This window comes from Neophocaena asiaeorientalis, unplaced genomic scaffold (assembly GCF_003031525.2).
Source record: "Neophocaena asiaeorientalis asiaeorientalis breed wild unplaced genomic scaffold, Neophocaena_asiaeorientalis_V1.1 scaffold166, whole genome shotgun sequence".
Classification (NCBI taxonomy): Eukaryota; Metazoa; Chordata; class Mammalia; order Artiodactyla; family Phocoenidae; genus Neophocaena; species Neophocaena asiaeorientalis.
This window is the reverse complement of record NW_020174933.1, coordinates 35,071-179,249: the sequence shown is the minus strand read 5'-3', so window position 1 is coordinate 179,249 and position 144,179 is coordinate 35,071. Positions and strand designations below refer to the sequence as shown.

The window sequence follows — 144,179 nt, the reverse complement described above, 5'->3', positions numbered from 1 at the left end:
AGTGCAGAGAAGTCACCCTCCAGGTGGAGTGAGTTAGGAGAGCACAGAGTTGCCACTCATTTACTGTTTTCAAATGATAAACCTACCTTGCTTTAGAGGGGTAAGTTCCACGTGGTCATCCTTTATAATCCTTTTTATACGTTACTGGATAAAATTTGATAGTGTTTTGTTGAGGATTTGTGGGTCTTCAATACTCATAGTATGTTGATCTTAGTATTCTTGGATATTGATCTGTAGTTGTATCTTCTGATGTTTGATTTTGGTACCAGGGTAATATTGGGCTCATAGAATGAGTTAGGAAGTGATCTTTTCCATTTTTTTGAATAATTAATTATTTTCTAAGTGTTTGGTAAAATTCACCAGTGAAACCATCTGAACCTGAGCCCTTTTATGGGAAGTTTTAAAATGACTAATTCAATGTTTTTACTTGTTATAGGTTTTTCCAAATTTTTCTGTTTATTCTTGAGTCACTTTCTGTATTTTTTCCTAATTTCAGGAATGTTTGCCTTTCATTAAAGTTATCTAATTTGTTGGCATATAATTGTTCATAACATTTCTTTACAATTATTTTTGGTTTTGTAATGTATAAAATATTATAATTTTGTAATGTTAGTATATTATATCCCTAGTGTATATACCATCTTTCATCTGTAATTAGTAATTTGAATCTTCTCTGTCAAGCTAACTAGGGATTTGTCAGTTCTGTTAATCCTTTCAAAGAATTATCTATTTTCTTTCTATTCTCTGTTTCATTAATTTTTACTCTAATCTCATTTCCCTCCTTCTGCTTGCCTTGAGTTTGTATTGCTTTTTCCTCCCCCTGTTTTTCTAAGGTAGAGGGTTATGTTATTGATTTGAGATCATTCTCCTTCAATAGTGTTATTTGCAGGTATAAATTGCCCTATAAGTACTGGTTTACGTGTGTCTCATAATCTTGGTATGTTTTGTCTTCATTTTTACTCATCTCAAAGTATTTTTCTAATTTCCCTTGTTTACTGCTTTTTTGACTCTTTTATGTAGGGATGTGTTATTTAATTTGCTCCTATTTGTGAATTTTCAAAATTCCTTTGTATCGTTGATTTGTAATTTCCTTCCATCATGCTGGCAGAATCTTTTTACATCTATTCTGGGGAATGTTTCATGTGTACTTTTGAAGAATGTGTATTCTGCGACTTTGGGGTGGAGTTTTGTATTTATGAACGTTAGATCTGGTTGCTTTATAGTGCTGTTCGTGCCTTCTTTTTTGTTTGTTTGTTTTTTCTTCATATTCTGCCCAGTTATTTTATGCGTTACTGAAAGTGGGATATTAAACTCTCTAATTATTATTGTTGATGTGTGTGTTTCACCTTTCAATTCTGTATTCACTTCATGCATTTTGAAACTGTGTTGTTAGCAGCATACATGCGCTTAGATTTATGTCTCCTTTATCAGCTAACTTTTTATCATTATATAATGCTCCTCCTTATCTCTAGTAACATCTTTTATGGTAAAGTGTATTTTGTCTGATATTAGCATAGCCACTCTAGCCTTATAGATGTTGTATACTTGTTATATGTTTTTCTGTTTTTAAAATTTTTGATCTATTTGTAGCTTTGAATATAAAGAGTATCTCTTGTAGACAGCATGTGTTTGGATTCTCACATTTTATTCAACCTGACAATTGCTGTCTTTTTACTGGATTTTTCAGTGCATTCCAAATTTGTTATTATTCATATAGTTGGATTTACACCTGCCGTTTTACTTTTTGGTGTTTACATGTGCCTTTTTGAGCCTGTGTTCTTTTTATTACTGCCTTCTTTTTCATCAAGTGGGTATATTTTAGTATAGCATGTTGATTCCTTTAATGATAATTTTACTTAAAAAATTATTTTCCTAGTGGTTGCTGTAGGATTTACTTAATAAATTCTTACCTTTTCAGAATGACTTCAGGTTTATACTATCTTACCTCCAGTGAGGTATAGAAACGTTGCTCATATATAGCTCTATATTTTCTTTTCTCTTTTTGTGTTATTACTTTTGTACATAGTACATCTGAATATGCTTAAATCCCAACAATACATTGTTGTACTTATTCCTTTATATAATTTGAAGTTTCTTAAAGGGACTGAGACAAGAATGGATAGCAAGTATGTATTTATGGTCTGTTACATTAACTTGCTTGTTCACCATTTCTGCTTCATTTGTTCCTGTGGATTCACATTACCATCCAGGGTCATTTCCTTACTCCAACATGGCTTTGTCCCTCTGCCTCATTTTGCTTTATTGTCAAATATGTTACATTTTTATATGCTACAGGCCCAGCACTACAATACAATTACATACATGCTGCCTTGGTAAAATTGTTAGGGGAAGAAATTTGCCTTTATACCATCCTTTAAAATCACATAATTATTTTACCTACAATCTTTGTGGATTTGAACCAGTGACTAGGATCACTTGCTTACAGTCTGAAGAATTTATTTCTTGTAAGGCTGGTCTAGTAGCAGTGGATTCTTGTTCGGTTTTTTGTTTTTGCTTTCTTTTAGTTTTTTAATCTGTGGATTTATTTCATCTTCAGTTTTCAATATTTCTGCTATTTTGGTTGGCAGATTTTTTTACCCCAGCACACTGAATATGTCATCCCACTTCCTGGACTCTGTTGTTTCTGATGAGAAGTCAGGTATTAATCTTATTGGAGTTCCTTGTATGTTAATAGTTGAATTTCTCTTGATGCTTATGAAGTTTTGTATTTGTTTTTTAAGTATTTTTACCTCCTGCTTCTTGGCGTGGATCTCCGTGTTTACCCATTTGGAGTTTATCTTGTTGAATTTGCAGATTAATATTTTTCTTTACGTTTGCAAGATTTTTGCCATCATTTCATTGAATATTTTTTCTGCTCCTTGCTCTTTTTCTCTTCTTCTGGTAACTCCCATTATGAATGTTAATGTAGTTAACAGTGTTCTTCATTTACCTGAGGCTTTTGTTCATTCTCTTTTCTCTCTGTTCTTTAGATTGCATTTTGTTGATTGATCTATCATCAGGTTTACTAATTCTTCTTCCTGTAAGCTTCAGTCTACTTTAGAGCCCTTCCAGTGAATTTCTGTTGCAGTTATTATAAATTTCAAATCTAGAATTTTAATTTTGTTCTCTCTCTTTATTCTTACTCTCTATGTGACGAGGTGTCTTCATACCAATATTTACTTCCTTAGGTTTGGTGGTTTTTTGAACATATTTATAATAGCTGTTTTGAGGTCTGCTAAGTCCAGTATCTGCATCCTCTCTCAAGCGGTTTCCATTCTTTCTAGTTCTGCTATTTTTCCACTATATGTGGAATTTTCCTGTTTCTTTGTATGTCTTATAATTAAAAAAATACTTCAGATAATATTTTGTACCTACCCTCATGGTGATTCCTTCTTTCTCTGCAGAGCTTGTTATTTTTGCTTACTTATCAATATTTGTTTAGTGACTTGGCTGGACTATTTGAGTGAAATCTTTTTCTCCCACAGTGTGCTGTCGCTGATGTCACTTGTCACAGAGCTCTGCCTTGGGCATATACACTGTTCTTAGAATGACAATGATGTTAACAGAGTACTCATGGAGTGTCTCAGTGATGGTTAATTTTACATGTCAACTTGAGTGGCTGAAAGGATGCCTAGGTAGCTGCTAAAACATTATTTCTAGATGTATCTTGGAGGGTGTTTCTGGAAGCATTAGCATTTGATTCACTAGAGTAAAGAGATCCACCCTCACCAACGTGGGCATCATCCAGTCTTTTGGGGCCCAAATGGAACAAAAAGACAGTTGAAGGGCACATTGTTTCTTTTTGAGCTGGGATGTCCATCTTCTCCTGCTCTCAGACATCAGAGCTCCTGGTTCTTGGTCTTCAGACTCTGAGAGATATACCAGCAGCCCCTTAGTTCTCAGGCCTTTGACCTCAACTGGGAGTTATACTATGGGCTCCCCTAGTTCTCAGACCTTTGGACTAGGGAATTATCACTGGCTTCCCTGGTTCTCTACCTTGCAGACAGCAGATGTGAGACTTCTTGGCCTTAACTGCATAAACTAATTTCTTTTAATAAACCTCTCTTTCTCTCTCTGTATCTATCTGTAGATAGATATATACATGTATGTATATATCTATATGTATCTCCTGTTGGTTCTCTTTCTCTGCAGAATCCTGATTAATATAATCTCTTTCTCTGATCTCTTTGTTAACTTGTCTGCCTCTGTTGGTATCACACCTTGCATTTAGCCTCCTCTGCTAATTGTTGTGTTTTGGTTTTTTTCCTGTCCCTTTCTTTTTTTCTTGGAGTATAATTGCTTTACAATGTTGTGTTAGTTTCTGCTGTACAGTGACGTGAATCAGCTATATGTATACGTGTATCCCCTCCCTCTTGGAACTCCCTCCCTCCACCCCCAATCCCACCCATCTAGGTTGTCACAGAGCACCAAACTGAGCTCCCTGTGCTATACAGCAGGTTCCCACTAGCTATCTGTTTTACACATAGTAGTGCATTTATGTCAAACCTAATCTCCCAATTCATCCCACCCTCCCCTTCTCCCCACGTCCACACGTCCGTTCTCTACATCTACGTTTCTATTCCTGCCCTGCAACTAGGTTCATCTGTACCATTTTTCTAGATTCCACATATATATGTTAATATACGATATTTGTTTTTCTGACTTACTTCACTCTGTATGACAGATTCTGGGTCCATCCACATATCTACAAATGACCCAATTTCATTTCTTTTTATTAGCCTCTACTAATTAACTGATTGCTCTGCTGTTTCCAACAATGTCCTGCATCATGTATTGCTGTACAGATTGGTCCAATTAAATTTGAGCCCCTTTCAGATGGTAGTCTTTGATGTTGCCCTTCATGTCACCATTTAGGAAATCACCTCCCAGAAAATATAAGAAAATTATTACTGTAGGAAATCTGGGTGTATGAGTGTATTTACATGAGTGATTTTTGGTTGATAGGAACAAATCCAATAGCTTTAGATGCCTCTTCTTACTTGTCTGTCTCCCTTGTTCCTTCTGGTATATTTTTAGTTGGTCTGTGGCTTAGCTTTTTGCTCTCATGGAGCTACTAGCCTCTTAATTACTTATCACTGAAATTTCATTGTTTTCAGTGGTGACCTTAGGCTTGAACTTACCTACACTCTGTTCCACACAAAGTGAATTTTCTTGAGAAGAGCTTCTGAGTTCTCTCTTCTTATGGCCTGCCTCTATCTCTGGGTGAAAGCAGTGCACCATTGCACTGGAGCCAGGAGCTGGGACAGTGTTCTGCTTTTCTCAAAGTGACAGTGTGTTTTACCATCAGTAGGAAATGTGTGTATGTTTCTGATAGCTTGTTTTAAACATACATGGAATACCTTTATATAAAAAATATAAAATGTTACTGAAAAACTTAAAGAAGCTTCATATTTGTGAATATGTGTATCTGGCTGATCACTGGAAGGGCCAACATCATAAAGATGTATTCCTCTCTAAATTCATGTATCTATTCAATTAATTCTAATTGGAGTTCCTGTGAACTTTGTTGTGTTTGTTTTTGTTTTCAAGAAGTCGAGTTACCCCTTAAAAAATTAGAACCCAGAAAATGATTGAGATATATAATAAGCCTGTGGTAATTTGGTTTGGTTCAGGGAGAGCCCAGAAGATGACCTCTCCATGTATGGGAACTTGATCTTTGGATAGATCTGGCACTGCAAATCATTGTCAAAAGATAGGATAGTTTTCTAAATTGCAGTTAATACATGTAGTGTGTTACTTACATGTATCATTACTGTGTCTCTCCACTGGGATGTAACGTTCATGAAAGCAGAGATTTTGCCTGTTTTCTTTTCAGCTATGTCTCCACTTCCTAGAATAATACACATAGCAAATACTCAAAAATGTGATGAATGTTAGCCTCTTATAAGTTAATATAAAAATACAGCTCAATTTTTAAAAAATGGTCATAAGGCAAAGATGCAAAGCTTCATTGGTAATAGAGAAATGCATAATAAGACTAGAATTAAATACCAGTTTATATCTATTTAAATAAAAAGAATTATAGAGTCTAACAATACCAAATATTGTTTATAGTGCAGAGAAATGAATGTTTTTATTCAGTGCTATGGCCAGATCACGTCGGAAAACAATTTGTTATTACCTTTTATAGTTGAATATACACATTCCCTTTGATCTGGTTTTATACTTATATCCTTGAGATACACTTTTATATCTCAAACTGTGATGAGGAACTGGTGTTTCTGTTTTCTTTAAAGATTTAAAATATATTATTGATAAATATTTTCATAAAACATAAAAGATACAGAGCAAAGACATACAAAATATAGGGTTTGCTTTTTTTATTACAGGCATACCTTGGATATATTGTGGGTTTGGTTCCACTAAAGCGATATATCCCAGTAAAGTGAGTCATAGCAATCTTTTGGTTTCCCAGTGCGTATAAAAGTTTTATTTATACTATACTGTAGACTGTTAAGTGTGCAATAGCATTATGTCTAAAAAAAGCCAATATATGTATCTTAATTTAAAAATATTTTATTGCTAAAAAATGCTAACCATTATGTGAGCCTTCAGTGAGTTATAATCTTTTTGCTGGTGGCAGGTTTGAAATATTGTAAGAATTACCAGATGTGACACAGAGACATGAAGTGAGCAAATGCTGTTGGAAAAATGACAGTGATGCAGGGTTGCCACAAACCTTCCTTTTACAATTTGTTGCCACAAATTTGTAAAAAATGCAGTATCTGTGAATCTCAGTAAAGTGAGGCACAGTAAAATGAGGTATTCCTGTATTAGATTCAAATATAAAATTATGCTTTAAAGTTTCTGTTAAAAAAAATAATTTTCCACACCCAGCCAAGATGGAATAATAGAGACTGGATTTACCGTCCGATCTGAAACAACCAAAACGATTGGACAAAGTAAATGAAACAGTGAATTTCAAGACAGTAGTCATCAACCAGCCAACGGCAGAAATTACTTACAGCCAGAAAACATAGGACTTGAGGTCTATGATAACTCTACCAGGTCACTGAACCCTGATAGAGGCTTGCACTCTCGCTAAATTAGGAATTGGAGTTGACAATCCAAAGAGATTAAAGCTGCTTACGGTTCACAGGATAGAGGACAAAATAGGCAGTAACTGCACAGAGAGAAAAGTCTGGATATCTACAGTGGATTGTCCTTGAGTATTCAGCAGAATATTGATCAGCTCATATAGTGAAGAAATTAAAGAGAATTTGAAAATAACTGGAAGACACAGTGCACACCTCTCACAGAGGGCCCGGAAAAGGACTGTTCTCACCAGCCAGAGTGGAAAAAGTCGTAATTCACAGAGTGTTAGGTAGAATACTTAGAAAAGTCTTGCCTCAGAGTGAGCAGCAACGCACCTTGGAATGAATACTTATTTAAAAGGCTGCAGTGCTGTGTCAGTATCAGATGGAATACATTTCAAAGCCAATGTATTTTTAAAATAATGATGAGATTAAATTTATCAAAAGAATTTAACAATCCTAGACTTTAATGCCACTATTAAAGTTTTTCAGTGTGTGAAGGAAAAACTGATACAACTTGAAGGAGACAGATCCATAATTATAGTCAGATGTTTCAGCCTCTCTCTCCCAATAACCAATAGAAGAAGGAAATGGCAAATGAGCATAAAGATATAGTAGACTTGAACAACACTAAATAACCAAATTGACTTAATTGACAGTTATAAAGTATTCCTCCCCTCCCCAAACCAGTGGAATACACATTCTTTTTAAGGACACATAAATATTTACCAAGGTAGATTACTACATTTTTGGACATAAAACAAGTCTGAATAAATTTAAAGGGATACAAATCATTTAAATTATTTTCTCTTACCAAAATAGAGTTAAATCTAGTTCAATTAAAAATCGGTAACAGAAAGATTTGTAAAATCCCTAAATACAGTGGAACCTTGAATAACATGTGTTTGAACTGCACAGGTCCACTTATACTGGATTCTTTTCACTACATACTACAGTACTCCATGGTCCATTGTTGGTTGAATCCATGGATGTGGAACCCTGGCTATGGAGGGCTGATGGTAAAGTTACCTGTGGATTTTCAACTGTGTGAAGGGTCAGTGCCCCTAACCCCTGCATTGTTCAAGAGTCAACTGCAGTTAGAAACTCAGTAACGCACTTCTACATAACCCATGGTTCAAAGAAGAATTCAAAGGGGAAATTAGAAAGTATATTGAACTTTTAATGAAAATACAATTTGTGGGTGGGAATTCCTTGGTAGCCTAGTGGTTAGGATTCCGGGTTTTCACTGCCATGGCCCAGCTTCAGTCTCTGGTCAGGGAACTGACTGAGATCCTGCAAGCTGCATGGCACAGCCAAAAAAAAAAAGGAAAAAGAATTTGTGGGAAATTTACATATAAGATTTTTTTATATAGGTAACATAAAATTGATATAATATTTCATTGATTTCATTATTTTCCATCCAGATCTTTATTACTTCTTTTCTTTTGCTTACTTTCGGATTTAATTTGCTCTTTTCAGGTTTTTTAGAGTGGAAGCCGCTAACGTAATTGATTTGGGACCTTTCTTCTTAGGCAATCAAATTAATTTTGTGTGTGTATATCTCAGAAAAATATATATGGAATTCTGTGTATGTGGCATACATGTAGTGTATTCTATATAATTAATATATAATGTAAATTTCATGCATATGGGAATATATATCCAACATACACATGTGAAATTTGTGTTGGATAAGAAGGAAATTCTCAAATCAGTCACTTCAGCTGCTTGTACCTTAAAAATCCAGAAAAAAAGAACAAATTAAACCCATAGTAAGCAGAAAAAATGAAGTAATAAAAAACAAAGTGGAAAACAATGAATAGAGAACATAGTTGAGAAAATGAGTGAAATCAAAAGCTGGTTCTTTGAGAAGACCAGTAAAATTGATAAACTTCTAGATGAAACATTATTGATATCAAGAATGGGAGTGGTGATATCACTAAAAATTGTACAGATATTATGAGGAAAAATAAGGGAGTATTGGGCCTGTAACTTTATAAATTCAGCAATTTAGATGAAATGGGCAGTTTCCTTCAAATAAATGACTACCAAAGCTTACTCCAAAGGAAATAGAAAACGATTCCACAAAGAAGATCCCAGGTCCAGATGGCTTTATTAGTGAATTCTGTCAGACATGAAATAATACCAGTTCTACCTAAATGGCTTCCAGAAAATTCAGGAGGAGGCTATACTGGAAATTCATTCTTTGAGGCCAGCATTGCCCTAATACCAAAACTAGACAAAGACATTGTCAGAAAAGAAGCTACAGACCAGTGTGTATTTTGAACATAAATGCAAAAACTCTAAATAAGATTTTAGCAATTAGAAACGAAAAATATATTAAAAGACTCAACATCATGACCAAGTGGAATCAATCCTAGGAAGGCTTTTTTGACATTTGGAAAGCAGTCAGTGTAATTCTCTGTATAAGGGCCAATTTCATAGATATGCAGCCTGTTTAGTAACACAGTACTGCACTCTCAGAAGGGGCCCTGTACTTGGTTTAATGCTCTGCAGTTGCCATCTCAAAATTCCTAACAGTTTTGTCTTTGAACTTGTGATTTGTGTGGCAAGTCTCATGGGACAGTGGAGCATTATGTGGGAACAGACAGGATACATTGAATGGCAGTGTGCTCACTAAGCTTTTGGTCTGGCTGCTTGGTGCAGTCTGGTGTCCTGTATTCCTGAGTGGGTGACCAAGACCCACGTCCTCATTGGTGACAGCAGCAGCAGAACCAGAGCAGTAGTGCAATGATTGCAGGCCCAAGAGAGAACCCCCAGCGGGAGTCTAGCTTCTTCTCCCTGGAGCCTATCCCTTTAGCACGTGCATAAAATATTAACTTTCTGGGCTAAGTACTGGGACTGTACTCTGGTACGCAGGCAGTAATCATAGTCAATAAGGTATTACAAAATAAAAGCATACTCATAGATGGTGCATTAGGGTGTACCAGGTAGTCACTAGAATTCTTCAGAGTGTAGACTCTGGTCTTGAAAACAACTGCTACATTGCAAAGCTGGTGTCACAGGTTTAGAAATAGAAATTCGACTTGATGGAAAAGAATATTATTTTCATATGTAATTTTGGATGAACCAACTAGGAACAAGGAAGTCAGTTTTGAAATTACTTTTTTTTTTTTTTTTGCTGTACGCAGGCCTCTCACTGTTGTGGCCTCTCCCACTGCGGAGCACAGGCTCCGGACGCGCAGGCTCAGCGGCCATGACTCACGGGCCCAGCTGCTCCGTGGCATGCGGGATCTTCCCGGACCGGGGCACAAACCCACGTCCCCTGCATCGGCAGGAGGACCCTCAACCACTGCGCCACCAGGGAAGCCCTGAAATTACTTTTAACTTTTTAAAAATTTATTTTTGGCTGTGTTGGGTCTTCGTTTCTGTGCGAGGGCTTTTCTCTAGTTGCGGCAAGTGGGGGCCACTTCATCGCGGTGCACGGGCCTCTCACTATTGTGGCCTCTCGTTGCGGAGCACAGGCTCCAGATGCGAGGCTCAGTGGTTGTGGCTCATGGGCCTAGTTGCTCCGTGGCATGTGAGATCTTCCCAGACCAGGGCTCGAACCTGTGTCCCCTGCATTGGCAGGCAGATTCTTAACCACTGTGCCACCAGGGAAGCCCTTTTAACTTGTTTTTGAAGATACAGCAATAGACTGCATAAACAGGTGTTTTGAATTATATACAAATCTTGAAGCCATTTTTGGTTTCTTGTACAGATTATAGGAAGTGTCAGAGCAAACATTAAAATGCTATTGTATAAATTTACAATTAAAATTAAAGTCTTGGTCAACCTAGAAGAAATGGACAAATTGCTAAAAATGTACAGTCTCCCAAGACTGAACCAAGAAGAAATAGAAAATATGAACAGACCGATTAGCAGTAATGAAATTGAATCAGTAATTTTTTAGAAAAATCATAAAAACCAAAAGTCCAGGACCAGATGCCTTCACAGGTGAATACTACCAAACATTTAGAGAAGAGTTAACACTTACGTTTCTCAAACTATTCCAAAACATTACAGAGAAAGGAATGCTTTCAAATGCATTCTAGGAGATCAGCATCACCCTAATACCAAAACCAGTGATATCGCCCCCCAAAAATTATCACTGATGAATATACATACAAAATTCCTCAACAAAATATTAGCAAACTGAATTCAGCAGTACATTATAAGGATCATACACCATGATCCAGTGGGATTTATCCCAGGAATGCGAGGATTATTCAGTATCTAAAAATCAACCAGTGTGATACAACACAGTAATAAATTGGAGAATAAAAATAATATGATTATCTTACTAGATGCAGAAAAAGCTTTTGACAAAATTATACATCCATTCACAATAAAACTCTCAACAAAGTGTGTGCAGAGGGATGTGGCCATATATGATAAGCCCACAGCTAACATCATATTCAGCAGTGAAAAGCTAAAAGCATTTCCTCTATGATCAGAAACAAGCCAAGGATGCTCATTCTCACTTTTATTCAGCATAGTATTGATAGTCCTTGCCACAGCAGTCAGACAAGAAAGAGAAATAAAAGTATAAATTGGAAAGGAAGAAGTAAAACTATCACTGTTTGCAGGTGACATGGTATTATACATAGAAAGCTCTAAAGACACTGCCAAAAAACTACTAGAGCCCATCAGTGAATTTGGTAAAGTTGCCGGATACAAAATTCGATACAAATTTTGCAATAGAAATCTGTTGCATTTCTATACACTAACAACGGACTATGAAAAAGATAAATTAAGAAAAGTCTCATTACAATTGCATCAGAAAGAGTAAATACCTAGGAATAAATCTAACTAAGGAGGTAAAAGACCTGTACTTGGGAAACTAAAAGTCACTGATGAAAGAAATTAAAGATTACACAGATGGAAAGACATACCATGCCCATGGTAGAAATAGTGGTTAAAATGACCGTACTACCCAAGGCAATCTATAGATTCAATGCAATACTTACCAAAATACCAGTGGCATTTGTTACAGAACTAGAACAAATAATTCTAAAATTTGTATAGAAGCACAAAAGACCCCAAATAGCCAAAAGCATCTTGAGGGGAAAAAAAGCTGGAGGTATTATGCTTCCTGATTTCAAACTATACTGCTGAACTACAGTAATCAAAACTGTATAGTACTGGCACAAAAACAGAAACATACATCCATAGAACAGAATAGAGCCCAGAAATGAACCCACATTTATATGGTCAATTAATCTATGACAAAGTAAGCAAGAATATACAATGGGGAAAAGACAGCCTCTTCAATAAACAGTTTTGAAAAAACTGAACAGCTGTATTTGAAAGAATCAAACTTGTCTGTTTCTTGCACCATGCACAAAAATAAATTCAAAGTGGATTAAATACTTAAATGTAAGAGCTGAAACCATAAAACTTCTAGAAGACAACATAAGCAGTATTCTCTTTGACATCAGTCTTAATAATATTTTTTTGGATTTGTCTCCTGAGGAAAGGGAAACAAACGGGACTAATCAAACTAAAAAGTTTTGCACAGTGAAAAAAACTGTCAACAAAAAGAAAAGGCCACCTACTGAATGGGAGAAGGTATTTGAAAACCACATATCTGACAAGGGGTTAATATCCAAAATATACGAAGAACTCACACAACTCAACATCAAAAAACAAACAGCCTGATTTAAAAATGGGCAGAGGATTTAAATAGACATTTTCCCAAAGAAGACATGCAGATGGCTTCCAGGCACATGAAAAGATGCTCAACATCATGAATCATTCAGGGAAATGCAACTCAAAACTACAATGAGTTATCACCTCACACCTGTCAGAATGGCTTTTATCAAAAAGACAACAAATAGCAAGTGTTGACAAGGATGTGGAGAAAAGGAAATCCTTGTGCACTGTTGGTGGGACTGTAAACTGGTATAGCCACTATGGAAAACAGTATGAAAATTCCTCAGAAATTTAAAAATAGAACTACCACATGATCCAGCAGTTCCACTTCTGGGTATTTATCTGAAGAAATTGAAAACACTAATTTGCAAAGCTATATGTGCCTGTGTTTATTGGATCATTATTTACAATAGCCAAGATATGAAAGCAATCTAAGCATTCATCAATAGATGAGTGGATAAAGATGTAGTACACACACACACACACACACACACACACACACACACACACACACACGAATATTACTCAGCCACTAAGAAATGAAATCTTACCACTTACAACAACATGGATGGACCTAGAGGGTATTATGCCTAGTGAAATAAGTCAGACAAAGATGAAGTCGTATTATTTCACTTATATATGGAATCTAAAAAAACAAAGCAAATGAACAAACAAAACAGAAAGAGAGTTACAGAGAACAGAGAGCAGGTGTTTGCCAGGGGGGAGGGAGGTAGGGAGAGGAAAGAAATAGGTGAGGGAGATTAAGAGGAACAAACTGCCAGTTGCAAAAATAAATGAGTCACAGTTATGAAATGTATAGTGTGGTGAAAATAGTCGATAACTATATATATCTTTGTATGGTGACATAATATAACTAGACTTATCTTTGTGATCAGTTTGAAGTTTAATAAAAATATCAAATCACTACGTTGTATAACAGGAACTAGCACATTATAGGTCAATTATATTTCAAAAACAGACAACGTCATAGAAAAAGAGCTGAGATTTGTGGTTACCATAGGTGGGGGTGGGGTGGGGGGTGGATTGGATGAAGACAATCAAAAGATACAAACTTCCAGTTATAAGATAAATAAGTACTAGGGATGTGATGTACAACATGATACATATAATTAACACTGCTCTGTGTTATATATGAAAGTTGTTAAGAGTAAATCCTAAGTATTCTCATCACAGGAAAAAAATTCAAAAATATATAAAATTAAACTCTTACATATACCTATTTCAGAGAGTTAGTTTTAGAAAACTATTTCTCAAGAATCTTTATCTCTAGATATGTTAAAATTTATGTTTTGAAATAGTGTATCAGAAATTTAGCCCATGTTGTCTGTTTTGCAGTTTGTAAGTTTATATAGTTAGTTCTTTATCACTATATCTATTGAGTCTCATAAGTAATGAAATACTTTGACTAAAGCATAATTTTAACAGCTTTAAGTATAATTTTGTTTATGATATTTTACCAAGTGGCCCCACATTTTCATTTTGCACTGTCCCCCATCAATTATGCAGTTATCATTACCTCGTATTTTAAAACTAAACAAAAGAAAAACCTATATGATCATTTTAGTAGATACAGGAAAAACATTTGACAAAATCCAGCATTCCTGATGAAAGCTCTCAAATGAAGAATAAAATAAAGGGCATCTTATAGAAAACTGACCAATGTTGTGCTTAATATTTGAAAACTGAATAGTTTTCTTTAACAATATCAGGAACGAGACAAATAGTCTATTCACGCTCATTAATATAATGTAACCTGGCTAGTGTAATCAGGGAAGAAAAAGAAAAGGCCAGAGTGGAAAAGAAGTAGAACTGTCTTTATTCACAAAAAAATGATTATGTAGAATGGAATCTACAAGAAAAAAAAAAAAAAGACTAAAACTTTTAAGTGCGTGTAGGTTGCAAGATAAAATTCAATATACAAAAATGAGTTTTATTTCTATATACTACCAGCGATTGATTGGAAAATGAAAATTTTTTAAGTATTATTTGCAATAGCGTGAAAAATATTTTTTTGGCTGCTGTATCTGGCAAAGATGTGAAAGACTTCACTGAATATTATAGACCATTGCAGAGAGAAATTGAATACCTAAATAAATGGAGAGAGATACCTTCATGTTCTGTACATGTACACATTTATATATGATACATGTTCATGTATCCAAGTGCTCAATATAGTTTAACATTTTTCTCATTAAAAAGAACTGTAAAAATAAAGAAAAAAACCCTGTAGATTCAGAACAATCCCAATCTAAGTCCCAGCAGGTTTTCTTACAGTAATTGACTAGCTGATTCTTAACTTCATATAGAAGTGCCAAGGAGCTAGAATAACAAATAACTTCGAAAAATAAAAGCTAAGTTGTAGCAATAACACTGCCTGATTTCAAGACTTACTATAAAGTTATGATAAACAAGACAGTGTGGGGCTTCCCTGGTGGCGCTGTGGTTGAGAGTCCGCCTGCCGATGCAGGGGACACGGGTTCGTGCCCCGGTCCGGGAAGATCCCACATGCCACGGAGCAGCTGGGCCCGTGAGCCATGGCCGCTGAGCCTGCGCGTCCGGAGCCTGTGCTCTGCAACGTGAGAGGCCACAACAGTGAGAGGCCTGCGTACCGCAAAAAAAAAAAAAAAAAAAGTGTGGTGTTAGCATCAAGAAAGACACATAGAGGAATCGATCAGAATATGGAGCCCAGAAATAAATCCATTCATATATATTATGTCAGAACTTATCAAATTATATAGTTTAAACATATTCAGTTGATTCATCAGCTGTGCCTCACTGAAGCTATTTTGAGATTGCTGTGAAAGTTTCTAAATGTTTGCTCTCAGTTTATTTATGTCATCACATCTTGTTATATACATATATTGGCTGGCAGCAATATGCAAACACCACTTTTGAGTAGCACTGCTTTAGGGACACTTTTCCAAATATTCACCAGGGATGTATAGAAGAATGTCTCTATATTGTTCATAATAACAGAAAAACTAGGATCAACAAGACTATCCATCAAATAGGGGTATCAGTATGTAAATTACAGTACATTCTTACAGTGGTCTTGTATATATATCTGTGTACAACAGTGTGGATGAACTTTGGAAACTTAGAGTGAAAAAAATAAGTCAAAGAAATATAGCATAATATTTCAATAAATTTCAGAATGTATGTGGAAATTTTTTAAATAAAACAATTCTGATGAAATCCAGTTTCATGATAGCAATACCTCTGTTTTTGGAGGATTTTTCAGTGAAAGGAAGGTATTTATATAGCTGAAAACCACATAGGTATTTTCAGAGATACTGCTCTTCTTGAATGGACTGTATAATGGATGATACATTATCAGGGTACAATTTCCTTGAGTGTGACCATGCATTTATTCTTAGGAGATAGAATGCTGACGTATTTGGAGTAATGGGTCATGATGTTAGTATTTAACTAAAATAGTTAATGGTTAAAAAGGGTTTATATAGAGAAAGATAAAGCATATGTGGCAAAAGTTTAACAATTTGTGAATCTGGGTGAAAGGTTTAGAGGTGCTTATTCTACTGCTTAGGCAAACTTGCTATTTTCTGCTTCTTATGTGGAAGTTTTTCTGTTTATATTTTCTGTCTCTACCAGGGTAAATTTTGATTAAGTTGTATTTTCCTAGGAAGTTATTTACTTTTTCTCTTTCAAATGGGTTTGTGTCAAGTTGTACAAAAAGAGTCTTTTAAGATTTCTTCATACCCTGTTTCAGTGATTGTTTCTTCCTTATCATTTCTTGTTTTGTATGTTGAGATTTCTCCCCCTTGTTTTGTTGATTAGGTTAGGCAGTGATTTGCCTATGTGAATTTTTTCAAAGAACCAGGCTTTTGACTTAATGTGTTCTTTTTTTCTGTTTGTTTCATTAACTTCTAATCTAAGAAAACTGTGCAGAAATGAAAGACCTGATTCACATATTCAAAGAGACCACCAGAAATCTGGGGAAACATACCTTAAATAGTCCTAAGACATACCTTAATAAAACTGCTAGACCTTAAAGATGAGATTTTTTTTTATTTTTTTAAATTTATTATTTATCTGTTTTTACCATTATTATTTCGTTCATACTTTCTACTTTCTTTTACACTACTGTTGTCTTTTTCTAGTTTTTTTGAGTCAAGAATTGTTTTCATTCTTTCTTTTTTCATTGGTAGAAATATCTAATGCTGTGAAATTCCTTCTGACCAGTACATGTATCCCATACATCCTCATAAGTAATATTTTCATTAATTTTTCGTTTTAGAACTTCTTCAGCTTTGGTTTGTGTTTCCCCTCTCACCAAAGAGCAGTTTACTACAGAGTTGTTTTTCAGGTCCAGATGAAAGGTCATTCTTCCCCATTAATTTCTGTTTTTACTGTATTATTACCCATGCATGTTATCTATATCAGTTTTTGTGAATGTTTCATGTACACTTGAGATGTAAGTATATTTTCTAAGTTTTGATATTATAAAATTAGATATGAATTTGTAATATGTGTATAATTATTATATTTAAGTTTTCTATACCCCTCACTCTTTGCTTTAATCCATCTTTAAATACTTTTCGTATTAGCGTTTTTCTGTTTTTCCTTGCTTCTCTGACTTCTGCTTCATAAAGTTGTTTGGTCTGTGTAGGCACTCATAACTGTTATTTCTGCACTCAAAGTTAGAGATTTTAGCATTGTAAAGTGTTTCTTTGTCCTTCCTGATATCAAGATTGCACCTCTGCTTCCTTCTTGTTTCCCTTTGTTTGGAATGATACTGTCCATCCCCTTGTTGTTAGCCTTTTTGTGTCATTTTCCCTAAGGGCGTTTTCCCTATACAGTATAGATTTCGGTTTTGTCTGTGACTCACTTTGAAAATCGTTTTGGTTTTATTGGTGAGTTAAGCTCATTCGTATTTATTGGTATGACTCGTATGTTTGGTCTCAGTTTTGTCTTGTTACATTTAATGAGTCTATCACATTTACTGAATTTTTCTATCTGGTCTTTTTCCTTTGTTCTTTTTGGAGGGGAGGCAATTAGGAAATCCTGAATTTTCGTTCTACTTTTATACTGATATAATGGCATTAGTTACCCATTTCCTTACTTAACCCTCTATTTGATTTTTCAGGTTTTGTTGACATCCTTTAGACTCTATTTTTCTTGTGGCTATTTCTGAGTTTATTCTTATTTCCTGTTTTTTTCTCTCCTATTTCCTGTAGTTTTTAAATTACATTATTTCTGTTTCACCAGGACATGTAACATTTATGTGTTATTATTCTGTCCTTGTTTTCATCCTTACTTTAGTTGTAGAGCTACAGTTAAATGTATTCATTGTTCAGTTTTTCTGCCAGTGTCTCCTGTCAGATCTCAGTTGCTTGAAGTTTGTTCTCTTCTAGAAGGTTTCATGATTACAGTTATTACCTAACTTTGTGAATATCTAAACTGGTTTGCCTTTTTCCATAGCTTCTTACTTAAAGGATTATAAATAAAGGATAAAACCGCTTGACTCCCACTTCCTTTTCTTGAAAGTGGTGCTCCACTGAGCTTTGTTTTGTTTATTGCCAAACCTACATTTATGTGTTTGTTGAGACTTAGTCTTTTTGTCCAGAGGATTTTTCTTCATTTTAGTAATTTTACTAAGGTATGTCTTAGGACTCTTGCAGCTCAGTTTTTCCAGGTTCATGGTGGTCATTTTGAATATGTGGATTAGGTCTTTTATCTCTGGACAATTTTCTCAGATTATGGTTTTTAATTTTAGATTTATTCCATTTTCTATTTTTTCCTCTTTATTTTTTTAAATTTTATTTTATTTTTGGCTGCACTGGGTCTTTGTTGCCATGCACGGGCTTTCTCTAGTCGTGGCGAGCGGGGGCTACTTTTTTTTTTTTTTTTGCGGTACGTAGGTCTCTCACTGTTGTGCCCTCTCCCGCTGCGGAGCACAGGCTCCAGACGCACAGGCTCAGCGGCCATGGCTCATGGGCCCAGCCACTCCGCGGCATGTGGGATCCTCCCAGACTGGGGCACGAACCCGTGTCCCCTGCATCAGCAGGCAGACCCTCAACCACTGCACCACAGGGAAGCCTCAGGGGGTTACTCTTCATTGCAGTGCATGGGCTTCTCATTGCGGTGGCTTCTTTTGTTGTGGCGTGTGAGCTTCAGTAGTTGTGGCGCATGGGCTCTAGGGCATACGGGCTTCAGTAGTTGTGGCACATGGGCTCAGTAGTTGTGGCTCATGGGCTCTAGAGTGCAGATTCAGTAGTTGTGGCGCACGGGCTTAGTTGCTCCGTGGCATGTGGGGTCTTCCCAGACCAGAGATCAAACCCATGTCCCCTGCATTGGCAGGCAGATTCTTAACTACTGCGCCACCAGGGAAGTCCCTATTTTTTGTCTTTAGAGACTACAGTCACACGTACATACAGTTTTAATTTTTTTTATTATATTTTCACAGACTACCTTTTTTTCTGGATGGTGAAATTATAGGTGTTTATTTTTTCCATTTGCTTTTCTGTATTTTCATTTTTAAGTATAGATGATTTACGATGTGTTAATTTTTGCTGAACAGCAAAGTGATTCAGTTATACATATAAGAACATTTTTAAAAATATTCTTTTCCATTATGGTTTATCACAGGATATTGAATATAGTTTCCTGAGCTATACAGTAGGACCTTGTTGTCATCCACAGTATGTATAATAGATTGCACCTTCTAACAACAAACTCCCACTTCATCCCTCCCCCAACCCCCTCCCCATTGGCAACCACAAGTTTGTTCTCTGAGTCCATTTCTGTTTCATAGATAAGTTCATTTGTGTTATATTTTATATTCCACATATAAGTGATGTCATATGGTATTTGTCTTTCTCTTTTTGACTTACTTCACTTAGTATGATACTCTCTAGTTCCATCCATATTGCTGCAAATGGCATTATTTTATTCTTTTTTATGGCTGAGTAGTATTCCATTGTATATATGTACTACATATTTATACATTTCTGTGTTGATGGACATTTAGGTTGTTTCCATGTCTTGGCTATTGTGAATAGTGCTGCTATGAACATAGGGGTGCATGTATCTTTTTGAATTATAGTTTTGTCTGGATATATGTCCAGGAGTGGGATTGCTGGATCATGTGGTAACTTTATTTTTTGGCTTTTTGAGGAACCTTCATACTGTTCTCCATAGTGGCTGCACCAACTTACAGTCCCACTAACAGTTAGACTACCTTTTTTTATCCAGAATTTACTTGCTTATTCAGTTTTCTTCTTTTTTTAGCTTTTTCTTGTTGTGTTTTTGCTGCTTTTATGCCTTTTTTTTTTCCATTGCTATTTATTAAAATTTCAGTCAAGTCTGTTTTCTTTTTGGGCTGTTAGTCTGCTTGGGCTGCTATAACAAAATACCACAGACTGAGTAGCTTACAAAACATATTTATTTTCTCACATTCTAGAGACTAGATGTTCAAGATGAAGGTGCCAACAGGGTTGGTTTCTGGTGAGGCCTCTCTCCTCAGCTTGCAGACAGCACCTTTTCACTGTGTCCTCACGTGGCCTTTTCTCTGTGTACATATGGAGAGCAAGTGAGCTCTGGTGTCCCTTCCTCTTCTAATAAGTATCCCATTCCCATCGGCTTAGTGCTCCACCCTTATGACCTCATTTAACCTTCATTACCTCCTTAAAGGCTCTGTCTCCAAGCACATCCACATTGGGGATTAGGGCTTCAACATAGGAATTTGGGAGGGGGACACAATTCAGTCTGTATCTGATTCTTTGTAATTTAAGTCCTAAAGTCACTTTGTCTTTTTTACAGTTTTGACCAGCCCTTGCTTGTCTCCTTAGTCCCACATACAAGTCCCTTCATTCGGGTTTCCCAGTAGTCTGAGCTCTATCAGAACTGTGACATCATCTCAGTATTTTCCCACTCACAGTGGAACTTTTTCTTGCTGGGAGTAATTTTTATTTGTGGTTAATCACCTCTAAGTTTTCTGTCTCTTGTTTTACATGTGTTTACCACAGTCTCCAGCTGACTCTTTTCGTAGATATGGGCTGTATCTCAGTTTCTTCTGTATTTGAATATTTCCTTACTTAGTGGTGATATGAAGTTAGTAGTATTCTGTATCTCCTAGTTGTGCCAGAGTCATGGATTGTTGTTGGTAATTTTATTTGTTCTCCTTATATTGATCTTTTTAGTTTTTTGGAGGATTCATGGAGAGATTCAAATTTAAAGAGTTTCTGTTATTCCTCAGATGTTGGAAACCAAATGTATGTGTTCTAATAACAGTTTCCTCTCCCTTTTTCCACTATACTGGCCTTTTTCTTTCTTGCATTTGTATTTTCACCTGAAACCCTAGAAATAGAAAATATACATACTTGCAGTTATTTTCATCCCTGGAGAATAGACAAGAAAGCAAAGTCAGCTACGAACAATGTAGAGCATTTGTATATAGTATATAGGTCTCGTTCCATAAGAAATGTGTTAATGTTCATGTTATGAGATTAATTTTTCTTGTTTATAGAAGTCTGGAAGACTGATCCCATGAAAGAAAAGAGCCAAGAAAACCAGCCTAAACATGTGTGGGAAGTTGTATTCATCAATAACAAAATGCTGACTAAAGAACAAGGTAATGTAATAGGAAAACCACTTAACTTGGACACAGATTCTTTTCCTTCCAGAAAAATACTCTGTGGGTGTGACTCATGTGGAATGAACTTCAACTATGTTTCAGAATTCGTTATCAATAAGAAAAACTATTTAGGAAAAAAGACTGATGAATTTAATGCCTGTGGAAAATTGCTACTCAATATTAAACATGAGAAAACTCACACTAGAGAAAAAAGTGAATTTTTTAAAAATGGGAAAACGGTCAGTCATAATGAGGATCCTGTTCAGCTTGAGAAGATTCAAACTTTAGAGCAAAATTTTGAATATAGCATATATCGAGAAACCTTCCTTGAAAAGGCAGTATTGTATACACACAAAAGAGAGATCACTGAAGGGAATGACTGTGAATATGATGAATATGGGAGAAGGTTCTGTGATAACTCATCCTTCTTGTTCCATCAGATAACTCCCCCAAAGGAAAATGACTATGAACTTAGTAATTGTGGGAAATCCTTATGTGTGAAGTCCACCCTTTTGAAACATCATGGGGCACATTTGAAATACTATGAATGTGATGAAAGTGGGAATAATTTCAGGAGGAAGTTGTACCTCTCACAGCTTCAGAAAACTCATACAGGAGAGAAACACTTTGAATGTAATGAATGTGGGAAAGCTTTTTGGGAGAAGTCACACCTCACTCGACATCAGAGGATACACACGGGAGAGAAACGCTTTCAATGTAATGAATGTGGAAAAACTTTCTGGGAGAAGTCAAACCTCACTAAACATCAGAGATCACACACAGGGGAGAAACCCTATGAATGCAGTGAATGTGGGAAAGCCTTCAGCCACAAGTCAGCCCTCACATTACACCAGAGAACACATACGGGGGAGAAACCATATCAGTGTAATGCATGTGGGAAAACTTTTTACCAGAAGTCAGACCTCACTAAACATCAGAGAACACACACAGGACTGAAACCCTATGAATGTTATGAATGTGGGAAATCCTTCTGTATGAATTCACACCTTACAGTACATCAGAGAACTCATACAGGTGAGAAACCCTTTGAGTGTCCTGAGTGTGGGAAATCTTTCTGTCAGAAGTCACATCTTACACAACATCAGAGAACACACTTAGGAGATAAACCTTATGAATGCAGTGCATGTGGGAAAACTTTCTACCACAAGTCAGTACTCACCAGGCATCAGATAATTCATACAGGGTTGAAACCTTATGAATGTTACGAATGTGGGAAAACCTTCTGCTTGAAGTCTGACCTTACGGTACATCAGAGAACTCACACAGGGGAGAAACCCTTTGCATGCCCTGAATGTGGGAAATTTTTCAGCCATAAGTCAACCCTCTCTCAACACTATAGAACCCATACAGGGGAGAAACCCTATGAATGTCATGAATGTGGAAAAATCTTCTATAATAAATCATACCTAACTAAACATAACAGAACACATACAGGGGAGAAACCCTATGAGTGCGGTGAATGTGGGAAAACCTTCTGCCAGAAATCACAGCTCACTCAGCACCAGAGAATTCACATAGGGGAGAAACCCTATGAATGTAGTGAATGTGGAAAGGCTTTCTGCCATAAGTCAGCTCTAATCGTACATCAGAGAACGCATACAGAAGAAAAACCCTATAAATGTAATGAATGTGGAAAATCTTTTTGTGTGAAATCAGGACTGACTTTGCATCAGAGAAAACACACAGGGGAAAAGCCTTATGAATGTAATGAATGTGGGAAATCCTTCAGTCACAAATCATCCCTCACGGTGCATAACAGGGCTCACACAGGGGAGAAATCTTGTCAATGTAATGAATGTGGGAAAGTTTTTTACCGTAAATCGGACCTTGCTAAACATCAGAGATCACACACAGGGGAGAAGCCCTATGAATGTAACACATGTGGGAAAACGTTCTCTCAGAAGTCAAACCTCATTGTACATCAGAGAACACACACAGGAGAAAAATCTTATGATTGAAGCGAATATTAGAAATGTTGAGCATTTCAGACAATTCACACCATGGAGAAAGCTCTGTTGACATCCTGAATGTTCAGTAACCTTCATCCACAAACTGGCCTTATTTTACTCTAAAGTAATGACATGGGACATATCTCTAGACTGCAACAAGTATAGGATAGTCTTGTTAAGAGGTAACATTCCATTGAACGTCACGTAACTAATACTGGCATAAAACCTCACAGATATTTTGATTTTGTAAAAATTGTAGAAAAAATATAAACTAGGTTATGTCATAATTTATGTTGGGGAGAAGTCTGTCCATTTGAGACATATGGCTTGAAGATTTTCTTTAGAGGTAATCAAACATTAGAATTTAGAAGTTGTGTTTTGGTTTTGATGTCATAGTTATTTTTTAGGAAACATTGTAATTTATAGATGTATATTGTGCAATGTAAAGCTTTAAAGACTAAAAAAAAAAGGAAGAGTAAAATAGACTCACAAGAAGTTGCAGTAATAATACATAAAATTCTCATGTGCTCTTTACAAAGCTTCCTCTAATAGTAATGTTACATAACCATAGCAAGTGCAAGGAATTGATGGTACTCTACTACTAAGTCAGATACGGACCTTATTCATATTTCACCAGGTAGTCTGTGTGTTTATGTGTGTATTTCTATGAAATTTTATGGCTTATATATTTGAGTTAACCTTCACAGGTTGCAAAATCAAAAAGGAATCTGGAATCTGTATTACAATAAGATTATAAAGGAATCAGGATTTCACAATAAGAAGTTTCCTTGTATTAATAATCACAGCTTTTCTGCCACCCTGATTTTGGCAACCATTTGAATATGAAGCTTTTTAAAAGCAGAGATAAATTGAGTAATTAGGGCAACAGCATTAAACACCTGTGAAGTATCCCTTAAGTTCACAGGGCTTAGGTATGTACGTTATATAAACTATATGTTTCCTACACAAAACAGAACTTAATGAAATTGTGAATAGAAAATAGATACTCCTAGTTTAGCAGTTGTTAACAACATTAGGCACATCTCCCATGTGTATAGGGCCTGGAGCAACAGTTCAATAAAAGGAAGCCCACAAAGCTAATGTCTAACATCTTAAAACTTATATATCAAAATAACAGAATGTTCAATAAAATGTATTCTATGCATGGCGATATCTAGGCCCTACTCCCATTGCCCCTTTTCTCTTTTCACCCATGGTTCATCGCAAACCATGATGTGCCTTGAGTATACATATGTAAATACTCTAGCCTTCAGCCTAAATTTATCCAAACCCTGTGTAAGCAACTGCTTTCCAAGACAGGGTCCAGGAAAGAAGCCTCAGACTAGATGACACTCAGGGCTGTAAATTAGACTGTAAATTCAAGGGTCTGATGTACCCAGAGATCTGGGCCCTTAATGACTGCTGATTCTGTGAGAAGGAGGATTGAGCCTGGAGCAGGGCCAGAGTAGAACTAGAGTGGTGCTTTTATTGACGGGGCAAAGGTGATATACTAAATTACATGATCAGATTATGTAAATAATTAGGTTAAGCTAATAATCTAAAATTACATAACCAAGTGATCTTAGATTGCACACAGAGTCTAAACTTCCATTTTAGGAAACTAGACAAAGAAGAGCAAATTAAGTCCAAGGAATAAAAAACAAAAGAATAATGAGAATTAGGGCAGATATCAGAGTAATTGAAAACAGGAAACCAATAGAGAAAATCAGTAAAACCAAAAGCTGGTTCTTTGAGAAGGTCAATAAAATTGATAAATCTCTAGCCAGTTTAACTAAGAAAAACAGAAGACACAAGTTGCTAATACCAGGAATGAAAGAGAGCCATAACTACTCATCCCATGAGCATGAAAAGGATTATAAAGAAATGTTATGGACAACTCTGAGCCCACAAATTTGATAACCTAGATGAAATGGGCCAATTCCTTGAAAGACACAATCTGCCAAAACTCACAGAAGGATAAATTGGAATAGGCATATATCTATTCAAGAAATTGAATCAATTATTAATCTTCCAAATCAGAAAGTATTAGGCCCAGATGTTTTCACTGGTGAATTCTACCAAATTAAGGAAGAGATGGTATCAGTTCTCTACAACATCTAACAGAATGTAAAAGCAGAGAGAATACTTCTTACTCATTGTATGAGGCCAGCATTACCCTAATTATAAAACCAGGCAAAGACATAACAAGAAAGGAAAACTACAGACTAATATCTCATGAACATAGATATAGAAGTTTTCAACAAAATATCTGCAAATTGAATCCAACAATGTATAAAAAGAATTACATGCCGTGATCAAGTGGGATTCATCCAGGTATGCAAGACTGGTTCAACATTTAATAATCAATTAATGTAACCCATCATGTCAACAGACTAAAGAAGAAATATTATATGATCATATCAATAGGTGCAGAAAAACATTTCAGAAAATCCTAACACCCATTCATGATAAATAAGAAACTCTCAGTAAGCTAGGAATACTAACTTACTATAAATAAATACTAAGGAATTTCCTTAACTTGGTAATAAACATCTATAAAAATCCTACAGCTAGCATCATACTTAACGGTGAGAAACTAGTTGCTTTCCCAGTAAGAAAAGGAACAATGCAAGGAGGTCCCCTCTCACTACACCTTTCCAGCATCCTTCAGGAAGTCCTAGCTAATGCAGTAAGACAAGTAAGGGAAATAAAAGGTACAGATTTGGAAGGAAGAGATAAAACTATCTACGTTCACAGATAACATGATTGTCTATGTAGAAAATTCCAGAGAAACAACAACAAAACCTCCTGACACTAGTAAGCAATTACAGCAAGGTTACAGGATATAATGCTCAAGCAGGTGATAAAAAGAAATGAGCTATCAAGTAACAGACACACAGAAGAACCTTAGATGCGTATTGCTAAATGAAAGAAGTCAATCTGAAAAGGTTTTATACTGTATGATTCCAACTGTAATGCATTCTCATAAAGGCAAAACTGTGGAGACAGCAAGAAGATCATGGGTCCGGGGTGAAGGTGGGAGGAATGAATACATGGATTACAGAGAGTTTTTAGGATGGTGAAACTATCCTGTAGGATACTGTAATGGTGGATACATGTCATTGATTTGTCAAAACCTACAAAATGTAAAACACAAAGGGTAAATCCTAATGTAAACTATGGATTTCAGTTGTAAAACTATATCAGTATTGGCTCATCAGTTGTAAAAATGTACCACACTAATGCAAGATATTAATAATACGGAACACTGTGGAGGGAGGTGGAGGTGAAGGGGTATATAGGAATTCTGTGCCTTCTCATTTTTTCTGTAACCCTAAAACTACTCGAAAAAATGGAGTGTATTAAATAAATAAACAACCCTGCCTCATATAACAGTATAGATTAATCTGTGAGGATGCTTTCTTACATATTTACAAAATTGAAAACTCACATCACTCAGTACCAATTTTCCTATGTGGGGTTGGGCTGGGGAGGGGAATGCATTCTCAGAAATCATGTATTGACAACCACTGAAGCATATCTTCAATTACAGCTTTCTGCTTTTCTAAGACTTATTACCTTTTTTTGGAGTTATCTTAAATTCCTTACCTCTCATTATAACACCTTGTTTCTGTACTAAAGCTTTTGCTTGTCAGTCATATGTATTTGCACTGCAGCTATAATTGCCACTAATGAATATTTGGGTTGTTTCTATAGTCTTTGTAATACTTTATTTATTTTAATAGTTATTTATTTATTTGGCTGTGCTTTGGGTTGTTTTTATAGTCTTCATAATACTTTGTTTATTTTAATATTTATTTAATTATTTATTTGGCTGTGCTGGGTCTTGGTTGCAGCCTGCAGGATCTTTGTTGCAGCATGCGGGATCTAGTTTCCTGACCAGGGGTCAAACTCGGACCCCCTGCATTGGGAGTGTGGGGTTTTAACCACTGGACCACCAGGGAAGTCCCCAAAATACTTTAAATTATAGCAACTTAAGGCCCAGTGTAATAGAGTCTCTTAACACCTGAAACTAAAAGGGCCTCTAATGTCCTAACTACACATTTCCCTCCCCATTCTACTCCCACAAATAAGGTCCTGTAATCAGACAGTCCTCCTGTTTTACCAAGGCAACCAGGTGTACCCGTGGTTCTTGCTTTTCCCTGAGTAGCGAGTTTCACTTCCCTACCAGCCCGCAAGATTATTCAGAAAAGCCAGTCCCATCCTCTCACAGGAACTAGGGGTTGCTGCATCCTCTTGATAGTACAGAGCCATTTCCCACAACCCCTAGTTGTTCCCTCTGTTCCCAGGTGCGCTACCTGTGTGACCTTGGATGGCATGTGGTGCCCTCTTGCCTGGCCTGTGAATATGCATAACTAGTAAACTTATGTAGATCTCACCTGTCCGGTGTGAGATGTCATGTGTTCAGCTATTCCATTACCCCAGGGCAGGAATCCCGCCACCAACAGAGTGACTAGAAGGTAGTTAATACAGTTGGCATCATGAGCAGGATTATCCATCCAAGACAGGTCACCTAGTCAGTGTTAGCTCATTGCTCTTGGCTAACTGGTTCTGTGATGTGGCAGAGGCCACTTGGGATAGAACCACCAATCGCTGGTAGGCTTGCACTTTGGCCTGCTCTGCTCTGTGGTCTTTTTCTGGAGTGTCGCTCTCCCTTCCCACTCTGAGAGGCTGTTGTCGCTAAGAGAGAATTATTAATTGGCTATGCCCCTGTGTGGCTTGCCATTGGGTTCAGTCTGTTTGGCAGGTGGTCTCTGAGCTACCTATGAGGCTGGCTGCTGGACTTTGATACTCTCCCTTGTAACCACCCAGAAGGTCCATGCCGTGGGTGATTGGATAGAGACAAAAACTGCAAGCCGAGACTTTACATGGCTAGAAATCCAAAATAACCGAGGAAATTTGCACAGAGAAAACAGATAAAATCTTTTTTTCTGCGTGGCAGAAAAAAAGACCACAGCCATGGCAGACAGAGGATGTTCAATCAATCAACCTCTGGGTTATGGGCCCAGCATCCTTTTGCTGCACCACCTGCTACCTATTTCTATGTTGTAAAAAAAAAGAAAGAAAAGAAAAAAAATTCTGTGCTCGTAGTTAGAGGGGAAAACTCCCATCCTGTGGCACAGCAAAGAGGTTAATTCAAATGCAACTTAAGCCTGGGATCCTTAAGCCATATGCAGAAACCATTGCCACGGAGCAGGCCCCTAACCCTGACGATCCTGATCGGACGCTCTCTGGAGACGGAAATTTGTAAGTTTGATTAGAGTAAAAAGAACCCCTCCTCCTCAGAAGTATATCCAGGAACCACAAAAAGAAAAGAAATGGAAAGAAAGAATGAAGGGAGGGAGGCAGACTTAGACACAGGGAGAGGAAACAACAAAATAACTGATACAAAGGTCCACAGTTTTTTGTTTTTCTTTTTAATTGAGGTATAGTTGCTGTACAATATTATGTAAGTTAGGTCCACAGTTTGACCCAATTGGAAATCCAGAATTTACTAATATAATTTATACAACAAAAGATAAAAGGGTGCTGATTGGCTTTTATACCTTCCAAATTAACTTGAGTGTTAACTCTAGTATCTACTGAAATGTACCATTGGCAGACTTTCATGGCCTTAATACAGGGTTCAAGTTATAGTTATACCTGAGCATCCCACTAAATGTAATCACGTTACCCCTAAAATCTTAAGAGGAGCTATTGAACATAAAATAGTGCTATAGACTCAATTGTGTATTGCTCCAAAATTCGTAATGTTGAAATCTAATCGCCAGTGTGATGGTATTTGGAGGTTGGGCTTTTGAGGGTGATTGGGTTATGAGGACAGAGCCCTTATGAATGGGGTTAGTGCCCTTACAATAGAAACTCCAGAGAATTCCCTTGCTGCTTCTGTCATATGAGGACTTAGGAAAAGACAGCCATCTGTGAACCAGGAAGTGGGTCCTCACCAGACATCTGGCACCTTGATCTTGGACTTCTCAGCCTCTAGAACTGTGAGAAATAAATTTTTGTTGTTTGTAAGGCACCCAGTCCGTTGTATTTTATTATAGCAGCCCAAACAGACTGAGTCATTGAGAAGAAATAGACAGTATTTCTGTTGGTTAAGGTGAAACATCCTAAGATTCATGGTACCCATTGATTTAATTTTAACATAATCCCATAGAAGGCATGGATGCTCTGATCCAGTGAATAATAAAATTATATTTTTGGCACTTACAAATTGACAAAATGGGACCCCGTGTACCGTATACCCCAACTGAAACCATTATAAAGACCTATCTAGAGAAATGGTTATCACCTCTGCTTCTCTGTTTAATGGTCCAGTTTAGCTTATTCTTAGTCTGGAAATATTCTTAGTCTGGAAATAATGATGGTGCTTCACAAGGGATTATCACAACCTTAATGCTATGGCCCATCTGTTAAGGACCCAGTACCCAATTTATTAAAATTATTGCTTCCATCCAAATAGCAAGTAGTAAATATTTTCTTATTCCAGGTTTGGCTAATATGTTCTGTTCAGTGCTCTTTTCAACAGCCTCTCAGCCACAGTTTGCCTTCACCTCTGAAGGGACACCAGACACCTTTACCAGGCTACCCGTGGGATACCTCAGCAACTCTGCCATTGCAGTCTTCGTGGGCAATACCTTAACTGCATCCAGTTTTCTCCAGGAGCACAGGTATGACATTACATTGATGACATCCTCCTCTGAGGAAATTCGTTTCACAAATCCACTTGGGACATATAAATACCCACAAAAGAACTCACAAAAAGAGGCATAAGTTATTTCACCACACATAACACAAAGATCTACCCCCTCAGTTAAGTTCCTGAAAATTATTTGTAAACCAAGGGCCGCTCCATCCCTGACACCATCAAGAAACAGCTATTGACTGGTTTTTTTTGTTTTTTTTTTTAATTGTGTGTTCTTAACACACACAGTGTTAATACAGATATGTCCTTTAGTCCTTTTTGGGTTCTGTAGGCAACATATTTCCCCACTTAAAATTTTTTTTTATTCTCACTGATGCTGTTACTTTCAAGTTGGCCCAACTTGTACAGGGCCTCCTCCAAAAGCAGGCTCAAGAATCAGTCCAAATTGAAATCAACAGGTACTCCCATTCATGCCCCCAGAGACTCTTTCACTGTGGGGGCTTTAGCAGCCTCCTGGAATCCAAACCAAGGCTGCAAGGAATACCGTGCTGGTGGATGAGGCATTCTGTAAATCTCTTGATGTTGGTTTTGACAGATGCATTGCAGGCAGGGAAGGCAAATCCATGTACTCCAAATCTTTTGATGGTAGGTACAAAATACCATCTGTTTTGTGATGGGAATGATCTAATGCAGTCACCCTGATAACAAGTAGCTAAACTGATCCATCCACGAATGGTGCCAAGTTGGTTGGTAATTGGTGGTCTCTACTGCTGGCAGATTAGGCACTTAACAGGGACTTTAGCCAGATCGGCCTCGACGAGAGTAAGTCCGTTTTGCTGAGCCCATGCATAATCTCTTTCACTCCCACTGCGGCCACTTCATTCATGAGCCCACTGGGCAATGCCAGAAGAGGCTGGGAAAAGGGCCTGACTGACAGAAGGAGATGGGCATCCACAGAATGTGTCCTTAATTATTCAGTCCTCCAGTGAGGTTACTCTTTGGTGAGCATTCACATGGTACACAAATACCTTCACTCTGCCCATTTGGAAAGGTCTGGGCATGCACCTCTTCCCGAGAACTTTTCACAGCTTTTCCAGGGTACCCCTTCTTAGTCCTTGACCATTTAGCTAAACCGTTAGCCACTGTACATAAATACGTGTAGACCCATAACTTTGGCCATCTCTGCTTCCAGGCAAAATAAACCAGGTGCACTGCTCAAATTTCTTCCCCTTTGGATGATTTCCTTTTACCACTTTCAGGGCCATCTCAGAGTGGGGCTGCATACTGTGCAGAATCATCTAACCCAAGCCTGAGGTTTTTTCTTTCTCAGTCATCTGGTCATAGGGAACTCCTCATGAGGCCATAGCTGTGGATTTGGGGGTGGGGGGCATGGGGTTAACAGATATACTGAAAGCATTTGTAGGCATTGAGCATCTCGGCTCCATTGAAATCTGTTCTTATTTTCCTGTCCCAGTTTTCAGGATTCTGTTCCCTACCAGTCAATGCCCTAACTTGTAATGAGGCCGTGTAAGGTTAGAAATTCAGTTTACATAGTAATTAAGCTACCCAACAGATTTGTCACTGGGTTTCCTTTCATAAATCTCAGCCCTGCAGCTTTAGGGGATGAGGTGCTTTCAAGATTATCATTGAAGCTTTAAGGTCCCTGTGTGGATCTTGAGCTGGGAATTTAAATCCCCGAGCTTCTCATCTTCTTTCCCCAAAGTTCTCCAGCACATTTAGAAGTAACAACCAGTTCCATTATACTCCTTGTGTTCACTAAAATATCTAGAGGAGAAAATACTTGATTTCCCAGAGCCTTGCTTTCTATAGGCACTTGATTACAGGTATCTAAAGGTAATAATTTGTGTATCTGTATTGCCACTGCATGTCATGGACTATCAGTGCCCCTTTACAACTGAAACAGGATCTTTAATAGCTTTAAATCTGACTCTAGTCAGATAACAGCATCTAATTAAGAAATACCAGACCCAGTTCAGAAAAGCCAGACCTAATTTGGTACAAATTTATGATTCAAGAAGGATTTAATTAGAGACATAGAACCATGAGAAGAGTGTGTATGTCTAAAGGGATTTATTACAGGGCTTTAGCTTTCTACAGCTGTGGGAACTGGTTAAGCAGTCTCTATAAGGTTGTTGTCTTCATGTCTGATGAAGGCGCTTGAAGTCCGCAAGGCAGACAATAAGGAAAGGAAGGTGGATGTAATGTGGAAGAGAGCAAAAACAAACGAGAACTCACAACCATGAGTGGCACCGACGAGGATGGGTTAAAACTGGAGTCAGTTCTCATTGCCTCTGACCTTGATGGTGTGGTGTCCTACAGAAGCTTGGCCCCTCAGTCACTGAGGTGGTGTGTGCATCAGAGGAGCTGAAGGATCCACGTGGAACACAGTCCTAGAGGTGTCTCATGCCAATGAGGTGGTCAGTAGATCAGCAATAGCACGTGTGAGATACAAAATGGCTGTTACATCACTTATGCCCTCCAAGTCTTGCACAAGAATCTCTTTTATGGTCCACCCCATGGGAAACATATAGGAAAAGGAATTTTGGGAAATGTAATTCAGTCTCGCCTAGGTAACACATTACAGAGCAACCACATTGGCCTATGAAGGAACTGTGAAATCAGTTCAATGAATCAGAGCTAACATTTTAAAAGAAATAAAACATAATATCAGAATTCATTATAGATATAGGTAAATACTGTTTTATGAAAAATATTTAAGGTCAGTTATATGTTATTCTGGACTGAAGTGGTTTTCCCCCAGATCCATCCTAATGTGACTGTTTTGGAGGTAGAGCCCTTAAAGAGAGAAAGTTAAATGAGGTCATAAGGGTGGGGCCCTAATCCAACATGACTGGAGTCCTTATAAAAAGAGGAGGAGACCCAAGGACGATCATTGCACAAAGAAAAGGCCATGCAAGGACACAGCGAGAAGGCAGCCATTTGCAAGCCAAGGAGAGAGGCCTCAGGAGAAAACAAATCTACCAACACCTTGACCTTGGACTTCCAGCTTCCAAAACTGAGCCAAATAAATTTCAGTTAAGTCACCTAGTCTGTGGTGATATTTTGTTATGGCAGCTGAATGTTTGTGTCCCACCACCCCAGTTCATATGTTGAAATTTAATCTCCAGTGTGATGGCATTAGAAGGTGGGACAGTTGGGAAGTGATTATGTCTGGAGAGTGGAGCCCTCATGAATGGGAACCCCAGCCTTTCCACCATGTGAGGACACAGTGAGAAATTGCTGTCTGTTAACCAGGAAGACAGTTCTCACCAGAATGCAACCATACTTGTGCATTAATCTTGGACTTCCCAGCCTCCAGAACTGTGCAAAATAAATTTCTGTTGTTTATAAGCTATCCAGTCTGTGGTGTTTTGTTATAGCAGCCTGAATGACTAAGGCAGCAGCCTTAGCAGACTAGTACATGTGTGTACTAAAGATTGAATCAGTCTTCTGGCAGCTTTTTTTAAAAAACTAAGACAGTCTTTCTAGAGCAGTTTCAGGTTCATAGCAAAATTAAGGGGAAGGTACAGAGAGTTCCCATTTCCCACACACGCACAGCCTCCCGTGTTACCAACATCCCGCACCAGAGTGGTGTGTATGTTATAATTGATGAGCCTACATTGACACATTGTAAAAGTCCATCATTTACATTGCAGTTCACTCTTGGTATTGTACATCCTGTGGTTTGGACAAATGTATTGATGACATTTATCCATCATTATGGTATACTGAGTATTTTCACTGCCCTAGAATTCCTCCGCACGCTGCCTTTTCGTCCTTCCATCTCCACCCCAACTCCTGATTTTTTTATTGTCTCCATAGTTCTTTGTTTTCTGTAAACACTTTATCCCACTTTAATATTTTAGTTTTTTGCCAAGGTATCATTTAGTATACAAAATATTTTACTTAGTCTCTTTATTATTTTATAGTCCCTCACTAGAATATAAACTCCATCAGAACTGGGAGTTTTATCTATTTTACGCACTACTATGAATCCAGTGCCTAAAACTGGCACATTGTTAATAGTCAATGAGTGAGGGGCTTCCCTGGTGGTCCAGTGGTAAAGAATCTGCCTTCCAGTGCAGGGGACACGGGTTCAATGCCTGGTCGGGGAACTGAGATCCCACATGCCGCGGGGCAACTAAACCTGCGTGCCGCAACTTCTGAGCTCGCACGCCTCAACTAGAGAGGGCTGTGTGCCACAAACAGCAGAGCCGACGCGCTCTGGAACTCACGCACCACAACTACAGAGCCCATGCACCCTGGAGCCTGCTTGCCACAACTAGAGAAAACCTGCACGTCGCGACGAAGAGCCCACACGCTGAAACCTAAGATCCTGCGTGCCTCAACCAAGATCCCACGTGCCGCAACTAAGGCCGTACGCAGCCAAAAATCTTTTAAAAAAATGTTGAATGAATGTTTGTATTGGATCATGAATTTAAATGTATTTCTTACTGTAAATTGAGGTTGAAGATATTTGCAAACTTTGGCAATGTCTTACAGAAGTAAAAGTAGTCTTATCATACAATTCAGCCATTGCTCTCCTGGGTAATTACTCAACTTATTTGAAAATTTAGATTCACACAGAAGCCTGCATATGAATATTTATAGCAGGTTTATTTCCAAAATTGGAAGTAACCACGATATGCTTCAGTAGGTGAATGGTTAAGCAGACTGTGGTACATCTATACAATGGAATATTATTCATTGATAAGCAAGGTGTTAAGTCACTAAAAATCATGGAGGAATCTTAAATGCATATTGCTTAGTGAAAGAAGTCAGTCTGAAAGGGCTGTACAATGTATGATTCATATTATATGACCTTGGAAGAGGCAAAACTATAGAGATAGTAAAAAGATAAGTATTTGCAAGACCTTTAGGGGGACATTGGGAGGGTTAAATAGATGAAGCACAGAATATTTTTTCCTGATTGGTGAAGCTGTTTATTATTCTGTGTGATACCATAATGATAGATACATGACATTATGCATTTGTCCAAACCCACAGAAGTTTACAGCACAAATAGGGAGCCTTAATGTAGGCAAATTTAAAAATCATTGAGGAGTTCAAGGAATACCAGGAAGTATTGCAGACTATGACAAGAGAATCTATGTAACAACTTCACTGAAGGAGGTGGGCAGAAAAGGTGCTAACTAACTTTGGAAATGAGACTGTTAGCCTCAAGACAAAAGAAACTGCACATAAGCACTCTAGGTGATAAAGTTGTTTTCCATGGGGTACAGGTTAGCAATTCTAATTTATACTGGAATGGAACAGTTAAGTAAGTGGATGGCAGATGAGGGAGCCAGGTTTATCACTATTGCATTGGAAGGTTACATATCAGCGAGAAGAGGAGGCTAGAATGATCCACGTGGTACTCTGGATTAGAGTTGGAAACATCAGTATGAACTTATGTTTAATTTAATATAGATACATATGGTTATATATGAGAATTATATAAATAGGCTTATGTTCACGTTAGTATACACAAAATATTCCCTTGCTCTGTCATCTGAGAGACTATAAAAACACCAAAACCCTAATAGCAGTATGTACATGCAGTGCCCAGATCTTGGTTCCTAAAACCATATTCCCATAAAAGGAACCAGGGCTTCTTGGAGAAGTTGCTGATTGTAGGACTTGGGCAGGAAATAAATAGAAGAAGCCTGGAGCATCTTATAGTACCAGAATGTAAGGAAGTGCTCAAACAAAAAAATACCACCTTGATGAGGATATGTCAGAGGACCACAGGAGCCAATCATACTGATACAAATTATTAAATAAATGGGGGAGAACAGAGCTCCTATGTAAAATTCCAAATAATTTATGTAGATTGCCACCAAGGAGGAAGAGCATAACTCCCCATTCCTGTGGCTGTGCATGGTTACTTCTAAAGTGTACCGTATGGAAAGAAAGACATAAAAATATAACAACCATGGAGAAACTGGACAAACAAGTGATCAAGGTCAGTATCAGCAGTGGTAGGTCATGTTGATGGTGTGTACCTCTGGTCTGATGTGATGAAAGTGGCATTTTATGTGCTTTTCCTCCCCAAATCCCACAACCACAGTTTAATCTTAAAAATTTCAAATTTCAGCCAAGAGGCATACTGAAAAGTATCTGACCAGTACATCTCAAAACTGTGAAGTTCATACAAAACAAGGAAAATCTGAGAAACTGTCATAGCCAAGAAATGCTTAAGTTGATATGACAACCAAATGCAATGTGATATTCTGGGTGGGGTCCTGGAACAGTAGACGACATTAGATGAAAACCAAGGAAATCTGAGTAAAGTGTGGATGTTAGTTAATAGTAATTGATCAATATTGGTTCATTAATTGTAACAAATGTGCCATACTGATATAAACTGTTAATCATATTGGGAGCTAGATAGTGTGGGTTATATGAGAACTCGCTGTACTGTCTTTTCTATAAATCTAAAATTATTCTAACAAAGTCTATATATAAAAATGTAATGATAGAATTAGGACATCATTATTTTGCCTCGTCCAGTGAATTAATGGCATCATCAGTTGTTACAAAGAGAGACTACTAGTTAATTATATGCCTCATGGTAAAAGAACACACACTGCATATGGTCTTGCTAAAGTGATCACCCTCAGCATGATTAGGCCTGTCAATCCACCAGCCAGTTTGCATGGAGTACAGAGGACAAAGGAACACTGCACCATGAATGTGTAAGCAGCAAAATCTGGACTGCACCATGTCAGATGCCCCAGGTTTTTCAAAGCCAAATTGAAAAGAACAGAAAGATATAGAAGAAAATCTGTAGAAAAAATTGAAAGCCATAATCGGTTCTTATATTTTTGCTTTTTTAAATGGGAAAGACTAAACTATAATTCTAGAGATGCACACTTAGAGATAACACATGCTGTAAAGAAACGAAAAAAGAATGACTCTAAAATTCAAGATGGTATTACTATGGGGAGAGGTAAATTGGGCAAGGGAAAAGATTTTTAGGGTGGCTGGTAAAGTTCTATTTCTTGACCTAGTGGTAATTACTAGGATGTTTGCTTAATAACATTTATTTATGCTGTATATTTGTATGGTTCTCTGTATATGTGTTTTATTTAGTAAAAAAAAGTTTTGTTTTGTTTTTTTGCGGTACACGGGCCTCTCACTGTTGTGGCCTCTCCCGTTGTGGAGCACAGGCTCCGGATGTGCAGGCCCAGCGGCCATGGCTCACAGGCCCAGCCACTCTGCGGCATGTGGGATCTTCCCAGACTGAGACACGAACCCGTGTGCCCTGCATCGGCAGGCGGACTCTCAACCACTGCGCCACCAGGGAAGCCCTAAAAAAAGATTTTTAAAAATTGAATATACGGGATGAATTGGAGTTCAGGTGAGGAAGGGAAACCTGGAAGGAGTCTTTTATAGTAGTTTAGATGAGAAGTGATGAATGCCTAGTATGAGGAAATGGTGGTGTGGAAGGGCTCTAAATAAGAGAGAGAGGCAAGAGGCAATGAGTAAGATTGAGTAGACATTTGGGTGTTTGGTATGAGATAGAGACAGATCAGGGAGTAGGTATCTTATATCGAGAAGACTTGAACTTTTATTCTTTTGAAAAGAGCAGGATGTAATAATAGTTTCCATGGGGAACCAAAGGGCAGAGAGTAGGTGCTGAGCTTTGTTTTATTCATCTTCCTTCCACACTTTCTTATCAGTCTGATGCTTGAGAGCAAAAAGAGTTTTTTCATTTTCTTCAATTCTGCCTCCCTCTATTAACTGCAGCCCTTCAGTGTAACTTCACTGTCTCTGCTATCTATAGAACAGAAGCTGAGGAGTCTGAGGTATCTTCATTCCAAGTGAATTTTATAAGATCACATATATGGAATTACATGAGTGCATGCACATTTATTTACTTTCAAATAAAGTGACCCTAACTGATATTGACATGTAATTCAATGATAGAGGTATAATTGCCTATAAACGTAGAAGAAAATTAAATGACCCCATCCTCTTTTAAAATAGGCATAATTAAATTAAATATGCATAAATTCCAGAGAGATTGATTGGTTTTAAGGAATTGGCTCACAAGAAGTGAGCTTACCAAAGGCTCCAAACAGCATCCCTATCTGCCACTAACACTTCAAGCATGTATAGAAGGGATATCTTGACATGCTCTACACCACTGAACCCCTAGAAGTTTCACTAAGGTAAAATTCCCCTGAATTTTTTCAGATTTATTTTTCACCTTTCGACATGCAAATGTATTTCTGCTCTCTTTCTCTTGTCCTTCTGGGACTTCCATAATGTATTGCATATATTGGTTTTCATCCATGGATTGTTGTTAAATTGGTGTTTCTAGGGAGAGAGAGGGCTGGAATCTTATTTTTGCCATCTTGCCGATTCTCCATTTATTTAGATCTTTAAAAATCTTTCAGTGAACTTTTCATCAGGCAAGCCTTGTACAGGTCTTTCAGTTTTCTTTGTAGAAATGTTACACTCCTTTTGTTAAATTCACTCCTAAGAATTGTTTTCTTTTGATGCTATTGCAAATGAGTTTGTTTTCTTAATTTTGTTTTTGGATTGCTCATTGCTAGTGTATACAAGATCAATTGATATATATAGATAGATAGATAGATAGATAGATAGATAGATCTTGTGTCCTGTAACTTTGCTGAATTCATTTATTCTAATATTTTTCAGTGGGTTTCTAAGCATTTTCTGTATACAAGGTCATGCCATCTGCATATAGCAATAGCATTACCTCTTTATTTCCCATCTGTATGCCTTTTGTTGCATCTTCTTTCCTAATTGCCGTAAGACCTTCAGTACAATATTAACTAGAAGTGGTGAGAGTGGTGTAAGGGCAAATAGAAATGAAAAATAAGAGGATTATTATTCTGTTAAAGATAATGGAAGAGACATCCCTGCTTCGTTTTTGTAGAGCATTTTCTTTTGTAAACTTGTAAATTCTTTATCCCTTTGAGATGAATATGAACCTTTTAAAAAGCCTCTTGGCAGTTTTGCACCCCTGCAGAGTATCTTTCTCAAGGAGCCTCAGAGCCATCTCTTTGAAATACTTCTAGGGAGATAGCACTCCTTTTTCCCAGTTTCTGGGGTAGGGTGGGAGCCTAACTTCAACGAGAGCCTAACTTCAATGGGTGCCTTGCTCAAAACTGCCTCTTGTCATAAAGATATGAGAAGCTTGTTTTTCCTTTTATAAAGACAACAGATGGTCATCCCAATTACCAGACAAATTTTGGGTGAACTGTGCAATAAATGGTACTGTCAAGTCCTCTTACTTAAGGACTAGTTATTGTTTATCTTGAGAACATGTATGTAATGAGTTGTACCTGCTTGGCTTTATAAAAGGGTGAGATTTCTCTCTGTCTTTGCAGTCTCTTAGCAGATTGCCTGTAATGCACATCACATTCTGGTTTTATGCTTATTCAATAATAAAATTCTTTGTCTTCTACCTTTGGAAGTAGGTTTTCTGTGTTGGGAGAAATTTTTATTTTTAATTATATTTCTCCAACAATTTTGGTAATAAGAATGGGATGAGTCTGGCAGTTCTTGATTTGAGCCAAATCAACTGAAAGTCTGTGGCCTCACAATAGTCAGTAAAAGACCCTAAGTTATTATAGCTCTATGCTTTTTTGGAATACTGGCTAAACAAACATCCCTGTTCAAATTCAAGATTTTACTATTGAATGAACATGGGTAATAATGGGCTCTAAACTCTCATCAAGATCACCGTATGGTTGGAAAATATGGGAAGCCAGGAATGTTGCCCGCAGGTCTCTTTTTTTAAAGCAGTTAATATCTGTCTGTCACTTTGGGAATGGGCGTACACGTTGAGACTCCAATCCTGCAGTGGCCAGAGGACAATTCTTTTGATTTGCAGAAGTTCTTAGAAGGACTTTATTCCAGTAAGTGAGTTGCTGATATTTATGGGATGAATATCATTCTAACTATCCTAAGAAGAGTTAAAAATTATTTGGATAGCCAGAAGGAAATACCGAAAAAACAGGAGAGAAAAATGTGAGAATTAAATACATTTTCTCTTTTACAGAACCCTGCTCCTCCTCACTCTGCTTGTCCCTCCTCCTGCTTTCCCTGAATGTCTTTACCCCTCCGTGCCTGAAACTGACTCAGGGGAAGAGTGAGGTGATGATCTTTCAGATGGGTGGTTCCCTTCAGGGCACAACTACGCGGGCCTTCCACTGCTGTGGCCTCTCCTGTTGCGGAGCACAGGCTCCGGACACGCAGGCTCAGCGGCCATGGTGGCATGTGGGATCTTCCCGGACCGGGGCACGAACCCGCGTCCCCTGCATCGGCAGGCGGACTCTCAACCACTGCGCCACCAGGGAAACCCAGGGCACAACTTCTTTAGCTGGTAATAAATTACCTGCTTGGTTTGAGGACACAGAGTTATATACTTTGTGGCCTAGACTGGGTCCATTTCATGTCTTAGACCAGATGACCCCTTAAGTAGTCCCTTATTATCCACACATAGCTAGGAAGGTGCAAATGATAAAGGGAGAATCATGGAAAGATTAAGAGCTTGGATAAAAGAGTCTGCGTAGTAAGGCAACGTATGGAGAGTAGCTGTACTAGTCACTTGGAAAAAGGCAAACAAGGTGTTCAACTAATTAATGTAAACACAGGAAGGGAAACCAAAGTGCCCACACGATTCATATTTTTCTTGTCTCAACATGAAGGAAACCAGCCCATCCTATTTGGATCACCAGCACAGCTGATGCCATTGAGAAGCCAGCCAGAACTCCTGGGTAATTCAAGTGCCTTTCTCACCAGCTGATGTTACTCATTTAAAGGCTTCTTTTCCCCAAGGCCCCGGAAGACATACACCTCAGTGTGTTTTCAATTTGCAGCCCACACATGGCAGTGTATACTGATTTATTGCATAGAATTCAGCAACCAGCAGCTGCGTGGAATCCTGTAATTAGCAGATTTTGCTCCTTTGATAAAGCAGTCACGTTAGGGTCTGGAAGATCACTACATAAAGGGGTGTGGTGGCCAGGGGAAGCTGACTCTCTGCCACGCCACCCCTCATAACTGTGGAGTAACTAAGGAAGTTACGAACTCTTTGAGAAGGGTTGCTAACAGCTGTACTCGAAGCCTTTCCACTGAAGTTGAGCTGGGAGATATTGCAACAGTGTACCCAGAAGACATGTGAGTCCCCCACTGATTTCCGTCAGTGGTTTGTTGAGGCTTTCTCAAAATTCCCTGATGTGAACCTGGGGTCAGGTCAAAATATGCTCTGGTTTTAACAACCTTTGTTTTGACTCTCTAGCCAACTGTCCAAATGCAAATTAAGGAAAAGTGGGAGGACGGCAAGGATAGACTGTTAGTCAAATCTGAGCAGCAGCTACTCACTTTGGGGATAATATAGAGAAAGTGAAAAAAAAAGAAAAGGCTTCTGTGTTGGCTGCTCAGTTAGAACTCCTTGCTAAGGGAATGCTCCCTACTCCAGTCAGTCCGTGACGGGATCAGCGAGAGGGGACTGTAGAGAGAGACTCCGGAGGAGGCAGGGCTTGCAGGGACAAGAGAATCAGCAGGACCTAGAACAAAACCTTCAGCCAGGAAATACTTGGCAAATGGCTCAAAATTGGCAGATTGTGAGAATCTCAGAGGTGGGAGCTGGTGAACCACGTGTGTCAGTAACTTTCCCTCAGGCTAATCTCTGCCTGCTCTAATAAAGCCTGGTGCTACTTATTCTGCAATTTCCTCAGAAATTTCTCATTTTCCATCTGGCGGCAGATCGATACAGAGGGTTAGTATTTTGCATCAGTCTCCTACTTGTTCCTTTTCCTCCACAATTCCCATGCAGATAGGTCCTCTAACTTGGGAATGCATGTTCTTTCTCCTGATTCTTCTATAAACCTATTGGGGAGAGACCTGTTGTGCAACTAAAAGGCTATCATATTCTGTACTCTGGATGGAGTAGCTGTGGAGCTCCCTGGGGAAAAGACACCTGATTTGGTCATGATGTGGCCTTTGAAAGAAAAGGGGTATGGCAGGGAGTGGCACATTCACACCATGCTGGGCAAGCGCACCAAGTGAAACAAATAAGTGCGTCATGCTGGGCCTAGGAAATGATTTTTCTTTCCTCCTACCTATGTGGAGAGGGTTTCTGAATTGGAAGATTTTGTTTTTAACATCTTTGCCTTGTTCCTGATCTTAGGAGGAAAGCATTCAGTCTTCCATCATCAAATATGATGCTAACTGTGGGTTTTTCAAAAATGGCCTTTATTAGGTTGAGGCAATTCCATTCTATTCCTAGTTCTGTCTTGTATCATGAAAGCGTGCTGGATTTTGTTGAATGCTTTCCTGCATCTATTGAGATAATCATGTTTTATTAAATGAGATAACAATATGAGTTTTTTCTGTTAGTATGATGTATTAATGCAATAGTCATTTTCGATATTCTGTAATTGATGGTTTAGCATCTTGAATTCATGGGCCAAGTTAATGGCTAAAGATGTTGGCATACATACCATCCCTGTGTTTCCACAGGTGCGTAAAACCCCCACCATCTGTGTTTTGCTTCCTGCCCAATAGGGCACTTCCCCACCTAACATAGTATAGTTAGGTTACTATAGTTTATCACCACCACTGTAGTAAGAAAGGCTTTCGTTCATGATTTCTCTTCATGTCTTCTGTCTCTTGACTGGTGTTTCCCCATGTGGCCCTGCATGGTGTGGTGTCTCCCGTCCTCTTGAACATTGTAAGTAATGAAGTCTTCTTTCAAAGACAGTTGTCTCCATGTCTGTCATTTTATCATGCCTGATTAAAACAAATCCCAGGTACGTCTTAATTGGTGCAGTGAGCAGGGTGGTTCAGTGACAGATGAGGATAACATGTCTCCAGCCGGCTTTTGGCTTACTAACTGGATCCAGCTGACAGCAAATAATGCTTGGGAAGGCTCTGCTGGCTGTTGACATACTTGCTTTAGCAGCCACCGCGTAGTGTTGTATCTGTTGGGTTTTTCTGGTTATCCAGTCCAATTGCGTCAGAGCCCAGAAAGCTGAGCCCACCCTGAGCTTAGGGTGCTGTAGTCTGAGCAAAGAGGTCCCCACTTGGTCCCTATGTGTTGTGATGCACCTAGTCTGGATGCGGTCTCCAGGGGTGCTTAGGGTAATCGGCTATCATACTGAGCAAAGGTTCCCTAAAGGGATGGGAACAGTTACCCTCCCACCCTCACCTGGCGAGCTTGATCTGTAGGTAGGGGCTGCTCCAATATTCTCCCTTATTTTCCTTGTATGCAAAAGACATACTAGCCTGTCTCATTAGGTAGCAGGATGCTACCTTGCTAGGCATCCTTAAATTGGAAGGACCTAGTGACGATCAGTTTGAGGGCACCCACCCTACAGAGACCATGGCTCCCCACAAATGTTATGTTATTGCAAAATCCTCTGCTGTTCTCCACCGTGCTGTTGTCACAATTTGATCCCAGACCCAGTGATATAAGATATGAGGGCCCATCCCTGGAGACCAATGGCCCAGTGTTTAATGAAAAAGGGGAAAGGAATATCTGTTTCGAACTCCCCCCTGCAAACTAAGAATGTGGTCCAATTAATAAAAAATTATAAAATAATCAATTATATCTCCTAAGTGCTGCTGATTATCAGTACACAAAAGGTCTTATACTCTTAAAAAATTTTAAAGCTAAGGCTGATGCCACTCTTGCAAATTCACAATGCTTTCAATGGTTCAGCCTGTTTGTGGTTAGTTGTGAGTTCAGACGTGTGAATGACAGACACATTAATGTGTCATAGGATTATCAAGTTCAGTCATTTCAGTTTTTGCAGTGGTTGCTATTATCTGTTTTTATTTGTGTACATTTGAATCCTAAAACACCAAAATGCAAGTGTAAACTTTACAATGAATTTTCTGAAAAGTGGACATTAATTAAGCAAGGAAAAATTCCCTTTGAAGATTTTTTACAGTATGTAAAAATGGTAGTGGTAATTCCCTGGTGGTCCAGTGGTTAGGACTCCGTGCTTTCACTGCCAAGGGTATGGGTTCAGTCCCTGGTTGGGGAACTAAGATCCCGCAAGCTGTGCAGTGTGGCCACAAGGCAAAAAAAAAAATGTAGTGAGTCAGATACAAAGCGGCATATACTAACAGCTAAGCATAAGAGATGTATAATTTCTTCAGCTAGTACTATAGAAAGAGGTAAAATAAATTTTTTGATTAATAGGAATTCAGATTGAGATATAGTAATTGCAGCGGAAGCTGTAAATACCCTCCACGCCATACATCATCACCTGTCTTTCAGCTCAAATGACTGTACTGCTGCCAGAGTATTTTCTACTTCCAGAGTTGCAATCAAAATTTCAAGTGCCAGGGCTTCCCTGGTGGCACAGTGGTTAAGAATACGCCTGCCAATTCAGGGGACCCGGGTTCGAGCCCTGGTCGGGGAAGATCCTACATGGTGCAGAGCAACTAAGCCCATGTGCCACAACTACGGAGCCTGTGCTCCAGAGTCCGTGCTCCACAAGAGAAGCCACTGCAATGAGAAGGCGGCGCACTGCAACGAAGAGCAGCCCCCGCTCACCGCAACTAGAGAAAGCCCACGCACAGCAACAAAAACCCACTGCAACGAGAAAGCCCACGCACAGCAACGAAGACCCAACGCAGACAAAAGTTCAAAACCTTTAAAAAGGGGCTTCCCTGGTGGCGCAGTGGTTGAGAGTCCGCCTGCCGATGCAGGGTACACGGGTTCGTGCCCCGGTCCGGGAGGATCCCACATGCCGCGGAGCGGCTGCGCCCGTGAGCCATGGCCGCTGAGCCTGCGCATCCGGAGCCTGTGCTCCGCAATGGGAGAGGCCACAACAGTGAGAGGCCCACGTACCGCAAAAAAAAAAAAAAAAACTTAAAAAAAAAATTGCAAGTGCCAGGATAAAGTCCACTGCAACAACAACAAAAATAGCTTCAGTTATGATTACAGAGATTATCAATATTCTAAATGCCTCATCATTTTTCTTTTTTTTTTTAGCATCATCGCTGTGGATGCAGATTACAATGCAGAAAATACATATTTTCCCCTTGCTTCTACATTGCTTTTGGTTGAGGTAATAAAAATACAAATTTTGGTGGATGTTTGCATAAAGGTGCAGACATATTTATTCCAAGGTTAAACAAAGCATGAATGATTCTGTGGAAGATGTTGACTGTGCTGCCCATATTCTGCACAGTGCTTGCTGTTCAAATAGTTTCTGATGTTCTTTCTATTGATGTTGAAGTAATTGTCATGAAGTTGTTCTCTTACTTCAGCACTTATACTATTTGAATTGAGTGATGAAAGGATTTTTGTGATTTTTTTAATTGGCATTCAGTATTTTTCATTTCTCTTGCATTCAGAAACTCATTGACTCTCTTTAACAAACACAGCTGTAAGAGTTCTCAGTTTATTTAAAGCACTGAAATAATATTTTAATTCTCAAGAAAAGGCTCCCAATTCTTGTTTAACCTTTTAAATATTCCATTGAATGAAGCTAATTTGCTTATTTCTTGTACATAGATTTCAATATCTTTTTAGCAATAGGATTGTGGAAATTGAAAGAAGAGCAAAAAGTGTTAGTGAAATATTCCACTGTTTAATGAAACTTAGTGAAATCTTCATGTCAGACTGTTCTTAAAAGGGAAAACATTACTCATGGAATAATAGGAATAAGAAAATAAATTTTGACTTGTGGATAATCCTTATTGTACTTGCCATGACTGTATTTTGAAATGAGTTTCATCTCTTGAAGAATTTGATTCTTTTACATGGATGTTACTAACTGCTCTTATAGCATGAGGACAAGTGGAATCGTCATGTGTAGTGTTAAAAAGGAAAGGAAAAAAATTGACAAAAAGTTTTCTTTTATCGGTGGGCAGCATGTTAAAAACTTGTTAATCAAGAGATCCATCGTAATCCTGAAGAATGGAAAAGGCAAGTTTTGCCATGAATAATGGTATTGTTTCAACAAATCAAATCTGAAGAGCAATTCCTAGAGTTGTTAACTTTATGCCATTATATCTGCTCAGAACGCTAAAGTTGAAATGTGTTTTCTCATTAATTAATGTCCAATGGACAAAGAACGAAGTAAGTGAGATGTGACTACTGTAGAAGATATGTTATAATGAAAATGGAGCAATGTAACAGTCTCTGGAAGGAATTCTATAACTCAATTCTGCAAGGAACTGTTAAGGAGAGCCAATATATCAGGAAAATAGTTAATGAAAGACATGTAATTTAGATACTTAAAATTTATTTCAGATGAACAACGAATAAAAGTATGTCTCATGGCTTGTATTTTTGCTAAATCTGGCAATTTTACCCAATGTGTCCAAAGTCACCGACCCTTTTCTTTTTTTTTAATTGAAGGAAGTATACTTGATTTAGTGTTGTATTAGTTTCAGGTGCACAGCAAAGTGATTCAGTCATATATGTGTGTGTGTATATATATATAGAACTTCAGTTTTATATAATCTATATACATACACATAAAAATACTTTCAGATTCTTTTCCATTATAGGTTACTACAAGAAAATGAATATTATCCCCTATGCTATACAGTAGGTCCTTGTTTATTTTACATATAGTAATCCCAAACTCCTAACTTATCGCTCCCCGCTTCCCCTTTAGTAACCATAAGTTTATTTCCATCGCAGAGACTTTTCTAATTGAAGTGGCTCTAAGGCTTTCAGGAAATGTACCGTGCACAGCTTTCTGGCACAGGACGGGGCTGTTCACTATGGGCCTTCTGCGCATGTGCACTGCCTCCCCCTCCCCCCTGCCCCGGATGCCGGGCGTGTTCCCGTTCCGCGGCCGCTGTCTCGCGAGGAGATGGTTGCGGAGCCTCCGGCGACTGCGAGCCCGGCAGCTGGCGAGCAGGACGCTGCTGTGGAGCACCGGGGGAAGATGAAGCTCCAGGCTAGAGGCGGGTGAAAGAGGAAACGGCTTTGTGTCCAGATTCGGTGTAAATTTGGCCCCGTTTTTATGCACCTGATGAGAACCTGCACTTCCCAGCGCTTAATTTTCTCATCTCCAAGGTGCCCTGTCGTTTGAGGCCTCGGTAAGACCGCGCGGAAACTGGCCCTTGGCTGTCAGTAGATGCGCACTTTTCTTCTCAGCGGAGACCCTTGTTCTTTTCCACTCAGGATCTCGCTGAATCCTCCCAACCACCTGTGGTCAGCGTCGCGTCCCCTTTCTAACAGTGAGGCTCCAAGACGGGATAGGAATTCAAAGTGGCGAAGGGAGCAGGGGAAGGAGCAAGGATAGATCCCATGCCTCGTTCTCTGCCCAGCATGAAATCTGAGCAAGAGTCGGTCGCAGCAGTAAGCAGCTTGAGTACCCTAACCCCTCAAGGAAATAGTTTTGAAGTGAATGCAGCATTGGTTTTGGGGGATTTCTTCTTGTTTCTAAAGAACCTGTGAACATAAGTGGAGGCGTCCAGGCCCCTCTGACCCCCTCCAGCTTTGCCTGTGCCCTCAGTAGCACCAGTTTGCTTTTACAGGAGGTCCTGCTTAAGGTCCAGGAGCTTTCGATCTTGGATGAATATTCTAACTGGCTTAGGTTTCACCTTTCTTGCAACAAAGCGGCTTTTGTGAGGTAGGAAGGGGGATTCCCGGGAGCGGGAATTGTCCCGGTAGGACAATCAGTGCGCCTGAGACCTCAGGAGAGATCCAGAGCCCAGGTGCAAAGACGCTTGTTGCTCAGCTGGAAGCAATTTGGGTCCTCCTGCCGGAACCAGTCATATGCAGACTGTCACAGACGGTGATGGTGGAAACCTTGGGCCAACTTTCCAGAGAGATGTAAGCTGTGGTTGGGATAGGAGGACAAGACAAAAGGAACAGAAGATACTGCTTCTTGGGGAGTTGTGAAGGCATCGTGTGGTGGGAAGCGCTGACCAGCCACAGGGGAGGGAATTACCGTCTTCCTTCACTCTTTACTCCACTCTTTCTGAGCTCTGAGCTGTTCCCACACTCGGCACAACTAGAGATATACTGATGCCCCCTGTATCCCGATCTTACAGAATCAGAGATGGTACTGCAAGACAGGTCGTTAAGACTTGGACTTAAGACAGGTCTATTTCTGCTTTACTTAAAAGATGGAGTTGGATTGGGGTGGGCAAGAAGTGGGTCAAAAATGTTAAGTGGTTACAGTTCTACGTTTTGTTATGGCAGAATCAAGAGGAGACATGGAGTTTCTTGATGGTCTAGGCAGGTCTTTTCTGCATTAACAACAGATAAGTCAAAACCAATTTGGTTTGGTTTGTTTTTTTTTAATTAAAAAATACTTTTGAGACCTGAAACCAATTTAAGAGTAAACCGTTCTTTTTCCTTCCAAAAAAGACCAGCCCTTTTTTCCTTCCAAAAATACCCCATCCTTTTTTTTCAGAATCTTGTTGAGATTCTCTGGTTTGTAATGAACATTACAAATTTTTGTGCTGAATATTTTTGCTCAGCATCAGTTTTAATGAAAGCATTGTGTTCTATTCCTTGGCTTTTCCTAATTGGCTTAATTAGTTAAATGTGTTGTTTATATTTTTTCTGTGTTAGAGCATACATTGTTAACAAATCAGCAGAAACCAAATGTGTTTACATTTGAAAACGAACCTGTCCAAACATTACATAATCATCCCAGAGTCATGCATGGACACCCGAGTGCTTCCCTCCCTCACTGTTATCCTTTCTGCTGCTTCTCAAAGTGTCTCCCATTCTGAGGTGTTTCGCCAGCTGCTATGTGGAGCTTTCTAGGCAGGTGATGTCACTCATGAGCTTTCCTTCTTTTTCAGGTGTAGCCCCTCAGTTCTCTACATTCTTCCAGGAGCAGCAGAAAATGATCACATCCCAGGTGAGTCGTTTAATTTATGCACAGTTTTGCTTAACACTGATTATTTGAGGTTTATAAAATATCTATGCATTCATATGAAATAGTAGAAATAGATATGTTAACATCAGGAAAAATATAGAACAGAAGTCAGCAAATTGCAGTCCATGGGCCAAATGTAGCATGCTGCCTGTGTTTATATGTCCCACAAACTAAGAATTTTTAGATGATTGAGAAACAAATCAAGAGTAGTAGTCTGTGGTGTGAAAACTGTATGAAATTCAAATCTCAGTGTCTGTAAAGTTTTACTGGAACACAGCCATGCTCATTCATTTATGGCCGTGGCTGCCGTCAAATTACAAGGGCAGAGTTGAGTGGTTGTGACAGAGACTGTGTGGCTCACAGGCCTAAAACGTTTACTATGTGGACATTTACTGAAAAGGTTTGCTGACTTCTGATATAGAACAGCAGATCAACAGTAGGACAAAGGTGCCATGTAGGTAAATGCAGATCCTGTGATCTTACTGAGTTGTGAAACTGGGCCATAAAAAAGTTTTTTGATAGACTTCATTAGGTGACATTGTGAACCTTTTTTTTCTTAATTTTTGGCTGTGTTGGGTCATCGTTGCTGCACGCTGGCTTTTTCTAGTTGCAGCAAGTGGGGGCTACTCTTCATTGCGGCACGCAGGCTCAGTAGTTGCGGCACACGGGCTTAGTTGCTCCGCAGCATGTGGGATCTTCCTGGACCAGGGCTCGAACCCGTGTCCCCTGCATTGGCAGGCAGATTCTTAACCACTATGCCACAGGGATGTCCAGTGACATTGTGAACCTTCTAGTGACTGTCTTGCAGTGTTGCATAAAGAGGTGGTAGGAATAAAGTGAATGATTTTTGTCTAATCCAGGGGAAAAGTTGAGATGTCAAAAGAAAATATGTGATAAATAATTCAAATGAATTAGAGCAGCATTAGGACGCATGGTTGTTCAAAGAAGGGACAAGTCTGGGTAGACCAGGGTGACCTAGGTTGGTTAGTAGGATGAGGCAGGCTATGTGACAATACTGAGGACCGGGCAGAATATAAATCTTTGTAGAATATGGCAAGGGATTCCCCTATTTTAATTGTGGCAAAATACATATAACATGAAATTCACATTTCAACCATTTAAAAGTGTAGAAATTAGTGGCATTTTGTACATTCATGATGTTATGCAACCATAAACACCACCTACTTCCAGAATATTTTCATCACACCAAAAGGAAATCCCTTACCCTTAATAAGCAGTACTATATAGCTTAATAAACAGTTACTCCCCATTCCCCTCAGCCCCTAGCAACTGCTAATCTGTTTTCTGTTTATGGATTTGCCTTTTCCGGATAGCTCATATAAATGGAATCATGAAGCCTTTTGTGGGTGGCTTCTTTCACTGATCATGTTTTCAAGACCCATCCGTGTTGTAGCTTGTATTACTACTTCATCCCTTTTATGACTGATTAATATTCCATTGTATGTTTATACTACCTTTTGTTTATCCATCATTTGATGGGCATTTGGGAGTGACTCCATGTTTGGTTATTGGGAGTAGTGCTGCTGTGAGCATTCATGTACAAGTTTTTGTTTGAAGACCTATTTTCAGTTCTTTCCTGGGAGTGAAATTGATGTGAAATTGTGAAATTGTGATAATTCTGTGTTTAACTTATTTTGAAATTGCTAAACTGTGTTCTGCAGCAAGTCCCTTGCAAGGCCTTATGAATTTTATGTTAGCTTTCCTATTTCCACACAAAAAGGCTGTTGAGATTTTATAATTTTTAAACTAATTAATTATTTGTTTTATTTTTTGGCTGAGTTGGGTCTGTGTTGCTGCACGTGGGCTTTCTCTAGTTGCGGCAAGTGGGGGCTACTCTTTGTTGCGATGCGCGGGCTTCTCATTGCAGTGGCTTCTCTTTGTTGCAGAGCATGGGCTCTAGGCACGTGGGCTTCAGTAGTTGTGGTGCACGGGCTCAGTAGTTGTGGTGCACAAGCTTAGTTGCTCCACAGCATGTGGGATCTTCCCAAACCAGGGCTCAAACCCGTGTCCCCTGAATTGACAGGCAGGTCCCTAACCACTGCACCACAAGAGAGGTCCAAGACGAGATTTTGATAAGGATTGCATTGAATCTGTAGACCACTTTGGGGAATCTTGCCACTTTAAGAATATTAAGTATTAGAATCCATGAACATGAGATGTTTTTCCATTAATTTAGGTTTTTAATTACTTTCAGCCATGTTTTGTAGTTTTCAGAGTACACAACTTACATATACTTGCTTAAATTTATTCTTAGGTATTTTGTTCTTTTATTTAAAAAATTTTTTTATTATTTTTAACATCTTTATTTGAGTATAATTGCTTTACAATGGTGTGTTAGTTTCTGCTTTATAACAAAGTGAATCAGTTACACATATTATATATCCATGCCACTCTCTCACTTTATCCCAGCTTACCCTTCCCCCTCCCCATATCCGCAAGTCCATTCTCTAGTATGTCTCTGTCTTTATTCCCGTCTTGCCCCTAGGATCTTCATGACCATTTTTTTTCTTAGATTCCACATATGTGTGTTAGCATACGGTATTTGTCTTTCTCTTTCTGACTTACTTCAGTCTGTATGACAGACTCTAGGTCCATCCACCTCACTCCATACTGTCTTGATTACTGTAGCTTTGTAGTATAGTCTGAAGTCAGGGAGCCTGATTCCTCCAGCTCGGTTTTTCATTCTCAAGATTGCTTTGGCTATTCGGGGTCTTTTGTGTTTCCATACAAATTATGAAATTTTTTGTTCTAGTTCTGTGAAAAATGCCAGTGGTAGTTTGATAGGGATTGCACTGAATCTGTATATTGCTTTGGGTAGTAGAGTCATTTTCACAATGTTGATTCTTCCAATCCAAGAACATGGTATACCTCTCCATCTATTTGTATCGTCTTCAATTTCTTTCATCATTTTTAATTTTCTGCATACAGGTCTTTTGTCTCCTTAGGTAGGTTTATTCCTAGATATTTTATTCTTTTTGTTGCAATGGTAAATGGGAGTGTTTTCTTAATTTCACTTTCAGATTTTTCACCATTAGTGTATAGGAATGCTAGAGACTTCTGTGCATTAATTTTGTATTCTGCTACTTTACCATATTCATTGATTAGCTCTAGTAGTATTCTGGTAGCATCTTTAGGACTCTATGTATAGTACCATGTCATCTGCAGACAGTGACAGCTTTACTTCTTCTTTTCCAATTTGTATTCCTTTTATTTCTTTTTCTTCTCTGATTGCTGTGGCTAAGCTTCCAAAACTATATTGAATAATAGTGGTGAGAATGGGCTGCCTTGTCTTGTTCCTGATCTTAGTGGAAATGGTTTCAGTTTTTTTTTCACCATTGAGGACGATGTTGGCTGTGGGTTTGTCATATATGGCCTTTATAATGTTGAGGGAAGTTCCCTCTATGTCTGCTTTCTGGAGGGTTTTTATAATAAATGGGTGTTGAATTTTGCTGAAAGCTTTCTCTGTATCTATTGAGATGATCATATGGTTTTTCTCCTTCAGTTTGTTAATATGGTGTATCACATTCATTGATGTGCATATATTGAAGAATCCTTGCATTCCTGGGATAAACCCCACTTGATCATGGTGTATGATCCTTTTAATGTGCTGTTGGATTCTGTTTGCTAGTATGTTGTTGAGGATTTGTACATCTGTGTTCATCACTGATATTGGCCTGTAGTTTTCTTTCTTTGTGACATCTTTGGTTTTGTTATCAGGGTGATGGTGCCCTTGTAGAATGAATTTGGGAGTGATCCTCCCTCTGCTATATTTTGGAAGACTTTGAGAAGGATAGGTGTGAGCTCTTCTCTATTTGTTTGATAAAATTTGCCTGTGAAAGCATCTGGTCCTGGGCTTTTGTTTGTTGGAAGATTTTTAATCACAGTTTCAGTTGCAGTGCTTGTAATTGTTCATCTTTTCTGTTTCTTCCTGGTTAAGTCTCAGAAGGTTGTGCATTTCTAAGAATTTGTCCATCTCTTCCAGGTTGTCCATTTTATTGGCATAGCTTTGCTTGTAGTACTCTCTCATGATCCTTTGTATTTCTGTGGTGTCAGTTGTAACTTCTTTTTCATTTCTAATTCTATTGATTTGAGTCTTCTCCCTTTTTTTCTTGATGCGTCTGGCTAATGGTTTATCAATTGTGTTTATCTTCTTAAAGAACCAGCTTTTAGTTCTATTGATCTTTGCTATCGTTTCCTTCATTTCTTTTTCATTTATTTCTGATCTGATCTTTATGATTTCTTTCCTTCTGCTAACTTTCGGGGGTTTTTGTTCTTCTTTCTCTAATTGATTTAGGTGTAAGGTTAGTTTGTTTATTTGAGATGTTTTTTGTTTCTTAAGGTAGGATTGTATTGCTATCAACTTCCCTCTTAGAACTGCTTTTGCTACATCCCATAGGTTTTGGGTCATCGTGTTTTCGTTGTCATTTGTTTCTAGGTATTTTTTGATTTCCTCTTTGATGTCTTTAGTGATCTGTTGGTTATTAAGGTGTGTATTAGTTAGCATCCATGTGTTAGTATTTTTTACAGATTTTTCCTGTAATTGATAGCTAGTCTCATAGCATTTTGGTCGGAAAAGATACTTGATACAATTTCAAATTTCTTAAATTTACCAAGGCTTGATTTTTGACCCAAGATATGATCTATCCTCGAGAACTTAAGCACTTGCAAAAAATGTGTATTCTGTTGTTTTTGGATGGAATGTCCTATAAATATCAATTAAGTCCATCTTGTTTAATGTATCATTTAAATCTTGTGTTTCTTCTTTATTTTCATTTTGGATGATCTGTCCATTGGTGAAAGTGTGGTGTTAAAGTCCCCTACTATGATTGTGTTACTGTCCATTTCCCCTTTTATGGCTGTTAGTATTTGCCTTATGTATTGAGGTGCTCCTATGTTGAGTGCATAAATATGTACAGTTGTTATATGTTCATCTTGTAGCAATCCCTTGATCATTATGTAGTATCCTTCTTTGTCTCCCGTAATAGTCTGTATTTTAAAGTCTGTTTTGTCTGATATGAAAATTGCTACTCCAGCTTTCTTTTCATTTCCATTTTCATGGAATATCTTTCTCCATCCCCTCACTTTCAGTCTGTGTATGTCCCTAGGTCTGAAGTGAGTCTCTTGTAGACGGCATATATACGGGTCTTGTTTTTGTATCCATTCAGCCAGTCTATGTCTTTTGGTTGGAGCATTTAATCCATTTATATTTAAGGTAATTATCAATATGTATATTCCTATTACCATTTTCTTTTCTTTTTTTTGTGGTACACGGGCCTCTCACTGTTGTGGCCTCTCCCATTGCAGAGTGCAGGCTCAGCGGCCATGGCTTACGGGCCCAGCCACTCCACGGCATGTGGGATCTTCCCGGACCGGGGCACGAACCCATGTCCCCTGCATCGGCAGGTGGACTCTTAACCACTGCGCCACCAGGGAAGCCCTGTTACCATTTTCTTAATTGTTTTGGGTTTGTTATTGTACGTCTTTTCCTTCTCTTGTGTTTCCTGCCTCGAGAAGTTCCTTTAGCATTTGTTGTAAAGCTGGTTTGGTGGTGCTGAATTGTCTTAACTTTTGCTCGTCTCTAAAGGTTTTAATTTCTCCGTCAAATCTGAATGAGATCCTTGCTGGGTAGAGTAATCTTGGTTGTAGGTTTTTCTCCTTCATCACTTTAAATATGGCCTGCCACTCCCTTCTGGTTTGCAAAGTTTCTGCTGAAAGATCAGCTGTTAACCTTATGGAGATTCCCTTGTGTGTTACTTGTTTTTCCCTTGCTTCTTTTAACATTTTTTCTTTGTATTTAATTTCTGACAGTTTGATTAATATTGTCTTGGCTTGTTTCTCCTTGGATTTATCCTGTATGGGAGTCTATGTGCTTCCTTGAGTTGATTATTTCCTTTCCCATATTAGGGAATTTTTCAACTATAATCTCTTCAAATATTTTCTCAGTCCCTTTCTTTTCCTCTTGTTCTTCTGGGACCCCTTTAATTCAAATGTTGGTGTGTTTAACGTTGTCCCAGAGGTCTCTGAGACTGTCCTCAATTCTTTTCATTCTTTTTTCTTTATTCTGCTCTGCAGTAGTTATTTCCACTATTTTACCTTCCAGTTCACTTATCCGTTCTTCTGCCTCAGTTATTCTACTATTGATTGCTTCTAGAGAATTTTAAATTTCATTTATTGTGTTGTTCATCAGTGTTTGTTTGCTCTTTAGTTCTTCTAGGTCCTTATTAAACGTTTCTTGTATTTTCTCAATTCTATTTCCAAGATTTTGGATCATCTTTACTATCATTATTCTGAATTCTTTTTCAGGTAGACTGCCTATTTCATCTTCATTTGTTAGGTCTGGTGGGTTTTTATCTTGCTCCTTCATCTGCTGTGTGTTTTTCTGTCTTCTCATTTTGCTTAATTTACTGTGTTCGGGGTCTCCTTTTCGCAGGCTGCAAGTTCGTAGTTCCCGTTGTTTTTGGTGTCTGTCCCCAGTGGCTATGGTTGGTTCAGTGGGTTGTGTAGGTTTCCTAGTGGAGGGGACTAGTGCCTGTGTTCTGGTGGATGAGGCTGGATCTTGTCTTTCTGGTGGGAGGTCCATGTCTGGTGGTGTGTTTTGGGGTGTCTGTGGCCTTGTTATGATTTTAGGCAGCCTCTCTGCTAATGGGTGTGGTTGTGTTCCGTCTTGCTAGTTGTTCGGCATAGGGTGTCCAGCACTGTAGCTTGTTGTTCATTGAGTGAAGCTGGGTCTTGGCATTGAGATGGAGATTGCTGGGAGACTTTTGCCATTTGATATTACGTGGAGCTGGGAGGTTTCTTGTGGACCAGTGTCCTGAAGTTGGCTCTCCCACCTCAGAGGCACAGCCCTGACACGTAGCTGGAGCACCAAGAGCCTTTCATCCACACGGCCTGGGAAAGCTAAGACGTATCATGGCGTATCATGGGCACAGGTGGGTGAGCCCAGCTGGACAGGACCTGTGTTACGACCATACCAGAGCCTGAATGGATCCTCTGACCTCTACATGGCCTCGTGCTGGGATCCAAGAACTCCTGCGGAATGTCCTACCTATGCTTGGGTCACTGCAGACATGTACTCAAGTCTGGGGTCTGTCCTGCAAGGTGACTTGCTAGTGTTGCAGGGTCTTCTGCAGAGGCAGGGGTGGCTGTGGCTCACTGTGAGGACAAGGACAGTGGCAGCAGAAGTTCTGGGAAGTACTCCTTGGCATGAGCCCTTCCAGATTCTGCCATCAGCCCCACCAAAAAGCCGTGTAGGCTTATATTTTGTTCTTTTAGATGCTATTGCACATAGAATTGTTTTCTTAGTTTCTTTTTTGATTGCTTACTGATAGTGTGTTGAAATACTACTGATTTTCGAGTGTTAATCTTATATCCTGCTTAGCTGAATTTGTTCTAGTTCTAATAGTTGCTTTGTAGATTCTTTAGGATTTTCTATATTTGCTATCATGTCATCTGCAAATAGAGATAGTTTTACTTCTTCCTTTCCAGTTTGAAGGCTTTTTATTGATATTTATTTTTTTGCCTAATAGTTCTGGCTAGAATTTCCAGTACAAAGTTGAATATAAGTTACCAAAGCAGGCATCCTTTTTGGTTTTTTTACCATCTTAATGTTCTTAAGTGTGCAGTTCAGTCGTGTTAAGTTTATTCACACTGTTGTATAACCAACCTTGAAAACTTTTTCATCTTGCAAAACTGAAACTCTACATTCATTAAACAAAAACTTCCCGTTCCCCTCTGCCCCCTAGCCAGTGGCATCCTCCATTCTACTTTCTGTTTCTATGAGTTTGACTACTCTTGATACTTCATATAAGTGAAATCATACAGGACTTGTCTTTTTGTGACTGGCTTATTTTACGTAGCGTAATGTCATCACGGTTCATCCATGTTGTAGTATGTGTCAGAATTTCCTTTTTAAAGGTTGAATAATAGTCCACGCGTGTATATATCACATTTTTGTTTATTCATTCATCTGTTGATGGACATTTGGTTTGCTTCTGCCTTTTGGCTGTTGTGCATAATGCTTCTACGAACACGGGTGTACAGGTACCTCTTTGAGACTCTGCTTTTAGTTCTTTTGGATATATACCAAGAAATGGTATTGCTGGATCACATGGTAATTAAATTTTATTTTTTGAAGAACCACCGTACTGTTCTTCACAGCAGCTGCACCATTTTATATTCCACAAACAGTGCACAAGGGTTCCAATTTCTACGTATCTTCACGAACACTTGTTATTTTTTTTTAGATTCCACATATAAGTGATATCATGTGATATTTGTCTTTCTGTGTCTGACTTACTTCACTCAGTATGATAATTTCCAGGTCCATCCATGTTGCTGCTAATGGCATTATTTCATTCTTTCTAATGACTGAGTAATATTCCACTGTATGTATGTACCACATTTTCTTTATCCATTCCTCTGTCAGTGGACATTTACATTGCTTCCATGTCTTGGCTATTGTAAACAGCACTTCAGTGAACACTGGGGTGCATAGATCCTTTCGAACCATGGTTTTCACTGGATATATGCCCAGGAGTGGGATTGCTGGATCATGTGGTAGCTCTGTTTTTAGTTTTTTAAGGAACCTCTATACCGTTCTCCATAGTGGCTGTATCAGTTTACATTCCCACCAACAGTGTAGGAGGGTTCCGTTTTCTCCACACCCTCTCCAGCATTTATTGTTTGTAGACTTTTTGATGATGGCCATACTGTCTGGTGTGAGGTGTTATCTCAGTGTAGTTTGATTTGAATTTCTCTAATAATTAGTGATGTTGAGCAGCTTTTCATGTGCCTCTTGGCCATATGTCTGTCTTCTTTGGAGAAATGTCTATTTAGATCTTGCACCTGCTTTTTGATTGGGTTGTTTGTTTTCTTGATATTGAGCTGCATGAGCTGTTTGTAAATTTTGGAGATTAATCCATTGTTGGTTGCATCATTTGCAAATACTTTCTCTCATTCTGTGGGCTGTCTTTTCGCTTTGTTTATGGTTTCCTTTGTGCAAAAGCTTTTGAGTTTAATTAGCTCCCATTTGTTTAGTTTTGTTTTTATTTCCATTACTTTAGGAGACAGATCGAAAAAGATATTGCTGTGATTTATGTCAGAGTGTTCTGTATTTTCCTCTAAGAGTTTTTTGGTATCCAGTCTTAGATTTAGGTCTTTAATCCATTTTGAGTTTATTTTTGTGTATGGTGTAAGAAAATGTTCTAGTTTTATTGTTTTACATGTAGCTGTCCAGTTTTCCCAGCACCACTTATTGACTAGACAGTCTCTTTTCCATTGTATATTCTTGCCTCCTTTGTTTTACATTAATTGACCATAGATGTATGGGTTTATTTCTGGGCTTTCTATCCTGTTCCATTGATCTATATTTATCTTTTTGTGCCAGTACAATGCTGTTTTGATGACTGTAGCTTTGTAGTATAGTCTGAAGTCAGGGAGCCTGATTCCTCCAGCTCTGTTTTTCTTTCTCAGGATTGCTTTGGCTATTCGGGTTCTTTTGTGTTTCCATACAAATCTTAAGACTTTTTGTTCTAGTTCTGTGAAAAATGCCATTGGTAATTTGATAGGGATTGCATTGACTCTGTAGGTTGCCTTGGGTGAATATTGTCATTTTTACACTATTGATTCTTCCAATATAAGAACATGGTATAACCTTCCATCTGTTTGTATCATCTTCAGTTTCTTTCAGCAGTATCTTATAGTTTTCAGAGTACAGTCTTTTGCCTCCTTAGGTAGGTTTATTCCTAGGTATTTTATTCTTCTTGAGGTGATGGTAAATGGGATCGTTTTAAAATCTCTCATTCTGATCTCCCATTGTTAGCGTATAGAAATGCAACAGATTTCTGTTTATTAGTTTTGTATCCTGCAACTTTGCCAAATTCGTTGATGAGCTCTGGTAGTCTTCTGGTAGCACCTATTAGGATTTTCTATGTATAATATCATATTATCTGCAAACACTGACAGTTTTACTTCTTCCTAATTTTGATTCCTTTTATTTCTTTTTCTTATCTGATTGCAATGGCTAGAACTTCCAAAACTATGTTGAATAAAAGTTGCAAGAGGGACATCCTTGTCTTGTTCCTGATCTTAGAGGAAATGCTTTCAGCTTTTCATTGTTGAGTATGATGTTAGCTGTAGGCTTGTCATATATGGCCTTTATTGTGCTGAGGTATGTTCTCTCTATATTTATTTTCTGAGGAGTTTTATCATAAATGGATATTGAATTTTGTCAAAAGCTTTTTCTGCATCTATTGAGATAAACATATGGGTTTATTCTTTAAGTTATTAATGTGGTCTGTCACATTGGTTGATTTGCAGATATTGAAAAATCCTTGCATCCCTGAGATAAATTCTACTTGACTGTGGTGTGTGATCCTTTTAATATATTGTTGAATTCGGTTTGCCAATATTTTATCGAGGGTTTTTGCATCAGTGTTCATCAGTGATATTATCCTGTAATTTCTTCTTTGTCGTGTCTTTGATTTCGGTATCAGGGTAATGCTGGCCTTGTAGAATGAGTTTGGAAGCATTTCTTCCTCTGCAATTTTTGGGAACAGGTTGAGAAGGATAGGTGTTAACTCTTTTCTAAATGTTTGGTAAAATTCACCTGTGAAGCCATCTGGTCCTGAACTGTTGTTTGTTGGGAGGTCTGTTTGTTTGTTTTGCTTCATTTTTAATTGCAGATTCAATTGCTGGTAAGTGGTCTGTTCATACTTTCTGTTTCATCCTGGTTCAGTCTTGGGAGATTTTCATTTATTGTAATTTGTCCATTTCTTTCAGGTTGTTCATTTTATTAGCATATAGTTGTTCATAGTAATCTCTTATGATGCTTTGTATTTCTGTGGTGTCGGTTGTAACTTCTCCTTTTTCATTTGTGATATTGATTTGGGCCCTTTCTTTTTTCCTTGATGAGTCTGGCTAAAAGTTTATCAATTTTGTTTATCTTTCTGAAGAACCAGCTCTGAGTTTCATTGAAGTTTTTTATTCTCTATTTCATTTTTTATTGCTCTGATTTTTATGATTTCATTCCTTCTACCTTTGGGTTTTGTTCTTTTTCTAGTTCTTTTAGATGTAAGCTTAGGGTGTTCATTTGTTCTTGTTTCCTGAGGTAAGCTTGCATCACTATAAACTTCCTTTTTAGAACTGCTTTTTCTACATCCTATATATTTTGGACCATTGTGTTTTAGTTTTCATTTGTCTACAGGTATTTTTAAATTTCCCTTTGATTTCTTCAGTGATCCATTGATTGTTTAGTACCATATTGTCTAGCCTCCACATGTTTGTGTTTTTTGCAGTGTTTTCTTGTAGTTGATTTCTAATTTCATGGCGTTGTGGTCAGAAAAGATGCGTGATATGATTTCAGTTTTCTTAAATTTACTGAGGCTTATTTTTTTTTGGTGTCCTAGCATGTGATCTATCCTGGAGAATGTTCCATGTGCACTTGAAACGAATGTGTATTCTGCTGCTTTTGGATGGAATGCTATATAAATATCAATTAAGTCCATTTGGTCTATTGTGTCATTTAAGGCCAGTGTTTCCTTGCTAATTTTCTGTCTGTATGGACTGTCCATTGATTCAAGTGAGGTGTTAAAGTCCCCCACTATTACTGTTACTGTCGATTTCTCCCTTTATATTTAGTATCTGTTTTATGTATTTAGGTGCTCCTGTATTGGGTACATATATGTTAATGAATGTCATATCCTCTTTTTGTGTTGATCCCTCGTTATGTAACCTTCTTTGTCTTTTGTTAAAGACTTTGTTCTAAAATGTATTTTGTGTGATAAGGGTATTGTTACCTCTGCTTTCTTGTTGTTTGTTTGCATGAAATATGTTTTTCCATCCCCTCACTTTCAGTCTGTATGTGGCTTTAGCTCTGAAGTAAGTCTCTTCTAAGCAGCATATAGATTGGTCTTGTTTTTTAATCAGTCAGCCACACCATGTATTTTGATTGCAGCATTTAGTCCATTGATGTTTCAAGTAATTATTGATAGGTACATACTTATTGCCATTTTATTAGTTGCTTTATTCTCATTACTAATGCTTCACAGTCTTTAGTAAATTGCTTATTTCTATTTCAGTAGTTGCTTTTTCAGGGATTTTCTCTTGCTCTTCAATTGAGACAAATTCTTCCTGTCTTCTCATTTGGCTTAACTTACTGTGTCTCTATGAAATAGGTGAAGCAGTTATCTACTGCAATCCTGAAGAGGTGACCTTATGTGGGAGCATTCCCATACTGTCTGCGTGTGCCCAGTGGCTTTGGTGGTATAGCTGGATTTGACTTGAACACAAGTCATGTCTTTTCTCAGGTTCTGCTGGCAGTTATCACATTGATAGTAGGTGTTGCTGGAGATGTAGGGACTAGGGCTGGATACAGGTTTGAGCTCAGGCTTCCCCTCTGCTCAGTGGCTGTCTCTGCCCTGTTGGGGTTGGGGGTGGGTTCTGTGTTGCTGGTCTAGAAGCCCTGAGGGCTGGGTCCAAGCTGGCTCCATTCTCTTTAAGTATGTGCTCTCCCATTCCCAGCACTGGCACCCTTACTCCAGAGGGAAGCAGCTCTGGAGCAAGGTAGGGTACTTGGCTTGAGCCCCGCGCACAGACCATGGCAGTCCTGCCAGGGCAGAGATCTGGACTGCTGATGCACTGCCTGTGTGAGTGCCAGCAATGTCTGCCCCCCCTTTCTCCAACGCTGCTTTGGGTCTGAGCCTCCTTTTTCCCTCACAGCTGGGCTCTTCCCTTGCCCTCTGCTTCCCTTGACCTGGTGTGGAGTTGTGCTGTAGAACAAGTAGGGCCCATGTGGGCTCTCAGTGTGGGTCTGGGCATGTGGTGTTCTTACTGCAGATGGAGATCATGGCTGCTTCTGATGTGCTGTGTAAGCACCAGTAATGGCTGTCCCTGCTCTGTTCAGATGCCATATTGGGTTTGAGCCACCTCTGTTACACACATCTTGGACCTCACCCAGTGAGGAGGTGCACTGTGAAGCAAGTGGTGCTTGAGCGTTTGCTGGGCTCAGGCTTGGGTGCCTGCTGGGTCAGTCGCAGGAAATTGGTCAGCCATGAATGCGGTTTTCAGTCTGCCTTGCTTCAGGAGCAAGCAAGCATGTGCATGCTCCTCACTGGCAAAGTCCAGGTTTCCCATAGCCTTCCTATTACTCTTACTGGCACTCCAACCAGCCGAGGGGCTCAGCTTTCCTATGTTGGGTCCCTGAATATGTTGCTCGACCACTCTCTCCCCAGAGAGGATTTCCATCTGTCTAATCTCCCTTTTCTTCCATGTCTTCTCTCAGGGGCACAGGTTCCAGCCTGATCACTTCTCTTAACTTCCTACCTGATTCTGTATGGATCTTTCTTACAACCTTGGTTGTACAGGATTCTTTCTGCCAGTCTCCAGTTAGTTTTTAAGTGAGAATTGTTCCACATCTAGGAGTATGTTTGATGTGTTTGTGGGGAGAGGTGAGTTCCACGTCATACTGTGCTAAGTTGATCTTCCTCTGTCAAGTGAGTAGTTTGCCCACTAAGTTAAATCTGGTCTCACTTATTTACAAAGACCTATAATATAGATGTACTTGGAGACATTCTCAAAGTAACTAGGAGATTTGGGTATGATATTAGGGTTTTACAAAGTTACAAAGCAAAGAATAATAAAAAACAAATCACCAAGAAGTAGTTATTGAATCCAGAGAATCCTCAAGGGCTCAGGGTAAGATGGATCATTTTTCATATGAAAGTTAGAATTATTTTTCATCCTTAAATTCTCCAGTTTTCTCAGAAAGATCTTGTACTCATATTTAAAGTATAAGAAATCAATGAACCCTTCAACTGATTTTATCACAACTTTATTCATCACAAAAATAAATCTTTTAATTAATGTTTATTTAACTCAGGTATTCATTCAGCAACTACTTATGAGAATCTACTAAGTATCCTTTGCTCTGTACTGTAGGTTCTAACAAAAATGAAATATTGGCCCCTGCAAAAGAGCCGCTCTCAGTGGGGCACAAGTGGGAGATGGGCGCACTGATAGAATACTTGAAAAGCCTTGTAACTCAGGTGCACACAAAATTCTGCTTCATATTCTTTTTTAAGAAATTGCAGCTGTTTTATTGATCACCTTATCACACTACCCTGTAGTAAAAAATATGAATACGTTGATGTTTAAGTGTTGTTTGAAAAAGTTTCCTGTCATGATAAAACTCTCAGTCTTATTATTTCAACTAATCAAAGTGAATATATTTCAAATATTTATGAATAAGTATTAAATACAAAAGTAAAATTTTACTGGAAAAGCATCTTACAGAGATGGAGTTGGATAGATTTTTTTACAAACTAGTTTATCATTGGATGAGAATTACTAAAATGAGAAATAGAAGGCATTAATTCTATTGCAAGTTCAATTCCATGGATGTAAGCATTGAGAAAATTTGTTTGTGTAAATAAGTAGATATGAATGAATGGAGTTTTATTATAGTAATGCCTCTAAATTATTTGAATCCTTACAAATCATATGCCACTAAAGATCTAACAAAGAAAAATATACTTTTAATGATCTATCAGCTGGTAACTCTGATTAGGTTCTGTCTCAACTTAACTGAAAGCAAGTATAGTCATCCCTTGGTATTTACAGGGGATTGGTTCCAGGATCCCCTCCAAGGATATCAAAATTGATTGATGGCCTAAGTCCCTTAGTTGGCCCTCTGTATCTGCGGGTTCAGCATCCTTACATATGGAGGGTGACTGTAACTGAAAGCCACTTGACTTGTAAAATGATAAGTTCTCACTCCAGTCAGTTGTTCCTTTCTTTGATGTGCTTGAGGGTTTTGCATCGTGGGGGTATTTCACCTTAGTAAGGTTTTCCATATTCTTTATGAGTATGTTTTTTGGTAAAGAACATGTATCCTGACATTTTAATTCTAATATGAAATACTCTGCCCTTTATATTGAGAATGTAACCTGTTTTCATTTTGTTATGGTTACTTATTTGAATTTATAGTAGCTTGACTTCAATAACTTGCAAAAAACTGCTCCTTTATATCTCTGTCCCCATCCCTTTCAGTTGTTGATGTCACAAAATTACATCTCTTTCTTTCTTTCTTTCTTTCAGTATAATTGCTTTACAATGGTGTGTTAGTTTCTGCTTTATAACAAAGTGAATCAGCTATACATATACATATATCCCTATATCTCTTCCCTCTTGCTTCTCCCCCCCTCCCACCACAAAATTACATCTTTCTATAATGTGTGCTCCAAAACAAAAACGAATAATTCTTTTAAATGTCTTAGTCTCCAAATTATGTAGGAAAAATAAGATTTGGAATTACAAACCAAAGTTACATTAATACTTTTATTCTAAATTTTAAAAAATGTATAACTCTCTTAAATCACATAAAAAAGACCAACTACAGTTAAAAATGATTGCTATAGTAATACTAGTTCTATAATTGCCTATGTATTTGCCTTTATTGGATCTTTATTTGTACAGCTTCAAGTTACTGTCTAGTGTCTTTTCATTTTACCTTGCAGAACTCCCTTGAGCATTTCTTGCAGGGCACATCTAGTGGTCATGAACTCACTCAACTTTTGTTTATCTGGAAATATCTTGGTTTCTTCCTGACTTTTTGAAGGACAGTTTTGGTGGATATAGTATTCTTAGTTGACAGGTGTTTTCATTTAGCCCTTGAATATACAGAAGTGCTGTCTTCTGACCGCCAAAGTTTCTGATGAGAAGTCTGAAGGTAATCTTAACTGAGGATCTGTTGTATGTGATGAGTCTCTTCTCGCTGCTTTCAAGATTCACTCTGTCTTTTGAAAGTATGATCATAAAGCGTCTTGATATGGGCCTCTGATTTCATTTTACTTGGAGTTTGTCGAGCTTCTTGGATGTTTATATTCATGTATCTCATTAAATTTGGGAACTTTTCATTCAAATATTAGTTTGTCAAATATTTTTTGTATATTTCTGTGAATTTCTTCAAAGATTCTCTGTGCCCCTTTCTCTTTCTCTCCTTCTTCTGAGACTCCCATGATGTGTATTTTGCTCCAGCTGATGGTGTTTCACAGGTCCTATTGCTCTGTTCACTTTTCTTCAATCTTTGTTCTTTCTGTTCATCAGCATTGATAATTTCCATTGTCCTATCTTAAAGTTCACTGATTCTTTTTCCTACCATCTCAAATCTGCCTTTGAATATCTGTATGAATTTTTCATGTTATTGTACTTTTCAGCTGCATAACTTCTTTCTGGTTTCCTTTTAGGTTTTCTGTATCACTGACATTTCCATTTTTCTCACACATCATGTTCTTGACTTTGTTCACATCTTCAAGTTCTTTGAGCATTGGTAAGATAGTGGTTTTAAAGTCTTTGTCTGATATATCTGCCATTACGTCTTTTGCAGGGACAGATTCTGTTGATTTATATTTTTCTTTTTCACGGACCATACTTTCCTGCTTTTTTGTATACTTTACTCTGTGTGTGTGTGTGTATATAAATATGGAATTTCTGGCTTATATGGCAATTTTATGTTTAACTTTTTGAGGAACAGCCAAACTGTTTTCCACAGTATCTTGAACCATTTTTCATTTCCACCAGAAATGTATGATGGTTCCAGATTCTCTAATTCTGGCCAAAATGTGTTTTCTGCTTTTTGATTATAGTCATCCTAGTGTGGGTAAAGTGGTACCTCATTGTGGTTTTGATTTGCATTTCCTAAATGATTAATGATGTTGAGCATTTTTTCATGATTTGGACATTAAAAAAAAATCTTCAGAGAAATATCCAGTTAAGTCCTCTAAACGTATTGTATTTGAGCTGTTTTTCCTTTTCGTTGAGTTGTAAGAGTTCTATGTATATTCTGGATAATCAGGTATTAGATACATGATTTGAAAATGTTTTCATCCATTCTGGATATTGTCTTTTTTCTTTCTTGATAAGATACTTTCGTTTTAATTTTGATGAAGTCCAATTTATCTGTTTTTACTTTTATTGTTTATGCGTTACTGTCATATCTCAAAATACATTACCAAATTTTATATTTCATTCTAAGAGTTTTATGGCTTTACCTCTTATATTTAGATCCATGTTGATTTAATTTTTGAATATGGTGTTGACATAGTTGTCTAACATCATTCTTTCCTTGAGATATACTGTTGACCCAGGTCCAGACTATTCTTTCCCCATTGAATGGTCTTGGCCCACTTGTTGAAAATCAGTGGTCCAGAGATATGTGTTTATTTCTGGATTCTCTATACTGTTCTGGTGGTCTTTGTGTTTGTTTTTTAATATTATTTATTTGGTTGCATGGGGTCTTAGTTGCAGCAGGCGGGCTCCTTAGTTGTGGCTTCAGGGCTCATTAGTTGTGGCATGCAGGCTCCTTAGTTGTGGCATGCGAACTCTTAGTTGCGGCATGCGTGTGGGATCTACTTCCCTGACCAGGGATCAAACCTGGGCCTCCTGCATTGGGATCATGGAGTCTTATCCACTGTGCCACGAGGGAAGTCCCCGGTCTTCATGTTTATACTTACACCAGTACCTATAGCTTTGTACTAAGTTTTGAAATCAGGAAAGTGACTCTTCCCAATTTGTTCTTTTTGTTTGTTTAAGATTGTTTGTGCTATTTACGACTGCTTGCAATTCCATAATTTTTAGTATCAGGTTTTCCATTTGTGCAGAAAAGGCTGTTGGAATTTTAATAGGGATTGCATTGAGTTTTCAGATCACTCTTGGTATTACTGCTTTTTTTAAAATATTTTTTTATTTGGCTGGATCTTTAGTTGCAGCATGCACGTGGGATCTAGTTCCCTGACCAAAGATCAAACCTGGCCTCCCGGCATTGGGAGCGCGGAGACTTAGCCACTGGACCACCAGGGAAGTCCCAGTACTGCCATTTTAACAATACAAAGTCTTCTAATCTATGAGCATGGAATATCCTTCCATTTATTTAGGTCTTCTTCAAGTTCTTTTCACAGTTTTTTTGTAGTTTTGCATATCCCTGGTTAAATTTATTACTAGGTATTTTACTCTACTGGATAATATTGTAAATAGAATTTTTTTTTAATTTACTTTTTGGGTTGTTCATTGCTGGTATAGAAAAAAAAAACCCTGATTGTTGTGTGTTGATTTTGCACTGTTATATAAATAAGTTCCTTTGTACCTTTTTAAAAAAATAGATTCCACATATGAGTGACATCATATGATATTTGTCTTTATCTGTCTTACTTTGCTTAGTATGATAATCTCTAGGTCCATCCATGTTGATACAAATGGCATTATTTCATTCTTTTTTATGGTTGAGTAATACTGCATTGTATGTATGTAGCACATCTTATTTATCTATTCCTCTGTCAATAGACATTTAGGTTGCTCCCATGTCTTGGCTATTGTAAACAGTGCTGCAGTGAACATAGGCATGCATGTATCTATTCGGATTATGGTCTTCTCTAGGTCTATGCCCAGGAGTGGGATTGCTGGATCATATGGTAGTTCTATTTTTAGTTTTTTAAGGAACCTCCAATCTCTTCTCCATAGTGGTTTTACCAATTTACATTCCCACCAACAGTATAGATGGGTTTCCTTTTCTCCACACCCTCTCCAGCATTTATTGTTTTTTAGACTTTTTGGTGATAGCCATTCTGACTGGTGTGAGGTGATACCTCATTGTAGTTCTCATTTGCAATTCTCTGATAATTAGTGATGTTGAGCATCTTTTCTTATGCATTTTGGCAATCTTTATTTCTTCTTTGGAGAAATGTCTATTTAGATCTTCTGCCCTTTTTTTTTTTTTTTTTTTAACATACATAGAGCTGCATGAGCTGTTTGAACATTTTGGAGATTAATCCCTTGTTGCTCACGTCGTTTGCAAATATTTTCTCCCATTCTTTGGGTTGTTTTTTCATTTTGTTGATGGTTTCTTTTCCGTGCAAAAGCTTTTAAGTTTCATTAGGTCCCATTTGTTTATTTTTGTTTTTATTTCCGTTATTCTAGGAGATGGATCAAACAAGATATTGCTGCAATTTATGTCAAAGGGTGTTCTTCCTATGTTTTCCTCTAAGAGTATTACAGTTTCTGGTCTTACATTTAGGTCTTTCATCCATGTTGAGTTTATTTTTGTGTGTGGTATTAAAGAATGTTCTAATTTCATTCTTTTGCATGTAGCTGTCCAGTTTTCCCAGCACACCATTTTTTGAAGAGACTGTCTTTTCTCCATTGTATAGTTCTTGCTCCTTTGTCATACATTAATTTTTTTGTGTGTCACTTAGATATGATTTACAATTTCACTTCCAAAGGTCCTTTTCAGAAGACGGCTTTTCAACGAATCTTATTTAACACAAAGTGTAGAAATTTGTTAGTTTACTAACTCTACTTTTGTCATACATTGGCAATCTCTTTACTATCTAGAGACTAGATGTTATAAAACTGGGACCCATTTGTCCAGTATATACATAATATATACAGTAAAGTTAAATGAAATGCATATAACACATAGAGCAATGGGTAAGTTGAAATGTTCTAGTACACACTGGCAAAACATCTTTTGCCATCTTCCCTCCCACCTCCCTCGACCCAATGAACAAGCAGAGAAGTACACTGTTCAGAGGGGAGGTTTAACAATTCCATTTCTGAAGACAGTATTTCCCATCAGTTTTTAAAAGATATTTACAAGAAGCATTATTCTACTGCTTCTACTTTTAAATACATCAAGCACTTCTAAATATCTAGAAAGACTAGATATTTCAAATAAGAACTTACTTGTGCACTATGTACACAGCACTGTTAAATAAAATTGCACACGTGTAACAATGGTTATAATCTGAGGTATCTTCTAAATAGGACCATTTTGGCCTGAACTATTCCCTCCCTTACTTCCTTCTCTCCACCACCAATCCAGTGGACAAGTACAGGCATGTGTAATCTTAGAGGTAGTTGAGCAAATTCATACCCAAAAGTCATTTACACAAGATAAGCTTCCCTATGAATTTCAACACAAATTGTACAAAATGTGCTAACTGTACTACTTTGTCACACACTAGCAACCCCTTTAACATCTAGAGACTAGATGTTGCAAAATTAGCACTCATTTGTCCATTATATACACTATATACACAGCAAAACAAAATACACATAACATACAAAAAATGGTTTTGTCTGAAAATGTCCAGGTACAAACACACTAGCATATTACCTTTTGCAATTCTTTCCCTCCCATCTCCTCCAAACCACTGAACAAGTTAGACAGTAGTATACTGCTCACAGAGGCGATTTAACATTCCCCAAGATAGTACTTCCTATGAATTTTAGCAAAAATATATTTACAAAGAGATATTTTACTACCTCTACATTTACCATACGCTGGGCACTTCTAAACATATAGCTGGACTAGATGTTTCAAATAAGGACTTAATTTGTCCACTATATACAGAGCAGTCTTGAATAAACTACACACATGTGACAGTTATAATCTGAAAGTGTCTTTAACACATGTGCATTCTAGCCTAAGACCAACCTCCTTCCCTTCTCTCCCATCTCCACCAACCCAGAGAGCTATACTGCCCAAGTTTTCAGAAGACAATCTTTCCCAGAAATTTTAACACAAAATGTACTATTTACTAACTCTATTTTTGTCATATTCTGGCAACCTTTATAACATCTAGAAAGACTAGATGTTGTAAATTAGGACTCATTTGTCCATCATATAGACTTCATACACAGCAAAGTGAAACAAAATGCATGAACGTAAAAAAGACAGTAGTTAATCTTGCCTCACTATAAATACACTGGCACAGAGGTCTTTTCACTTCTTTCTCCTCCACCCGACCTTGAACCAGAGCACAAACGCAATGCATACTGTTTAAAGAGGTGGTTTGGCCAACCTTGCCCCCCCTCCAAATAAAGAACAATATTTCATATGAATTTTAATGAAAAGATATTTACAAAATGTCTTTTTATTACTTCTACTTTTAATATATATCAGGCACTTCAAAACATCTAGAATGATTAGATATTTCAAAAAAGTACTTATTGTCAACTGTATATACAGTAGTGAGGAATAAAATACCCACAAAAAAAATGGTTGTAGTATGGAAATGTCTTATAAGTATGACCATTCTGCCACAGAACTTTCTTTTCTTCCTCCTCAAGGTTTTGCATTCCATGTCCTTTAACCCACTGAACAAATGTGGACCTCTGTGGCTCCTTTCTATTGTTTTCTTCATCTCTATTTCATTTATTTCTGCTCTGATCTTTATGATTTCTTTCCTTATACTAACCTAGGGTTTTGTTTGTTCTTCTTTCTCTAGTTTCTTTAGGTGTAAGGTTAGGTTGTTTGAGATTTTTCTTGTTTCCTGAGGTAGTATTGTATTGCTATAAACTTCCCTCTTAGAACTGCTTTTGCTCAGTCCCAAAGGTTTTGAGTCATCATGTTTTTGTTGTCATTTGTCTCTAGGTATTCTTTGAATTCCTCTTCACTTTCTCCAGTGACCCATTGGTTGTTTAGTAACATATTGTTTAGCTTCCAAGTGTTTGTGTTTTCTACAGTTTTTTGCCTGTAAGTGATTTCTAATCTCATAACGTTTTGGTCAGAAAAGATGCTTGCTCTGATTTCAGTTTTCTTAAATTTAATGAGGCTTGATTTGTGGCCCCAGATGTGATGTATCCTGGAGAATGTTTCTTGTACACTTGAGAAGAAAGTGTATTCTGCTGCACTGGGAGGGAATGTTCTCTAAATATCATTTAAGTCCATCTCGTCTAATATGTCATTTAAGGCTGTGTTTCCATATTGATTTTCTGTCTGGATAATCTGTCCATTGATGACAGTGGGGTATTAAAGTCCCCCACTATTACTGTGTTACTGTCAATTTCTTTTTTTTATGGCTGTTAGCATTCACCTTATATATTGAGGTGCTCCTTTATTGGGTGCATATATATTTGCTATTGTTATATCTTCTTCTTGGATTGATCCCTATATCATTATGTAGTGTCCTTCTTTTTCTCTTGTAACAGTCTTTATTTTAAATGTCTTTTTTTGTTTGTTTGTTTTTGTGGTACGCAGGCCTTTCAGTGTTATGGCCTCTCCCGTTGCAGAGCACAGGCTCTGGACGCGCAGGCTCTGGACCCGTGGGCTCAGCGGCCATGGCTCAAAGGCCCAGCTGCTCCGCAGCATGTGGGATCTTCCCGGACCGGGGCACGAACCAGTGTCCCCTGCATCGGCAGGTGGACTCTCAACCACTGCGCCACCAGGGAAGCCCCAGTCTTTATTTTAAAGTGTATTTTGTCTGATATGCTTATTGCTACTCCAACTTTCTTGTGATTTACATTTGCATGGAATATTTTTTTGCATCCCCTCACTTTCAGTTTGTATGTGTCCCTAAATCTGAAGTGGGTCTCTTGTAAACAGCATATATACGGGTCTTGTTTTTGCATCCATTCAGCCAGTCTCTATCTTTTGGTTGGAGCATTTAATCCATTGGCATTTAAGGTAGTTATTGATTTGTTTGTTCCTATTGCCATTTTCTGAATATTTTTGGATTTGTTTTTGTAGATCTTTTTTCTTCTCTTTCTGTTTTGTTCTCTTGAGGTTTGATGACTATCTTTAGTGTTATGTTTGGGTTGCTTTTTCTTTTTGCGTGTATATCTATTGTAGTTTTTTGGTTTGAAGTTCCCATGTGGTTTTGATACAGTAGTCTATATAAGATTGTTTCAAGTTGCTGGTCTCTGAATTTCAAATGCAATCCCCTTTTCCTGCATTTGTACTCTCCTCTTCTAATGGCTGCTGGTTTTGATATCATATTTGTGTGTGGATGATTTTCTACTTTTACTGTATCCTTCCCTTTACTGGTGAGGTTTCCCATTTGTGATTTTCTTATTTCTAGTTGTGGCCTCTTTTTTTTTTCCTTCCCCTGCCTAGAAAAGTTCCTTTAGCATTTGTTGTAAAACTAGTTTGGTGATGCTAAATTCTTGTAGCTTTTGCTTGTCTGTAAAGCTTTTGATTTCTCCATCAAGTCTGAATGAGAGCCTTGGTGGGTCAAGTATTCTTGGCTTTAGGTTCCTCTTTTTCATCACTTCAAATATATTGTGTCACTCCCTTCTGGCCTGCAGAGTTTCTGCTAAGAACTCAGCTGATAACCTAGTGGGGATGCCCTTTTATGTTATTTGATGCTTTTCCCTTTTTGCTTTTAAGGTTTTTTTCTTTGTATTTAATTTTTGTTAGTTTGATTAATATGTGTCTCAGCACATTCCTCCCAGATGGGACTCTGCACTTCCTGGACTTGGGTGACTGTTTCCTTTCCCATGTTAAGGAAGTTTTCAGCTGTTATCTCTTCAAATATTTTCTCAGGCCATTTCTCTTCCTATTCTTCTTCTGGGACCCCATAATGCAATTGTTGGTGCATTTAATATTGCCCCAGAGGTCTCTGAGACTGTCCTCATTTCTTTTCATTCTTTTTTGCTTTATTCTGCTCTGTGGAAGTGATTTCCACCACTCTGTTTTCCAGCTCAGTTATTCATTCTTCCACCTCAGTTATTCTGCTATTGATTCCTTTTAGTATAGTTTTCATTTCAGTTATTGTGTTGTTCATCTCTATTTGTTTGTTCTTTAAGTATTCTAGTTCTTTGTTAAACATTTCTTGTATCTTCTCAGTCTGTGCCTCCATTCTTTTTCCGAGATTTTGGATCATCTTTACTATCATTACTCTGAATTCTTTTTCAGGTAGATTGTCTATCTCCTTTTCATTTAGTTCTTCTTTGGGTTTTTAGGTTGTTCCTTTGTCTGCAATATATTTCTCTGTCCTCTCATTTTGTCTAAATTTCTGTGCTTGTGGTCTCCTTTCTGCAGGCTTCAGGATAGTCGTTCCTCTCGCTTCTGGTGTCTGACCCCTGGTGGGTGAGGTTGGTCCAGGGGCTTGTGCAGGCTTCCTCATTGGAGGGACTGGTGCCTGCTGTCTGGAGGGCGGAGCTGGGTCTGGTTCTTCTGGTGGGCAGGGCCGTGTCAAAGTGTTGGTTTTGAGATGGTTGTGAGCTCAGTACAACTTTAGACAGCCTGTCTACTGATGGGTGGAGCTGTGCTCCTGTCTTGCTGGTTGTTTGACCTGAGGCTTTCTAGCACTGGAGCCTTCAGGCTGTTGGGTGGGGTCGGGTCTTGGTGCCGAAATGGGGACCTCCAGGAGTGCTCACGCTGATCACTATTCCCTGGGGCCTCCACTGCCAGTGTCCTTGCCCCCACAGTGAGCTACAGTCGGTCCCCGCCTCCCCAGGAGACCCTCCAAGACCCCTAGATAGGTCTGCCAGGTTCCTTTGGAGGTACTGCTTTGTGCTGTGTCCCAGTGCACATGAGGCCTAGTGTGCATGGCCTCCAAGAGTGGAGTCTGTTTCCCCCAGCCCTGTGGAGCTCCTGCACTCAAGCCCTGCTGGCCTTCAAAGCTAAATGCTCTAGGGGTTTTTCCTCCCAGTGTCAAACCCTCAGACTGTCTTGGAGGACTATTTTTTTAAATTTAATTATTTTATGTGTTTATTTTTGGCTGCACTGGGTCTTCATTGCTGCACGCAGGCTTCCTCTAGTTGTGGCGAGCAGGGGCTACTCTCCATTGCAGTGTGTGGGCTTCTCATTGCAGTGGCTTTTCTTGTTGCGGAGCACAGGCTCTAGGCACATGGGCTTCAGTAGTTGTTGCACACAGGCTCAATAGTTGTGGCTCACAGGCTCGAGTACAGGCTCAGTAGTTGTGGCACACAGGCTTAGTTGCTCCGCAGCATGTGGGATCTACCTGGACCAGGGCTCGAACCCATGTCCCATGCATTGGCAGGTGGTTTCTTAACCACTATGCCACCTGGGAAGCCCTGCAGGGCTATTTTTATGTGGGAAAGTCTGTGTAGCCTGCATGGGTTTAACATTTTTTGGTCCAAGGGCTGTCTTCAGTATGGGTGTCTGCCATCTTTTTCTTCAGCTTATGCTTATCACCTTGGTAAGAGGTGTGACTGATGTTTTAGTGACCAGATCCTGCACCGGGTATTGAGCAGGGTCTCCTCTTTGCTCTGTGGTTGTCACTGCCCTGTTGGGGGTGGGGTCTGCTCCCTAGTTGTTGAAGAGACCCCCAGTCTGTTTCTTTTTTTTTTTTTTGCGGTACACGGGCCTCTCACTGTTGTGGCCTCTCCCGTTGCGGAGCACAGGCTCCGGACGCGCAGGCTCAGTGGCCATGGCTCACGGGCCCAGCCGCTCCACGGCATGTGGGATCTTCCTGGACCAGAGCACAAACCCGTGTCCCCTGCATCGGCAGGCGGACTCTCAACCACTGCGCCACCAGGGAAGCCTCCCAGCCTGTTTCTTAGCTGTGTTTCTGATCTGTGGTGCAAGGTAGGCTGTATTGGAGCACTCCCACTGGGAGAGAAGCCCCTGAGTACACCTCCTCTGCATGTGTTTACTTCTGAGCGTGCTCTGCTGTATCACCTTTCACCCGTTGTCCGAGCTCACAAACTCCAATCTCGTTGGCACTGCTTTCAGCCCCACCTTAACCATGGGTACGCCAGCAATTGGTCCTTGTTTCTCTCAGGCATTGTTTTCACCAGGCCACCAGCATAGATCCAGGTCAGTTCCCAGGACTGCAGTAACCATGCATCTGGAACCACTGTGGGCGCTGTGGAGGCAATGCATACTCTGGCCTGGCCAGTCTCCCACATGTACTTGCTCAAAGTCCACAGCTGCTAAAGCTAGACCCATCTCAGCTGCAGGAACACTTGTCCCTTCAGATGTTCCTGAGGTGCTGAGTTTATAAAGCCAGTTGTGGGGGTGTAATTCTGTGGTTCACACAGTGGGAGGAGAGATTTCAGCTCTTCTTTCTTAGTTGCATGGGTCCTGGGGCTCTGCTGTGGTTTCAGCCTCACCTCTGCACGTAGGCTACCCACAGGCATCTGCTCCCGGGGCTGCCCTGGAGCACATGAAGCCCTCCCAGGTGGGAGGGGGCTGAGGCAGCAACCAGGGGTGCATGAGCCTGCCCAGGCAGGAGGGGGTAGAGATGGCCACTGACTGTGCCATGTGTGCCTGCCCAGGCCAGAGGGGCTGGGAGCGGCCACCAGGGGCACATAAGCCCGCTCTGGCAGGAGCCCCTCCTAGTGGCATCCCCTGGCCTTTTCCCCTGAGCATTCCCAGTTATGGAGCTCCTCACTCCCACCCCTTCACATTGCCTCCTTGCAGCCAATAGCAGTCCTCTTTTCAGATCTGTTCTCCAAGCACCCTGTTTCAGCACCCAGCCCCCGTTGTACTGGTGGACGCACCTCAGCCTGGGGTGCACAGGGCTGTGGCATGGACCACCTTTATAGGTCTCACTCTGTCTGGCCTGCCACAGACAGATTGTTGCTCTCTCCTCCAAGCCCCTGAAGCTCCCCTTTTGTCCCAACTGATCTCGCCACTGGTGAGGGGGCTCTCAGGTGTGGCAACCTCTCCTCTCCTTTAGCTCCACAACAGAGGTGCAGTCCATCCTGTTTCTGGGCTTTTTTTTTTTTTTTCCTTTGGTCCTATGTGCTTACATGGGGTTCTTTCTTGTCTTTTTAGGTGTCTGAGGACCTCTGCTAGTTTTCAGCAGGTGCTCTGTGAGAACTGTTCCATTGGCAGATGTGGTCTTGATGCGTTTTTGGGGGGAGGTGAACTCCATGTCCTCCTCCTCCATCATCTTGACTCCTAGCATATTTAATACAGTTGACTTAAAGCCTGTGTTTAGGAAGTTCAATGTCTGGTCTTCTTAGGGACATTTCTGTCAATTTATATTTTTCCTTTGATTGGGCCATACTTTTTTGTTTCTTTGCTTTTTTGCTTCTTTGTGATTTTGTTGTTGAAACTGGACATTTGTGTATCATAATGTTGTAATTTTAGAAATTACTTTCTTGCTCTTCTCCAAATTTTGCTGTTCTTGATTGATGAAGATTACAGTTATCCAAATGACTCTTCCAAACTGCTTTTGTTTGTTTGCAAAGTCTGTATTTCTTATCTGTGGTCACTGAATTCTCTATTCCTTTAGCTTGTGTTCAGTTAGTGTTTTGAACATCCATCATCTCATATAGGTACAACACTAAAGAAATAGAAAAAAAAAATTTTCCTTGCGATGAGAATGCTTAGGATTTACTACTCTCTTAACTTTCATTTATAACGTACAGCAGTGTCATCTTTATCATGTTGTACATTACATCCCTAGCACTTACCTTATAACTGAAAGTTTGTATGTTTTGTCTACCTTCATCTAATTCCTCTTCCCCCTCCTCCCCACGTCTAGTAGCCACAAATCTGATCTCTTTTTCTCTGAGTTGGTCTGTTTGCTTTTGAAGTATAATTGACTTACAGCACTATTTTAGTTCCTTGTATACAACATAGTGATTCTACATTTCTGTAAGTTTCAAAATGATCACCAGTAATATGTCATTTGTTACTATATGAAGATATTATATAATTATGTTCTCCACACTCTACATTTTATACCTGTGACTCTATTATTTTGTTAAGTGGAAGTTTGCACCTCTTAGTCTCCCTCACCTATTTCTCTCCTTCCCCTACCAACCTCCCCTCTGGCGACCACCTATTTGTTCTCTTTATCTATGACTCTGTTTCTGTTTGGTTATATTTGTTCATTTGTTTTGTTTCTTGGATTCCAGATATAAGTGAAATATGCAGTATTTGTCTTTCTCTGTCTGACTTATTTCACTTAGCACAGTACCCTGTAGGTACACCCATGTTGTCACAAATGGCAAGACTTCACTCTTTTTATGGCTGAGTAATATTCCATTGTGTACATGTGTATGTGTTTGTGTGTATGTATACACACACATACATACCACATTTTCATTATACATTCATCTGTTGATGAACACTTAAGGAGCTTCCACATCTTGCCTTTTGTAAGTGATGCTGCAGTGAACATGTGTGTGTGGGGGGGGTGAGCGAATATCTTTTCAAATTAGCGTTTTAATTTTCTTCAGATAAATAGCCAGTAATAGCCAGAAATGGAGTTGCTGGGTTGTATGGTAGCTCTGTTTTTAGTTTTTTGAGGACTCTCCATTACTGTTTCCCATAGTGGCTTTACCAGTTTACATTCCCACCAACAGCGTGTAAGGGTTCCCTTTTCTTCATATCCTCACCAACACTTGTTATTTTTCTTTTCAGTAATGGCCATTCTGACAGATGTGAGGTGATATCTCATTGTGGTTTTGATTTGCATTTCCCTGATGATCAGTGATGCTGAGCATCTTTTTATGTGTCTACTGGCCATCTGTATATCTTCTTTAGATAAATGTCTGTTCAGTTCCTTGCCTGGGTTTAATTGGATTGTTTTTCTGATGTCAAATTGTATGAGTTCTTTGTATATTTTGGATGTTAACCCCTTGTTGGAGATAACCATTTGCAAATGTCTTCTCCCATTCATTAGGCGGCCTTTTCATTTTGTTGATAGTTTCCTTCATTGTACAAAGCTTTTTAGTCTGACGTAGTCCCACTGGGTAGTTTTTGCTTTTGTTTCCCTTGCCTGAGCAGAATATCCAAACCATTGCTAAGATTGATGTCAGAGCCTATTTATTTTTGAATTTTATTTATTTTTTTATACAGCAGGTTCTTAACAGTTATCCATTTTATACATATTAATGTATACATGTCAATCCCAATCTCCCAATTAATCACACCACCACCACCCCCTGCCACTTTCCCCCCTTGGTGTCCACACATTTGTTCAGAGAGCCTATTTTTTGTTTGTTTGTTTTTGCCACACAGCACAGCTTACAGGATGTTAGTTCCCTGACCAGGGATTGAACTCATGCCCCCTGCAATGGAAATGCAGAGTCCTAACAACTGTACTGCCAGGGAAATACCCTGTGTATGTTTTCTTTTTTTTTTTTAATTAATTTTACTTATTTATTTTTGGCTGATTGGGTCTTCATTGCTGCGTGCGGACTTTCTCTAGTTGCGTTGAGCAGAGGCTACTCTTTGTTGCGGTGTGTGGGCTTCTTGTTGTGGTGGCTTCTATTGTTGTGGCACATGGGCTCTAGGTGCACAGGCTTTAGTAGTTGTGGCTCGCAGGCTGTAGAGCACAGTCTCAGTAGTTGTGGCACGTGGGCCTAGTTGCTCCAAGGCATGTGGGATCTTCCCGGACCAGGGCTTGAACCAGCAAGTCCCCCCTGCATATGTTTTCTTATAGAAGTTTTATGGTTTCAGGTCTTACATTTAAGTTTTTAATTCATTTTATATTTTATGGTGTGAGAAAGTAGTCCAGTTTTCCCAGCAAGAAGCTGTCTTTTCCCCATTGTATATTCTCACCTCCTTTGTGGTAGATCATCTCATACACTTTAAATTGTCTCTAGATTACTTATAATACCTAATACAAGGTAAATGCCATGTAAATAGTTGTAAATACAATGTTAATTCTATATAAATAATTGCTGTTATGTGGCAAATTCAATTTTGCTTTTTGGAACTTTCTGGAATTTTTCTTCCCCCAAATATTTTAATTCTGTGGTTGGTTGAATCTGTGGATGTGGAACCTGTCCATATGGAGGGCCAACTGTATATAGATTTTTTTTTTTTTAAAAAGTGTCCTGACTTTATAGAACGGCTGCACTTCAGCTTTGGTTTTCATTAACTGCTGGATCTCCACAGAGTGGAGGTCCACCAAGGTGCCCTAGGAGTCAGTTACTTTGTCAGTGAGTTACTTTACCAGTCATTCATCTTAGCACCTCTGCTGACCCCTGGCCCTGGTTGGAGGGCTTAGAGATTGGTAGTCTCTGGCTGTGGCTGGAAGCCGCTGCTTCTGCCCACTTCTGTGCTTGTATAAATTGTAGGTACCATGCTTCTAGTTTCTTTTGTCTGATACTATCCACTTATATCATCCAGAAGTTGCACAAAATTGTCTTTCTGGTGTATGTTATTGGCACATTTGTTTGTTTTACTTTTTATTGTTTCTTCCACTTATATTGTTGGAGGCATCAGAGATAGATGTGTGTTTTAAGTCCACCATCTTTAATTGGAAGTGTCAGTTATTTGTGAAACTGTGTTATTATTTCCCACTATTCTCTTGGCATCTGGTTCTGTTCTTACATTTCAGAAAATTTCTTCTCAGCCTTCAAAGCCTATTTTTCTTTTTTCTGCCAGCCTCTCAAATATTGGTGATCCCTCAAGTTCTGTGCTGGTATTTTTTCTTTCCTCAATTTGTCTCCTCTGTGACCATCTGATTCACTCTGGTGACTCCAGTGACAGAGTTGCAATTATCACCCAAATCCTTCTTTTCATACTACACTTCTAAATTCCAGATTCATCTATCCAAACTTACAGTTGATATTTCTACTTCCATGTTCTGAAGATATCTGGCATACTGTATGTCTAGCATCTGTTTCATTGTCACTGTGCATCTACCCTGCTCTTCCTCCTGTTTCCCCAGACTTGACAAGAGGTTTCCAGAACCTCCAAGGCAGATCATGCAGACCCTCTGGGAGTAACTCTTCCTCTCTCCCTTTGCTCAGCAAGTTCCCTGTTCAGCATCTCCGCTAATAATATAGGCGACTCCCCTCTTAATAGAGGTGATCCAGCACAGATATTTACAGCGTTGGGATTACAGCATGTGAATTGGCCAGTGGGCAGGTACCTTTTCAGGACATGCACAGGACTCAGATGTTGTTACAGAAAGGTCCTCCTTAGAGCCCACTGGATATCAGCATTTTCCCTCAATCAGAATCCAGAATGAAAAGTTCACGATCAGGTGTAGACTCTGGGATTGGAGAAAGTGTACACGTCTCCAGTGGTACTCGCACAGTAAATAGTGACAGATTGCAAACAATGCCCTCAAAAACATTCTCTCCTGCCTTCCTTAGCTTGGTACAGCTCTGTCTGCAACAAGATCCTGAGAAAAGGCCATCAGCAAGCAGTGTATTATCCCATGTTTTCTTCATACAGCCTTATTTTGAGTTTCTTTAGCAGATGAAGGAAGAAAGCCAGAGTTTAGCACTTACACTGTTGCCTCCTGCTTGTCACAGGCCATCCACAGCACCACCTTCAGCCTCACCTTGGACTGAGCTGGAATGGGATTTTCCTGATGACAAAGATTCAAACTGGAAATTCTAGGGCTGCCAAATCCTTTTATGTCCTATATACTTGACACTTCCTCCCTGCTGCTTTTTCTTCTGTATTGCTAGGTACAAATACTAGAATTATACTTGAAAATACAGCTGGGTGCACTTGAGAATCTATCATCTAGAACCACTCTGTTCAAAGGAGCATGAGTTTATAGCCCCTTCAGTTAGCTCAGAGTGCTATAACTCCAGGGAAACTTCAGAATTATTAATCTAACTACATTTAGTGTCATCTGTTCTCCAAACTTTTTTCCCAAGCTGTGACTAGCTCTTCTTTTTGATCTCTCCATATAATTTTTGAGCCAGTTAAATTTTTCAGCATTTTGTTGCCCTCAGGAGAATGAAGCCTCAGAGGACATTGCTTCCAAGTACATTTTTTACTTCCAGATTCTCTAGCCTTTTTAATCAGCTATGTTAAATCAACAGGCTAGTTTATCCTGGCATCAAACCCATTTTTGATAGAAGGGGAAATGTTTATACTTTCCCATTTTCTTCTGTTAATACTTATGGTAATATCAAACTGAGCCTCACACATTAAATGATTCACTTCAAAGAAAACAACAAACCAACTTTGGGATCATTGCTTCCTCGGCAACAATTAGTTTATATAACTAGGACGGAAGTGTGTATTTCCATTTCACTATTGGCTTCATGCTGTTCACAGCAGTGACCCGGGGTGAGTGGAGATGGGGGAAGAGAGAGAGGCTGTGCCCTAAGGGAGTGTACAGTATAATTCTGCATACATCATATACTGTCAGTCCTTTAGAGCATGGGAAGAAAATGTTAGCTTATTTATATTTTTATCTGAAAAGTAAGAACAGAATTAAGCTCTCCTCATATGTGAATTGACAGTATTTATAGATAAATATAAATAAAACTGGTGGTTCCTCAAGAATTTTATGGATTAGATGAGTGATGAAATATTTGGAGATCACCAACAGAATTTAAGCCAAATATAATTCCCTAGTTTCCTCCCCTGAGCCTTTTGCCCCTGCCTCTGCAGCCTCTATCTCATCACAGGTTCAGACCTGCTCTCCTGTCCTGTTGTACAGTCCATTGACTTGCCACGTTTTTTCAGGTCTTAACTTCTTGCAGTTTTGCCGCATATTTGCAAAGAAACTACTATTTATATTTAAGCACTGAAAGTTTTATCTGCTCAGTGAAATCCAGGGTGCTGATACTCTCACATGAACTTGCACAGAACCCCTTTATGATCTGTCTGCATTGTACATATTTGTGATATGGGTCCTTTAAGTCCTATGGTAGGTATATCTTTATATCTTTCCTTATGAGAATAAGCTCTTTGAGGCCAGGAAGAGTATATTTTTCGACTTGGAATTCTCAAAAACTAGGACACTTTTAGGCACATAAAGGCATGCAGATATTTTTCCATTAAGTAATAAATTAATCCACCAATGTTAATCACAAAGTGTAACACAAAGCAAGCTATATAGTAGAGGTCCTATGTAACATGTTCTGGTCAATTTTCAGCAGGAAATATGTTAAGAATTACTCTTTAAAATTCTTTTTCCACATCACCTGACTCTGACCACTGCAGATTGAGCAGAAGTGTGTTTTTCTAGGGATCACTGTCATTCAGGGATGTGACTGTGGGCTTCACCCAGGAGGAGTGGCAGCACCTGGACCCTGCTCAGAGGATGCTGTACAGGGACGTGATGCTGGAGAACTACAGCCACCTCATCTCAGTAGGTAGGTAGCGCTTATTTCCCATGTAGACCCCCAGTATACATGTCCTTTCTTATTTACAGAAACCTGTGGAATTTTTGTAGTATATAATAATATTTAGGTTTGGGATTTACAGGCCAAGGACAATTTATTCCTTTTGGGTACCAGAAAGAATGTGTTGTCCTCTGCCCCATAACAGGATGAGATGAGCTTTTTTTTTAATTGTATACTCTTTGAGAACAGTGTATCAAAGACCCTGACACTCATCCAATTTGTCTCATATCATATAATTATCATTCACAGGGTTTTGCATCCCTAAACCGGAAGTGATCCTCAAGTTGGAGCAAGGAGAGGAGCCATGGATATTGGAGGAAGAGTCCCCAAGCCAGAGTGTCCCAGGTGAGTCTGGGAGTTTGAGCCAGACGGAGTTTAGGGGGAAACCAGATCACAAAGGGGTAGTTCAGAGATTAAGGCCATTGAAATGGTCTTCAGGAATCATGTTTTAGTGGCTCTGGACCTTTGGAAGTAGCATGTTAACATGACTCAAATATCCAGTGTCACTGAATCGTGCAGTGTCTCCCCAGTGTCACTCTTATACACAAATGGTATCCTTTTTTTACAGATGTTTAAGTGTTCAAGTAAATAAAGTTTTGTATATGCATACACCTATATAGCCGTTGTCAAGGTGAGCATATGGAACATTTTTTTAGCACCCCAGAAGGCTCCCTGGTGTCCTCCTCCCAGTAAATAACATCTCCCCCTTCTATTATCATAGATCAAGTTTGCCTGTTTTTCACTTCAGATAACTGTAGTCATACAGTAGGTACTATGTATATATGTGCACTATGTATATACATACACACAATATGTAAATGTGTGTATATACTATGTGTGTGTGTAGTGTCTGCCGCCTTTGGATCAGTACTATGTCTGTGAGATATATATGTCATATACATTAGTAGTTTGTTTATTGCTTTATATTGCTGTGCAGTGTTCCATCGTGACTATCCCAGAATTTATCTGTCCATTCTATTATTGAAATATAATTGGGGTACATATTTGAAACATACTTGTTTTAAAATATATTTATTTTGAATTTGGGGGTATTTGAAAAATGGTGTTATATTTTTTAATTGAAGTATAGTTGATTTACAATATTATATTAGTTTCAGGTATACAACAGTGATTCAATATTTTTACAGATTATACTCCATTATAAGTTATTACAAGATAATGGCTGTAATTCCCTGTGCTGTACAATATATCCTTGTTGCATATCTATTTTACACATAGTAGTTTGTATCTGTTAAACCAAACACCTAATTTGTCCCTCCACCCTTCAGTCTCCCCTTCAGTAACCATGTTTGTTTTCTGTATCTGTGAATCTGTTTCTGTTTTGCATATACATTCATTTGCATTATCTTTTTAAATTCTATATGTAATTGATACTGTACAGTATTTGTCTTTTTCTGGCTTATTTCACTAAGCATGATATCCTCTAGGTCCATCCACATTCCTGCAAATGACAGAATTTATTTTTTTTTATGACTGAGTACTCTTCTGTTGTGTGTGTGTATATATGTGTGTGTGTGTATATAATTTTCTTTATCCAGTTGTCTGTCAGTGGGCACCTATGTTGCTTCCGTGTCTTGGTTATTGTAAATGCTGCTGCGAACACTGGGGTGCATGTATCCTTTAAAATTAGTGTTTTCGTTTTCTCCGGATATACACCCAGGAGCATTATCTGCAAATAGTGACAGTTATACCTCTTCCCTTCCAATTTGGATACCTTTTATTTTTTCTTTGTGTCTGTGGTTGCTGTGGATAGGACTTCTGATACCGTGTTTAAATAGAAGTGGCGATAGTCTGCATCTTTGTCTTGTTCCTGGAAATAACAGGAAGGCTTTCAGCTTTTCACCATTGAGTATGATGTTGGCTATGGGTTTGTCATAAATGGCCTTTATTATGTTGAGATATGCTCCCTCTATACCCACTGTGATGCGAGTTTTTATCGTGAATGAATGTTGAATTTGGTCAAATCCTTTTTCTGTGTCTAGAAGAAGCATTTTTTCTTTCATTAATGTGGTGTATCACATTGATTTGCGGATATTGATCCATCCTTGCATCCCTTGAATAAATCTACCCACTTGATCATGGCATATGATCCTTTTTATATAATGTTGAATTTGGTTTGCTAATGTTTTATTGAGGATTTCTGTATCTATTTTCCTCAGAGATATTGGTCTGTACTTGTGTCTGGTTTTGGTATCAGGGTAATTGTCACCTTGTAGACTGAATTTGGGAGTGTTCCATTCTCTTCAGTTTTTTCAAACAGTTTGAGAAGGGTAGGTATTAGTAGTTTGTTATGTGTTTGGTAGAATTCCCCTGTGAGCCACCCAGTCCTGGACCTTTGTTTGCTGGGAGTTTTATTAGAAAAACAAACTATTGTGGGTTTTTGATTTGTAGTTATCATGTGGTTCATATATGTTGACCTAGAACTGTATTTATTTTAAACTTATAGTCATTTAAATTCAGGCACATTCTAGAAGATCTACATTCCCCCCCGTTTTGGTTTTTAACATATTTTACATCTTCATGTCTATCTCTTAACTGTTTATTGTAGTTACAGTTTATTTTTACAAATGTTGTCTTTTAACTTTCACAGTAGCTTATTTTAGTGGTTGATCTACAGCCTTTACTATATTTTTGCCTTTTCTGGTGGGATTTTCTCCATCCTATAGTTTCTTATTTCTTGTTGTACCTTCCTCCCACCTTTTTTCACTTAAGGAAGATCCTTTAACACTTCTTATAAGGTCAGTTTAGTATTGATGACTGTTATAGTTTTTGCTTGTCTGAGAAGTTCTTTATCTCTTCTTCAATTCTGAATGATAATCTTGCTGGGTGGAGTATCCTATGTTGGAAGGTTTTCCCTTTTAACACTTTAAATATCTCATGCCACTCCCTTCTGGCCTGAAAAATTTCTGCAGACAAATCAGCTGATACCCTTATTGGGGTTTCTTATACGTGACTCTTTCTTGCTGCCTTTAGAATTCTCTTTATCTTTAATGTTTGCCATTTTAATTATGATATGTCTTGGTGTAAGTCTCTTTGGGTTTTTCTTGTTTGGGACCCTCTGTGCTTCCTGGACCTGAATATCTATTCTTTAGGTTCAGGGTTTTGAGCCATAATTTCATCAAATATGTTTTCTACCTGTGTTTTCTTTCTTCTCCTTCTGGTACCCCTATAATGAGAGCATTAGTATGCTTGATGTTGTCCCAGTGGTCCTTTATAAACTATCCTTCTTTTTTTAAGTTTTTCTTTTTGCTAATCTCATTAGATTGCCATTATTTTATCTTCCAGATCACTTCTCCATCCTTCTATATCACCTATTCTGCTGTTAATTCCATCTAGTGTATTTTTCATTTCACTAATTGTGTTTTTCACCTCCAAGTGTTTTTTTTCTGTTTTCTAGTTCCTTGTTAAAATTCTTACTGTGTTCATATATTCTTTTCACTAGTTCATTTATCATGCTTATTACTAATGCTTTACAATCTTTAGTAAATTATATCTGTTTCATTAGTTGATTTTGTTAGGGTTTTCTTCTTGTTCTTTTGTTTGAAACAAATTCCTTTGTCTTCTCATTTTTCTTAACTTTCTCTGTCTTTGTGAAATTAGGGGAAACAGTTACCTATCCTGGTCTTGGAGTGGTGTCCTTGGGTGGGTCCCTATATGGTCTATGTGTGCCCAGTGGCAGGGTATTCTGGCACCTACACCTTGCTGAGGGCTAGGGCTGGAGGTGGAGGGGCTAGAAGCCAGGTGTCAGCCAGGGCTCCTCCTATGCTCAGTGGTCGACACTGCGTCCCAGGGCCAGGGCCGGTGTCAGGTCTTAAGTTAGTGGAGCAGAAGCCTGGAGGGTTGGGTCAGAGCTGGTTCCGTTCCCCAGAAGGTTGGAGCAAGAGGGACTGGCGTGTGTGCCCAGTGCGAGCCAGGGTGCGCTCTGTGCTTGTCCTGGCACACAAGTCAGTGTTCTAGGACACTCCTGATCTGCTGCTCCTCCCTGCACTGGTAGTGGCCCCCCCCCCCATACCATTCAGATGTAGTGTCAGGTCCAACCTAGCTCCATGCCCCAAACTGCGTAGGCTCCTCAGTAGCAACAGCCTTTGCCCTACTGGGGAGCTGCACTGTGGAGCAAGAGGGGCTGGAGCGGGTGCTTTGTGTGGGCTGGGGCACGTGCTGTGTCAGTTGCAGGAACCAGCCCAATTTCTGCAGTCTGCTTCCTCTGCCTGTTCCCTGAGCAAGCAAGCACGTGTGTGCACTTCAAGAGCAGAGTCCAAGTTTCTCACAGCTCCCCACACTGCAGGTCCCACTGGTCTTCATACCAGCCAAGAGGCCTTATCTTCCTGGTGTTGGACCCCAGGGCTAGGCTGCCCAATAAGGGGTTGGACCTGCTTCCCCTCCCCCACCCCCTGCAGGGAGGATCTTTGACCCTCCTTTTCTGTGTTCCCTCCTAGGGCACAGGTCCTGAACTGATTGTTTCTCTTCCCTTCCTTCCCAACTCTGTGAATCTTCTTTATAGCCTTAGTTGTGTAAGAGTCTTTCTGCCAGTCTCCAGATTGTTTTCAGTGAGACCTGCTCCAAAATAGATGGTTCCTGGGGGGAGGTGAGCTAAGCGTCTTCTACCGCTGCCATCTTGATTTCCTCTTCTGTAAGTATTCTTGTGTATGTCTTTTGGAGGACCTAAACTCTTATTTTTGTCAGATGTAGAGCCAGAAATAGCTTTAGTAATATTTAAACTGTTTTCCAATTTAAACTGTTTTCCAAAGTAATATTTAAACTGTTTTCCACCAGCTATGTAAGAGTTCCAGTTACATTACATCCTTCTGAGAACTTGATAGTCAGTCTAATTAATTTTATCCATTCTAGTCACTGTGGTGTGTTACTAAGTTTTAATTTCCATTTCTCTGATGACTAATGATGTTGAGCATCTTTTCATATGTTTGTTGCTTATTTGGATATCTCCTTTAGTGAAGTGATTATTCAGGTCATTTACTTTTTTTATATTACTAGGTTGTTGGTCTCTTAATGATTTAGAAGTGTTTAACAATATATTCTGGGTATGAACCTTTTGTCAAATTTCATGTATTGAAAAGTATCTTCTCAGTTACATCTTATCACTTCCTTAATGATATCTTCTGATAAACAGAAGCTTATTAAAAAGACTGTCCTTCCTTCCACTGAATTGTGGTGATCTGTTTTTTTTTTGCAATTCACCTTTATTCCCCCCCTTTTTTTTTTTTTACAACTATGTAACTAGAACCCAAGTTTGTGGATGAAGAGATAACCATGACAGACGGGACCCTTAGAGAATGAAGGGAGTTCAGTCAGACATCCAGAGTTAACACACTGTGTTCCCCAATGTTGGAGGTTTGCTGTAGAGCTGGGCAGTTTTAAACAGTTGACGTTTCTATGTTTGGGCAGCCTAAGAGTGCTTGTATGATAATCATACAAGATGGTGAGGTGGGCATGGTCCCCAATTACTTATTACCTCTTTTCACATGGTGGAGCTAAGTGAAACTGTTAAAAAATGTTTCTCCAGCTTTTAAAAATACAAAGAATGATTTCCAGAATTCCCCAGGAAGTAAGAACCGTTCCTTTTGAGCTGAAGAACGTATTGCATTTTCTACTTCACTGCAGAGATACTTCCTACTCTAAAATACCATCATCTTTTCATCCACATACAAATTGTGGAACAGAGGGGAACTGGGGCCAGGCATGGAATATGAAGAGGAATAATTTCACATCAGGTGGGCTGGAAGCCAATAGCTGAGTTTTTTAAAAAAATTTTTTATTGGAGTATAGTTGATTAACAATGTGGTGTTAGTTTCAGGTATACAGCAAAGTGAATCAGTTTAAAAAATATATATGTATCCATTCTTTTTCAGATTCTTCTCCCATATAGCTTATTACAGAATATTGAGTAGAGTTCCTTGTGCTGTAAGGTAGGTCCTTATTATCTACATAGTAGTGTGTCTATGTCAATCCCAATTTCCTAATTTATCACTTGCCCCCATATTTCCCCTTTGGTAACCATAGGTTTGATGTCAAGATCTGTGAATCTCTTTCTGTTCTGCAAATAAGTTCATCCATTTCATTTTTAAATTAGATTCCACATATAAGTGATATCATATGATATTTGTCTTTCTCCTTCTGACTTACTTGGCTTAGTATATGATAATCTCTAGGTCCATCCATGTTGCTGCAAATGGCATTATTTCATTCCTTTTTATGGCTAATATTCCATGGTATATATATGTACCACATCTTCTTTATCCATTCCTCTGTTGATGGATGTTTATGTTGCTTTCATCTGTTTGGTATTGTAAATAGTACTGCTGTGAACATGGCCGGGGCAGGGTGTGTGTGTGTATCTTTTCGAAGTATGGTTTTCTCTAAGTATATGCCCAGTAGTGGGATTGCTGGGTCGTAGAGTAGTTCTATTTGTAGTTTTTTAAGGAACCTCCATACTGTTCTCCATAGTGGCTGTATCAATTCACATTCCCACCAACAGTGCAAGAGGTCCCTTTTCTCCACACACTCTCCAGAATTTATTGTTTCTAGATTTTTTTGATAGCCACTCTGACCAGTGTGAGGTGATACCTCATTGTGGTTTTTGATTTGCATTTCTCTAATGATTAGTGATGTTAAGCATCCTTTCATGTGTTTGTTGGCAATCTGTGTATCTTCTGTGGAGAGATGTCTGTTTAGGTGTTCTGCCCATTTTTGGATTGGGTTGTTTTTTTGATATGGAGCTGCATGAGCTGCTTGTAAATTTTGGAGATTAATCCTTTGCCAGTTGCTTCGTTTGCAAATACTTTCTCCCATCGTGAGGGTTGTCTTTTGGTCTTGTTTACAGGTTTCCTTTGCTGTGCAAAAGCTTTTAAGTTTCATTAGGTCCTGTTTATTTCTGTTATTATTTTCATTACTCTAGGAGATGTATCAAAAAAGATCTTGCTGTGCTTTATGTCAGAGCACGTTCTGCCTATGTTTTCCTCTAAGAGTTTTATAGCATCCGGCCTTGCATGTGAATCGCGGTTTTAGCTTTGTCATCTATCAGGTGATCACATATGTATGTTTCTGGGCTTTCTTTACTGTTCCATTGACTGATTTATCCATCTTTATGACAATACCACACTGTCTTTTATTATAATATTATAAGTCTTGACATCTGGCAGAGTTAGCCTTCTAGGTTTGCTGTTTTCTTCAAGATTCTTGGGTATTCTACAGCATGAATGTTGCCAAGAACATCTTTAGTCTACAGAATGTATTAAAATGATATCTATGTTTTTAGACATTCTGGACAATTCTATACTGTTATAGGTCTTTTGTATTTTCATTAACAAGGTGATTCTAAAATTTAATTTCCACAAATATAAACACACCTGTTAGGACGTTATTTGGGATTGTGTCACTCCTTTGGGGGAGAACTGACATCCTGACCATGGTATACCTCTACTTAGGTCTTTAAATTCTCAGTTGAGCAGTTTTGCCGATTTTTCTTTAAATATATTCCTAAATATTTTATATTATTTTTGTCTTTATACTAGCATTAAACAATTATAGAAAAAACAGTACAAATAGTATATAGAAAAAGTTTATGTTTGCACATTTACCTTGTATCCTGCAACCTTGCTGATGAATTCACTTTTTCTGGTAGTTGTTCTGTAGATTTGTAAAAATTTTCTATGTAAACAGTTCTGTCACTTATGAATACAGACTTTTTTGCCTTTTGTACTGGCATTCCTAGCCAGTAGAGTGTTGTACAGAAGTTCTGACCTCAGGCAGACACTGTTCAGTATGTTACCATTAATTTTGACATTAAGGATTTCTGTAAATGCCCTTTATCATTTTAAGGAAGTTCTCTTCTATTCCTTGAGTTTTTCTGTGTGTATTCTGTAGCTGGCCTTTGCTGTAATCTTTCCAGGTTTGCGGTTGAAGACTGTCCTATTTTTGTAAGATGAGTTGAGCATTGTTTCATGATGATTTTTCAAGATTGAAAATTCAAAAAGCCATTTCAGCCTGAAGTTATTTTTATGCAGCTTTAAATTTTTTAACTTGATTAATCTCATAAATACATGTAGTTTAGTTTCTGGAAGAGATGGTGAAATATTATTTACTTAAAACCAAATAACAACTGTGTAGTTCCAACATACCTTAATATCTTACTCTTGGTGCAGTGAGACAGAAGCTAGGTGTCCTACACATACACACAAAGTTGGTATTGCAGGTGAAGAACACTGATAAAATGAATCTGGGCTTGCTCCTGTAGAAGGGAGAGGTAGCTGTCCCACTCTTTTAAAAGGAGAAAGAAAAACCTTTGCTCCTTTGGGGAGGATTCTGAATTCTTTCTTTAACCTTTTGGTATATAACTTTCTTCAGGGGAAAAAAAAGACCACTGTCTCCAGCTTCACACCTAGGATGTCATCAGGGCTCCCAGGTTTCAGCACCTGCACTGAAATGTAAATCTCTCTAGAGTTCTACCCTTAATAATTACTCTCCTAATCTCATTCTTTGACCTTAGGTTCCAAGTTTCATTAACATTTGCTCACAAAGTAACATTATTTTCCAGAGTCCCACAGTGCTACTCATTTTACTTCTCCATAGGTGACTTCTGGCCAGTTTTTCTACATATGTGCTATTCCTCATTTTGTTTTAGCCTTTTAACAATGAAGGTCTGTGGTAGAAAGCCGGATAGTTTCCTCTTCAAATTCTTCTCTTGGCCTTTTGCATGGCCCAGCTGTACCCAGGTGCAGCAGGGTATACTAATATTTTGCCATCCATACAACTCTGGCCAGTCAGTTGAAGCTGATTTAAATGCCTTCCAGGCTGAGGCAGGATCATGTATCATTTCAGCTAAATTTAGGAACAAATTCCACACCTCTTTCTAGTGGAATAACAGCACTATAGGTAAAACTCCTCACAGACTGAGGGTCTGAGGTCTCTTTCTTACACTACCAGGTGTTTGTTTGCACAAATACACTACCAGGTGTTTGTTTGCACAAATACTTGAACATTTCTGATAACTATCCCTAGGTGCAAATCACACACACATTCTGATGTAGTAGCCACAAAATAACACAAAGCTGTTTTTTAAAAATTACCCTTGTGAGTGAGGTCAGCATCATGGCAGTTTGAGATATTCATTTTGTCACTCCCCTTCAACCTACAAATAGTAAAACATCTGTAACTCAAATCCTCTGCCCAACACACCAGGACACCAAAGAGTTCCATACATCAGTACATCTACAGGTAGGTGGATGAACACAGAGGAGACAGAACCAGGGGAACAGCAAGGAGTAGATGACAGTAGATGAAAATGAGCAATTTTATAGGGGATAAACAGCTGGGCTTACCCAAAGAAAACTATATTCATTCTAGATTTGTAAAATGATGGCTAAAAAATGTTTGTCTCAGTGATACTTTAAAAAAATTCAAAAAAAAAAAAAAAAAAAAAAAATATATATATATATATATATATATAGTCAGTTCTCAAGGGCTTAATTTCCCAAGTATACAAACAGCTCATACAACTCAACAACAAGATAACCCAATCAAAAAATGGGCAGAAGACCTAAATAGACGTTGCTCCAAAGAACACAAAGATGATGATGGTCAATAGGCACATGAAAAGATGCTCAACATCACTAATTATTAGAGAAACGCAAATCAAAACTACAATGAGGTACCACCTCACACTGGTCAGAGTGCCCATCATTAAAATGTCTACAAATAACAAATGCTGGAGAGGGTGTGGAGAAAACGGAACCCTCCTACACTGTTGGTGGGAATGTAAATTGATACAGCCACTATGGAGAACTCTATGGAGGTTCCTCAAAAAACTAAAAATAGAATTGCCATATGATCCCACAATCCCACTCCTAGGCATATATCCAGACAAAACTCTAAGATATATGCACCCCAATGTTCATAGCAGCACTATTTACAATAGCCAAGACATGGAAGCAACCTAAATGTCCACTGACAGAGGAATGGATAAAGAAGATGTGGTACATATATACAATGGGATCTTACTCAGCTATAAAAAAAAGAATGAAATAATACCATTTGCAACAACATGGATGGACCTAGAGATTATCATACTAAATGAAATAATTCAGAAAGAGAAAGACATATACCACATTATCACTTATATGTGGAATATAAAATATGACACAAACGAACTTATATATGAAACAGAAATAGACTCACAGATATAGAGTACAGACTGGTGGTTGCCAAGGGGGAGGGATGGAGTGGGTGTTTGGGAGTAGCAGATGTAAACTAGGATATACTAGGATATATATAAGAGTGGATAAACAACAAGGTCCTCCTGTACAGCACAGGGAACTAGATTTAATATCCTGTAATTATAATGGAAATGAATATGAAAATGTGTATATATATATAACTGAGTCACTTTTCTGTATACCAGAAACTAACAACATTGTAAATCAACTATACTTCAATAAAGTAAATTTTTGAATATATACTGTCAGTTCTGGGACATTAAACTCAAGGATATAGAATACTGTAGATAGTAGAGGAGTAAAAACAACCACACATAATCATAAGTTAAAGGTAAAAGAAATTTCTAGGACCAGGTTTAGAATTTTATTCCTTACGGTTTTCGTGGTATACAGAGATGTTGAAACATGGATATGAAAGCAGGATAAAACTGATACTAACTCAGGTGAAATCTGGGGGAAAGCCAGAAGGGATTGAAACAGGGTTTGATGGTCAGGAGAGGTCCACTGCTGACCAACTCTGATGTAATGAAGGGAACATACCATATCTACAATAGAGCTGTAAGTCTGAATCTGTGGCAAGAATGGCTTGTCTACTCATTGATTTGCTCTTTTGTTGCTTATTTTTATTCCTCATGAATCAGAGCTAGAAAAGAACTACTGTTCCTTTATGAGTTAAGGCTCTTAGAATATTGATTTCTTGCTGCTGGGTAGAATGGAAAAGAGAGAGAAGACTGGACATATACACTGTTGTCATATTCTAGGCATGGAAGAGATAAGACCTAAACTGATCAGCTCCCTGAAACCTAATGCTAATTATTTCCTCCAAATATCCTTGTGAACTAATCTTTCTTGTCACTCTATTTCAGAATTAATTGGTAGCAGTAGAAACTATTCAAGAAAGAAGTTTGATGAGTTTAACAAAGGTAGAAAATGGTTCCATGATGACAAGCATGAAGGAATTCACTCTGAAGAGAAACCTTATGAATATAATAAAAATGGGAATGGCCTCTGTCTTAATGAAGACTCTGTTCAGCCTCAAAAAATTCAAATTTTGGAGCAACCTTTTGAATACAGTGAATGTAGGAAAGCTTTCCATGAGAATTCACTCTTTGTTATACATAAGAATCCTTACACAGGACAGAACACCTGTGAATACACTGAATACAGAAAAACCTTCTGTGATATGTCATCTCTCTTTACTCATCAGAGAATACATCCAAAAGAGAATCATTATGAATTTAATGAATGTGGAGAAAATTTCTTTGAGGAATCCATTCTCTTTGAACATAATGTTCACCCTTTGAGCCAGAAGTCAGATCTCATTCCAATTCAGAGAAGCCACTCAATTGACAATATTATTGGATATAATGAATGTGGAAACTTTTTCAATGAAAAATTCGTCTTTGGCATACAACAGAGCATACAAACAGGAGAAAAACCCTATGAATGTCATGAATGTGGAAAAACCTTCAACAAGAAGTCAGCCCACACAAGACATCGGAGAACCCACACTGGGGAAAAATCCTGTGAATGTCATGAATGTGGGAAAACTTTCTGCAAGAATTCAGACCTCATTAAACATCAGAGAATTCATACAGGGGAGAAACCTTATGAATGTCAAGAATGTGGGAAATCTTTCAGTGAAAAGTCAACCCTCACCCAACATCACAGAACACACACAGGGGAGAAACCATATGAATGTCATGAATGTGGAAAATCCTTCTCATTTAAGTCAGTCCTTACTGTACATCAGAAAACACACACAGGGGAGAAGCCCTATGAATGCTATGAATGTGGGAAGGCCTTTCTCAGAAAATCAGACCTCATTAAACATCAAAGAACTCACACAGGAGAAAAACCTTATGAATGTAATGAATGTGGGAAATCCTTCTCTGAGAAGTCAACTCTCACTAAACATTTGAGAACTCACACAGGCGAGAAGCCCTATGAATGTACTGAATGTGGAAAATTTTTCTGCTACTACTCGGGTTTCACAGAACATCAGAGGAGACATACAGGAGAGAAACCTTTTGGATGTAATGAATGTGGGAAAAACTTCCGTCAGAAATCAGCCCTAATTGTTCATCAGAGAACTCACGTAAGACAGAAACCCTATGAATGTAATGAATGTGGAAAGTCATTCTGTGTGAAGTCAAAACTCACTGCACATCATAGAACACACACAGGGGAGAAACCCTATGAATGTAATGTTTGCAGGAAATCGTTCTATGTGAAGTCAAAACTTACTGTACATCAGAGAACACATTTGGGAAGAAACCCTATAAATATAATAAATGAGGGAAATCACTCTGGGTGAAGTCAAGAGTTTATATAACAAAGAACACAAAGCAGGGAGAAAAATCTGTTAAGATTTTGAGAACATCTTTGGTCTAAAGTCAGTTCTCGTAATACAGCAGAGAATTTACAGAGGGAAGAAAATAATATGAAGATATTCTGGACATAGGAAAACTTTCTACTGGAATTTGAACCATACAGTGTATCAGAAAGCTCAGAGTACAGAAAACCTATTGGTGAATGAATACAGGGAACCTTCTGCCCAAAGCCACACCTCACTAAACATCAGAGAAATCACACAGGGTAGAAACCTCTATCAGTATTCATAAAGATGACTTCATCCATAGGCCAGAGAAAATGCACAAACTATAGCAAGTTATAGGAAAGCATTTACTATGAGTTGGTGTTTTATGGGACTTGTGTGAAATGTTTGAAGTAGCATTTCAGTGGATATCAGATAGTAATTTAAGTGGGTAGAAGCTTTAGGTTAAACCTAAGCTTACCATACATCAGCAATTTTGAACTGAAGTGTCTGGCATTTAGGAAATGTGGAGAATGTTTGCATTTAGACATAGCATTTATACAATTTGGCCTATTGCTGGGTGTGCTATTCCTTCCAATTTAAGGTACTGGACATCAACTGGAACCAGGAGTTATAAGCAACTCACGTGTTTATTGCTGAGGCATATGGAAAACAAGGGAAGATTTTTTAGCAAGGGGACCCACCTGCAAGAAGATTTTCTGATGTCCAGGTAGAGAGAGAGAGAGATCCTTGTCTTGGTGATATACATAGGACAGGTGCTTGCCAGCAGGATTTCTGATTAATTGTGAGGCTGACTAATTTTGAGTGGCCTGTCCTGAAATGGTGGATCAAAGGGGCAATGTAGGTTACTTGAATGCAGCTACCTGGTGTAGTGGAAGTGGTATGAAATATAGGTAGTTTCTGCCTTACCAGTGTTTAACAGTTTGGCCAGATGCCATCCTGCTGTGAAGTGACTTACTGCAACCAACTTAACATGTTTCTTTAAAAAGCAGAACATTCATGTATAAACATATACACTGTTAAGTATGGAACTTTAAAAAGCACAAATAGATTTTACTACTGAGTAAGATACAGTAGTTTGCAGCAGACCAGTGCACTTAGTAAGAACAACTAGAAAAGCAGTTCACAAAAAGCATCTATTTACTTGCAAACTATTGCAGAAGCAAAGAGGGCTAGAATGGTAATATTCAAGAGAGGAGTGAATGACAGTATATGGGAAAATATAGCTGTTTTTCCTGGGAGCACTTGCCAATTCTGGCTACAGGGAGGAACCTGAATATTGAGCTTGGCTCAGGCAGAGGGCTATAGCTTGGTGGGGCAAGGGGGGTTAGGGTGCAGGGAGACCAGAAACCAGGGAATAGTGAACTTTGCCAGTCAAGGCTGGAGTGAAAAATTCTGAAACATGAGAGGCTTCAAACACATAGCCAGTTTCTCAGAATTTTGAGAATACTGACACAGGGCAGGAACTTGAAAATCTAATCTCAAAAACACAAGTAGATTTTCTTTTTCAGTACTGAGAAATAAATGAATAGAATTCAGGAACTGCCAGTAGGATGGGCCCCTGGCAAACATAGCATGCTATCAATAAAAGCACAAGGTCATACCAGAGGTAGATTGTACCTTACCCAAACTGCAAACAATCTGAGTCATATTTAAAAATCTACCAGAAAGAAAACTCATAGGAATAGATGGCTTCACTGCAGTTATTCTAAATATTAAAAAAAGACATAATACCAAACTTTTATAAACTTTTCCAGAGATAGGAAGATAGGAATTTTCCTGTTCACTTTATGAGGCCAGTACAACTTTGATACCAAAACCTTTAAGACATTTCAGGAAAGTAAAGTTATAGACCACTATCTTATGAATTTAGATACAAAATCCTAAAATTAAAAAAATTCCAGCCATATCAAAGGACAATATATCTTGACTAAATGATGTTTACTAGAGGAATCAAAGGATAGATTTAGTATTTCAAATTCAATCCATTTGGCCTTCTACTCCTCTCTCTCATTCTCCTTTCTCCCTTTGCACTTTGTAAATTTCTCTTCTGCCTTCCCTTCCTAGAGTTTAAGAGGCAGAATACGCCTGCCGTGAGGGATGAAAAAGGTGTTGTGGTGATGTGCCAACCTGCATCAAGAGTGCTGGGGGCAAATGGAAGAGATGGTTAGCATGGCTGAGATACTGGTAACATTGAGCAGATAAGTAAATGTGTTGAAGATGATGAGAGCCAGGTTCCTCACTGTTAGAAAAGGTATCTATAAAAATGGAAAGGGGGGAAGTTAGAAAACCACCTGGAGTGTTGGACTGGAATGATACTCATTTTAACTACACAGAAATAATTATAGTAATTGTGTGTGTGTTTGTGTGTATTTTATGGATCTGTCTGACAGCTCAGTAGCACTGAGCACACCAATTACCAGGTTATTAATTACTAAATACTATCCTCCCACCAAAAATGGAGCAGGTCTCTGGAGTGATAGCTTATTCCAAGTTAGAGATGGGGAGAAATATCTATCAGACAATAAGAAAATGTTCTAAGAATTATGGAAACATGTCAAAAGAACCACCTTGGACAGGTTCCAGTGGCCAAATTTGAGACAGTTTGAACATCAAAACAAATAACAATAGTATCATAAGTGACTTAAAAATGTGAATCCAATAATTTGTACAGATATAAATAAGTGAATAAATACATAGAGGAGGGAAAGCTTTCTTTATAAGCCAACTAATAAATGTAGGAGGAATAATGGCAATAGAAAAAACACTATTTGGCAACCATCATACTGGTGGTTGATTCAGTAAGTAGGTGCCAACATAGGTTAGAGTTTGTGGGTAGAAGTTTAATGAAGAACAGGTATTGGCATTATCTCCAAATATTTTGCCACAAAATACTAATCAACTACAAAGGTGATAATCGTGATTTTTATGATAAACCTGGCAGACACCAACATAATCAAGTGATCAAAGTTCACTTCACCAATGGTAGGACAGGTCAACATAATGTACTCCCTGGTGAGATGCTCTGAGAAGAGCCAACACATTTGTGCTGTATTCTTACCAAGAAAGCATAGCCAGAGTATGCTAATGCGGAAATATCAGATGAACCCCCTTGAAAGGTTATATTATAGAATGTAAAACCTGTATTTAAATTGTCAAGGACATAAAAGGAAAAGACTGGGAGACTGTTCCAGGTTGGACTAGACTGAAGATGTTTTAAAATAAAAACAAAAAGGAAAAATAGAATAGTTGGGACAATAAAGAGTGTGTAAATTCGATGGTAGTGTTTATTTCCAGACTTGGGTCCATAGGTAAGTAAGTGTTTTGTTTCAGGAAAATACACACTCAAGTACATAGGGGAAACGAAGTCTCGTGTCTGCAGGTTATTTTCAAATGCTTTAGAAAAAGAGTAATGAGTGTGTGTGTGTAGAGACAGAGTTCAAGTATGTGCTCAAGGGACAGATGGAGGAAATGCAGTGCACAGGGGGAAATCGGAATGCGTTTTTTCTACTAGTGACTTTAGTAAGTTTGAAATCATATCCAAGCAATACTTAAAAGTTTAAGTTCATTGATGTAGCCTACCACATTAGAAAAAAATAAGTTAAACCATATTAGTGTCTCAGTAGATATGGAAAACATTTGATAGAATTTTACACACATTCATGATTAAAAAACTACACTAGGAATAGAAGGAAACTTCATTAAAAACAAGTAAAAAGCTAATACACAACAAACATCAAACTAAGTAGACGAATACTGGAATATTTCTTCCTGATATTAATAATGGGACAAGGACCTCCCTGGTGGTGCAGTGGTTAAGAATCAGCCTGCCAGTGCAGGGGACATTGGTTCGAACCCTGGTCCAGGAAGATTGCCACATGCCACTGAGCAACTAAGCCTGCGTGCCACAACTACTGAAGCCCGCGTGCCTAGAGCCCGTGCTCCACAAGAGAAGCCACTGCAATGAGAAGCCCACACATCACAATGAAGAGTAGCCCCCACTTGCCACAACTAGAGAAAGCCCGCGCGCAGCAATGAAGACCCAATGCAGCCAAAAATAAATAAAATTTTAAAAATAATAATGAGACAAGAATGCTTGTTACTGCCACCACTACTATCTAACAGTGGACTGAAGGTTTTTAGCTAGGTCAGGTCAGTAAGGCCAAACAAAAATAAAAATAAGACCTAAAAACTGGGAAGACTGAAGTAAAACTCATTATTTGCAAGTAATACCACTGTTTACATTTTAAAAATCTATGGAAAAATTATTAGAAATATGTGAATTTAGCAAACTGGCTATATAAAAATTATACTTTTATGCATAAACAACCAATAGAAAAATTAAATGATGCCAGGAGAATTGCATCCTTCCTGGATAGGGTGGCAAAGAACAGATTTATTCTCCTGCCTGGCATAATTGGGGAAACGGGAAACAGAAAAATAAAGGAAATAATTATGTTCAAGTCACTGGACATACAACAGCCCTAAAACAGTTCCAGAAATCCAAAAAGTGCATCACAAAATTAAGAGAAGTTCAAAGACAAAAATAAATGAAAGGGTGTTAAGAATGACTGGTGGGGAGAAGACAAGATGGCAGAGTAGAAGGAAGTGAACTCACTCCTTACGGAACCATCAAAATCACAATGAACTGCTGAACAACCACTGCCAATAAATAAATAATGCTTGAACCTACTGAAAAAAAATACCCTACATCCAAAGACAAAGAAGAAGCAACCAAGAGACAGTAGGAGGAGCACAATCACAATAAAACCAAATCTCATATACGCCGGGTGGGCGACTCACAAACTCGAAAACAGTTATACCACAGTTCTCCCACAGGAGTGAAAGTTCTGAGCTCCCAGCCTGGGGGTCTGGCAACAGGAGGAGGAGCCCCCAGAGTCTGGCTTTGAAGGCCAGCGGGGTTTCATCACAGGAATTCCGCAGGACTGGGGTAAACAGAAACTCCACTCTTGGAGGACGCACAAAGGGTCTTGTGTGTACCAGGACCCAGGGGAAAAAGTGGTGACCTCATAAGAGACTGGGCTAGACTTACCTGCTAGTGTTGGAGGGTCTCCTGCAGAGGCAGGGTTTGCTGTGGCTCACTGCGGGGACAAGGACATTGGTGGCAGCAGTTCTGGCAAGTACTCACTGGCCTAAGCCCTCTTGGAGGCTGCCATTCTCACCAAGACCTGGCCCCACCCAACAGCCTACAGGCTCAGTGCTGGGACACCTCAGACCAAACAACCAACAGGGCAGGAACACAGCTCCACCTAACAGTAGACTGGCTGCTTAAAGTCCTCCTGAATAAACTGCTGCCTGATAAACACACCCCAACATGGCCCTGCCTACCAGAACGACAAGACCCAGTTCCACCCACCAGTGTGCAGGTACCAGTCCTTCCCACCAGGAAGCCTGCATAAGTCTCTTAGCCAGCCTCATCCACCAGGGGGCAGGTAGCAGAAGCCAGAAGGAACTACAACCCTGCAGCCTGCAGAATGGAAACTGCAATCACAGAAAATTAGACAAAATGAGACAGCGGAGGAATACGTCCCAGATGAAGGAACAAGTTACAACCCCAGAACACCACCTAAGTGAAGTGGAGATAGGCAATCTACCTGAAAAAGAATTCAGAGTAATGATAGTAAAGATGATCCAAGATCGGGGGGAAAAAATGGAGACACAGATGGAGAGGATACAAGAAATGTTTAACAAAAACCTAGAAGAACTAAAGAACATACAGATGAACAATACAATAACTGAAATGAAAAATACACTAGAAGGAATCAATAGAATAACTGAGGCAGAAGAATGGATAAGTGAGCTGGAAGACAGAATGGAGGAAATCACTACCATGGAACAGAATAAAGAAAAAAGAATGAAAAGAAATGACGACAGTCTAAGAAACCTCTGGGACAACATTAAACACACAAACATTTGCATTATAGGGGTCCCAGAAGGAGTAAGAGAAAGGACCTGAGAAATACATGAAGAGATAATAGCTGAAAACTTCCCTACCATGGGAAAGAAAATAGTCACCCAAGTCCAGGAAGGGCAGAGAGTCCCAGGCAGGATAAACCCAAGGAGAAACACGCCAAGACACATAGTAATCAAATGGACAAAAATCAAAGATAAAGAAAAAATAAAAGCAACAAGGGAAAGGCAACAGATAACGTACAAGGAAACTCTCCCATAAGGTTATCAGCTGATTTCTCAGCAAAAACTCTGCAGGCCAGAAGGGGGTGGCACAATGTATTTAAAGTTATGAAAGGGAAGAACCTACAACCAAGAATGTACAGCAAGCTTCTCATTCAGATTCAACAGAGAAATCAAAAGCTTTTCTGACAAGCAGAAGCTAAGAATTCACCACCAGACCAGCTTTGCAACAAATGTTAAAGGAACTTCTCTAGGTGGGAAAGAAAAGACCACAACTAGAAACAAAATTATGAATGGAAGAGCTCACCAGTAAAGGCAAACAAACAGTAAAGATAGGAAATTATCTGCACACAAATATGATATCAAAACCAGCAATTGTGAGGAGAGCACAAGTGCAGGATATTGGAAATGCATTTGAAATTAAAGATCAGCAACTTAATACAATCTTATTTTTTTGATATAGACTGCTATATCAAAACCGCATAGTAACTGCAACTGAAAATCTACAATAGATACACACACAAAGAAGAAAAAGGAATCCAAACACAACACTAAAGTTAGTTGTCAGATCACAAGAGAACAAAAAAAGGAAGGGAAGAAAAAACACCTACAAAAACAAATCCAAAACAGTTAACAAAAATAAATGGAAGGATTTACTTAGTGTTGATGACTCTGAAGACTGATTTCTCCCTAAATTGAACGATTAATTCAATGCAACCCTAACTGCCATCCAACAGCAGGTTTTGTTGTTGGAAATCATGAATTTAAAATGTATTTGCAAATGCAGTGACCAACAATAACTGACACAGTCTGAAAATAGCAAAGTAAAGCTGCAGGACTCAGACTGCTACATAACTAGACTGTTACAGGCAGACCTCAGAGTTATTGTCTTGGTTCCGGACCACAGCAATAAAGTAAATATTGTAATAAAGCGAGTCACACTGGTTTCTCAGTGCATATAAAAGTTACGTTTAGGGCTTCCCTGGTGGCGCAGTGGTTGAGAGTCTGCCTGCTGATGCAGGGGACACAGGTTTGTGCCCCGGTCCAGGAAGATCCCACATGCCGCAGAGCGGCTAGGCCCGTGAGCCATGGCCGCTGAGCCTGCGCTCCGCAACGGGAGAGGCCACAACGGTGAGAGGCCTGCGAACCGCAAAAAAAAAGAAGCCAGTGGCATACTGGGAGGAGACAACTGCAGTCCATGTTTCTAACCAAGGATTCTTACACAAAATGTGTAAAGAGCTCCTATAAATCAAAAAAGTCAGAAAAATTAGCAGAAAAACGTAAATTGAACATAATTTACAAAGAGTATATTTAACTGGCAAGTAAACATGTGAAAACTTGATCAGCTTCAGTAGGCATCAAGGAAAGGTAAATTATAACAAAAACTTAATACCACTACACACCAGAATGGCTAAAACGATTTTTTTAAAACTGATGAAGATATGAAGCAACTGGGATTCATACAAGTTTGGTGGAAATCTAAATTGTACACTTTGGGAAACAGGCTTTTTCTACTAAAGCTGAGCATGCATGTTAATTTTGGGGTTTTTTTGTTTTTTGTTTTGCTAGTTTTTTGTTGTCGTTTTTGGCCGTCCTGTGCAGCATGCGGGATCTTAAGCATGGAGTCCTAACCACTGGACTGCCAGGGAATCCCTATATTTTGGATGTGTAATTGTACTTCTAGGCATATATCCAACAGATAAATACAAATATTTTTACTGAAAGAGTATTCACAGTAGTACTATTCTCAATAGCCCGGATACAGACAACAGCACAAATGTCCACCAACACTAGAATGGATATATAAATGTGCTCTATTCACTCAGTGATACACTCTACAGGATTGAGAATGAACCAACCACAACTGCACGCATACAAAAGAAACAGCACAAAGGAGTACATACTATATTTCACTCAAAAAGGCAAATTTAATACGTGGTGTTGGAAGTTGGGATGGTAGTTGCCTGGATGGTGACAAGTTGGAAGGATTGACATGAGGGAGCTTCTCTGGTGTTAACAGTGTTCTGGTTTTTTATCTGTATATTGACTGTAGGTGTATTCACTTGGCAAAAGTTATTGTGAATATTTATATATACTCATAGTTTAGTATAACTGTTCCTTAATAAAAAACAGAAAGTCTGAACATGTTGGCTCTCTGAAATCCCTCCAATAGTTTCTCAGTTCTTAAAAAACACAACACAAATAAGATGATTCATTAGGATAACAGCAGTAAGTATGTATGTGAAGAATCTCTGTGTGATGTGCTAAAGGTATGTGAATATATTACATAACGTATTTTGTCCCCTTAGCTATGTGACAAAGATTTTTCACGTTAAATGCTAACCAATTTCTCTTAATATACATTTTAAGGCAAATAATATTTTACAGTTGTCAAGTTTACCTTACCTAGTATATGTTCTCTTATGGTTTCCTGGCATATATAAGTGGATATGGCCAGTGTTTTCTATTAACTCTTTAATAAAGAATTTAAACATTGTGTTTATTAAGTTTTCATGTGCCTCAGCATCTACCAGTGGGTATAATGAAAATACTAATTAAACAAAATAAGCATTATCATGTTAATTAAAGAAAGCAGATTTGAACTACTTCAATTCAACACAGTATTGCTTTCCATTATATGAAGAAAATATCCTGTTAAAATGTTCAGGTGAGACATCTAGGTATGAGTTGTATAATCCAAGCTAAACAGGAAATACTTACATCTGTATTATGATGTTGTGTATATATTTTTTCCTATTCCTTTCTTCCCAATAAACAGGAGGATGTAGAGTTAGATACCAGATTGCTTGAGTTATATGCTCTCTGGCTTTGTCTCTTAAAAGATTTGTGACAAATTAACTATCTGTATTCAGACCCTCATCTATAAAATGGCCACATTAGTAGTGCCTACTTCATAGCGGTGCTCAGAATAATTTATGAACTATGAGTTATGCATGCATTAGCTGTTATTTCTTGAATTACCTTTCAAACAATTGAAAGATTCTTATGAACTCTTTATTCCCTATACTCATTTTTTTCCCTTGGTAGCATAGCCTTATTTGTATTTTCTTACCTTCGTCTTAGAATGCTCAGAGTAAACCTTGGTTAGATTAAGACAGTCATGGAAAAGTTTCTCCTTGGGGATTTGTTTGGGATTGGCACATGTCCTTATTCTGGCCAGAGCTGTTTGCAGAGGTGTTCTGAAAACTTCTGGAAAGGCTTCTTTCTTGTGCAGCTGAAAATTTTCATGTCTGGACATGACCCTTAGTTATATCCTGCATCTCTGAGCAGTAGGTGAAGACTGAGGGTGGTAGAGCAGAGAGTGAACAGATCTGGATTCATGAGGATGTCATTCAGCTCTTTAACTGTTCTGCAGTGAGGATAGTCGGAGGCTGTACTCAGCAGTGGGCAGAACTCAGAGTAGCTTCCCTGCCCAGGCAGGGCCACAGAACAGCCCCCAAGGCTGGCAAGACTCTTGTTTGGGGAGTTTATCAGGGAGAACTGTGCCCCAAGTTCCTTGGCCAGACATGGCCCAGTGTCCTGGTTCTGCAGATGTGCAGTGCTGCTGGCCATGCTCTCTGAAGTGCTGTTGGGTTAAGCAGCTTTCCAGGCGCTCAGGTCAGGCTTCCTGGTAGGGTGGGGGTATGTATTAGCTCTCCTGCCTGGCTGGAGTGGGGGGAACAGCTCCACCAAGCTTTGCATGGCTATTTTTTTTGTGGTCTTACCTCAATCCAGTTCTGTGGTCCTGCTTGGGCAGGGAAGCTACTCCATAGCTCTACCTATTGCTGAATACAACCTCCAACACTACCAATCAGGAAACCTAACCAGAACTCCTGGGAATCTCAGTAGCTCACCCCGCAGCCCTGATTACAGTGGCACTTGAGCAGAGAGTTTGGCTAGCAGCTCTGCATCTGCAGAACAAAGATAGTGGCCCCATTTGTCCAGGGAGCTTAGTGCACAGTTCCGTCTAACTTGATCCCCAAACAAAGAGCCCTGCCAGTCTTGGGGGCTGATCTGCAGCCCCAACTGGGCAAGGATGCTCGTTTATAGCCACACCCAAAGTGAATACAGCTTCCAGCCTGGCTTGACCAAGAAACCTAGCCAGATCTCCTGGGAATCTGTGTAGCCCATCCTGCAACTCTGATTACAGTAGCACTTGAGTAAAGAGCCCATCCAGTGGCCCTACCCATTTGATAGAGCTAGGACAGTGGTCTGTCAGGTCATGGAACTTGGTACATATTTCTGCCTAATTTGATCCTCAAACAAGAGACTTGCCATGCTTAGGGCCTGTACAGGGGCCCACCCTAATAGGGAAACTAATTTGTAGCCCCTTCCATTGCTGAATAGAGCCTTCAGTCCATCCAATTAGGGAGCCTAACCAGAGCACAAGAGGAGCTGCCTAGCCCATCCAACACCCCTGCTTACAATGGCACTTGAACAGAGAGCAAAGCCCTTGGCTTTCCTCATCTGCAGGGTAAATCTGGTGGCCCCATGCAGCCAGGAATTTGACGTACAGTCTTGCCTTATTTGGGTTCCCAAACAATGAGCTGTGCCGGCCCTGGGACCTGTTCTTCACCCCACCAGGGAAGAGAAGCTCATTCATAGCTCCATCTGACTGCTGAGTATAGTACCGATACCCAGTCCTGACTGTCCAGGAAGCCTGACCAGAGAACCCAGGCAATAGCAGAGCCCATCCTATGGCCTCACTTGAGCAGGAAACCAAGTCAGCAATTTCTATTCAAATGTTTTCAGCCAGAGGCAGCCCCTCCTGACCTCAGAGCTTGGGCAGAGGCCTTGCCCCAAAAGAGATGGAAAGCAAGCCGCAATTGCCCAAAGTATGCTACCAGTTGCCATGTCCAGAAACCGAAACTGAGCTGACTGGTGAAGAACTGACTTTACCAAAGTTAACCTGTGAAGTCTGGAAGAGGAAACCGTTTGCTCAAATGTAGAAACCAACATATGGATTCAAGGATCATGAAAAATCAAGTAAACATGACACCATGAAAGGAAACTAATAAAGCTCCAGTAACACCCTAAAGAAATGGAGATCTAGGAACAGTCAGACAAAGAATTCAGAATAATCCTCTTAAATAAGATTAGTAAACTACAAGAACACATAATTAAAGGATATTAGGAAAACAATGCATGAACAAAATGAGAAGTTCAACAAAGAAATCAAAAAAAATTGAGAGCTGAAAAAAAAGAAACTGCACTGAAGAATTCTGTAGTATCTCAACAGCAGGCTCAACCATGCAGAAGAAAGGATCAGAGATCTAGAAGTTATCCAGTCAGCGGAACAAAAAGAATAAAGATTGCAAAAGAGTGAAGAAAGACTACACAATGTGTGGGGCACCATCAAAAGCAACAATATCCTCATTATAGGAATGCCAGAAGGAAAAAAAGGACAGATGGCATATTTAAAGCCGTAATGTCAGACTTCCCAAACTAACAGAAATGGCCACCTAGATCCTTGAGACCCAAAGGACCCCAAATATGTTGAATCTGAATAGGGCTACACTGAGACATATTATCATTAAATTGTCAACAATCAAAGACAAAGAATTTGCAAAGCAGGAAGAGAATGGAGACAAGTTACATGCTAAGGAACCTCCATAGGACATGGTGGATTTCTCAACAGAAACTTTCCAGGCCAGGAGAAAAATGAATGATAAATTTAAAAATGCTAAAGGAAGAAAAACCCCATCAACCAAGGATTCTATATCCAGCCAAGGTGTCCTTCAGAAATGAAGGAGAGATAAAGACCTTCCTGAACAAATAAAAGCTGAGAGAGCTCATCACCATTAGATCTGCCTATAAGAAATGCTAAAGAAGCTCTCTGGAAGAAAAGGACACTAATTATATAATCATAAAAACATAAGAAGGTAGGACAAAACTCACTGGTAATGGTAAATATATAGTCAAAGTTAGATTTTGTAATACAGTAATGGTGGTACATAGTTCCCTAACTCCAGTTTAAAACTTAAAAAAACAGTAAAAATTAGCATAAGTAAAAAATCTATTATATACGCAATATGAAAAATATGTAAACTGTAACATCAATAACCTAAAATATGAGGGGAAGGAGAAGTAAAAGTGTAAAGCTTAGGAATGCTATTGAAGTCTTGTTATCAGTTTAAAACACAGTGTTATAATTTTAACATATTTTACATAAGCCTCATGGTAACCACGAGGAAAAAACCTGTAGGATTCATACACACAAAAAACATGATAATGAAGTCAAAGTATACTAATTCCAAAAGACATCAAACACAAACACAGCAGGATAAGAAGCAAGGAACAATGGGTCTACAAAACACTCAGAAAACAATTAACAAAATGGCAATAGTAAGTTATTACCTATCAATGACTGCTTTAAACATAAGTAGATTAAAGTCTCCAATCAAAAGACAAAGATGGCTAATTGGACAAAACAATAAGACCCAATGACATGCTGCCTGCAAGAGACTCACTTTAGCCTCAAAGACATACATAGACTAAAAGTGAGGGAATGGAAAAAAATATTTCCTGAAAATGGTAACCAAAAATAGCAGTGGTAACTGTACTTATATCAGACAAAACAGACTTTAAACTGACACTGGTAGAAAGGGAAAAGTGTTATACACACACAGACACACACACACATGTAAAGGGATCATTCCATTAAAAAGGTATACAATGTTTGTATATATTCATGCACCAACATTGAAGCAACTAAATATCAACATATAAAGTAAAACTACATGGGCTAAAAGGAGAAATAAACATCAATACAGGAACAGTGGGGGATTTTAATACTGCACTTTCAAAAAGGATAGATCATCCAGAGAATCAATAAGGATCCAGTGGTTTTAAACAGAACTACATACCAAATAGACCTGATAGACATATACAGAACGTTCTATCCGACAACAGCAGAATATGCATTCTCATCAAGTGCACATGGAACATTATCTAGGACAGACCATATCTTAGGCCACAAAACAAATCTTAGCAAATTCAAGAAGACTGAAATCATACCAAGTATCTCCTCGGACCACAATTACAAGGAACTAAAAATCAACAGGAGGATAACTGGAAAATTCATGAATACACAGAAAATAACAACACACCCTGAACAACCAATGTCTTAAAGCAATTAAAAGGGGAATAAAAAAGTACCTTGAGACAAACAAAAATGGAAAGACAACATACCAAAACTTATAGGATACAGCAAAAGCAGTTCTGAGAGGAAAGTTCATAACAATAAATGCCTACATTAACACATTATTGACCAGAGATGTATTAATACATCTTTTGTTACCCAAACGTTACTGACCAGAGACGTATCAATAAGTTTTTAGAGAGTGACATAATTTACATCACCATGCGAAGTTGTCAGAGCTTAGAATCGATCAAGGGTTCATTATACAACTTATGACTGCCGTTATCATTCACATTTTGCTCCATTAGGTTTTTGTTCCAACCTTCTGCATAGTTTATTACCATAAAGTTTTCAAAAATGATGCATTGCAAAATTTTGTGAAGAAGAATTTTTCAGTGAATTTTGTGCAGATACTTCCTCTGACTGTCCAAGAGGCATATATACTATTGTATCAGAAAATTATAGTTCTTATTCAGACGATGTGAATATTAGACCAAAAAAAGACAAAAAATCTTAGTGACTGATTCTGATATAGAAAGTGAAAGTGAAACTTACAGTGCTGGAGAATGCTCCTTTGCTTCTACAGAAGAGTGGATTGAAGACAACATTTCAGGAAAATTAGAAGACTTTACAGGTGTGTCAGGTGTAACTGCAGAATGTAATAACCAGCAAAGTGTTAGTGAAATAACAGAATTATTTTTGGTAACTTGTTCGAGTTGGTCACTTCTCAAACTTGTATCACCAACAAAATGAAAAATCATATAAAAAGTATGATAAGGTTTTAAAATGGACTGCTGTAACCAACAGTAACATGAAGAGGTTTCTTGGATTAATAATTTTGATGGCACAAATAAGAAAGTCACACTGGAAAGGATATTGGTCGACTGATCCCTTACTTGAAACACCTATCTTTCCAAAGATTATGACGAGAAGAAGGTTCAAACAAATAATGACATTTCTTCACTTTAACGATAACTTGGAAACTCCTCTTCCTGCAGACAGAATTTCAAAAGTTAAACCTCTTTTGGATTATTTTCTACCAAAATTTCAATCAGTCTATATACCCAGAGTTATCACTTGATGAGGCAATGATAAAGTGGAGAGGATGACTCAGATTCAAAACCTATAATCTGGGAAAACTCACAGAATATGGAATTTTGGTCAGGATGGTTAGCTAAAGTGAAACTGGATATATATGCAGCCTTGAGATTTACACAGATGAAGGAAAGAAACTGCAAGAAACAATATTATCAGTCCTACAACCTTATCTTGGTTCATGGCACCATATTTAACCAAGACAGTTATTACAATGGTGTGTCCACATCTGAAATACTGTTGAAAAATAAAACCAGAGTTTGTGGGAATATAAGAGAGAATCATTGTCTACCAAACCAATTAAAGGAGAAATCTAAAAATCTATGGCAGGGGAGGAAAATGACATTCTTACGGAAGGGAGAAGTGATTCTTCTTATATGGAAAGACAAGAGGCTGGTCCGCATGGTGACAACTATTCATGACGCCTCCACAGCATCTACAGGAAAGGAAGACAGAAGGATTGGCCATCAGACAACTAAGCCCACTTATGTATTAGAATATAATAAATATATGAAAGGAGTTGCTTGATCCGATCAATAACTGGCAAACTTCAATATCTTCCAGAAAACTCGAAAATGGTATAAGAAAGTGGGTTTCTATTTGAGTAATGCAGGGGGCCTGGGTTCGATCCCTGGTTGGGGAACTAGATCCCGCATGCATGCCACAACTAAGATTCTGCATGTCACAACTAAGAGCCCACATGCTGCAACTAAGAATTCTGCATGCCGCAACTAAGAGTCCTCATGCCACACTAAAACAGATCCCGCAGGCTGCAACTAAGACCCAGCACAGCCTAAATAAACAAATAAAATTTACTGTAGCCTTAATGCACGGAATAAAATGACTCACAGGCAATTTGTGTTAGCAGTAGCTAGAGAATGGATAACTGACCATTCTGGTGAATGTAGTGGTAGTCCCACACCTGGTCCTTCTTGTGGCGTTTCGAAAAGAGCCCCCCACAAGTCGATCCACCTTGTCGACTATCAGGTAAAATAAAAGAACATATTCTAGAGAAAATAATACCCACAGGACTAAAAAAAAAAAAAAATGCTGCCATAAAATGTAGAGTCTGCTCTTCCAGGGGAAACTACAGTGAAACAGAGCATATTTGTAATAGATGTTCTGTTCCCCTGCACAGAGGTGCCTGCTATACTGCCTATCACACTCCAACGACATATTAGAATGCTTTAGTAAGACATGTACAAAGTTTCAAGTAAATACATTAAGTGCAAAAAAAGTTGATATTTACTCAAACACGGGTGTTTCAATATTCACTTACATAACAAATTGCCAGCCACAGGCATTAGTTTCTGCAAAAAAACTCCCCTGGTCAAATAGTGTGTTAAGAAACTGACACCGGACTTCCCTGGTGGCGCAGTGGTTGAGAATCTGCCTGCCAATGCAGGGGACACGGGTTCGAGCCCTGGTCTGGGAAGATCCCACGTGCCACAGAGCAACTAGCCCCGTGAGCCACAATTACTGAGCCTGTGCGTCTGGAGCCTGTGCTCCACAACAAGAGAGGCCGCGATAGTGAGAGGCCCCCACTTGCTGCAACTAGAGAAAGCCCTCACACAGAAACGAAGAGCCATACACAGCCATAAATAAATAAAATTAAAAAAAAAAAAAGAAACTGAAACCATGCCCCACAGGGTTAAAAAAAAAAACAAAACTTAAAACCATGCCCCATAGGGTTAGTAGAAACTGGTGATTTACAGAAATTGAGCTTGTATTACAGCTTGCTAAAAACCCCTCTGCTTGTAGCCTGCCTTCACTGAGCAAACTTGCCTTATTATTTTATTGCAAATTACATGCTCTTCAAGCTTCATGTAGCTTAAACAATAAAATGGTCGCCTGAGTTGTTTTCCAGGAACTTGCAGTCAGCTGAGTCTAGTTCAAGCTGAGCCAATTAAGACTGGTTGGGACCACTAATCCTAAAACTGGGCCTATGCAAGTGTTTGAAGAATGGCTTTTTGATGTCAGAGTGCCCAAAACTAGACCTTCATATCACGCTACACACCTCCATTTGTTTTTTCCTGATTACATATCTTCCTTTTGTTTTTAACATCTTTATTGGAGTAGAATTGCTTTACAGTGGTGTTAGTTTCTGTTGTATAACAAAGTAAGTCAGCTATAATATACACACATCCCCATATCTCCTCCCTCTTGCATCTCCCTCCCACCCTCCCTATCCCACCCCTCTAGGTGGACACAAAGCACCAAGATGATCTCCCTGTGCTATGCGGATGCTTCCCACTAGCTATCTATTTTACACTTGGTAGTGTATATATGTACATGCCACTCTCTCACTTCATCCCAGCTTACCCTTCCCCCTCCCCGTGTCCTCAAGTCCATTCTCTATGTCTGCATCTTTATTCCTGTCCTGCCCCTAGGTTCTTCAGAACCTTTTTTTTTTTCAGATTCCATATATGTGTGTTAGCATATGCTGCTTTCCTCTTTCTGACTTACTTCACTCTGTATGATAGTCTAGGTCCATCCACCTCACTACAAATAACTCAATTTCGTTTCTTTTTATGGCTGAGTAATATTCCATTGTATATGTGTGCCACATCTTCTTTATCCATTCATCTGTTGATGGACACTTAGGTTGCTTCCATGTCCTGGCTATTGTAAATAGAGCTGCAATGAACATTGTGGTACATGACTCTTTTTGAATTATGGTTTTCTCAGGGTACATACCCAGTAGCACGCCTCCATTTTTGAACATATATCCCATGAAGAAAAATGTAATTCAGATACACCTGCACAGAACACAGATTGCCTCACCTCTTCCCTACCTCCAATCATCTTTCCCCACACCTAAGACCACCCTGCTTCTTTATGCCATAAATATTCCAAGCCCCCCAACATTAGGGAGGCAGATTTGAGACTTGTTCTCCCATCTCCCCCCCTTTCTTTGCTGCAAACCTCAGTACCTCAGCCTGTTAGCTTGTTGCACATCAGGCAAACAAACTTGGTCTGGTAACGAAACAAGAAAGATTCCTCACTCTATGCCTCAAAGTAGTAGAAAAAGAACAAACTGAGCCCAAAGTAGAAGGAAGGAAATAATAAAGATTAGAGCACAAATAAATAAAAGAGAGAACAGGAAAACAACCTAAAAATTAATAAAACAGAGTTGGTTCATTGAAAAGATGAAATAAATTGACAAACCTTTAGGTAGACTAACCAATAAAAGAAGAGAGAGGACCCAAATCAACAACATTATAAATGAAAGAGGAGCCATTACAACTGATACTACAGAAAAACAAGGGATCATAAGCTATATGAAAAAGTATACACCAACAAACTGGATGACCTAGAAGAAATGGAAAAATCCTTAGAAATGTACAACCTACAGACTGAATCAGGGAGAAATAGAAAATCTGAGCATATCAATAACAAATAATGAGTGGAAAAAAAAAAAATCTCTCAACATCGAATACCCCAGGACCAGATGGCTTCACAGGTGAATTTCACCAAACATTTAAAGAAGAATTAATCAATCCTCAAATTCTTAAAAAGAAAATCAAAGAGGTGTGAAATTCTGAAACTCATTTTATGAGGCCAGCATTACTCTAATACCAAAGCCAGGAAAGGACACCAGAGGAAAAGAAAACTATGGGTCAATATCCTTAATGATTGCCTTGGGTAGTATAGTCATTTGTAGCAACATGCATGGACCTGGAGATTATCATACTAAGTGAAGTCAGTCACACAGAGAAAGACAAATATCATGATAGTGCTTATATGCGGAATCTAAAGAACAAATGATACTAGTGAACTTACTTACAAAACAGAAACAGACTCAGAATTAACTCATGCTTACCAGGGTGGAAGGATGGGGGTGTGGGGAAGGACAGACAGGGAGTTTGGGATTGACATGTACACACTGCTGTATTTAAAACAGATAACCAACAAGGACCTACTGTATAGCACAGGGAACTCTGCTCAGTATTCTGTAATAACCTGAATGGGAAAAGAATTTGAAAAAGAATAGATATATGTATAAGTGAATCACTTTGCTGTACACCTGAAACTAACACATTGTTAATCAACTATACTCCAATATAAAATAAAAATTAAAATAGGTAATATCCCTGAGAATATAGATGGAAAAATTCTCAGTAAAATATTAGCTAATCAAATTCAGCAGCACATTAAAAGGATCATTCACCATGATTCAAGAGGGATTTATCCCTGGGATGCAAGATTGCTTCAACATACACAAATCAATAAACGTGATACATCATTCTAATAGAATGAAAGAAAAAAAATCATATGATCATTTGATAGATATAGAAAAAGCATTTGACAAAATTCAACATCTGTTCAGGATAATAACTCATAACAAATTAGATCTAGATAGAATATACCTTAACATAATAAAGGCTATGTATGACAAGCCCACATCATCATACTCAGTGGTGAAAGGCTGAAAGCTTTTCCCACTAAGATCTGGACAAGGATGCCCACCCTTATCACTTCTATTCAACACAACAGTGGAAGTCCCAGCCAGAGCATGCATGCAAGAAAAATAGGCATCAGAATTGGAAAAGAGTAAAATTGTCTCTATTTGCAGATGGCATTGATTTTATAGAGAAAATCCTAAAGACTCCACACACACACACACAAAAAAAAACCCCACCCTGTTCTTTCTAAGCAACAAATTCAGGAAAATTACAGGATACAAAAATAACATTAAAATATCAGCATTGCTATACACTAACAATGAATTTTTGAAAAAGAAAACTCTTCCATTCACAATAGCATCAAAAACAGTAAAATACCCAGGAATAAAATTAACCAAGGTGGTTAAAGATCTCTACACTGAAAACTACAAGACACAGATGAAAGAACCTGAAGATAAACACAAATAAATGGAAAGGTATCCCATGCTCATGGGTTGGGAGAATTAGTAATATTAAAATGTCCATACCAACCAAAGTCATCTACAGATTTAGTGCAATCCCTGTCAAGATTCCAATGGTATTTTCTTTTATATAAGAAAAAAAAAAAACCTAAAATTTATGGGAAACAGCCAAAGACCCTGAATAGCCAAAGCACCCTGAGAAAGAACAAAGCAAAGGTTCATTCTTTCTGATTTCAAGCTATATTATAAAGCTAAGGTGTTCAAAACAGTATGGTACTGGCATAAAACAGACACATAAACCAATGGAAAAGAATTGAGAGCCCAGAAACAAACCCATGCATATATGGTCAACTAATATTTGATAAGGGAGCCAAGAATACTCAATGAAGAAAAGACAATTTCTTCAATAAACAGTGCTAGGAAAATTGGATATTCACAGGTAAAAGAATTATAATAGATCCCTATCTTACACAACTCACAAAACTTAACTCAAAATTGATTAAAGACTAAATATAAGACTTGGAAAACATAGGAAAATAACTCCTTGACATGGGGCTTGGCAATGATTTTTTTGCATGTTAACACCTAAAGCACAAGCAACAAAATAAACATGATTACATCAAAGTAAAAAGCTCTGCAGAGCAAACAAAATGAAACAACAAAATGAAATGGCAACCTACTGAATGGAAAAAAAATTTTTTGTAACCCATATATCTGAAAAGGGTTAACATACAAAAGTTAAAAAGAACTCATGTAACTCATGTCAAATCTGAACAGATGTTTTTCCAAAGATGACATTCAAATGGACAACAGGTACACAAAAAGGTTCTCAATAATTAGAGAAATGCAAATCAAAACCATAATATCTCTAGCCTGTATCGACCTAAATAAAAAAGGAAAATGAGACAAGCTCAAATTGTCAAAAGAATGACTTTATTCAGGAATAGCAGAGAAATACAAATCAGGACATGCAAATTGAAGCAAGCTACAAGTGAGTCCACTGAGGGTCTGGGGTAGGCTGTATTTATGGGCAGGGAATGTAAAGAGAGTTCATCTAGAGTCTGTTAAAAAACAACACACACACACACACACACACACACACACACACACACACACACACACACACACACACACACACACATATATATACCCCAGAGGTCAGCTTTGAAAATTTCCTGTACAGACAAAACCAGTCTAGTCATACAAACAAAGCTCAATTCAGCTTATTTTTTTGGGACCAATCCGACCTGGGTCATTTCTTGTTCATGACTCTGGAAACCATAAGCAAAACTTCCCAAGGTTGATTTCCCCTGACCAACTCCCTATTATTTAAGAAAATTCAAATATTAACAGTTTCCTATAAATCAGGCACACACAGGAAACCAGTCCATAACTTTTGTTTTTCTGAGGGCACATGTATAAGATTTTCCATTTTATATCCTTTGGTTCCACTTTATTTCTTTTAATAAATTTATTTATTTTTGGCTGCATTGGGTCTTTTGTTGCTGCACCTGGGCTTTCTCTTGTTGCAGCGAGAGGAGCTACTCTTCATTGTGGTGCCTTCTCTTGTTGCAGAGCATGGGCTCTAGGAACGTGGGCTTCAGTAGTTGTGGCACGCGGGCCCAGGAGCTGTGGTGCACGGGCTTAGTTGCTCCGTGGCATGTGGGATCTTCCCAGACCAGGGCACGAACCCATGTCCCCTGCACTGGCAGATGGATTCTCAACAACTGCACCACGGGGGAAGTCCCTGGTTCCACTTTAGATTGAAATTCTTTCACACCCGTTAGAATACCTATCAAGAAATGAATGCTGGCAAGGATATGGAGAAAAGGGAACTATATTGTGCACTGTTGGTGGGACTGTAACTTGGAACAGCCACTATGGAAGACAGTGTGGAGTTCCCTCAAAAAATTAGAACTACCATTTGACTTGGTAATTCCACTAGTGAGAATATATATGAAGGAAACAAAAACACTATGTCAGAGACATAGCTGCACCCCCATGTTCCCAGCAGCATTATCTACATTAACTAAGACATGGAAACAATGAAAGTGTCCACTGCAAGAGGGAGGAGATATGGGGATATATGTGTATGTATAGCTGATTCACTTTGTTATAAAGCAGAAACTAACGCACCATTATAGAGCAATTATACTCCAATAAAAATGTTTAAAAAAAAGTACCCACTGATAGATGAAGGGAAAAGATTGTATTTATATATAGTGAAAGAGTCAGCCATAAAAGAAGGAAATCCTGCCATTTGTGACAACATGGAAAGACCCTGATGATTTATTCTAAGTGCAATAAGTCAGACAGAGACAGACAAATACTGTAGGATCTCACTTATATGTGTAATCTAACAAGCAAACAAACAGAAAAACCAAACTCATAGAAAAAGAGCTGAGATTTGTGGTTACCAGAGGTGGTAGGTGGGGATGGGCAGTTGGATGAAAGTGGTCAAAATGTATAAACGTTCAGTTCCAAGATAAATAAGTCCTGGGTATATAATGTAAAACATAATGGCTATAATTAACTCTGCTGTATGGTATATTTGAAAGTTGTTCAGAGCAGATCCTAAGAATCCTTATCACAAGGAAAATAGGTTTCTTCTTTTTTCTGTATCCATGAGATAATGGATATTAACTGAATTTACTGTGCGAATCATTTCTCAATATATGTAAGGCAAGTTACTACGTTGTATACCTTAAACTTGTAATTCACACACAGCACTGTGTCATGGAGTGAATATGTTTATAAAAGTGGAACCTGTATTCTACAACACCTATAGAAGAGTGTTATTGGAGAAAAGAATGTGAAAGGGGGGGACAAGATGGCGGCGGCGGCAGAGGACGTGGAGCTCCTCCCCCCACAAACGCCTCAGGAACACATGGAACAGTTGCCACAGAGCGCCTGCTGAACACTAGCAGAGGACGTCAGACACCTAAAAGGGCAAGAAAGATCCCCACGTGACCGGGTAGGACAAAAGAAAGAATAAGGAAAAAAGGAAGAGGAGAGGACGCGGGACGGGACCTGCGCCCCTTGGGGGAGCTGAAGGAGAGGAGAGGTTACTGCATCTGGGGAAGCCCCCTCACTGACAGGAGATCAGCTGGGACAGAAGGGGTCCTTCGGGGGCTCTGAGGCGAGTGCAGCAACCAGACTGTGGCAGGCAGGACAGAGTGAGACCTGAACAGAGGGACCGAGCCACAGCCCTGGGGGCCTCAGCCTGAGAAGTGTGTCCCCAGTGCGGACGGGGACTGGGTGCTGGAATATGGGGTTTGGAGAACAGACCCGGGGAGGGAACTGCTGTTGGCCCTGAGAAGGGGACAGCCTGAGGGCATGGGAGTGAGGAAATCCGCAACCTGGAATGCTCGTGAAGGAAACCTGGACCACCATAGGAGCAAGGTACCAGTTGCTGAGAGACGCACAAATGGCGTGGCCACCACTGCAGCCTCTCTCCCCACCGGCTGACACCTGCCGCCCCAGGCACTAGGAAGGGCTCCCGCCAGGGCTGGCTCTCTCCCGCTCCCACGTGCCCCACCCCTCCAGGCCAGCTCTCTCACGCACGCTGCCGCCAACTCTCCATGCAACGCAACCATCCCTGCTGGGGCCGGCTCTCTTGTACCCGAGGCCTCTGGATACACTGCCTGACCCGTCCCTACCAGAGTGGACTCATGTGTTCCAGGGCAGCCTCAGGAGCAGACACCTGTGGGTGGCCGACATGCAGAGGTGGAGCTGAAACCACAGCTGTGTCCCAGGGGCCATGCAACGAAGGAAGAAGCTGAAATCTCTCCTCACAACTGCACAAACCGTGGAATCACACACACCCCCAATGACCAGCATTGTAAACTCAGCACCAGCAAAACATCTGAATGGTCGACAAGTGCTCCCACAGCTGAGACGAGTCTAGCTTTAGCAGCTGTGGGGTTTGTGGGCAAGTACATGCAGGGGACGGGCTGTCCCCATAGCACCCGCAATGGGTCCAGATCCATGATTACTGCAGTCCTGGGACCTGACTTCAGTGGATCTCCGCTGGTGGCCTGGTGAAAACAACACCTGAGAGACACCAGGGCCAACTGCCAACATACTCATGGTTAAGGTGGGACTGAGAGCAGTGCCAACAACAGAGTAACTTCTGAGCCCGCACAACAGGTGAAAGGTGACACAACAGAGCACGCTCACAGGTGAACATCTCCAGAGGAGGAATACTCAGTGGCTTCTCTCCCAGTGGGAGTGCTCCAATCCCATCTACCTTGCATCGCAGATCAGAAACACGGCTAAGAAACAGATCTGGGGGCCTCTTCAACAACAACTAGGGAACAGACTCTGCCCCTGACAGGGCAGTGACAACCACAGACCAAAGGGGAGGCCCCGCTCAATACCCAGTGCAGGATCTGGTCACCACAACACCAGCCAAACCTCCTATCAAGGGGATAATGGCCAGCATACACTGAGGAAAAGACGTGGCAGACACCCATACTGAAAACAACCCTCGTAACAACAACAAACAAAAAACGCAGGCTACACAGGGACATTCCCACATAAAAATAACCCTCCAAGACAGTCTGAGGGTCTGGCATTGGGAGGAAGAACCCCCAGAGCATTTAGAATTGAAGGCCAGCAGGGCTTGAGGGCAGGAACCCCACAGTGTGGGGAGAAATAGACTCCGCTCTTGGAGGGTACACACAAGATCTCATGTGCACTGGGACCCAGCACGAAGCAGTGCCTCCATAGGAACCTGAGCTAGACCTACCTAGGGGTCTTGGAGGGTCTCCTGGGGAAGCGGGTATGGGCTGTAGATCACTGTGGGGGCAATCACCCTGGTAGCAGAGGCCCAGGGAATATTAATCAGCATGATCTCAGCAGGAGGTCCACATTTTGGCACCAAGACCCAATCCCACATAACAGCCTGCAAGCTCCAGTGCAGGAATGCCTCAGGCCAAACAATGAGCAAGACAGGAACACAGCCCCACCCATCAGGAGCATATTACATATCAATCAAACTAACAAAAATTAAATACAAAGAAAAAACACTAAAAGCAACAAGGGAAAAGCAACAAATAACATACAAGGGAATCCCCATAAGGTTATCACCTGATTTTTCAGCAGAAACTCTGCAGGCCAGAAGGGAGTGGCATGATATACTTAAAGTGGTGAAAGGGAAAAACCTACAACCAACAATACTCTACCCAGCAATGCTCTCATTCAGATTCAATGGAGAAATCAAAAGCTTCACAGACAAGCAAAAGCAAAGAGAATTCATCACCAACAGACCAGCTTTGCAACAAATGCTAAAGGAACTCCTCTAGGTGGGAGAGAGACCAACAACTTAAAACAACCTTGTACATATATAGACTGCTATATCAAAAACTCATAGGAACAGCAAACCCAAAACTACAATAAATACACACAAAAAAGAAAAAGCAACCCAAACACAACACCAAAGATGGTTATCAAACCACAAGAGAACAAAAGAGGAAGGAAGAAAAAAGACCTACAAAAACAAATCCAAAAATATTCAGAAAATGGCAATAGGAACATACATATCGATAACTACCTTAAATGTGATTGATTAAATGCTCCAAACAAAAGACACAGACTGGCTGAATGGATACAAAAATAAGACCCATATATATGTTCTCTACAAGAGACCCACTTCAGACCTAAGGACACATACACAGTGAAAGTGAAGGGATGGAAAAAGATATTCCATTCAAATGGAAATCAAAAGAAAGCTGGAGTAGCAATACTCATATCAGACAAAACAGACTACAATAAAGACTCTTCCAAAAGACAAGGAAGGACACTACATAAGGATCAAGGGGTCAATCCAAGAATAAGATATAACAATTGTAAATATATGTGCACCCAACATAGAGCATCTCAACATATAAGCCAAATGCTAACAGGAATGTAAGGGGAAGTTGACAGTAACACAATAATAGTGGGGGACTTTAACACTCCACTTACACCAATGGATAGATCATCCAGACAGAAAATTAATAAGGAAACACAAGCCTTAAATGACACATTAGACCAGACAGACTTAATTGATACCTATAGGACATTCCATCGGAAAGCAGAAAAATACACTTTCTTCTCAAATGCACATGGAACATTCTCCAGGATAGATCATATCTTGGGTCACAAATCAAACCTCAGTAGGTTTAAGAAAACTGAAATCATATCAAGCATCTTCTCTGACCACAATACTATGAGATTAGAAATCAATTACAGGGAAAAAACTGTACAAAACACAAAACACATGGAGGCTAAACAATGTTACGATACAACCAGTGGAGCACTGAAGAAATCAAAGAGGAAATCAAAAAATACCTAGAGACAAATGACAACAAAAACACGATGATCCAAAACCTATGGAATGCAGCAAAAGCAGTTCTAAGAGGGAAGTTTATAGTCATACAATCCTGCCTCAAGAAGCAAGAAAAATCTCAAATAAACAATCTAACATTACACCTAAAGGAACTAGAGAAAGAAGAACAAACAAAACCCAAAGTTAGCAGAAGGAAAGAAATCATAAAGATCAGAGCAGAAATAAATGAAACAGAAACAAAGAAAACAATTGCAAAGATCTCAAATTGATAAAACTTTAGCCAGACTCATCAAGAAAGAAAGGAAGAGGACTCAAATCAATAAAATTAGAAATGAAAAAGGAGAAGTTACAACTGATACCACAGAAATATAAAGGATCATAAGAGACCACTACAAGCAATTATATGCCAATAAAATGCACAACCTAGAAGAAATGGACAAATTCATAGAAAGGTACAACCTTCCAAGACTGAACCAGGAAGAAAGAGAAAATATGAACAGACCAATAACAAGCACTGAAATTGAAACTGTGATTTAAAAACTTGCAGCAAACAAAAGCAGAGGACCAGATGGCTTCACGGACAAATTCTGTCAAACATTCTGAGAACAGTTAACACCTATCCTTCTGAAACTCTTCAAAAAAATTGGAAAGGAAGGAAAACTCCCAAACTTATTCTACAAGGCCACCATCACCCTGATACCAAAACCAGACAAAGATATCACACACACTAAAAAAGAAAATTACAGGCCAATATCACTGATGAACACTGACACAAAGACACTCAACAAAATACTAGCAAAGTGACTCCAACAACATATTAAAAGGATCATACACGATGATCAAGGGGGATTTATCTCAGGGATCCAAGGATTCTTCAGTATACAGTAATCAATCAATGTGATATACCACACTAACAGATTGAAGAATAAAAACCATATGATCATCTCGATAGGTGCAGAAAAACCTTTTGACAAAATTCAACACCCATTTTGAAAGTGCACATAAAGGGAACCTACCTCAACATAATAAAGGCTATCTACGACAAACCCACAGCAAACATCATTCTCAATGGTGAAAAACTGAAATTGATCCAAAACCTATGGAATGCAGCAAAAGCAGTTCTAAGAGGGAAGTTTATAGTCATACAATCCTGCCTCAAGAAGCAAGAAAAATCTCAAATAAACAATCTAACATTACACCTAAAGGAACTAGAGAAAGAAGAACAAACAAAACCCAAAGTTAGCAGAAGGAAAGAAATCATAAAGATCAGAGCAGAAATAAATGAAACAGAAACAAAGAAAACAATTGCAAAGATCTCAAATTGATAAAACTTTAGCCAGACTCATCAAGAAAGAAAGGAAGAGGACTCAAATCAATAAAATTAGAAATGAAAAAGGAGAAGTTACAACTGATACCACAGAAATATAAAGGATCATAAGAGACCACTACAAGCAATTATATGCCAATAAAATGCACAACCTAGAAGAAATGGACAAATTCATAGAAAGGTACAACCTTCCAAGACTGAACCAGGAAGAAAGAGAAAATATGAACAGACCAATAACAAGCACTGAAATTGAAACTGTGATTTAAAAACTTGCAGCAAACAAAAGCAGAGGACCAGATGGCTTCACGGACAAATTCTGTCAAACATTCTGAGAACAGTTAACACCTATCCTTCTGAAACTCTTCAAAAAAATTGGAAAGGAAGGAAAACTCCCAAACTTATTCTACAAGGCCACCATCACCCTGATACCAAAACCAGACAAAGATATCACACACACTAAAAAAGAAAATTACAGGCCAATATCACTGATGAACACTGACACAAAGACACTCAACAAAATACTAGCAAAGTGACTCCAACAACATATTAAAAGGATCATACACGATGATCAAGGGGGATTTATCTCAGGGATCCAAGGATTCTTCAGTATACAGTAATCAATCAATGTGATATACCACACTAACAGATTGAAGAATAAAAACCATATGATCATCTCGATAGGTGCAGAAAAACCTTTTGACAAAATTCAACACCCATTTTGAAAGTGCACATAAAGGGAACCTACCTCAACATAATAAAGGCTATCTACGACAAACCCACAGCAAACATCATTCTCAATGGTGAAAAACTGAAACCATTTCCTCTAAAATCAGGAACAAGACAAGGGTGTCCACTCTCACCACTATTATTCAACATATTTTTGGAAGTCCTAGCCACGGCAATCAGAGAAAAAAAGAAATAAAAGGAATCCAAATTGGAAAAGAAGAAGTAAAACTGTCACTGTTTGGAGATGACATGATACTATACATAGGAAATCCTGAACATGCCACCAGAAAATTACTAGCACTCCTCAACGAATTTGGTAAAGGTGCAGGATACAAAATTAATACACAGAAATCTGTTTCATTTCTATACGCTAACAACAAAAGATGAGAAAGAGAAATAAAGGAAACAATTCCATGTACCATCACATCAGAAAGAATAAAATACCTAGGAATAAACCTGCCTAAGGAGCCAAATGACCTGAACTTAGAAAACTATAAGATACTGATGAAAGAAATCAAAGATGACACAAACAGATGGAGAGAGATACCACGTTCTTGGATTGGAAGAATCAATATCGTGAAAATGACTATACTACCCAAAGCAATCTACAGATTCAGTGCAATCCCTGTCAAATTACCAATGGCATTTTTCACAGAACTAGAGCAAAAAATTTTACAATATGAATGGAAACACAGAAGACCCCGAATGGCCAAAGCAATCTTGAGAAAGAAAAACGGAGCTAGAGGAATCAGGCTCCCTGGTTTCAGACTACACTACAAAGCCACAGGAATCAAAACAGTATGGTACTGGCCAAAAACAGAAATATAGATCAATGGAACAGGACAGAAAGTGCAGAGATAAACCCAAGCACCTATGGTCACCTAATCTATAACAAAGGAGGCAAAACTATACAATGGAGAAAAGACAGTCTCTTCAATAAACGGTGCTGGGAAAACTGGACAGCTACATGTAAAAGAATGAAATTAGAACACTCCCTAACACCATACACAAAAATAAACTCAAAAGGGATTAAAGACCTCAATGTAAGCCTGGATACAATAAAACTCTTAGAAGAAAACATCGGCAGAACATCCTCTTACATAAATTGCAGCATGATCTTTTTTGATCCACCTCCTAGAGTAATGAAAATAGAAACAACAATAAACAAACGGGACCTAATGAAACTTACTTTTGCACAACAAAGGAAACCATAAACAAAACGAAGACAACCCTCAGAATGGGAGAAAATATTTGCAAACGAAGCAACCAACAAGGGATTAATCTCCAAAATACAAGAAAACCTCATGCAGCTCTATATCAAAAATACAAACTACCCAATCAAAAAATGGGTGGGAGATCTAAATAGACATTTCTCAGAAGAGGACATACAGATGGCCAAAAAGCACGTGAAAAGATGCTCAACATCACTAATTATTAGAGAAATACAAATCAAAACCACAGTGAGGTATCACCTCACATCAGTCAGAATGGCCATCATCAAAAAAATCTACAAATAGTAAATTCTGGAGAGGGTGAGGAGAAAAGGGAACACTTGTATACTGTTGGTAGGAATGTAAATTGGTACAACCATTATGGAGAACAGTATTGAGTTTCCTTAAAAAACTAAAATTAGAACTACCATATGATCCTGCAATCCCACTCCTCGGCATATACCCAGAGAAATCCATAATTTGAAAAGGTACATGCACCCCAATGTCCACTGCAACACTATTTACAATAGCTGGGACATGGAAGCAACCTAAATGTCCATCGACAGAGGAATGGATAAAGAAGATGTGGTATATATACACAATGGAATATTACTCAGCCATAAAAAAGAATGAAATAACCTCATCTGCAGCAACATGGAAGGACCTAGAGACGGTCATACTAAGTCAGTCAGAGAAAAACAAATACCATATGATATTGCTTATATGTGGAATCTAAAAAATATTACAAATCAACCTGTTTATAAAACAGAAATAAAAGTCACAGATGTAGAAAACAAACTTATGGTTACCAGGGGTGAAAGGTGGGGGAGGGATAAATTGGGAGATGGGGATCCACATATACACACTACTATATGTAAAACAGATAACTAATAAGGACCTACTGTATAGCATAGGGAAGTCATCTGAATACTCTCTAATGACCTACATGGGAAAAGAATTTTACAAAGAGTGGATAAAACTAAAAGCTGGTTCTTTGAGAAGATAAAAAAAATAATAAACCATTAGCCAGACTCATCAAGAAAAAAAGGGAGAAGACTCAAATCAACAGAATTAGAAATGAAAAAGGAGAAGTAACAACTGACACTGCACAAATACAAAGGATCATGAAAGACTACTACAAGCAACTGTATGTCAATACAATGGACGACCTAGAAGAAACGGACAAATTCTTAGAAAAGTACAACCTTCCAAGACTGAACCAGAAAGATATAGAAAATAAGAACACACCAATCACAGGCACTGAAATTGAAACTGTGATTTTAAATCTTCCAACAAACAAAAGCCCAGGACCAGATGGCTTCACAGGTGAATTCTATCAAACAATTACAGAAGAACTAACACCTATAGTTCTCAAACTCTTCCAAAATGTAGCAGAGGGAGGAACACTCCCAAACTCATTCTATGAGGCCACCATCACCCTGATACCAAAACGAGACAAAGATGTCACTAAAAAAGAAAACTACAGGCCAATATCACTGATGAACATAGATGCAAAAATCCTCAACAAAATACTAGCAAACAGAATCCAACAGCACATTAAAAGGATCATACACCATCATCAAGTGGGGTTTATCCCAGGAATGCAAGGATTCTTCAATATACGCAAATCAATCAATGTGATACACCATATTAACAAATTGAAGGATAAAAACCATACGAAACTCTCAATAGATGCAGAAAAAGCTTTCAACAAAATTCAACACCCATTTACGATAAAAATTCCCCAGAAAGTTGGTATAGAGGGAGCCCAGCTCAACATAATAAAGGGCATATATGACAAACCCACAGCCAACATCGTTCTCAATGGTGAAAAACTGAAACCATTTCCTCTAAGATCAGGAACAAGACAAGGTTGCCCACTCTCACCACTATTATTCAACATAGTTTTGGAAGTTTTAGCCACAGCGATCAGAGAATAAAAAGAAAAAAAAGGAATCCAAATCAGAAAAGAAGAAGTAAAAGTCTCACTGTTTGCAGATAACATGATACTATACACAGAGAATCCTAAAGATGCTGTCAGAAAACTACTAGAGCTAATCAATAAATTTGTAAAGTAGCAGGATACAATATTAATGCACAGAAATCTCTTGCATTCCTAAACACTAACAATGAAAAATCTGAAAGAGAAATTAAGGAAACACTCCCATTTACCACTGCAACAAAAAGAATAAAATGCCTAGGAATAAACCTACCTAAGGAGACAAATGACCTGAACTCAGAAAACTATAAGACACTGATGAAAGAAATTAAAGACGATACAGATGGAGAGATATACCATGTTCTTAGATTGGAAGAATCAACACTGTGAAAATGACTATACTACCCAAAGCAATCTACATATTCAATGCAATCCCTATCAAACTACCAATGGCATTTTTCACAGAACTAGAACAAAATTTTTTACAATTTGTATGGAAACACAAAAGACTCCAAATAGCCAAAGCAATCTTGAGAAAGAAAAATGGAGCTGGAAGAATCAGGCTCCCTGACTTCAGACTATACTACAAAGCTACAGTCATCAAGACAGTATGGTACTGCCACAAAAACAGAAATATAGATCAATGGAACAGGAGAGAAAGCCCAGAGATAAACCCACACACATATTGCCACCTTATCTTTGATAAAAGAGGCAAGAATGTACAATGGAGAAAAGACCACCTCTTCAATAAGTGGTGCTGGGAAAATTGGACAGCTACATGTAAAAGAATGAAATTAGAAGACTTCCTAATACCATACACAAAAATAAACTCAAAATGGATTAAAGACCTAAATGTAAGGCCAGATACTATAAAACTCTTAGAGGAAAACATATGACATAAATCACAGCAAGACCCTTTTAGACCCACCTCCTAGAGAAATGGAAATAAAAACAAACAAATGGGACCTAATGAAACTTAAAAGCTTTTGCACAGCAAAGGAAACCATAAACAAGATGAAAAGACAACCCTCTGAATGGGAGAAAATATTTGCAAATGAAGCAACTGACAAAGGATTAATCTCTAAAACATACAAGCAGCTCAATATCAATAAAACAAAGAACCCAATCCAAAAATGGGCAGAAGACCTAAATAGACATTTCTCCAAAGAAGATTGCCAACAAACACATGAAAGGATGCTGAACATCGGTAATCATTAGAGAAATGCAAATCAAAACTACAATGAGGTATCACCTCACTCCAGTCAGAATGGCCATCATCAAAAAATCTGCAAACTATAAATGCTGGAGAGGATGTGGAGAAAAGAGAACCCTCTTGCACTGTTGGGGGGAATGTAAATTGATAAAACCACTATGGAGAACAGTATGGAGGTTCCTTAAAAAACTAAAACTAGAACTACCATATGACCCAGCAATCCCACTGCTGGGCATATACCCTGAAGAAACCATAATTCAGTAAGAGTCATGTACCACAATGTTCACTGCCACACTATTTACAATCGCCAGGACATGGGAGCAACCTAAGTGTCCATCGACAGATGACTGGATAAAGAAGATGTAGCCCATATATACAATGGAATATTACTCAGCCATATAAAGAAATGAAATTGAGTTATTTGTAATGAGGAAGATGGACCTAGAGTCTGTCATACAGAGTGAAGTAAGTCAGAAAAACAAATAACATACGCTAACACGTATATATGGCATCTAAAAAAAAATGGTTCTGATGAACCTAGGGGCAGGACAGGAATAAAGACACAGACGTAGAGAATGGACTTGAGGACACGGGGAGGGGGAAACGTAAGCTGGGAGGAAGTGAGAGAGTAGCATGGACATATATACACTACCAAATGTAAAATAGCTAGCTAGTGGGAAGCAGCTGCATAGCACAGGGAGATCAGCTCGGTGCTTTGTGACCACCTAGATGGGTGGGATAGGGAGGGTGGGAGGGAGGCACAAGAGGGGGGCGATATCGGGATATATGTATACACATAGCTGATTCACTGTTATACAGCAGAAACTAACACGACACTGTAAAGCAATTATACTCCAATAAAGTTGTTTAAAAAGAAGAGTGGATATATAACTGATTCATTTTGCTGTACAGCAGAAACTAACACAATATTGTAAATCAACTATACTCCAAAAAAAACTAATTTTAAAAAACAGAAGTGACAGAATTCTGCAATGCATTTAGAAAGTAATTAAAACACGTAATAATAATGGTTATATGAGTGTGCATGCAAGCTACTTGACAAAAGTGTTATTTAAGGCAACAGGTGTGATAGCTGTTCTCTAATGCATTAAGAGAAGTTTTTAGAAACAAATACAATAAAAGTGGTTATAGTACTATGTACATGTTACTTTGAGAAGAGTGTTATCTCAAGGAAGGCATGTGATAGCCTTGTAATAATGCATTTTGAGAAATATTTTAAAACATATGGAGTAATGATAGCTATAAGAGTGCAACCCATTTGCTACATTAAAAAGCTGTGTTATTTAAGGGAATGGTTGTAATATCCACTCTGTAATGAACTTAGAGCAGTGTTTAGAAAGACACGTAATAAAGATGGTTATTAGAGTGCCACATATCAGCTTCACTGAAAAGAGCGTTATTTCAGACAATGCATATGATAGACATTCTATAACGCACTGAGGGAAATGTTTAAAAACACATGGAATAATGGTTAAAACAGTGAAACCTGCTTGCTACACAGAGCAGAGAGTGGTTTAAAGAATTGGATTTGAAAGACATTCTGTAATGCATTTAGAGAATTGTTTAAAAACCTATGTAGGAAAATGTTTAAAAGACTGCTATGTACAAGCTACTTTGACCAGAGTGTTATACCAGGGAATGGACGATATAAACATTCTTTAATGCATTTAGAGAAGTGTTTAATGCCCTTTGATAATCTCCTCTGCTTGCTTCCTTTGCTTGTTATGTATTCAAAATAGTTATATGAGCGTTCTGTGCCAGATACTTTGACAAAAGTGACGTTTCTATCTCTAGCAGTACGACAAGAAGGAGCCAGCCAGTCACAGGTCTGGAGATACTCAGCACAGAAGAATGCACAGCTGTGTAGAGGCACGGAAGCAGAATGTATCTGGCCAGAGATGAATTTAGTAAAGGAGGCCAGTGTGGCTGGAAGGGGGCGTGGGCGGAGAGTAGGGGAGAAGAGTATGGGGCGGGCGTGGCCCGCTGTGTAATGACTGAATTAGTGGTCTGTTGCTGTGGGACAACATTTCCCAATGCTGCTGGCTTGAGCAACAAGCATGTATTATCGCAGGTTTCTGGGACCAGGAATCGAGCGTGCCTCAGCTGGATGCTTCTGCCGGGGTCTCCCAGGAGGTTTGGAGCTGTGAACAAAACTGAGTCAGGATCTGACCTCACTGAAGGAGTAGTATAAAGATGCAGTTTGGACTGAAGTTCTGAGTTCTCCTCTGTCTGTTGCCTTCCTCAGTTCTGGGCCATGTGGGCCTCTCCAGATAGCAAGGGACCAGACAAAGGGCAAGAGGGAGAAACAGAAGGGGAGACAGAGAAAGAGAGAAACAGAGAGAGAGAGACAGGGAAGGAGGGAGGTTAGACACTGACTGCTGACAACCAAATCTTGGAAGTGACCTTGTATCACTTCGCCACCTTCCATGGAATAGAATGAGACACTAAGTCCTGTCCACGCTCAAAAGTAAGAGATGACACAAGGATGTGTTCATCAGGACGTGGGGACCACGGGGGTCCCTCCATGAGTGGAGGAGGGGGAGGCCCTGAGAGCCTTACTGCCTTGCCCAGAACCACAGACTGCCAATAGGCAGAGCCAGGTATGAACCCAACTCTGTGTCCTCAAAGCTGGGGCCTGGCTGCACCCAGGTTCTCTCAGGGGCTCTGGAAAAGGCTGTGCTGGTATAGTTAGAGCAGATACGGAGACGGCACGGGGAAGAGGGACAGCATTTTGCAGCCTAGATGGGTATCTGGCAACTTCTTCTCCTAGGAGGTGCCTGTGTCATGGGAACCCTGAGTGAACCCCTGTCCACACCACAACCAGGGAAGAGGGATCTAGAGACAGCTCTATGCTGAGTTTAGTTCTTATACTTCTGAATCTCCCTCTCACCGGACAGTTGAAAACTGAGGTCCATAAACACACACGGACTACCGCAGGGCCCACGACAGGCAGCGTCCAGGAGTAAGGGTGTGTTATGACCCTCTAGGCCAGCCTCAGACCCCTCCCACAGGGACTGCTTTGGTAATGAGAAACCCTAAGATCTTGGTAAGTTCTTGTCCATTTTCTCCCTATGTGTGTGTGGGGGCGTGGGCATTTTCTACTGGGCATTCAGGGAGTGAACACTGGCAAACACACACACACACACACACACACACAGTGACATTAGACATTTAGACTGTGGTGTCAGAAGGGCAACAGACGCAGGGAGGTGACAAGAGAAAGAACAAAGGGTTTGGAGGCACTTCCAACATGTGATACCACTCCTCCACTTGTACAGATACTATTCCATATATGCCTGAGGACATCCCTAGAAGTACAGGCCACAATAGTCTCCACTGCACAGACAGGGAAACAGAAAGGTCCTGAGAGACACAGTGACTTATCCAGGATGGAGAACAGGTAGAATGGGGAATTGAGTCTGGAACCCAGGTCTGCCTCCTCAAAGCTGCGCACAGACCCTCCCTCCCCGGGAGCGGTGGAGAGGGCTGTGAGGTGTGACTGTGTGAGATATGGGGTTGCGTGGAGAAGGGGTGAGCCGTCGGCAGCCCAGCGGGGTTGTGTGTAGCGGTGTTGTCTGAGGAGGAGATTCAAGTAAGGGGCCCCCAGGAAGTGAAGTCACCTCCTTGGCAGCAGACCCCAACAGAACTCTGAGCCCCGGGAGCCAGGCACACACGTTCTAGCGACAGCCCCACAGCCGGCTCACTTGGCTGGAGACGCTTCACAGAGACGGATGTTCTCCTGCTGTGTCCTGACTTCCCAGGGCTTCTGCTTCAGGAAACCCCTGAGTGGGAGGTTTCTCAGATGCATTAAGCGGTTCAACACTTAACCTGGATGACTCTGGTCCTTTACCAGGAGGTCCCTAAGGGAACACGAGGTGGCCTAGAGCAGGCCAATCCAGGCCCGGCCGCGTCTGGGAGCCCTCCCTGGGCAGCCTCACGTCCCCGCATCTCCATGTCCGGGGAGGGGGACTTGAGGGGAGGGCTGTAATGGGGGAGGGATGAGCTTGGGGCCGTTAGCCATTAGCCGTCCTGCTCCACCACGGGTCAGCATCGCAGTGGTCCCCACAGCTGCAGTCTCCCTGGGTCACAGGCCACAGGACCTGGCCCCCATTTGCACACTCACCCTCTTCACCGGCACAGTCACCATGTTACTGAAGGCCAAGTCCATGTGCCCAATGCACGGTGAGGCCAAACGATACCAAAACATCAGAGTTTGGAGCAGAGAAAGGTTTATTGCAGGGCCGTGCAAGGAGATGGGTGGCTCATGCCTTAAAACCCCCAAACTCCCCAAAAGCTTTCAGCAAAGCCCTTTTATGGGAAAGGTGAGGGAGAGGCGTGGTTAGCTGTCGCAGACCTCTTGGTGTCAGATACTTTGTTCTTGAGGTCAGGTCATGGTCAGGTCACAATGTTCCTTTAAACTTCCACCAAAACAAATGTTACTCTCTGTTCTGACAAGAAAGGGGAAGGTCCCAAGGCTCAGCTTTCGCCCTACAAGGTCCACACCCTGGCTAAGAGGAGGGGGTCCCTGCATGGGCCGCTTAACCCTGCCCCAGAGCATCCGTCCAGCACCCAGTCTGGGTCCTCCCGCCAGTGCCCAGGTCTGGCTGAAGAGGCAGATCTCAGCTGGCGGCGCCCTTAGGGCTGAGTGCCCAGACCTGCCCAGCCGTCATCACTGAGGGAGCCAGGCACCCAGCAATCAGCCTGCCCTTTGGCTTTTCATTTAAACTGGAGAGAATCATCTGTATAGGATCAATAGTAAATACCAATCAGGTTATTAACAATTGTCCTTCCCAGCTCACAGCAATTGTCCTTTTTGAGAATAACCCGAACCACAGAGGTGGACCTTAAGTAATGATGGGCCATGTCCTTGCAACTTAACCCTGACCTCTGGCCACCTCCTAGCCGTAGACAACTGATCTAAGCTGTACCAATTTTTGAAACTTGGAGAGACTGAAGCTGGCTGAAGCTGTTACCTTAAGGCAGTGTCCATGTACTCATGGACTGTGACCCGTGGAGACTACCACCGCCATTAGGTCGTAGAAATGGGAATGGTGGAGAGGTGCACTGCTGCTTCAAGGCCTGGGCCTGGCCAGTGGGCAGCTGTGGCGAGGGCTCTGGAGCTCTGCAGGACACAGCCCTCAGCCTGTCCCCAGGTCCCCAGCTTGCCCACTAGCCCGAGGCCGGAGGCCCCAGAGGGCCCCAGGGAGAAGGCTGGGATCTGTCTCTCACGGCGCCCAGCTGCGAGGACCACTGCGAGGCTGACTGTGGGTAGAGCAGGACCTCTAACCACCAAGCTAACGGTCTTGCGCTAACAGCTGCATGCCCGCTCCGTCCCTGTTACATCCTGAGAGGGCACGGCAGGGGCCTGGACAGCAGCCGAGCTGAAGGGTTCACACTGTCCAACAGCAGATGCTGGGCGTGTGGGTGGGCACAAGCCAGCACCTCAGGCCCCAGGCCCGTGCACCGAACGGCCCCTGTACTGGGGTGGAGGGCCATCTTGGGGGGTCAAATCCTGGGTCCTAGCGGGGCAGCCCCGGCCAGCCCACCTGTCCAGACATGTGCGGCCGTGCCTTGGAGAGGGCTTGGTAGGAGCCAGCAGGCCGGACATGCAGGCAGCTGCAACATCGCCTGTGGGGCCGTTTAGTCCCCTCCCCAACCTCAGGAGGGCGAACGCCCGCGCTTCATGGCCTCCCCTTGCTCCCAGTGGCGACGCCACCGCAGCCACACTGGGCCTCCACACGTCCGAGCGGACAAGCCCGCACCGGGGCCGTGACCACCTCTGTTCCAGCCATGCGGGGCAGCCACCGATGAGGTAGCCACCATGGCTCATGAAAGCTCCCGGACAGCTGCACCGTTGGCCGGCAGCGACGGCCCACCTGCTACCTTGAGGAGTGACGATGGCAGAGGCAACCTCTGGCCCAGGCTCACACCAGCTGCCCGGCAGGCGCCACATGAGCCTGGTCTGACATCGTGGGATGCTCCTTGAGCCCCTTCTCTGGCTGTTACCTTTAAGAGTATTACACTTTCAGATTAAAAAGTTGCAGAACAGAGAACAGTACCTGTTTTGTTGGAGGTTTGCAGGAACATCGTGACCTGACCGTGACTTGACCTACGTAGACAGCTAAAAGAAAAAGATTTCTGCACCAAGTTCTCCACAACCAAACACTGGTCGCCTTTCTGGTATAAAAGAAGTCTGAATTCTGACTGGGGAAATATGGTTCTTTGAGACACTAGTCTGCCATCTTCTCGGTCTGCTGGCTTTCTGAATAAAGCCATTATTCCTTGCCCTAACACTTTGTCTCCCGATTTATTGGCCTGTCATGCAGCGAGCAGGACAAGCTCGGACTTGCTATCAATTCTGGTGAGCCAGCCAGCAGCCTTGCTAATTGTGGCCAGACAGCCCGGGTTGGGAAATTTGGAGGTAAGGCCCTAGCTAGCAGCTGCCAGGACCACTTATACTGAGGATCTTCCCTTCAAAATTCCCTGCAGTGGCACTGGCTGCCCTGGTGCTTGGCAGCTGGAGCAAGTGATTGAATTTGGGAGCCGATGGGCTCCGTAGAGTAGGGTAAGTCACTCCAGTGTGTACAGCCGAGAACATTCTCCCCCGCTCAATTAGGGCTTTTTCTGTAAGGTAAAGGCCAACTTGTTTTGCATTTGATTGGGGTACCCTGTTGGAGAGGAGAATTATTGTGGGAACCTGTTCGTTTGCTTTTGTTTCGTGTTCATTCAGGATGGAATTTGTTTGTGGTTGTGGTATTGGAATTTATGCCTTCTGTGTTTTGTTGCTCTTGAACTTGTAAATATAGGAAACGCTCCATCTGTCCCTAAGGAAAGCTCTTTGGGGCGTATCTCAAATAAATGGGCAAAATACAGCCGTGGGCCTATGACTAAGAAAGAGATAATATTCTATTATAATAGTGTGTGGCCCCAATATATGTTAGGATCAGGAGAGCAATGGCCCTTGAATGGCTCAATTATTATACGATCTCGCATTTAGAACTGTCTTGTGAAAGAGCAGGTAAAAATGATGAGATTCCGTAGGTAGAAGCATTTATGCTATTCATCAGGAGGAAAAAAGTCAGATGGCTGCCACCTTATGGTGCAGCAGTCTAAAAGGAAAACCAAGGGAAAATCTGTTCTACAAGAGGGAGAGGTAGAAAATGAGACTGAGGACATGTTATTTCAAAACGTAAACCCTCTCTGACCAAGCCGGCTCCCCCACTGGCCCAGCCAGCTGCACCAGCGGTTGTTCTGACCACCCCATGCCACCAGTATATGCACTCATTTTACCAATTCCTGTTTCCCCTACTTACGGGGATCAGTTAGAAGCTTCTACGTTAACCCCTGGGGCACAGGGGCCTGCTTTGGTGTCACCATCGAAGACCCGACAGGGCACCCAATTTGGACCGGGAGCCACTTCTGGATTGGGGCAATTTCCCTTGCACCAATACCCCACAGGAGGCCTTAATGCAAACGGCCAGCCAGCTGGGTTTCTATGGATGCACAATCCATTCTCAACTTCAGATTTGTTTAATTGGAAAGACCATAATCCTGCTTACTGAGAGGACCCCCTCCACATGACTGAACTTTTCACTTCTATCTGCCACTCATCATCCCCCCGGGGTGGACATTCACATGGTTATGAATATGATTCTTACCAGGGATGAAAGGAGGATGGTCACTGGCTAGCAAGGAAGCACACCAGCTTCATCCAGCAGATCCCAATGGAACTCCAGAAGCAAATCTGGCGGTTCCTACTGCTGAGCCTGACTGGGATCCTAATAATGGAGATATACCGCATCTAGAGCATTATAGGAAGTGCGTCTTAGTGGGTCTCCAAAAGGGGTACCTAGGCAAAAGAGCTTAAGCAAAATTCAGGAGATACACCAAAAATCCAAAGAGGATCCAAGAGACTTTCTAGAAAGAATTTATCAAGCTTATAGATGCTACACTGATGCAGACCCTGAGGCCCCGAAAATATGAGAATGGGAAATATGACCTTCATTGGGCAAAGTGCCCCAGATGTAAGAAGAAAATTACAAAAATTCGATGGTGCATTTGGAATGAACCCTTCTCAATTGGTAGATGTTGCTTTTAAAGTGTTCAACAACAGGGAACAATGACAGAAGGAAGATGATGCAAAAATGGAATTCCACTTTTCTGGCAGCAGCATTAGACTCCCGGAAGGTGAGTGACCCAAACAGAGGTAAGCCACCGCTGGGGAGGGAACAGTGTGCTTACTATAAGGAGGAAGGGCATTGGAAAAAAGATTGCCCTGGGCTAAAAAATAAGACGGGCAACAATAAAAGAAAGACGGGCAGCTTTTATATGGTAGAAAGAGAGGAACACTCTGATGATGAATGAAGAGAACCAAGGGCTCCCTTGGACTTGAGGTGTCCAATTCCAGTTTCCCCACAGGAGCCCCAAGTAACTTTGACTGTGGGAGACAAGCTGATTGACTTTCTGATAGATGCGGGTGCAACATATGCTGTGGTAAACACCAAGGTGGCACAGAAAACATCTCAGTCCATCCTGGTCATGGGAGTTTCTGGGCAAGTACAAAATCGTTCTCTCTTACAGCCTCTAGAATGCCAATTAGGGGACCTCACCCTGAAACACAGTTTCTTATATATGCCAGCGTGTCGATCCCTCTTTTGGGCCGAGATCTCCTTTGTAAATTAAATGTTCAAGTAACTTTTTCACCAGAACAGCCTGACATCAGGGTCCCATTGAAGCACATTTTAAGCCTACAGAGGGCACTCATGGACACCCCAGAAAAGGAGACAGAGCTCTTTTCCCCCGAAGTCCATGAAAAGATAAGGCCAGAAGTATGGGCTGATGGCACCCCAGGGGAGGCCAAAAATGCATGTCCAATACAAATCCCGTTACAAAGGACCCCTGGGACACCTAGTGTAAAAAATATCCTCTGAGGCAAGAGGCCCAAAAGGGAATTAAGACAATTCTAAAAAAGTTTTCGGGAAAAGGATTCATTAAACCTTGCAGGTCCCCGTAGGAGACCCCTATTCTCCCAGCCAAAAAGCCAAACTCAGCAGAGTATCCCTTTGTCTAAGACTTGAGGGCTATTAATGAAATAGTCCAAGATTTGCTCCCTGTGGTACCTGAGCCATACACTCTGTTCACAACGATTCTGGGGGAACACAGGTGGTGCTCAGTTTTGGACCTGAAAGGTACTTCTTTCCTGCATTCCTATTGCAGAAGAATCACAGCAGCTATTTGCTTTTGAATGGCAGGACCCAGAAACACAGGTAGTCCAACAGTATCCTGCCTCAAGGATTTAAGAATTCCCCTACCTTGTTTGGGGAAATGTTGGCTAGGGACCTTGGAAACTTAATATTGGATGAAAGACTCTTACTCCAAAATGTGGACAATTTGCTCATAGCGAGCCCTACATGTGTAAGTGTCTACAAAATACCATCAGAACCCTGAACTATCTGGCCAACAATGGATATATGGTTTCCCAGAAAAAGGCCCAAATATGTAAGCAACAAGTCATGTATCTGGACTTTGTCCTTCCCCAAGGACAGCAGGATCTTTTGCCTGATAGAAAACAGGAAACTGCAGGCTTGGGAACACCCAAGACTCGCAGACAGCTGAAGGGGTTTCTGGGAATGACAGGGTTCTGTTGGATTTGGATCCTGAACTGTGGGCCCATAGAAAGCCCCTCTATGAGACTTTAAAGGGACATGATCTTGAGTCCCTTACTTGGACTAAAGTAAGTTTCAAACAGCCTTTGAAACAATAAAAACAAAGTCAGTCTCAGCCCTGGCTTTGGGACTACCAGACTTAAAGAAACCTTTCAAATTGTATGTACATGAGAGACAAGGCATAAGTCTCGGGGTGTTAACTCAGACTCTGGGGAATATCCCTCTACCTGTTTCCTACTTCTCAAAACAACCAGAACAGACTTAAGGGATGGCCTCTCTGCCTTCAAGTTGTAGCAGCTACTTGTGACATACTTCAGGAAACTCAGAAGTTTACCCGGAGGCAACCCACCATTGTGTATGTCCCTCACCATGTTCTTTCTTTACTGGAACAAAAAGGGGGCTATTGGTTGACTTCTGGGAGAACGGGAAAGTACCAAGCCATTCTCTTCGACAATTGCAATGTAAGACTTCAGGTCACTTCAGCCCCAAATTGAGCCACAATGCTCCCAATTAATGCTGCACAGCCCCCAGAGCACAAATGCCTACCTGTCATCGAGCTAGTATACTCTAGCAGACTGGACTTAAGCGATTAACCCTCGGCTGGGCCAGATATGGAACCGTTTACCGATGGAAGCAGCTTCATGGACCAAGGTAGGTGACATGCTGGGTATGCGGTGGTAACCCTTAGAAAGAGCCCTGTCCCCAGGTAGCTCAGCCCAGAACGCAGAAATCATTGCTCTGACAAGAGCCCTACTACTCACTGAAGGAGAGTGAGTACATATATACACAGACTCTCACTACACATTCTCCACAGTGCGTGCTCACGGGGCAATCTGGAAAGAAAGGGGGCTCCTCACTTCAAACAGTAAAGACATAAAGCATGCCTCTTAAATCCTGTCACCATTAGAAGCAGCCCACAAGCCCTCACAATTGGCCATAATGCACTGCCCAGGCCACCGAAAGGGTGAAGCTCATATAATAAAAGGCAACTGGTTAGCTGACCAAGCTGCAAAGAAGGCAGCAAAGGAAGGCAATTATCAAGCAGTAACAGGGTCACTTCTCCTGCAGATCGACTTGTCAAAATACCAGGAGGCTCAGATTAGTTAAAGCCCTCCTTAAGGAAAGTATCCCCTGATCTGGACTGCCTAATACCCTTCACAGTGATAATGGGACTGCTTTTGTCTCTAGCATAACCCAACAAGTGTCTAAAGCACTGCAAATTGGAAGCTACATTCATCCTGGAGGCCACAATCAACAGGAAAAACCAAGAAAATGAATTATACATTAAAAAGGAGCATTGCTAAGATATGCCGAGACTAATTTAACTTGGGATAAGGCTTTGCCAGTTGCCATGCTATGGATCAGGGTGGCTCCCAGAAGCAGGCCTAAATTAGGCCTCTTTGAACTACTGTATGGTAGGCCATTCCAGATGTCTCCTCTGTTCCACCCCAAGGGAAAAGTGTGTTCACAGTGGGCAGGAATGAGACCCGCATGGTGTGGAGCGTCCAGGCAGGCAGGCTGGAGAAGCTGGTGGGAAACCTGGTGCCTGCCTTCCTGGGCGGGGACCCCTCCGACCACCCCTCATTCCTGGGCTCCTACAGGGCTTTCCCTACCACCCAGCAGACTGGGTGCCCTGTCCTGGATGGGTGAGAGCCAAGGTTCCTGGGAGTGGGCAGTGGGGCCCCAGGCCACTCAGATGTGTGCGATGGGGCTGGTGGGGCTCATTCATTCTTCATATGGAGGAAGGCCACTAGGTGCAGGCATTTTTCTAGGAACACCCATCATTTAATGCACCAAGCACACAACAGTCCTCCCCTCCAGGGCTTCCATTCTAGTTTGGAGTCAGACAGTCACACTAGACCTCACAACCAGGGCTACCCTGGGAGCACAGTGTGGAAGGAAATACCCGGTCTCTGACTCAGCTGCCCAACTGACTCCCCCCAGGGCCGTGTCCTCCATGCTGGGCACCTGGCTGCACCATTACCCTGAGCATTTCCACCAGCCCCCAGAATTTCCCCGCCGGAAGATGCTTCTGGCTTACACAGAGCTCAGCATGCCTGGCTCAGACCTGGAGCAGCAAACCCACCTTCTCCTGGCACAGCTGGAGCCCTTAGAGCCCCCTGAGGCAGAGGGTGATGGTGAGGGGGACTCAGGGTGGGTGATGGGGGGCGAGTGGGGAGGGGAAGGGGCGGAGCCACACAGAACAGAGCTTCCCGAGGCTGGAACTGGGCCTCGGAGGAGACTCAGATCACTGTTTCCCCAGACTGCAGTCTGGGAAGACTTCCTGGGGGTGGCATCTTGGATTGAGACTTCACTGATAGGCAGTGAGAAGTTTATTGTCTTTGGAGGCACTGGAAAAGCAGTCCTACTGATGATATTTTCTCTTCTTGGAGCTACAGCACCAGCTCCAGAACAAGCTTTGGAAACATATCAAGATCTAGAGCCAGCTACACCTCTACTGCCCACTACAGCTCCAGAGCCAGAGCAAGCTCAAGCCACAGCTATTGTTCAAGCTCAAGAGCCAGAATATGCATTACTGCCGGCTCCTCAGCCAGAACTAGAGAATGGTCATGCCCTAGCTCTCATTTAAGCCACAGGTTATCAACTTATTTCCAAGATCTACTGCAGTGATTTACAACAGAACAAACAACCAAGCAAACTAATGAAAACCCAGTATGGCCCATCTGCCCCCCACGGAAATGTTAATGATTCAAAGCCATAAGCTCTGTATTATATCTACAGATATTATAATATATAGTTACATATATTATAACTATCCAAAGAGTAATACTTTTATCTCTGAATAAGAGCACAGAATTTCAGAAAATACGCAATGTGCATCAAAGAAAATAATCATTCCTCCTTTAGTCACCTTCCTGGTATCCAAGGTCAAGACCCGTGATAGGGGAGACAATGTTTGCTTTCCCACAGTCAGAATGCGTTCGCTAGCACACCCTCTCTCTCGATTACTCTTACCATCAAACCAGCCAGTTTCTATGTCAGTCTTTCTCTGTCTCTATCTCTGATCCCCTCCTTCTACCTGTCTTTGTCTGTCTGTTTTCCTCCCTCTCTATTTCTGTCTCTCTCCTCTTACTCTCACTTGCTCTCTTTTGCTTTTTTGCCTCATGGATACCTGAGTAATGTTTCTCTGTCTCTCTTAAGTCACCTTAGGCAGTACTGTTTCATAACATACAGTACATTGGCAAGTGCCCCTGTCAAAAACTCACTAAACCCAGATGACAATAATTAAAATCCCATGCTGCCTGGGAAGTACTCATTTACAGTTATTTACCTCTTAGTGGATACATGCCACAGTCATTTCTAGGTCAGGACACACTGATGTACCCGATCCCCATCTTTGAAATGTGCGCCATTGACTTCAACAGTGAAATGACGCGCTTACTTCCTCATTACTGAAGACCAAAGAGCAACGTGTGTTCATTTTTCAGTCATTTCTGAATGTTGTGTGTGGATAATTAGATAAACCAAGAAAACATTTCAATAGGGAAAGACAGCCAATCTTTGTTGACGTGTTGTGATGTCCCAGGCCTTGCGCTCAAATGCTAGTAACTCTCTTCCTTTAATTACTCATCTCAAACCTGCCCAGAGAGGAAGGCTTCACAGGTAGTTCTTTGGAGGCAAGCAATAAAGGAACAAACTCCATGGCACAACCGGCCTCATGCTTCATTGTTTCATGGACTTTTCTTTCTCACCATCCATTGAAATGGGCCTATAGCCACTCGTCTCACTCCAGCCACATGTTCCCAAGGGATGCACAATCACTGCCAGGATTTGAGTCACTGTTGTCTCAAGCACCCAGAAGAGAAGCACCGAGAGAAAGAAGTATGTCCCCTCCCCAGCGTGCCCTCAAAACTGAAGTCCCTGTAGCAGACGGCATACTGGGCGTACAAGCCATGAGAAAACCCTCGTCTCGTACCCTTCCTCTAGTACGTCACTTTCACTTGTTGGGTTTTTTCATTTCGTTCTTCACATTACATGACACCATCTGGCTAATGCTTTTAAGCAAATTTCCAGACCTTAAAGACTGACTCCAGATTGCTTAGCCCTGACTGCTTCTGGTCGTGGACCCTGAGAGAATGAATAAAGACATTCAAGTTTACCTGAATTCTGCTTTCTAGAATGCCGAGGTCTCAGGCCAGTTGTTCTCTGGTAGTTGTACCAGGGTAAGGGTTCTTTTGAAGCAGCGGTTGCACAGCATCCTTCTGACATGGCTTCAAAACAAGTCTCCTTCTTCAGTCCTCTTGGGAGTCGCCTGTTGAAGAGCAAAGGGGAAAAGTCTTAGGGGGGAATTCCATATAAATGCAAAATGATGGTGCCAGACCAGCTGTTGTCCTTATGCCACATGTAAAACTTCTGAGTCCAGAGATTATACTCCATTTTTAACTGAATGGGACACTGGGAGTTCAACATACGCCTATCAGAAAAGATGATAGTCAATGTTATTGGGATCCACCAACCACTAACAAATAATCCATAGAATTACATGCAAACGAAACGCCAAGCCATAGAAAAACAGGATTTCATTCAATTGATGGAAGAATTTTTCACATATTGATTCGTGGGAGGGGCATTATGGCTTATGCTGACTAGAAAAACCTGTCTTATGGCCTGTCGTACATACATTGCACATCTGCTTGAACTATTAGAAAAACACAGAATGCCTTTATCAGATTGTTTTCAACACCTACTTTCAAGATAAGGGCAAATGTCCCCCTTCTGATGATGCCCAGGCTGGTTCTCCTTGGAGGATGAGTTTCTCTTTCCAGACAGTGAGGTCATGCTGCCTAGCTGTGTACGTGCTAAACTTTCTCTTTTGAAACCTTGAAGTGACATACTCCATATCTGATGTTTGTTCCTTGTTATGAAAAGATATAAAACTGTGTTTCAGGCATTCCAACTGGAGCCAGATGGCCATGGTGGATGTGGTTTCAGACACGTTCCTGCACCACAGAGATCTTGGATTTCCTAAACTCTATCAAACTCCAGGACACCACCAGCCCTTCTAAAAGAAAGAAAGAAAAAAACAAAACCTGCTAAAAGCCGCCAGCTGCAAACTTATGGCCTCAAGGTCTTCCCCTGTGAGTAGGCAAGGGTTTCAGACCCCAACCAATACTTACTTAACGACACCCTTACTTCTTGCCAGCTCCAATTATAATTCTTTAGAAATAACTCATGGAACTAAGTGCAACATTGCAGATTTTGCCTTTATAAGCCGCCTCCATTTTGTACTCCAGGAGAAGACAATTCAAGTGCTTCTGGAATCTGTGTCTTCCGGGGTCTAGTTTTCAGTTTGGCAAAAATAAACTCTCTTCTATTCTTACTGCAGTTGGTTGATTATTTCCATCGACACAATAGAAATTAACCACTTAAAACTGAAAACAAAACACAATAAAACAAACAACAAAAAAGAACCAAACCGACTCACAATCCCAAACTTGGTCTACTGGAAAATAAACATTTATTTTTATCAACTGAATTGAAAACATTTGAAAATTTATGTAGCATTCCATCCAATTACAGTACCAACTTTAAGACTTTTGGTAGAGAAGCCATTGATGGGCAACAGGGCTACCAACTTCCTTTTCCATTTCAAGAAAATGCCCAAGCCACTCTCAATCTTTTTCCCCAATTTATTCCTGAAACACAGCCCAATAAAATCCGTCACTGCAATCTTAATGGTCACTTATACCTTCGTTAACCCTGGAAGGGCATCAAGGCATCTGGATGATCCAACAACGAAGTCCAGATGCTGATGTATACTTACCGCTTGATGTGCTGAAGAATCCATGTTGGGAGAGCCACCTGGACTGCACAGAAACTGCTGGCCAATTGCTCAGTTCGTGGAAGCACAGGACTTATAAAAGTACAAGGATGCCTCACCCCTATTTATTTCAACAGCTTCCTACGGTAAACCCTCATTCAAAATTTATGACCTTGAAGGAATCCCACGAAGCAAGTGGAAATTAAATGAAAGGCAAGTTCAGAGGCTACCAGGTACTTCTGAAGCTGCCATCATCCTTTCGCCAGTACAGTTTTATTTCAGGGCTCTCTAGCTTTCACATACTCAAACAGTTTGCTTTCGGTTGCAGTCCATCACTCTGGGTTCCTCAGGATTCGGTTTGGGTGTGTTCTTTCCAAAATGAAGAGGTTAGCTTCCTCAGCATCTCCAGAAATCCACTTCATTCCATGCCTAAGTCATTTCCTTCATTTGAGGGTGCGATCATGATACTTCAAATACTAAGGGTGAATGGGTAAGTCCAGGGTCTACCCACACGTCACGGTCTTGAGTCCCAACTTCTTGACAGCTTCGCGGGTGTAATCTGAAACCCACCCCATTACTCACATGCAACAACAGTCTGAAGAAAGGGGTAGACCACGCTAGGGTAGGTAGCATGTTTAACAAGCAAGGGAACTTACTTCTGAAGCTTGTCTTGGGCAGCCACAAAACGATTAGGTTTCCCACCTGTATGCCAGAACCTTAAAAAAGGTTACATAGAGGCATTAAGGGTTCAGTCAGCTATACTGTCCAAAAGTGTCAACAACATCTTGCTATCTCAAAGTTGTGTCCTTGTTAAGCTTACTTCTTGGGGAAGCCAAGCAGAATGCACATTCCAAGGACAAGGCTTGGGGGGTGGTTTGAGGGGGTTCCATTACCTGGGTCCATCTCCCAGGTCAATCCAGGTCATGTTCTCTCCATGAATTCTAACAACACATGCCCAATATCACTGAATGCTTGGCTGAGGGTAGCCAGTCTCATACAAATACAATGTATTCTAAAGCAATGTTCCCTGACAAAATCCCCAAAAGGGAAATGAGACATAACTTTAATGGTTTAAGGGAAGGGAAACTAACCATCTTTAGCTGGTTACTCCTACTCTGATCTGGGAATGTCAGAAAATATAGAAGTGCAGAAAAGGAAGGGCATGACACAAGTTGGAGAAGACAAAGACAATTCAAATAAAGTGGGAAGTACAATGATAGCCCCACAGCATCCAAGATAGACATCGTTATACATAATATGAAAACAAAACACAAAGCCGAAGTACCGATTTACATTTAAAAAATGGTGTGTTTAAAAAATAAGAAAAAAGGCGGCAGCAACTTAGATGATGGATGACACAGCTGTGTTTGAAAGGAATGATTTGGATGAAAAATACTACCATGCCAACATTTCAGTTTAGTCTGGTCTCGTGACAATTCAAAAATTAAAAAAAAATACACAAATTACCAACTTTACTGTATTCTTTTCCCACCCAGGTTTATGAAACTCAGAAATGTGGACTAGATGAAGACAATTAAGCCTATTTAGAATTGGGAATGAGAATAACTATACCAGCAATTCATTAAAATCAATTAGGTTAAAATAATGCTGATGTGAGTGTGTTTACATGTGTGTTTGTGTTTATGTACGTTTGGGAGAATGGCCACTGGCTCTACATAACCAAAACATCATATTTTAACTCCACATACTGTTTGGTGGAAGCACGGGATTCCTCCCAAATAGGAGTTTGCTCTCCACCCTCAGATGCAGCTAGGGCTTGTTGAGAACTGCCTTACAGCACAAGCGGTTGCCTGAGGAGGCCTCCAGCGTGGGCCCAACGACTTTCAGAAGGAGGCCCTCAACTGTAGCATCTGTGAAAGCATAAAACCCTCAACCTGGTCCAGGATCTGTGTCTTAGGTTAGGGCTCCTCCATTCTGGCTACTACATGTTTTTGTTTGTTTCTCTGTCCACTCTAAAGATGGTCATCAGGTGGTACCATGGATGGCTGCCACCGGGACCAGAGCTGTCTTCAAGTCTCAGGAGAATGTCTTGAAGACACCCAGATTCTGGTCCCTTGTTCTCAGGTGCCAGAGATCGGAGGGTGATGGGACCATCTTGATGGATCAGGACAGTCTTTCTCGAGAAGGTGGAAGTTTTTGCGGGTAAAATTCCCTGAAGCTTCTGATTAGATAGCTGCTCTCGCCAAAGCACTGGCCGCCAGACCTCTACCAGCTCCCAACTGGACAACTCAGGTGGTAGGCTGCTTGTGAGAGCGGAGGCCTTTTTTCTGGCAGTGCCACGTGGCTTGCGGGATCTTAGTTCCCCGACCAAAGATCAAACCCACCCAGGCTCCCTGCAGTGGCAGCATGCAGTCCCAACCACTGGACCACCAGGGAAGTCCCAGAGCAGAGGCTTTGATATGCACAGCATCCAGGGTATCCCGAGAGAACG

The 144,179-nt window shown here is 39.9% G+C and overlaps 2 protein-coding genes across 3 annotated transcripts in view; both read left to right on the top strand.

Moving 5' to 3' along the window:
• The window catches only part of LOC112410726 (zinc finger protein 33B), a 46,980-nt gene extending 19,900 nt beyond the window's left edge, over positions 1-27,080 (top strand). Inside the window, exon 5 of the mRNA XM_024761432.1 lies at positions 21,220-27,080. Within this exon, the coding sequence (XP_024617200.1) occupies positions 21,220-23,306 (2,087 nt within the window). The 3' untranslated portion in view covers positions 23,307-27,080. The remainder of the gene's footprint in view (positions 1-21,219) is intronic.
• A 2,898-nt stretch (positions 27,081-29,978) lies between these two features.
• Positions 29,979-97,532, top strand: ZNF37A (zinc finger protein 37A). 2 transcript variants are annotated; one of them, XM_024761435.1, is made up of 6 exons: positions 29,979-29,992; positions 44,978-45,053; positions 48,766-48,824; positions 81,512-81,638; positions 81,918-82,013; positions 92,785-97,532. In XM_024761435.1, the coding sequence occupies exons 3-6, from the start codon at positions 48,810-48,812 to the stop codon at positions 94,233-94,235; spliced, it is 1,689 nt and encodes a 562-aa protein (XP_024617203.1). In that variant the 5' UTR covers positions 29,979-29,992; positions 44,978-45,053; positions 48,766-48,809; the 3' UTR covers positions 94,236-97,532. The 2 variants fall into 2 exon arrangements, with proteins under 2 accessions (XP_024617203.1, XP_024617202.1); XM_024761434.1 differs by lacking the exons at positions 29,979-29,992; positions 44,978-45,053 and adding an exon at positions 46,740-47,043.
• Positions 97,533-144,179: the final 46,647 nt, after the last annotated feature.

Excerpts from the sequence above, each read along its gene's own strand:
- ZNF37A (XM_024761435.1), top strand. Across the intron at positions 81,639-81,917 it reads CAGCCACCTCATCTCAGTAG|GGTTTTGCATCCCTAAACCG; the intron begins GTAGGTAGCGCT and ends TATCATTCACAG. Across the intron at positions 82,014-92,784 it reads CCCAAGCCAGAGTGTCCCAG|AATTAATTGGTAGCAGTAGA; the intron begins GTGAGTCTGGGA and ends ACTCTATTTCAG.